Here is a 144,179-nt window from a genome sequence, read left to right as displayed (position 1 = left end):
CGTTAAAATACATATTACACACTTCAAATACAAGAAACAGTACTGCACCTCGATTGGCTTACAACTCAGATCAGCATCAGAGTTTTTTTTGGGTTTTGTTGAAAATACTGCATTTATGTGATTAGCACTCACAAAGCTATATTTACATGTGTGCTAATACAGTGGGATTTTTCAATGAGCCCTTCAATGAAACGTTCTGAGTTTGGAGGTGTCAATAAAAACTCTGCTGGAGGCTGATATTGTAAAATTGCTTGTATTTGAATTATTCAGCCGCATGTCTTCTGAATTATTTCCAAGTCTTACCACATAGTGTTGCGATCCTCTCTGCATCACCCGCTCGCTTTCTCAGGCTTGGCTTCTTCTCACAGCACTGTCGAGTTCTTCTTCTGATATGAGGTAAGCTCTAGTCTGAGGTCGTCCAGTCGTCCAGTTGTTCAACTTGGGTTAGGTTTTAGCCAAGATACAGATATCCGCTAGCCTTCCGAGAGCAGAAAATGAGCAGTGATGATGCAGTGCTTATACAGGTAAGCAGTTTTCTGGAGTTTTTGGGTTGTGCCACAAACAATTTATGAATTCTAAAATTAAAATATGCATGCAAATAAAAGTCCTTCTTAGTTTATAATTGATCTGTAGATTTTATTTTAGTTTATGTAGATTCACATGTTTTATGCCATGTTGGTTTGGTTTGCTGAACTTTAGCTGTTTACTTGTGATGGTTTTTCATGCATTTTGGTGGATTTTGATACATGGCTTGGCTGGAAAGCACTGTAGCAATATGGCACACACTCACACACACTCTGCTGTCGTACAGTAATGATCTGGATTTTAGCATGTAGGGGATTGTGATGTAGTAGACAGTTTTGGACACAGCTATAGGCCGATTCTCAATCTGCATTCTTGTCTGTATTTGCATACAGCTCCATTCAAAAGTCCACATCTAGCCAAGTTCAATCCAAATGCCTGGACGTGTTCTTGTTCTTGTTCGGCCTGTGTTACGGAGGATGCATCAGAACGTAACTTGTGTAGAGTATATATGGCACATCTATATATCATATATCCCAGAATGCATTCTGCACCATGCTGCTGTTCCAAATTGAAAATTTACCCTACAGCGTCTTGCCATCCTCGGGGGTTTGTACTCATGAGTCGAACTTGCGAAGTCAGTTCTACAAAATACACCAGTCCATGTAACAGTACTTGGTGTACAATGTATTGGGAATATCTCAGAGTGTTTCAGCTTGGACCACTTCCTGAACAATACAGGGCAGCCAATCAGAGCAGAGATAATTTGCATACAGTGTATAAGTCATAAAGACTTAGGAAAAAAAGTAGAGTATGCTTGATGAATGTTTATTTATAAAGAGTAATAGAAATGGTCCCTGAAAATTATCATGACTATTAATTATGATCATTTTTAGTACATGAACTCATAAGTGAGAACAAATCTCATAAGTGGAGCCCAAACTGAACAGTAAAATACAGGGTAAATATAAGAGACGGCCCCTTTAAGAAAGAGGGAAGCATGCTTTGACTGAAAGCTTGAGAAATATTAAACATTTGAGGCTCCCACTTATGTCAGTGGAACCATCTCCAAGCTCAATAAACTTCATGCTTCATTAAAACCTCTGGACTAACAGGTAATTACGTCTGGCTCGGACGTGAGACTAAATAATTCAAGGTTGTTTACTGACCACGGTCACAGACTGTGTCAATGAGATATCCATTTGCTCTTTGTATTATAAAGGACGTGACCTTTTAATAGTCATGGGCCCTGTGAATGAGCAATTCAGTGGTTCCTGTTGCCAGCATGGAATTAAACAAAGACGCATCCAGCGGACGAAGGGAGTGAGACTCTGTGGGTTCCTGGCTTTTTATTCCATCCTACGTGGCTGTATAATCAATTAGCTGGAGGGGGAGAAGAAAGGTATAGTGAATGAGAGCTCCCCAGTGTGGTTGTTTTTACATGCGTGTCCAGAGAGAGCCGTGTACTGATGACCTGTGAGGACTCCAGAGGCATCTGTCTGAAAAAGGCATCTAATGGGAAAGTAAATCATTTGTCATGTTTGCAGAAGGCCCACAGTAACCCTCCGCACGTGAGAAACGAAGAGCCGCAGTGGATTAGCTGCAGTAGGTCTCTTTGGAAGCTTTCAATGTGCAGATAAGAAGAAGTACGGCATCAGAGGCGAACGATCCCTTGCGACGGACATCACAACAACGGCCTAAGTGAGTCCAGATTTATGGCGGGTGCATGCTCTCCGTCATCCTCTGCTGAATAATGAAACGGAACAGCCCAGGGTCAGGAATCACATGACACAGGCACAGAGTTCAACAGCTCCTGGCTCTTCTACCCCATCTAGTGGAGCAAAAATCAGAAGAACACCTTCCATGATCTTCTCCTCACTTATGATCTTATCTTTAGCAATAGTGGCTGTGTTTTCACTGTTATTTGTGTGTACAGACCTCTAAGTTGATGTGTGCACACCAGTACAGTGGCACATCCCAATCCAGGGTTAAATAATATGGATATTTTATATTGGTTTGGTCAATTTCTCATATTCTCCTAACAGACTGGGTGACTTGGTTGTGTATTGGTCACTTAATTTGTACATAATGGATTTTTAACTGATTTTTGATTTTGCTCACAGTGAGAACCAGCCGGAGTAAAGTGCTGCCGCCACACAGTGGGGTTAGTTTCAATATGATGCTACAATTGCTGCAGAGAATCAATTATAACATTTTATTACATTGTTTAACTTAGTTGATTGATTTTAATAAATAAAAGTGTTACATTCATCAGACATGTACTACTATTTACTGGTTGAAATAAAGGATATTTCACCTTAATAGTGACTCTGCTGTTCTACTTTGCAGCCAATATAATAGCTAAAATCAATTTCATTGGATTTTGCATTGATTTGCCAGATGTTTCAGCAGAGGTTACAACTAGCCCCTCTATTCTGTTACAGTTATCCCCAGGCATTGATAACTTAAACACAATCAGGTGGAGCTGGAAAAATACAGCTTCAGTTTTCCTTGGTACAAAAGTTCAGGCAGCTCGTATAAAGAAATCACTTATTTTGCTCAAATACTTTTAAAATGATTTAGCAAAACTCAGAATGTCATCACTCTTTATCCTTACTCCAGTTCACTGGTCAAGGAGAAGAACATGGTTTTCCACACATGGAAACAATGTTTTTTTTTTCCTCTGGCTGTTTCTACAAATAACAACTGCATATATGATGAAAGTTTCATATATTTTTTTCTTTCTGTAGACTTCCATTTTTAAAGCCGTCACTCACAATCAATCGTAGACAGTTCAGGTAAAATAGATAGATGTGATCCAATGCTAAGACTGATGAGTGAAGAGCAGCAACATGCTATTGGATTTAGCAAAAAAACAAAAAACAAACAAACATTAAAGTCAACTAAGATACCTTATTTACATTTACGGCATCTAGCAGATGCTCTTTTCCAAGGAAAAGGAAGAGATGGGTCTTTAGATGGCGTTTGAAGACATCGAGCGACTTTGACGTTCTGTCACCCAGAACAAGTTTTTCTGTGTCTTCAGTGCCAGGACAGTAAAAAGTATGGATGCTTGTCTTCCATAGATCTTTAAAAATGCCTTATGCACATTTTTAGAGTCTCACCAGTGGCTGATCCACTGAAGCTCAGTTACAACAATGTAAACCCATGTTTCTGCAGGAAGAGAGTTCAATGTAGCCATATATAATTTATGTTTGTCAAAATATATGTCAAAATTGTTTTTTTATTAGCTGGCTAGCTGGTTAACCAGCTCTTAAGAGGCACTGTCAGACTAGTCATGCTGGGCAACCAGCTTGGGTCTGTATTTATATTTTTATTAAAAAAAATTAAGAAATATAAATACAGACCCAAGCTGGTTGCCCAGCATGACTAGATAAGATAGTCCTTTATAAGATAGTCCTTTATTAGTCCCACAGTGGGGAAATTCTCTAGCCTGGCAGTGCCTCTTAAGAGCTGGTTAACCAGCTAGCCAGCTAATAAAAAAAATATGTTGACATAAATTCTGCCCTCAACTTTAAGCTTGTCCACTAGTTTTACTATTACTATTGTATTTCACTGAAATCAGTGGTTTGATCATTTTAGTCCCATCTTGGTGCACATCTTTGTGATTTTCCAGGCAGAAGTTGGCTTAAGCTGTGGGGGAAAGAAATTCTTCCCCTTCCTACCTGATGGCAAAGGTCAAAACCAGGTCCCTACCAAGAGCCCTTTAGGCTTGACCTACCATCCTTCAAGACACATGGAAGGCAATCATCTGGACCAAGGTGGTGGAACAAACACTGATGTCCTTTTTTTGGTAAATGTTTATTACGAACGAATTCTGGCTCAAGACAAAGCCAGTGTGATCACTGCAGGTTTACACACAACAATATCAAAGTCTGAAGGGAGTAACAGGATGAAATGCAGAAGGGCCCAATGGAGCTGTAGACGGGGTCAGGTAGACGAGAGCTTTTAGAGGGTAAAGACAACATACAGCATAACAGACATGACGGAGATCCTGCTGCTCCCACAGCTGCTTTAAGATTCAGCTAGGCCTGATCTAAACACCACATGCTAGCGCAGCACGTTCACATCCAAGTGCGTTCTCAGAGCTTAGCTTTACACCTTCGCCATGTGTGCAGATCCTCCTCAATCCGACCGTTTTCACCTGACTAGTCAATACTTGTTTTCACTGTAAGACTTGCTAAATACTGTTTATGCTCCTCTGAGGAAGCTCACACTGTGGATATATATACGGCCTCTGGGAATATTCGAGGTGTTTCTTGCGCCTAGGTATCGTGACTGCTCATTAAAATTGTTTTAATGTCTCCCAGACTCATTAAAATCATCCACCATATGCTGCGTACGGCTCGTATGCAGCGCTTTCAGCCAAGCATATTCCGACGTTCAGACCGAAAAACCCATGTGGTTTTTGGCATCATTGGTACCGCAAGAAGCATTGGATATTTCTCTCTGCAACCTGCCAGTCTCCAAATAAAAAAGCTCCAATGACAATATTGTTGCATATTTTGTTTCAGATATTTCACCCTATGGTGAACTCCCAGAGGTGAAGAGAAAAGGAAGGAAGGCCATTAGCTCGAGGACGTAGCCGCTGCTCACCTAGCTAATCTTAGCCTCCGAGATTGTTTTTTTGTTTTGCGTGTAGAATAAATGGCTGTGTCTTGACTCACTTGTTCCATATGTAATGTGGGAGTATTTGAGAACTGGCTTGGTCTCTGCTACCAGGAACACAGAGACACTGATGACTCAATTACATGCGGTATGGATGCAGAGACAGCATGCAATAATAGTATCGTCACCATTTTCTGGACATTTATGTAGCGCGTGGACATATGGCCATTTGTGTGATTTGTGATTTTGTAAACACTGTCTAAGACCAGAATACAGCCACATGTCAGTCACACATTCTATTCATACCATTAGCATAGCGCTCATTTCTGCAAGCACCGCTAAAGAATGTCTAGTTTTATGTTAGTGCCAAATTATCAATAATGCATAGATATTTCATGGAAACTGTAGTTACAACGTGGTTATTTGAGACTTGGGAACATCACGTTTTTGTAAAAGCCTGATTGCATGTTAGCTATCTGCTGCAAGCAGATTCGCCTACTCTAATGGCATGTTTTTTGTCCATTTAATTTGCAACAAAAAGTCCAAGACTTGAAATACAGCACTAACATGTCTTCATAAAGTTGATAAAGGCAGGTGAGAGTTTATTTAATTACTTACATATTTATTAATAACAGTATTTATTCAGTCATGAACAATTCCTACCCCCTAAATAGCAACATACCCTCCTATGTTTGGCTCAAGTTCAGATCAGCAAGAGTGTTACCCTCTGCCTTTTGCTAACTGTGATGGCTAGGATGGCACTGTGTGATGGTAGAGGAGGGCGACCAGTGAATCCAATTATGATGTCTTGGACTCCCGGCCTGACCTGACCTTTCAGTCGAGGAGTAAACTGAGCTGATGTTCATTTTTTTTTTTGTTTTTTTTTACAGTGCATTGTGGGACCTGTATATTGTATTTGTCATGTACCTGAGATGATCAAAATATTTAAAGATACGAGTACAAACTTCATTTTGCAGCTACTCCCTTTAGCATGCTAACATGTCTCTCGTTTGGCTACTTGGTTGCTAGTTAAGTCGCATGCCATTCTTGTCATGTAGCTGAAGCAGCTTCGATTAAGCTGTTGATCCACTTTGCTGCTATGAGACACGTGGACATTAAGGGGGGCGAGACGAGAATAAAGGCGATGAGGGCAAACAGAAAGAAGCTGAAGAAGGGGGAAGAGAAGTCAAAGAGAAAGAGGGAATGATGATTTGAAGGTTATGCAGTTCAGCCCACAGCTTACACTTCCTAATTAAGTCAGCTGGGAACGCCGAGCTGAACACATTATCCACTTTTTTTCTGGGTCAAACAGAATGGCTAAAGATTACCACTTGATGCCTCGGCAGCTTCTTAACCAAAGTCTAAATGTTTCATATTTGTGTGATATTAGTTCGGGCATGATTATCTGCACAGATCGCCTTTTCTCTGATTCAGTGAATGATGTACAAAGGTATTGAAAGACTGACGATGACAAATTTCAGAGTCATATCCACAGTACAATCCATCAGAGAGTCTGAATGATGATCCAGGGCCTTCCTTGAGTGCTGCAGTGCACTCAGATGGATGTAGTGTGGGAAACTCTGGGAACTGCTGTTTATGGAGCTCAAAAATCAAACTGTGTTGACTGAGGCCTAAGTCTGTACTTCCCTCTTGTTGGATAACACATTGTGTCTGTCTATGACTGTATCATCCCACATTACTGCCCTGCTGAAAAGTTCAGCTCAAGACAAGCTTTTACTGGTAGCTGGTTTCAGATGATCTAAGCTGGTTTTTGATGGCTCAGGTGACTGAAAAGCTGGTCATTAATATAAAAACATGCCCTAAAATGCTAAGCTAACTTGTTAACCAGCTCATGAGAGACATTGTCATGCTACTCATGCTGGTCAACCAGTTTGGTCTTGTTGGTCGTGCTGGTCAACAAGCTTGGTTTTGCTGGTCATGCTGGTTTACCACCTTAGTCATGCTGGTCGTCCAACTTGGTGATGATGGCCAGGGTGATCAACCAGCTTGGTGTTGCTGGTCATGCTAATCAGTCTTGGTGATACTGGTTGTTGTTTTTTCAGCAGGGTGATGGAACAACTGGTGGTCTGTCAGTTTTAAGGCATCAAGAACATCCAATCCAACAGAAGTCAGATTCTCAAGTCAATGTTCTGGCTCACTGGCAGTAGACCAGGATGCTGTATGTCCACTGTTCATGGAAAATGAGACCATTTGAATACATTTTACAAAACAGTATATCGCACAACGGCTCGTTGTGTGTTGCCATAGAAGAACCCTTATTTGTTTTTTCTTTGACTACCTTTACACCTGGGAGATGTAGATACACCCAAGGCCCTTTTAAACCAGATGGTTGGTATGGCACAACAGATAACACCACTACCTGCCAGTGAGCTACCACACCATGTGGGAGACTGGGGTTTGTCCTTGGGCAAGACTCCCAACACTACATTAGCCCACCTCTGTAATAGGAGTAACTTTGTAAGTCACTGTCCTACCACTGCCACTATTAATATCACCACTATTAACTATTACTCTCATTACTCTGACCATCACTGCCATGACTATATTAAGTTCTACTACACCATGATTATTATATTATGATTAAGAATATGTTGCACACCAAAGCAGTTCAACACTATAGATGGTTTGGTAACTTTTATCAATAATGTTTAAATAGTTCTGACCAAAGGAGGATGGGTCGGGTCCCCCTTGTGAGTCTTGCTTCCTCCCAAGGTTTCTTCCTCCATCTCTGAGGGAGTTTTTTCCTTGCCACTGTCACCGTTGGCTTGCTCACTGAGGGTCTTAGATTTTTTATGTGTTTTTATGTTGTTATTTTTTCTTTTTTCTGTCTTTTACTAATTACTGATTCTGTAAAGCTGCTTCGTGACAACAGTTGTAAAAAGTTGTATACAAATAAATGTGACTTGACTTGACTCTGGATAAGAGTATCAGCTAAATGGCATAAATGTAAATAAACAACAGATCACTCAAACCACTTCAGGAGGTGGTCTGAGACACATTTGGGCCACATCTGTCTCTCCAAGACACATTCAACAACCAAAGCCCCTCCCAGTACAACCAAAACACCAGGATTTCACTACCCAGTGAAAACGTATGTGGCTAAAATCTTACCAGGATACAATCCTGATACTAGTCACATGAAATGACCAGGTATAAACGTGTTTGTTGATTATTTTGAAAAAAAACGTTTTTGCCAATAAGATGGGATTGTAAATAAGGAACCTTTTTAAAGTGTAAAGAACCTCCACATAACCCCTAAATTGGTATATTATTTCACGAAAGGTCTTCACACTTACAAATCACCAAACATTTGTGTTTTTTTTCTATTTACATTTACATTTATGGCATTTCTATAATCTATAATTCTACAATTCTATAACATCTATAATTCTATAGCATTACTTAAGGAATCCTTTAAAGAAGCCTTCACTAGTGGTGGTAGAAGGTAAGGTTTACATTGCTTGTTAGCTACATTAGCCTCATATCTCCAGTTCTGAACTAAAGAAGAAAAATACAGAGACATACAGACCTTACCTTAAAACCTTACATGTCTTTGCTGAGACAAATTTTAAGCTAATAGGCCAATTTTCTGTGTTACAGTGCTATTCCTAATTGATGAGTAGCAGCATCTGAGGCAGGAAGGCAGAAGACCTTTAAAGAAAACTTGCAGAGACTGAGAGACAAATTTGCCATCAGCACAATTTGAGTGCACATCCAGTAGGGGGAGCCATTAGCTGAGCTCCGTGTTTGGATTCAGAGAGAATAAATGTATGTGAGAGAGCAAGATAGAGAGAAAGAGAGAGAGAGAGAGACAGACAGAGAGAATACCCTCTACACAGGAGGCTAAGCAGTTTTGGTGGGGTACTATCATGTTTGTTTATGGCAGTGGAATGGAAGTGTAATTAAATGGGTAAGTTACACCATGCTCTCATCGATATCGATCCAACACTGCTCGCTGTGGCCAGAAGGGGAGAGGGTTTTGGGTTCCTTCAGCAATCAGCAGGAGGTTTTTGTGTTTAATGGACACATCTCAGGCCGGCGCATACGATCGCCACAGGGGGGACCACCCTAGTGACTGGCCCTGGTGTCTAGCTAGTACAGGCTACAGCAAAAAGCTCTTTGCTAAAGCATGAAAAAACCACCACACAAAAATATTGGCCCCATATCATTCCATCAGGAAGTGTAGGCTGTTATTAGCCAGATTTGATTAATGAGAGTGGCCCGGGCCATCGTAATGGGCACCAGCGTGTAATTTGAGAAGAGCACACCCTCGTTAAGAGGACACAGTCATTTATTATTTGTCTGATAGAGCTGACAGCGATGTTGGCAGGTTAGAGGACAAAGAAGGTAAATACAGGCAACTAGAACAATTAGGGTTTCTCTTCTCCGCTAGCATCCAGCGCCAACTGGGGGGCAAAGATAATGGGAGCCAGATGTTAAACTGTCTCTGTAAAATGGTCCGGCAGCTTTGTTATGGCCCTAATTATGAATGTACATTTACACATAGAGTAGAAACACTGATTTGGCACGGAATTGGAAACACATAGCTCTTAAGTACATTTTACATTTTCAGCAGCTGATGTGAGTTTGTGTTGCGTTGGTGTGAAAAATCTTTACAGGAGAGGGGAATACGTAGATTCATTGGAAGACATTTTGGGCCATTTCTATTGGTCCTTTCATCACAAGAAATTTCACACCATGTCAAAATCAGCCATCAGTCACAAGGCTTTATTCTGACACTGGTGACATGAACATAAATAAATACCTAAACAGCAGCAAGAAATACCAGTACCATATACCATAACACTACTAATAAATACTAACATTAGCATCACCTGCCTTTGAGGCATGGGCTCCTCAAGACCCCCCACTTTTTGAAGGTACTGACCACTGCATATCAGAAAAAACCTGCAAGACCTGTCGGATGATATGGAGATGTTCTGGCCCAGTCAGTTGTCTAACCATCGCAATTTGGCTCTTGTCAAAGTGGCTCCAATTTTTATACTTGGCCATTTTTCTTGCTGTCCTGCCTAATAAATCCACCCCTGGACAGATGCCACTGTAGATTAGGATAAGCAATGTTTTTCATATTCATCTGTATGTGGTACTAATGTTATGGCTGATTGGCTGTATATATTCATCCATCTTCTTCCGTTCGGGAACATTGGAAACAAGGCATACTCCCAGAACAGGGTGCCGGTCCATCACAGGGTACCACACACACTCATGCCTTGAGGCAATCTTGCGCATACAGTTCAACTACCATGTGCTTTTGGGAGGTGGGAGGAAACCGGAGCACCCAGAAGAAAACACACAAGGACATGGAGAGAACACCCTAAACCCCTCACAGACAGAGACCAGAGTGAGAATCGAACCCATCCCCCCAGGCTCCTGGATATAACAGTGCAGCACCCTGGCGCCGGATATAGTGTGTGTGTGCACTCTGTATCAAGGAGGATATCTGATGATACTGTAGGTGGGGTGGTGGAAGAGGGAGGTGACACATTGGCCCACACTGGTGGGCAAAGGTCATTACAGTTTAATAAAAATTTATGGAAAAACAAGGCCCCAAGGCCGGAGAGGGCACAAATGGCCTTGCTTTCTCCTGGGGGGGGGGGGTCTCTCTCTCCCCACATCACTTCACTGCTAGCCAATACGTCAGAGCTGGGTACCCAGTGCTTTCCTCCGAACGTGTTGGTTGCTCGGTAATGTTGCATCAGCAGCAGACCGAAAAGAGACGGTAGCTGGGTGCGCATGTGTTGGTAAGTTAGTCTTCACCCTTCCAGTGTCGAGAGCATTCACACAATGGGGAAGAGGACTAGCGAGTGGGCTGGGTAATTGGCTAATGTAAAATTGGGGAAGGAATTTGAGTACAAAATAAATAAATTAAAATAATTACATTGTGAGTCATGCTTAGTATAATTTAGAACTAGAAAATTACAATTTAAATGTATATCCTAATTTTATTCTGTCATATTTTGTTATTGTTATAATATAATTGTTCTATATATGTCTATGATTGTCAGTCTCATGTGCCATAGTTGAACTCCATTAACTTCTCTATTTGAGTTCTACCCAGTCTGTGCATGAATCAGATAATCCATTTGGGTCATTTTTGCTAATTAGTCTGTACCATATTTCACCCTGTAATTATAGCCCATAAGGTTATATTATAAGAATATATTACCCCATAAAAAACACATTCAACGGCAGCCGAGTACTGAAGTTATCTCAGAGCAAGGTGTCTTTTTTAGGTCTTCAGACAAGCCCTTGAAATGAAATGAGTTTGAAATTCAGAGCCTTTTGACTCGATTTAGCAGAGTCTCGTCTTTTTCTTTTATCATTTCTCCTCACCTCCTTGCAGGTTATGATTATACCCTTAGTCCAAATGGAGAAATGTCAGCATCCTAATTGCTGAGCCCTAGCCTTTTTTTTAACACTTCTTCTGTATTCATGAGGTTACACCACATCCTGACAACTATTGGCAGCACTCAAGATGCAAATGACTTAGCAAATGTGCGATGGATTTAGACCTCATGCTGCAGTAACTGTCGCTTGCTGTAGGACATGCTCTGCAATATCTTATTACAGACGTTTCAGGGCAGGCCAGACAAATTTTGCAGATCTATGCAAATTGAACTAGTTTATATTTCTGGTCTCTCTCTCCTTTTTTCTCCCCGCTTTTTTATCAGTCATACCTAGTCACGTCCCCCCCCCCCCCTTTTCCTAACTAGGACAGGGGGCAGCAAGCTCTACAGGGCAAATCAAGAAGGTAAAGTGCCCCCAGGACATGCTCTGGAAGATTAGTAAAGGATGGACGTAATTTTAGCAGGACTTTGGTTGTCTGAGACATACAGTTAAAATAAAGGTTTATTAATAAATAAATAAAAACTCAATTTATTCTGTAATGTCACTACAAAGAACCATTTTTGGCAAATTTATATTAAGAGTCTAACTCTAATTTTCAGTCTATATGGATACCGTACTGAATACAGTAATTTTCCATTAGCTTTAAAGCAGTGGTCTTCATCCCTGCTCCTGGAGAACTAGGAGTTCTGGGAGTGGAGAACTGGGAGTGTTATTTGAGTGTAAGTTGAGACCTATAGGAAGGTGGATCTCCAAGAGGAGGGTTGGAGATCACTGCTTTGATTTCTATAATTAAATGAATTGGCAGTTTCACTTAGGCTTCTTGGTGCAAATGTCCCAATCCGTTTTACCAGACACTACCCATACTTTATCCTGCCAGCCCCCTAGTACAAAGTTCAGGTAATGTCAGAGTGAGTCCACGTGTGAATGAGCAGGTCATTTTCAGGAGAATTCACAGTGGCGTGTGGATGATGTTTTTCGTGTGTCTGTCGCAAAACCAAGATCGCATGTCATTTCCACAGCGAACGTTTTGTGCCGTGCTTCCTGTACACGCTGCACAGACGTTGCTTCTTCCCTAGACCATGCAGAACCTTTTCTGTACTGAGAACGTCTGACATCGAAAATCTGTTGTTGTCCGTAGATGAGTGTAAAAAGACTTCTCTGGACCTTCTCTGGACATTTTACTGACTTCATATTTCCCCCATACATATATATATAGCATGTAAGTATCTAAGTAGTATATAAGGTCCACTTCTAATTTCCACAAATGGCCATAATTCATTTTACCCAACCATTTTCTAACCTCTCCATCCGCAGGCTATTTTTGGTACTGTGTCTTTAAGATGGATATAAGATGATAAATGAGCTCTGTTTTGATTGGCTGCCCTGTATTGTGCCTTATTCAAAAAGCTGAAAACTGAAAACTCCAGCATGTGTGGGCGGAGCTAAACTGTGGTAGGATAAATAAACGGATATGCAAATGAGTTGGTTATCATTTGAGAAACCCACTCTGCACACACCTATATTAAAAAAAATAAATAAATAAACAAAGATATCTGGACTAACTTTCCAAACATTCTCCAACCCAAACACAGATATAGTCTATATTGTTTTAGAGAGCTCTTAAGATGAGCCGGGCCCTGATCGGTTAGACAGTGATAAAGACTGTAAAAGTTGTCACTGCTCCTCTCCGTGAGGGATGTTCTCCTCTTGCTCTTCTCATGCTGTGTTTGAAATGATTAGGATCCATGGTAACGGCGCATAATGAAGAATTAATCGCATCAATCTTTCCATTGTTGCCAGAGAAATAGCTCATTTACAGCCGGTCACTCTCACACCTGCTCAGAGAGCTGGCGACGGCTGAGGCTTCGCATGACAACGACACACACACACACACACACACATACACGCACACATACAAATACACACGCATTGTACTCTTGCTACGGCTGTGACGTAAATGTTTCAGACAAGCGCTTGACATTTCCTCAAACCCACGCTGGTAAGAAGCATTTTACTGCAGCAACAATAGTACGGAGAGGGGGCAAAAAAGAGGGCAAGAGAGGCTTTCATTAATATGGACCACAGGACTGTTGGGGTAGGAGGCCACCCAGGTCATGGCCCATTAGTAGCCTATTACTGTGTAAAACCCATATCTATCCTGCACATCTACACACACATATATACACATATCCATCATCATTCCAGAGAACGCACTTCCACTGCTGGAAAGCTTTCTACCCCTCTAGCCCACACCTGGCCTTAGACATGGTGCTGGTATGTTCATGCTTATCTGCTCCAGAGAGTCCTATTTTGTTTGCCATATTTTGTTTGGACAGTTGGATATTTAAAATGGGTGCAACTACATATGTCCAGAAGGTTTGTAGACAGGAAGGCTTTACACCAGATGCTGGAACATTGCCATGAGGATTTAATTGCATTACGGTGATTGTAGATTGTGATTGCCTTGGGAGCATTGTGTTTTTCGTCTTTGTCGCCACTTGGACGAACATGTGAGATAAATAGTAGCATATGATGAACCAAATCATCAAATCTACCTGCACTTCCTCATCCAAGTCTCTCAGAGGCTGGACAAGCACTTCTGCCTCAATCAACAACTCTTTTGCACCAATTTTAACATAGTCATAATGTTTCAGTCGCCAAGACAGTCAGCATAGTTTATTACGACCCCCCCACCCACGCCAGACTAGCGTTATGACTGCAGATTGACGCAGATGTATCTAAGAACAAGTGTAAATGCTCATAATGCCGCAGGCCACTTCTGCAGGCCATGCCGTAGACTCTGCACAGATGCAACGCAGCAGAATGAATCAGCCTTTAGTGAGGTCAGGTACTGATGGTGTGACCTTAGGCTCATGTGTGCTTCCAGTTTAGAGCAAACGCAATGGATGTCAATTGGCATCTCCTTCAATTAGTAATGCTTTGAGCTTTGAGACTGGGAAAAACTTAGCACACAGTTGTACTATGGCTGACACAGTCATGCAGAACTCCTGTCTAGGACTGCAGGGCTGCATCTAACTGCATCTCTCACAAGATTTCCTAAGGTTACATAGAAGGTACAAGAACTACAAGAACTAGAGCAACCACAAGTGACGAAGAACTGATAGCTAAAACCAGAGAACTGGGCAACACACAAAACCAGGCTCAAGACACCTGCAAGACCAGGAAAGCACAACAGGGCTATGCAGGTCTACACAAGACCTGGCCTAACTAGACATGTCAGGATGGGGATTATGTGATGTCATTACACCAGTCAGCAGTGTGGAGTATAAGAAGCAAAGCAACAGTGTGAGAGTGGCTGACGTGTTTGAGAGGCAGAACACACACTAATGAGACTGTCAGGGACAGGTTAGCAGGCCATGGAGTGCTAGGAAGTGTGAAGTCAGTAACAGTGTGCATGAACCCAAATATAGGATCAAAAATAGCAGCCCAGCTGCTGAAAGCAAGGAAGTCAACGTGACCCCATGAAAAGCCATTTCTCAAAATCATTTTTGGTTCTCCAAATTTAGGTCTTGCAAAAAAAGTCAAAGTGTAGCATTAAAGGGGACATGACATGAAAAACCCACTTTATCAGTGCTTGTTCACAAACATTTGGGTACCTGGAGTGCCTACCAGCCCACCAACCGTAAAATAAGACACCCCTGTCAGGTTTCTATGGGCTGCCTAGGGGGGGATGCAGAGCATTCCACATGCTGCTCAGGTTTTGCATGTCATCCTACATCACAAGACATGCCATTAGATTAATATCACCCACCATCTGAGTAGCTCCACCCACTAACTTTTCACAAAGCAGCCATGGGTCAATATTGTCAGGTCACAGGGAGTAATGTTTTGGGCTACGTTTGGGCAACTGTAGACAGTTGAAAAAAAAGGTATAAGTGTGTATTTGAGTAGCTGGAAACCTAAAGACAGAAAGGAAGGTACAGCAACTGTGGCTGGGAGAGAGATAAGAGTGTGTGTGTGTGTGTGGGGGTGTGTGGGTGTGTGTTTTGCATGACAGTAAGCAAATAAGCAAGCAATTAAGAAAGAAAGACAGACAGAGAGAATATGAACTCAAGGTGAAGTAAATGTTAGCTAGCCAGTGCAAACTAATTAGTAATAAATGACAATAAGCTTCTCTAAAGTCTAAGAATTCATGTAGCTGGTGGAGAGAAGGAACAACAGTGGGTGGGGTAGGGTGGGGTTTTTTAAGGAACAGGCACTCAAACCACCCATTATGAACATTATACAAACATGGGTAATAACGGGTCTGCTGGTTCCCCCAAAGATGCTGCACCAGGCCGCAGGTGCCAGGGTGCTGTAGAATCCGCTAGAATCTGCTCTTGCCGTGGCTGAAGGAGCTGTGTTTGATCGGCCGTGTGTCAGCAGATGGTGGAGCCTTTGTGCTGTGGTGGCTCTTATTAGTCGTGACTCACATCCATATGTTAGAATGGAAGGGCAGGTGGCCAGGGAGATTAATTTTTTAAGCAGGTATGATATGACTCTATCTGCAGCGAGGACTCCAAGAATAGACTGTCTGCACCCCTGTCTGGCCCTTTTTGACGGCTCTATTGGTGTCGTCTTTGAAGAATTTTGCACGCTCTCCAACTCCGGGGCCTTTTAGAAATAGCTCTATTGTAAGCCCATGATTGCCTATTGAGAGGGCACTGTTGTAAATGTCCCTGACTTAAGCTGAATTCGATAAGTGTTTGGCTCCAGGATCCACACAGCCCCTTTTGGCATTCTAACACTGGCAGGCTCGCTGTTAAAGCCCACATATGCTAATGCCTCGTGTCCAAGAAAATGCTGACGTTTATTAGGGTCTTCTAGGTGCGCTGAATACAAAGCAAACATCCAATCTATCAGATCTTGAGCGGGACATGGCAAAGAATGTGTGAGAACAAGGCAGCGGGAGAAAGGGGAAATAAGCAGGGACGTTTTTCTGAATATTTAAGGGCCCTAGGCAACATCCTAACTGGGGGCAGCAGCAGCAGCCACCCCAATTATGTTATTTTATAGGCAAGAATGAAAAAGAAATGAAAGGACTGTATTTTCTATATTCTTATATATAGTATCATAAATTACATCTTATAAGGTCATTTGTGTGGATTTATGCAGCAATAGCAGTCATAATTAATTTCCATAATAATCATTCATGATGATTTTCTTACCTCTCATTTTCCCTTATTGTTACACGAAATGGACAAAAGTATTGGGACACATGCTCACTTATGGTTTCTTTACAAAGTTGAGGGTATTAAAAGAGTGTATTCTGCTTTTGTTGGAGTAACTACTGTCTCTACTGTGCTGGAAAGACTTTCAACTAGATTTTGGGGGCATTGCTGTAAGGATTTGATTGCATTCAGCAACAAGAGCATTAGGTCATCTCTAACTCCCCACCTCATCCCCAACAAATAACTAGAGCACTTTCTGTCATTTCAAAGAACACAGTTCCACAGTTCAATGCTGGGGGGCTTTGTAACCCTTTAGCCCACACCTGGCATTTTGACATGGTGCCAATAGGTTTATATTTACCTGCTTTATAGGGTCCAGTTCTATTGGCAGTACTTCTCTACAGGGACTAGACAAGCTGTGTGTGTATGTGTGCATTTGCACATCCTTATCAGTAATAGGTGCAACTTAAAGTAGCTAAATGCATTCATTAGAGGGGTGTCCACAAACATTTGGACACATCGTGTCATATTCTATTACAGTGTTCATTATATTTAGAAGCAAAGTCAATCATATGTTCATGAGATTCTGAGTTCTGCCAATATCATGATGGACAATCAGCAAAAAAATAAAAGCTTGCTTGTGGAGCCCCTGGTGGTTTAGAGGCCTGAAGCGGCTGCTTCCAGCACTGGCAGTGAGGATGAGGCGGTCCTGAAATCATTCTCGGAATAAAGATCAATGTTTGTAATAATTTCCCTAAAGGAAAGCACTCCACAACAGAAATCAATGGCTGTGTGGTACAATAAATAAATGCAGAAATGAGAGCAGAAGAGAGAGGATTAATGAATGCCAAATCCTCCGTCTTTCAGCACAGCTAATCGTGCCATGGAGGAGAAGTTGGAAGTTCTGGAGAGTGCATTGGAAGTGCACGCTAAATATTCATTACACCTCATTAGGGGCTTGAGCTGCAGTTGCCAAAACGCAACATAAAATAATACGTGTGTGTGTGTGTGTGTGTGTGTGTGCGGGTATTCTGCTTACTAATTATGCATGTTTGGAATCTGCAAATAAAAGGCTCTCTCCTGCAGTAGGAATGCTTTGTTTTGGAAAGAGCGCTACAATAAAGCTTTCTGAATTCTTTCATTTTGTCAGCAGTCTATAGTGTCTGTGAGGCCCTGTGTCAGTGCGTGTGTGTGTGAGAGTATGTGTATGTGTGTGCGGAAGCGGTAGGGGGTCTGTTTTGGGAGAGGTTGAGGAATCCGTAATAGAGCTGTCATGCGTCTGACAGCAAATGCTGATTTCACTTTGGAAATTTGTGCTTTTGTCAGCTGTTGGTGGAGGCCCTGTGTGTGTGCTGAGAGGGCTGTTACTGGGGCCGTGCTGCCCCCTGTCCCGCGAGGAGCCAAGGCCTCTGCCCCTCTCAGCATGACGCCAGGTCTTCAGGCCTAAAGCCTGCTGCTGTTCTGTCCTTCCCTACCAGCAAAGCAAAGAACTCCCTGGCAAGGAGACAGGGAGGACACCGCGAGTTAAAGGAATACAACAGCAGTTCTCAACCTAATCTGAGGGCTGTCTGCTGGATCTGTAGCCTCCTGTCAATCGGACAGTGATTTCCTCTATATGGAAACCAGTTGGCTCATAAAAGCTGCAGCACTTTACAGCATACTAGCTTATAAATATAAAGGTGCTTCAAAGGGTGCCAAAGACTTCCAGACCAGTCCTTTCAGATTTGTGGTTTCTCGAAAGGCTGCACTGCTGGTAGACCCGTATGACCATACGCTTCCATACACCTGCAAATTCAGCTACCTCCTTCAGACTATGGCATTATGGCCAGAGCAGTCCCTTCTTTTGCCAACGTCTGCTTAACATCTGCTTCGCAACCAATTTTCCACACATCTAAGATGTTCACTGCACTGCGCCACCTCTTCTCAATCTATGAATCCCGTCACAGGTATTTATAGCCTGATCATCCTTGTGCAACGCCATCTGCAGCAGCACAAAGTTACTACTACCTTAAGCACGCATTTTTTGTCCGGGAGCTTATTTGTATAGCTCCAGTACTCTTTTGAGTAGGCCATGTTTTTAGAAACTGCCCTAGAAAAGGGCTTTCAGTGGAAGCACAGGAGGAAACTCTTCTGTCGCTGGTGTGATAAAGCCTTTGGTGGGATTAAACTTCACACTCAACTGCAGTTTGTTCGGGTAAAGTCCCTACTAGAGAGCACCGATGACTCCACATGTTTGTCGGGAGCTATTTTTGGTGTCTCAGGGTCAGTGCATGCTAAAAACGAGCCGCTTAAATCCCAAATGGGTCGTTGACCATAAAACATGAAGACGATTTAGCACCTGGGCATTTTTTTGTTGTGTCTGCGAGTGTGACATATATTTTTTTCTATTTTAGGGATGCTTATTTAAAATGCATTAGCCTGTGGAGAGAGCATAAAATATGCATCCTTTGGACTTTTCACCTTTTCGGAATTTATTTCTTGTATAAATCAAAGGGAAATTGAGTCTTTTATGGGTGAAAACTCATCCATGTTTCATGAGGTGCCAGAAGCAAGACCTAGATAATAGAATCCCTATCACAGGTGCTTTGTGTTCCTCCGCAACTTCCCCCAGATTCCATTACATCGCACCCTTTAATAGGCACAGCACATTACCGAGGGGTTGCGTCTGTCGCAGAGGAAATGCTAAATGATCCGCAGAGCTTCAGTTTGCTCAAAGCTCCAACCTAGTTAGAGTACAGTGCGCTTGAAAAGTGCGTCAGGAGCGCAGCACAAGGAGCTCTTTGAATTAAAGCCACTTACTCAAACACAGGTTCGGAGTTCCTCACTGTCCTCACCTTTAAATCTGAAGAAAATACACTAGATGTCCAAATGTTTGTGGACACTCTTTCTAATGAATGCATTTAGCTACTCTACGTTGATGCAGATGTGCAAATCCACACACATAGAATAGAATAGTACTGCCAATAGAATAGAACTATCTGGAGCAGATAAGCATGCACCTATTGGCACCCTGCTGCCTAATGTAAAGTCCCCAGCATTGAGCTGTGGAGCAGTGGAACTGTGTTCTCTGGAATGATGGATGGTGCTCCATTCAATACTATTGGAAGGAGTTGGGAAGTTGGAGGTAAGGTGGGGTGGTGATCATCCAACATCCTGACCTCACTACAGCACTTGTTGCTAAATGTGTTTCCCTGCTCTACTGCCATCTTCATGCTTAAGTAGGAACTGGGAAGCCATTCTATCAGCTCCACTTTCCATATAAGAGGGCGTCCTGACCATTGAAGAACAGGGGGAAAGGAGGCTAACAGAGTATGTAGAGAAACAGATGGACTACAGTTTGGTATAACAGAGCTACACAGTGCTCCTCTATGATTAGTGGAGCTGATAGAATGGGTTCATTCCATACCAGGGGTGGCCATGATATTCTGATTTGACTGTGTACAAACCTATGCAGTGGATTAACACTCTGCTCCAGGGGGTATTCTCGCCTTGCTCTCAATTTGTCTGGGTAGGCTCCGGACCCAAGGCCCCCCTGACCAGGAAAAGGTGGGTAATGAATAATATTATACAGTAAAGGGATCTGTATAGTACTGCGAAGGGGTTCTTTGGCTCTTAGCAATAGTGGAACCCCTTTTTGGTGCATCTACACAAGATCTATAAGACTTTGTTTTTATTATTTACACTATAAATAAATAAAAAAAAATCTTTATTTATTTTTTATTTGTTGATCTAGCAGGAAGTGATGTGGTTGAGTTTTCATAGCAGAGAAAAGTCACCCCAGGTTTTTATGGCTGTGCCTCTGTTTTCTGATGATCGATTATGGTCATTAGAGGCTGCGCTGTAGAACAGAGCAAATACAAAGAGTGATGAAAGGTTAACCTTCCTGTTCGGGGCAGGAACGCGCTCAGGGTGCATTTCTCACTGTCACCTGATCCAAGGTGAATTAGGCAGAAGTTCATAGATAAAGCACTGATGAGCAATCATACAGACACTATTTTTTAAATGTCACTGCATTTTTCATGGGCCGCCCTGGCCTTTCAGCAGCTCGCTAGTGGCTTCAAATGTGTGCGGTTTGAGTTTTGAGAAGAATGGAGAGTTTGATTGAGGGCGGTACGTGAAGTCAGGTTGCTCTTTGATGCTTGGCACCTCACAAACGTTCCTCTTCACGTTAGCTGCTGGTTTATTGAAGGGTGTATCAGAGTAACTGAGGGCAGCTCATCCATTACAGATTGAGAGCGTTTTGCAGTTAATGTTTATGAATAAAACACCTCCAACACCTCCACACATCAGAATCCCCCTGAAGCCCAGCCTGTCTTCTGAGAAATGGGGAGGATGTGTGAAAATGTTGAGACCTCTTCTTGTTCTTGTTCCAGCACTTGTTCTTGGCCGATCTCTTTGGTGTAGTGTGTAGCCTTCTGTCTTGCATTGTCTGTCCATTTCCTGATCCACCAACAAACCTCTGAAAAGAACAGATCCTTCACACTCTGCCTGCTGGAATTCTTCCTGTATGTTGTACACTTAGTCGTTATGTCATTATGGACGAACAGCATTTATTAGGTCTGAAAAAACACTGCTTTTACTACTACTGCTTCGTCATCGTCAGGTTCTGCTTCTACATTTGATTCTTCTTGCATTTTTTTTGCTTCTCTGTCTTCTTCATCAGCATCATCATATATCATCTCCAACCATTTCTTCCTCAGCTTCTTTTCTCTTCTTTTTCTCTTCTCCAGCTTCTTCAATTTTTTCTGCTTCTTCTTCTGATTGCTCTTCAGCTTCTTTTTCTTTCTTCTTCTTCTTTTCCTCCTCATACTTCATTTTCTGTTTTTCATCCTATTCTTCTAACTCTTACTTCTTTTATAACTTTTGAGCTACAGCCACTAACACTTCCTTCTATAGTCCTTCTAAGTTCTAGGGATGAAGCAGGGAAGTATTGTTATGGTGTGTTGTGGGGTTTGGACTCAAGTGCAGTTAAACTTTTTTTTTTATTTATACAGGGTGTGCTTGGTGAGATTGTGACTGTTGGGCTTGAACTCCCAACCCGGCTAATGGAAGCCCAGTGTACTTCCACTGCACTTCCACTGTGAGGTGGCAGTATAAACATTTTTCATAAGCAATACAGAAAAGGGCAGGAAAACAAACAAAGGAAAAAACAGGAGTGATGTTGACTCAAACAAAAGACAACAACTCAATTTATGTAGCCACTGCTTACAACAAACACTTTTCTTTTAACTGCAGCTTTTCACTGTTCACAACTCAAACACGACAGGGAATTGTGTTTGTCTGGGTTTATTTATACCGTGCCACACAGGTGGGTCTGGTCAGTGTTGATTACCGCTGGGGTTTCTGGGGCTTGGAGTTCTTTGCTCCAACTCCGCCAGCTTTCATACTTTGATGTCCGGGCCCCCTGCTGGTGGCTGACGGTACACGCTGCCTGCTCACAAGTATGATGTAAAGGTGCACGTATTTGTCACTGTACAGTGTGGACTGTACAGCGAAATGTGGTAGTTAACACACACACATGTGTTAGGGGCAGTGAGTACACACACACACCCAGAGCGGTGGGCAGCCAACTCCAGCGCCCGGGGAGCAGAGAGGGTAAAGGGCTCAAGGGCCCAACAGTGGCAGCTTGCCGAGCCCGGGAATCGAACCCACAACCCTGTTATCGATATCCCGGAGCTCTAACCGCTGAGCCACCACTGCCCCTCTAATGTACTAGCTTGTTGTTTTGATTAAGAGGATGGTGAGTTCCCAGACAATTAAGCTAAATAATACTGCAATGCCCATCAGGTGCTAGGTACTTACTGTGTATGTCTTTGTACGTAACAGGGTGGTAAGTGCAGATAAACACAAACTAAATTACTCTGTATTTTCACATTTTAGCAGAAAGCTATTTGGTAAAATACTGCATAGTCGTAGAGACGTAACTCGTAACACGTAAAAGAAAACATTATTCACTGCTGGTGAATTACTGGTGAATAACTTTCTTAGTGATAAGATGTGCAATTTATGAAACATTAAATTGCGCACATGAACAGTAAGAATGTTTATTAATATTCAAATTCAAGTTCAAATCCACTTGTCTGATTGTCTGTATGTCTCTATGTTTGTCAAATGGTAAGCCTACACATATGGGAACACAACTAATTGGGCAGTTTGGCTGCTCATTTCTTTTTTTGTCCATCTGTGTGTCACTGCATCATTAGTTCATGAACAAGTGGGCTAGCATAAGGACTAGAGTTGATTCCAGATGTGGCATCTGCATCTGGAGTCTGTTGCTGTTGTCTCTCAACATGAGGACCAAACAACCGTCAATGCCAGTAAAGCAGACGATCATAATGTTAAAAAGTCCAAATAAAACAATCATAGCCAGAAGCTAAATGAAGTGTTCAGTGCACCGTTAAGTCCTGCACTTATAAAAGAAATACCCTGGTAAAAGTTTTTACTCAAGCCTAAAAGTATATACTCCTAAATGCTCCTGAAGTGACAGATGATTTATTCAAAACATTTGAGTAATAGATTTACACAACCATGACATTAGAGTAATTAATAGTAATTGCTAAAGCTACACGCATTGACTGGTCCAGTGGATTAAGGCCCTGCCACCATGGTTTAAATGCCAGGTCATGCTGCTTGCCATCGGCAGCCGGAGTCTGAGAGAGCACAATTGGCCTTGCTCTCTCAGGGGTGGGTTGATGGCTATTCGTCCCCACGTCATTCCTAGTGTGATGTTGGTGAGCACAGACAGTTAGATCGGAGCTCTGGAGCCGTGCTTTCCTTCGTGTGCGCTGGCTACAGAAGCAGTGGCTGGCTTCATGTGTGTCAGAAGAGACATGTGGTGGTCTTTACCCTCCTAGTGTTGGCGGCATTGCTAGGAATGGTGGAGTTCACATGAACAGGGATTGGGTAATTGGTCTTCCAAATTGGGTTGAAAATTTGGTAAAATTTGAAATTAATTATAAAAAAGCTTCATACATCTTCTGTAAAATCATGCTAATGACATTTTAATGTCAGAATTTTTGTTTAGCAAAAAAGTAAAAGTAAGTAAAAGTAAAACACTGAGCATTCCAGTAAACAACAATAAAAAAAAACAGCAGGTAAAATGGGATTTCAGAGGTCAGGGAGGTCTGGTGTGATGTTTTTGCTAAATTCATTTTTTCCTCCAGCTGGTGTGAAGCAGTAACAGCAGGGTACTTATACGTTGTTACTTCCCACCCCTGGGGAGAAGCAAAAGATCTGACAGACAAGTCCTCAGTAGAAATATTCACTAAAAGAAGGCATTCTTCAAGGTTCTTCAGTAAAAGCGTTCAGAGTTCCCTGACAGCTCAAAGATCCATTGGCATGTATAAATGATTATTTGCCTGGTTCTACTTCATGATGGACATGATAGACCTGCATAAAACATATTTAAAATGGACTCCTTTGCTTAGTAGTATATAGACCTATATAGAAGGACTATAGAGAACTATAAAGCAGCTAAGGGGACCCTGGTCCTAGAAGACCAGATTCCTGCACATTCCAGATTCCTGTCACCACCATTGTCCCACCTACACACGCCTAATCAGCTAATCTTAAACCTTAGTTAGAGCAGAAAAGCCCACTGCATAGCCCACTTCCTATTTAGGATCTAAGATTTACAATAGATACACTATATGGACAAATGTATTGGGACACCTAATCTTCTGAAATCAAGAGTATGCTTTTGTTGGAGTAACTGTCTCCACCGTCCAGGGAAGAAGGCTTGCTGCTAGATTTTGGAGGAGCACTGCTGTGAGGATGTGATTGCATTCGGTGACAAGAGCATGAGTGAGGTCAGGATGTTGGATGAACACCACCTCATCTTCTCCCCAACTAATTGCAAAAGCACTGAATGGAGCACCAACGATCATTCCCGAGAACACAGTTCCACTGCTCCACAGCTCAATGCTGGGGGGCCTTATACCCCTCTAGCCCATTCCTGGCATTAGCCCTCTAAATCCACATTTAACATACAACAATAGTACATCGAGTCAGGATTGGGTGGAAGTATCTATCCTATATGTCTTGACAGTTTCATCATTTTGCTAATCCCTGCGCCTCCGCCCCAGCTGGACAGTATTTATTTCCACTATATTGCCATTCTCTCTTAATCCTGTATTAAAAAGTACCGTGGTTCATTGTGGGTGAACATCACATCTCGCACATCCCACACTGCTGTGGAGTGCGCTCCCATCTGGAGAGAGAGGACAGATGACAGAGTGGCCGCGGGCAGGCGGGCTTTGAACAGTCCCCCTGCTCATCAGCATAATGAGGGTGATCATTTGTGAACTCACGCAGCGGCTCGCTGCTGCCACTGCTGTCCCCATGCACCAGTCCTTCAGCTTCAGCCCTGATTCCTTGATACCCTCTCACTAACATGCTGGTCATTAAAGTGATAGTTCAGTCACAAATCTAATTTACACAATTCCCCCCTTAACCCCAATATAGTTGATGAGCAAAGACATATTTCATGTTTGAACTTTTTTGTTTTATACTGGAGCTACAAGGCTAATGTAGCTAACAAGCAATAGAAATGTATAGGCACCAATTAGCATGCAAAACTGCATGGAAAAAAAGTACAAGCAGGCAGATTCAAACTGAGCACATCCATACTTCACACTAAAGACTAGACAAAGGAACAGAACAAGGGTCAGAACAGAACCCAGAAACACAGGACTGCAGAGGAGGTACTGACAAAACATTGCAAACTGCAAAGCCAACCACACAGGTATAAATAGCTAAACTAACTGCAGGTGTGTGGGTGATCATGAAAAGACGGACCCAGAGAGGAGCTGGAGCTGGAGTGAGCCAATCCAGACAGGGCAAGTCCAAGTACCGTCACACTGTATTCCCTGTTTCCCTTTGATTTTATGCCAATTTTGGTGGAAGTTGGGTTATCAGTAAAGGAGAATTCTTAAAATTGTGATGGAAACTGGATGGATTTTTTTTTTTAAGAGATGACCAGCAGGGTTGACCGGCACTGCATCTTCCCAGAATTACGGAAGGATGTATCTAGGCAGAGCCGGCTCAAGGCATACTCGAATTACGCAGCCGCTAGAAGGCCCCGGCGCTTTAGCATATTGCACAATATCTCTCTCTTGCCGAATCGCTCTAAGAAAAATAAATCAGCTCCAGCCTTAAGCCTTCTGCTTCCTTTTTTTATTTTTTTATTTTTCGGCCCAGGAACAAAGGGAATTTGCAGTATGCAGAGGTGTTCGGAGTTAGGGGACCTGCCAATAATAGGAGCCTTCCTCACACTTTTACACTGTTCAAAATGTAAAAACTAAAGAAATGAAGCCGGTTAACTTGTTTACTGTAAATGCAGTGTCTTGTCTGCTGATGTTACTGAACACATATACACCACTCTGTCTCTCTGAAAATTAATTTGAACATTTTTGTGAGTTTGCTCCCCCTGTAAGGTGAAAAACGATAGCCAGGATGACACCGGTATGATGGGAGCTAATTACAAATAATGCTAATGATAGTGGGTACGTTACACACACAGTGTAGCCTATGGAATGATGAAGCATCTGGTGCTGAGCTGGTGGTATGAGGGCCCCCAAATGAAAATCTGCTTAGGATCCCATGAAGGCATGGGCTGGCCCTGTATCTAGGCAACATGAAGTGGGATAAAAATCCTCATTAAAAGCCAGACATCCAGCGTCTCTGAATTGTTCGGGCTACAACCATGTACAGCTGACAGCGGGCCATCAAATCTGCTCTAGTCAAAGCTAATAAAGGTTTCAGACTGCATACATGGTGAGCCGGACTCTTGTCTCACACTGCATGTCGAAAAAATAAAAAACTTCAGGAATTTATTTATGCCTAATAATAGTTGATGAAGAAACTGATCAACCCTCTGGAGTCTACGAACACGTTGGTGCCATATTTGATGTTTCTCAATGTTTCTATCGACACAGTGCAGAAATATGGTTTAAGCAGTTGAACCTGAATATGTCTCTGCCTCTCGCTGAGACGAACTGGTGGATTTGCAAGTCTGTAATCTTCCTCTTATCTGTAATTGGTGGATTTGTCTGTGTCCGATTATGGGTTTGTGTGAATGGACACTCAGAAACTTGTCTTGTGTTAAGCGAAATCAAGCTTGTTTTAGACCAGCAGATTCCGGCTGCTGATGGCGAGCAGCTTGAGCAGGCAATCGGATAAAACTGAGTTCAGAGTCACTGAACAGTAACAGTCTTCTGAGCTGTTGGGCTTCGACCTTGAATAGGAGGCTTAGTTTCAAAGGTGTGTCATATTTTAAAGCTAGATTAGGCTGTCTAATGCATTACACAAACACACACACACACACACTCCTGTTCAGGCCTCTCTAATGCTGTGCAGCAGATGAGCAGGAGCACAGCATGACAAATAGAACACGTTCTGAGGAGAGTCCAGCAAGCGCGCGGCTTTGCCCGTAGACCAGCCCTGACAGTGCTCATTAGAAAGAAATAATGGCCAGCCTTACACGCACCGGCCATTATTAATATGCCTTTGCTTGGGGATGTCACAGGTTAACTACTATTTCATTTCACCTTGGACGACCTCCAGGAAAACACACCTAATAACGCTGTCAGCTTTCCTGCTGACAATAGCAATTTACCGCGCCCACACCTACAGTGGCCGTAGTGCAGCTCTAAAAACACCAGAGACCTTGGAGGAGTTCTCCTTAAGTGACAAGCACAATGACCCCCCGGCCTGAAAACACACACACACACATTTACTTACACACACACGGTAATGTGGGACCGGTTACCTGCGGGCCCTCTGAAGTGTGTAGTTTAGGGAGCATTATTGGGATCACACGCTGCAGCTCAGATCAATACAGGGACATATGCAGGGTGAACGATGGAGGAAGAAAGAAGCCGCCCCGGAGCAAAGGAGCAGATAATTGCGCCGGCTGCATGGCTCCGGAGAGGTGTTATCTATTCACACACATTAGCGTGCGGCAGACAAAGGGGCTATGTGATAATTGGCTGGAAAGGATGAAGATGTCTCATGAAAGGGTCATGCTGGAACACTGGACATCAGTGACCAGAGAAACTTCAGGTTACAGCAATGGGCTTTAAGAAGCCTTGCTGTTGAAGGGAAAGTCTGAGTAATTAGAGTATATGAAGCACAAGACTTAAGATCTCGGATCTCATTTTGGCCAACACTGCATATCTCCTGAATCACTCCTGTGTGTAAAACAATTCATACATAAATGAATTCATTAATATGAATACATTTAATAAATGCAATATTAATGCATTATGTTTTATTTGCAATTGTTTTAGAGAGAGAAAAAAGTTTTGGCACCCAGAAGATCTTAATTAGCTTGTTCGAGATATGGCTTGTTTACAGTTGTCCCTAGAAAAGGTTTGGTGATGTAAATTTTAGAGTGTGGCCTGTTCACACCTGGCATTCACATGCATCCTGGGTGATCCAATCATAAGTGGACAGCACAAAGTACACAGGTGTGAACGGCATACAGCGTGGCTGGAGGATACTTCGTAATCCGGCCACTCAAACTACATTCGGAGGTGATCAGAGATGCATACGCCCACATCATCCACATCACTGCCCCAGTCGGAAAATATGCAAATCCTCTCACCGTCATTCATAAGTTGGGCTAACAGACCCAAGACACATATTAATACCAGGTGTGAACGGGGCCTCCTCAAACCTTGTCCCAACATTCAGCAGCCATGGGCTGCTCTAATGCTAACCATACACTAAAGATCTTTTAAAAGACAAAAGTTGGACACTTACATATTTGCAGCTTCCTGATTGGTGCTGGAGAAAGCTCACCTATTGGCTATTCACAATGTCCCCATCACAATTAGCATGAGCCAAAACTAAAAACAACTATATATAAGGATATTGATTATATTCAGACATTAGAAATGTGTTGGCGATAGTGAAACTACGTGAAAATACATTTGGTGAAAGGCCAGCATAAGACGCTGTCTAGCACTCTGAAATTAAAATGACTGACGTTCCCCGGCACAGGAAAAGACAATAAGTGAGAGTATTACTATACCTCGCCTCATAATGCAATTAAGAAATGGCAGTTATCAGGAACAGTAGAGGTCAAGACCTCAAGCACTTTGAGAGAGACCTGCTTGTAAAAAGCAAAAAAGCAAATCAATACCCTTGCTTGACTGCTAAAGACCTTCGGGAAGATTGAGCAGACTCTGGAGTGTTGGTGCACTTTTCTACAGTGTGCAGCGACACCTGCACAAATATGACCTTCATGGAAGAGTCATTAGAAGAAAACCCTCCCAGACAACATGCTCAAGTGGGGCTCACATGGGTGGAACATGGGCTAGGTGGGTTCCTGGTGGGCTCAGAGTGGGTTTGTACATACATATTTTCTGGGACCCAGTTAGACCTTCCAAATGGGCTCTCAAATCTTTACAGCCCACCTTAATCTTACAAGGCTCCCATCTGGGGCCCATGTGCAGTGTCCAACCCAGATGGACACATGTTTACCCCCTCCTGGTCCTATTACTGACCCTGGTGGGCATCCATATGTGGAGAGACAGAGGGCAAAACTTTGCGGTTCCTTGTTGGGCTACTCATACAGGCCAAAATGGACATGTTAGCTGGGATGTTTTAATTATTTACTTATTATTTAAATATAAAATAATGCTAATATGATAATATGGTAATGCGGCAATAAGGCAAGTATGGTATCCAAAAAAAATATTTAAATTGAAAAAAAGGAATTATTCTGACTTTTATATCTTAAACCAATTATTTCAACCGTATGTTTTACCCAGAGATTACAAAAGAATGAAACTATCAAAGAACTATAAACTATGCAGCTAATTAGATGTAATTAGGAGTTTCTAAGAAAAGAATGTGAAAATGAGCTAAAACATATGCAACATAGCGGGGAGTCCTTTATATTCGACAGATATGTGCGCTCCATCCCCCACTCTGGCTGGAGTAGGAGACTCTGATGAAGGTCATTCGTAATGATTAAAATCGAAATGATTTGTAAATGACTCGCGGGACCTGGAGTCCAGTGGCACCTTCATACAGGAAATTGCATTACCAGTCAAACGGCACTGTCGGGGGACTCCCACCACCACCAGTGTCTCCGCAGCCTTTCCCTGCCTCCAGCTACAGGCCTTCAAAAGAACAATCAAGCACATGGCACGTGGAAAAGCAGCAGCTGATAAATGGTACAGAAGGGGTTTTTATATTGCTGATATGGAATTTGTTTGGCCATTTCGATATATTCCGCCCCAGAGGTTGGAAAGACACGGATTGATAATTAACACCCAAAGCGATGTTTAGAGGCGCGATTTCCCAAGAGAGCGCAAGGGTTAAATGAAATTTTGTGCCATAACAAACAACTGTAATGGTGTGAAATATAGGAGTGGCGACATTATCATATATAGTAGGTGTGTGTGGTGAGAGAGGAGCCCAGGTCGATTAAGGTGAAGCTGCCAGAGGAATTAAAGTGTCCAAATCTTCACTTTCCCATTTCACTTCAAACTGCTGCTTCCAGGTGAAGATTCCAGCACATTTGGCCAATTCTAATAATCATGTTGATGAATAAACATTGAAAACATGCATTTTTATAGTGTGCATGTTATTTTGCCACATGCACCAATGATTTTTCAAGCGCTGGCCCCATGAATGCAAACTCATAATGGCAGGTATATTTTAATTCTATTCATTTTGTACAGAATTAATTACATTAGGCGCTATGAAATTCAATTTCCACCAAATGCGTTGTTTCATTGTCAAATCACGTTAGCTGTGAAGAGATCAGAACTGCATTATTAGCGTTACTCACCCTGTGGTGTTCTTATGACGCTAATAAATCCTGAGATGAAGGAAGGAAAGTTTGTCCTTCACCAAGAACCAGGCACCACCAAGGTGACCCAGAGAAATGTCTTAGCAAATTAGACTGAAAATACAGAGTTTACTTACTGTACTTCACTGAATCCCTTGAGAACTTGTCAGGAAGGGGTCAGGTTAAAAAAAAGATGCCATTTACAGGGTTTTTCTCTTTCAGCCAATGTAGCTGATCAGCCAGGACACATTTGGTGTCTGAAATTTGCTGTGGTTTTGCACTGGAGCTAATAATAATTAAAGCCAATGTAGCTAACAAGTAATGGGAGTCTATGGCACCTAGCATTTGTTTAAATAATTTTGTCCACACTTTCCGTTTGATAGCTGACAGGGTGTCATACAGTGCCGGAAACTTCATTATCGAGTCTATTTGCGGTTACATTACAACTCAACACGGTTGAGGTAAGAGATGCTAGTGGTAGGTAGTGGATGTAGCCATGTCTGTATCTGTTAGGACATATTTCTGTTCATTAAGTACAGCTGTGGTCAGAAGTTTACATCACTGACTGTAGAAAATATGGACAGAGCAACATCTTTTAAAGGTACTTTGAGAACTGCATTTCCATCCTCAGTGTGTAATTCCAGCAGTCTGTTTTCCTGTGCTAATAATGGCCAATTTTTAATCACATTCTTTAATGTAAGAAGGCAGGATTACAATGAGGAATTAGGTGATTGGCTGGAAGAGGCCGGTTGTCTGCTGGACCTGCAAGGCGTCCTTCCTGTTCATTACTAGGAAGAGCTGAGATGTAGCTGCACTCATTTTACTGTTGAAACAATCTACTTACTGGACAAACTGGGAATCCAGGGGGGAAATCCACTGTAAGCTCAATGAAGGCAGCCTAAGACACACTTGGTCTGGTAGAAGTGGGCCAGTCTACTAAATGAGTAGACCAGTCTGGCTCTGCTGCTGGTCTCTACTGCACAGACACTGGTTGCAAATTTGACAACATGGTGGACAGCTTTAGCTCCATATCTATAGAACGGATAGGAGTGAAACCACAACGTCCATGTTTTCTACAGTCAGTAGTTTACATTTACTCTTAATGGGCATGGATGTCATGGCAGTATTGGGCATAGCGATAACTGTTCTTTACCTGAGGCAGAATGAGTGTACATGTTTGGAGGGGGTACGGTAGTGTTAGCACTATCAAGGTAATGCATCGAACCCCAGGAACAGTGCACCAACTGTTAAGCATGATGGAGGTAGCATCATTCCCTTAGGCTGTGTTGCTGCCAGTGAAGCCTTGGTGTAGTCATCTGCAAATCTGCAAATCTGACTCGGTCATGCAGATTTCTCCTTTACAGACTCCAGACTCTTCTCACTTCGAGACTTGACTACTGCAACTCTCTTCTGGCTGGTCTCCCTTTGCACACCATCAGGCCCCTGCAACTTATCCAGAATGCAGCGGCACGGGTCGTCTTCAACGTTTCTAAGTTTAGCCATGTTCAACTTCTCTGTGCGTTCTCTCTTCACTGGCTTCCTATAGCTGCTTCCCGCATCAGATTCAAACCCTGATGGCCTACAAAGCCAAGAAAGGACCAGCCACTCCGTGTTTGATGACAGCGGTCAAAAGCCGATCAGTACCAGAAGCCCTTCGAGCTTCACATACAGCTCGGCTCGACCCGCCATCCCTCAAAATCCACGGAAGACAAGCGTCCAGGCTTTTTTCTGTACTTGGGCGAAGCATAGTGTGGAGTATTATGGTCTCCATATTGAATTTTGTATTTAGTAATATCTAAGCTTAGAGGTATCTTTGGATCCTAGCTAATACAAACTACCTGAGGATATTTTCTGAGTGAACAGTGAAGCACTTTTGTAAGCTGCTCTGGATAAGAACGTCTGCTAAATGCCTCAAATGTAAATGTTACTTTGGACAAATCATGCTATTGACGCGAGAAGCTAGATGGTTAAAACTCGCATGCTATTGGGTGTTCAAACAGCTTAATTGCATTGTGGAATTGAACAACAGCTCAAGCACAGCAAAGGTGGTGGTGGAATAGATTAATCAGACTAACATTAAGCTTTTGAAATGGCCTTCCTACAATCCTGACCTCAACTCAATCGAAACATATGTGGACTTCACTTAGAAGTTGGCACAAGTCTGTGCCAGGAAACCTGTCATTATTACTCTGACATGTCCATGTTGAGAGTGTATAAACTACTGGCCACAGCTTATTTGTATTTGTTGTATTGCATTGTGGTACAGTTACATCTCTACGAGCGAATATGCTTGACGTTAAAGGATTTTTTAAGTCAATTAACACAAACAATAACTTCTCTGTACTTAGAAAAACAGCGAAAAACTATTGAGTGGGAACACTTAGCACAGAAGTCAATGGGCACTTGCTTCAACACCTGCCTGTATGGCGTCTTTCATAAGTGTTTGGAGTCAACAAGGTTTCCGTTCTTTTAGTAGAGGCAGAAAAACTCATCAACATAACTCTTAATGGTACTTGAACATATGCCTCAGAGGCCGCAGATACACGTTAGTTTGTACGATGCTGAAGTACCTCTTTAACTTTCCGGCAGTATAATGGAAGCTGGAAATGGTGTTTAGAGATAAAGCTGGAGGGGGGTTACTTAACATACCCAAATGTTTGTGGACACCCCTTCTAATGAATGCATTCAGCTACTTTAAGTTGCGCCCATTGCTGACACAGACGTGCAAATGTACGTCACACAGCTTGTCTAGTCCTTATTGAGAAGTATTGCCAATAGGATATGACTCTTTTGTGGTTGGCACTATGCCCAATGCTAGGCGTGGGCTAGTAGGGAGCAAAGCCTGCCAGCGTTGAGCTGTGGAGCAGTGGAACTGTGCTCTCTGGAATAATGGTGGTGGGGTGGTGATCATCCAACAGCCTGACTTCACTTACGCTCTCATTGCTGAATGCAATTAAATACTCACAGCAATGTTCCTCCAGAATTTAGCAGTGGACAGTAGAGACAGTGACTATGACAACAGCAGGATCAACTCTTTTTAATACCCACAATAAACAGAGCAACACAATGTTGATTTTCCTTCCAATTTATTAGAAAAAAATAGAAAATTTAATATATTACACTACAAAAGACATTTACACAAACGTAACACACTTACAGTAAAAGGGCGCAGACAATCATCACAACACCTATTTTTCTGTGCTTTTACCATCTTTTTTTATTGTTATTGGAACAATTATGATCCTACTCGCAACAGCTGTGGCTTATTATATTTAAAACAAAAATGCTGAGAAAATGTATTTTTACCACACTACACCTCAACACCATGCACACAACAGGGCTGTGGTTTCAGTTCCAAAATGATCTGTTTATCTCCACTACTCCAGTCTTACCCAGTGACGTCCCAGAGGAGGCCCTATTTGTTTTTAAGACCTATCTCTTTTTTTAATGTCTGGTTGAGGCCTACACCTGACGCAACTCATCACCTGATAGCCATACATTTGGCTTGCCTGCACTTTAACACTGCCCTAAAAGGGACTTGGCTCATGGTTTTGTGCTGATTTTGCAGCAGTAGGACATGTACGTTGTGGTCACTTATCAACAGATATGATGTAATTTGAACTGATTTATCATTTATTATCATTTTCTTAAACATAAATGTTGCTGAGAGGAATGTTAAGAACAACAAAAAGCTGTACACATCAAAACATAACTAGAAAAAATCCTCCAAAACGCAGAAGCTATGGCAGACGTCAATGGGCTGGTACTGAAGCAAGTGCCCATTGGCTTCTATTGTAAGTTCTATTGTTTTGAGTGAATATATTTTTTTCTGTACTTTTCTATTAAACAGGGAAGCAAGTTATGATCTGCGGTACTTGACCATTTGATTCGATGGTTACTAATAAAATTGTAAGTTGAAGAACATAAGTATTCCTATCATTTCTGTCCACTTGTATAATCTGTTATGATTCTTCAGCTAGTGCAGTGAGATTTGGTGCCTAGAGAAACCCATTGCATTGTGTGGGCTACCTTTCGAAATATACAGCTTACTGTAATTCTGAACCATTTCACAAAATCTCTGTCGTAAACATTAGTTAACACTGAAAAAAAACACAACCTTTTCTCTCAAAAGCTGATTCTGAGTGTGTGTGCATGTATATAAAGAAAATATAATACGTAACAGAACCAATAAATACTGCATTACTGCTGTGCTATCACTTCTAATAAGAACTATACTGGCTGATTTTAGGGCAACATTGGACCAAATGTATTGAAACGAACATGAAAAATACAAAAATATGATCCTAACTGCTGGAGATAAACAGAAAGTTGCAAAAATACCATTTCCATCTAGACACATTCAGCAGAAAACAACTCAGAGCTTGTCTAAGGTGCTGATAGCAAGGAGACTATGAAGACGGTACTGAACTCCACATGATAGTTTGACAATATCAGTGTTTGCTGATTTTCTGTTTGTTCTTCACTTCCACTGTAACAGTGAAGCAAGTATGTAAATGAGCAGTCAACTATTTGCAGTTTTCCATGAGTAATTACTGGTAACACTGCATATAAGAGCATATTGTTGCTGTCATGCACGAACCCTCGTATCTCCAAAATTAATGGTAATTTTACAGTGGAAGAAAAAATCTTCTTGGCTTTCAATGGAAGTCAATCTAAAAAGAGTTTATTCCAGCTCATTTTGGAGCATCTCTTTTGGTCCATTCATCATATAATTTGCGACAATGTACAAAGAACACCTGCCAGACTCATTATGCAAAAAGAAAAAAATTAAAACAGCAAAATAGCAGATACAAGGTTTTTGAGACAGTGGCAGAATTTAAACATCACCATTGTATACAAGATCATAATTTCATACAGCTAGCTACTGCTTATAAGGTGCTTATAAGTTACTTTGAAAAATAACCAACTATGGGTTTTTTCGTAAAGTCGTTTTAGTGGTAAAAACACAAACCCAGAAACCTCTTTTCCTCATTTTAGAGCTCTGCTCTTAGTTGTCCAGCAGTATGTCTGTGAATGAGACTACTAAAAAGTTTATAGTACTAAATAAATAGAAGGACTGAATAGGCAGGATGTAAGCTCGTTAAATCGCCACTGTCGCACAAAAACCTTGAATCTTCAAAATGGCAGCTTTACAGAAGCAGGAAAAACCTTTCAGTGAAAATCAATGAAATATATTTTACTCCATGTAATTTGGAAGCATTACTGTTGGTCCATTTATCATGAAATTCTGTTTCCTACAATGGAAAGAAAAGCTGTCAAAAAGTGGTTGATGTGGTGCAACAGATAACACCACTACCTGCCAGTGAGCTACTACACCATGTGGGAGGCTGGGGTTCAATTCCCAGTCTGTGTGACTATGCTGCGCTACACCAATAAGAGACATTGAGTAAGACTCCTAACACTACACTGAGCCGTCTCTGTAATACGAGTAACCTTGTAAGTCACATAGGATAAGAGTATCAGCTAAATGCCCTAAACGTAAAAAGACGTCAGAACAAAAATGGAGATACAAGGTTTTTGTGTGACAGTGATGAAATAGTGGTGATTGTGCTTGAGGAGTCTGCACTACTGCTTATAATACAATGCAAATGACCACCTTTTCTCAGTTGACTAGTGTACTCACACTGTTTGTAACAATGTAAAAAATTCTCTAACTTGTCCCATCTTGTAGAATCTGATATGAAGTTTACAGGCTCAGGCGTTCAGAAGCCCTGTGATGCGGGTCGGTTCTGTACCCTGTAAAGAAAAACTGGAATTTGGATGCAAAAATGCCCTTTAAATCATGTTCTGATTCATTTGCAGTACACAAACCAGACCTCAAATGCAGTACTGCTCAATGTTGGAGGTTGGGGCTTAAAATATACCCCCCTGTTTTTACTGAAGCTCCTGACCTGTGCCTCTGTTTACCAGTATCACCTAAGAACCTACATCAGAAATGGACATCACAAGCCGCTCTTCTGACATTCAGGGACAGCACAGATTCAAACACGCTACCAGCTCTTAATTCAAGCTAGATTTATTGTTATTGACTATCTGCGTGAAACTGTGTCCATCCCAGCTCTAAATGCTTACGCTAGATGAACCTTTTGGGTTGAATGAAATAGAAATAGAATGAAATAGAAATGAATACGCATCAACATCGCACCACGTCACCTGCAGAATTCATATGTGCCGTAAAAAGGACCAGCCGTAACCGATGAGTTACATTAAAAACACTATAAGCGTTTCTTTGCCATGATGAAAGTTCTGTACACTGTATAGGCTTACTGATGTTTCCCGGCTAAAAGTAGAGGAACCCCGCATGAACATGGATGGATCGTTCTCTTCGTTTCGCATTATGTAACTATACACTATTTACATGTACAATTTAAAGAACGAACTGTTTTTGAAGCATCATATTCATATGTACCCCCCCTTAAGACACATATGCTGTGCAAAATGAAAGTCTGTACATACGTATCCATTGCTTTTTCCATTACAAAAGAAAGAAAGGAAGAAAATGAAAACAGTATCAAGCTTGAAATCGAATATTGCTTTGTAATACACAGCCGCTTCTTCCTCCAACCAAATGATATGGTTTTCAGTCTTACTGCATGACCTTCGCTCCGAGTGGTGTTGTGAGGAATAAGGAATCCAGCTGAAAGTAGACTGTAGGTTCTGCTGTATTTCTGGAGGTAATAACATGGTTGCATGAGGTTTTCGAAAAAGTGCTATACATTCGGCCCAGAGACTCCTGACAGTGGTCCTGGTCAGCGGTCCTACCTGGAGATGTGCCACACTTTTCCAAACACTTCGCGTCCACAAACCTGTCAAGCAGTCAGTATGCTGAGGAGCTGTGCATAAACACGTAGAGACCCTATTTTCGTCCAGACGTCAAGCCGGTCCCTCCTTCCACTGTCGCTCAGGGATATTGAGTCATTTCCCTTCAGTAGTTCAAGAGTTCCATTCAATAAATAAGTGTCCACGGTAAAAAAAGTGCTAGGCTACTACTGTAGGTTCAGCAGGTCTAAGGGGCAGCCTCAGACAGGTATGGTGGCGTTCATCATCTGAACTCGCATCTCCTGGATGCTGTTGAGGATCTTTTTCTGGTGCCCAGCCAGCGTGACTCCCACTCTTCTCAGATCACTGCAAAAAGAAGGCAATCAGACAGATAATTATCTTCAGAGCGTTGTCAGAAGTTCGCTTGACATTAATAATGTTTCAGAACATCACTTGACATTAATAATGTTTCAAGGGCTGAGACCAGACACAGATCCTTTGAAGATCTAGGAATGTAATCTATTCAAGATATCAAGGGCGTTTATTTAATCTTTAGAGAGAACTGACACTTTCTGTACGTTTAAAAGAACGAGTAAAACTGATGGTTCTCCTAATCAGATCAACCATCAGTGAGAAACAGGACCAGTCCGTATTCACAGCTTGGGGTTTCATCACAGAACTGATTATTATAAAGTAGAGGTGTTAGTTAACAGAAAAACTGTCAGGAAAAACTGTGTCGCCCAAAAAAATAGCAACTTCACTTTCTTAAACTTTTAATTGAAATGTAAAAAGATTTTATTGCAAGTTATTTCTATTGGTCTATTCACCATGACATTTTGACACGATATAAAGAACAACTGCCAGATTAAAAATGAAAAAAAATAAAGATGCAAGGTTTTGTGTGACAGTGACGATGTAGTAATACTCATATTCCTCATGCATCATTTATTCCAATATAGGAGTTGCACTATAATACACAGTGATATTTAAATGCAGTTTGATTTTAGACTACAGACAGATGCTTTATATCAAACATTTTAATATAAATTAGAATTAGAATTAGTTTCTACTTTCCTAGTACAAAAGAATGCACTATATTCCTAAAACAGAAAACAACATTCCTATCTGGTTGTACATCAATAATATATTAGAAAACGCATGTCAAGTTTTGAGAATGAACACACGCATATTAATGATGTCTTTTATTTTTATTTTTATTTTATTTTTCCTTTGCACTTTTGCACTTTACTTCATTAAGTTAAGGTTTAGTTAAGTTTAAATTTAGATCTTTATTGTATAGCTTTGATGTGGGCAGACTGTCAAAAAAGCATTTCACTGCAAGTTATACTGTGTATTACTATGTATGTGACAAATAAAATTTGATTTGATTTGATTTTGATTTTCCCAAATCAATTTGAGTCCCAAAACCAACAAATGTGTCAAACTTGGTGTTAAAGTTTCATTACATTAAACAATTGGTCAGCGGCAATTGGTTACTTGACGTAAATAGGCCTTTCATTCTGCTTTCACCAGGTACCACAGTCATGCATGTTAGCATTTGTGTTTTACTATTTAAAATGATTTATATAGTATTGTGGTGAAAACCCACAGTATACTGTACAGGGCCTGTGAGAAGTATTAACGACCTCTGATGTTTTCCCTTTTCAATGCTTAAATTGTATAAACTGAACAGGGTCAATATAATTGGCTTTTTTTGGTAAGAAAATACATTACTTGTTTTTATTTCACTGAAATGACTTTGTAGAAATTAGTTTTTTGTTCATTTTGTTTTTGATACCAACCATGATTCCATTTATAAAAGCAATAAAAAGGGGAAAATCCTAAGGGGAGATACTTTTTGACACATTTCCCAGTACTAGAAAACCTGGAATTAGAAGAAAACCCCTTGTAAAATTAGAACAGCTGCTAAATGGACAGTTGCTAAATTTTATCGGCATCTTTAACATATTCAGTTATTGTTATATCAAAGTTGTGTTATGTATTTCAAAAGTTTATTCATAGGATTCAGCAACTCCTCAATGGCTTCTATTATGAGAGAGTTGCTGGGCCTTCTGTTCTTTTCTAAGCACTGGGAGATGCACCAACATACATACTGCTATAATATGGATATGGACATGGATTCTGGATCTGCAGAACATCATATTTGCATAACCAAACCCTGCCACCCCTAAACTGACTAATCCTAAAACGTTTTTTCTAGCTGGTCAATCTGATCTGTGTGTAAATGCTTTTATATATAAACTGATTTGTGAAGAAATGTAACTTTTTGGACACAGCCCAATCCTAGTAATTGGTAACGTCTGTGGACGCAAAAGTGATTTGAACCCCTGAGTGCGTTTAAAATCCCCAAACTTGATGTCAAGCTAATCAAAACAAAGTCCTGACTCAATTAAACGGGGCTGCATTTGTGATGTAGTTACACTGGCTGCTAATGTACAGCAAACAATACCCACGACCCCCTCGGCATCAAACGACAGCAGGGGGACTTACTCCAAGGTCATCTGAGTGACTACTTCCAGTGAAGTGTATCCACTTTCCATGAAAAGCTCGGTGTATCGACCCATTTTTATGGCGTCTAACCATTCCCCCACAGAGCTGAACACACAGAGCTCCACGCTGCCATGCTCCACTAATAAATTGGACACCCTGTGGGAAAGACAAATGGACCATTGAACAAATGGATGCATAAATCTCACATTAGAAGGCTGCATAAAGACAGTGAAGATGAAGACAGCACTAAGTTGATCTTTTTGTCCAGGAATTGGCCTTAATTTGGTCCATAAACAGATATGAACTAGACAAGTCATATGTCTGACCCAGAGCCTTAAACAGTTTAAATACAGTTTAAATACAGATCAACTGCAACGTAATGTAATAGAATGTAATGTAATGTATGGCTGATTCTTCAATTGGGAACTTTTATGCTGTCAGATTATAAATTCAAAAGAAAATTAATTAAATGTATTAATTCAATACATGTCATATATTATTTATTGCACCAAAATCATTATGATTTCCAATTCTTTCAATGTTTTAGACATCAATATTTTGCTACTTTTTGTCCTTGTCTCCAACCCAGACACTAAAACTTCTCTACTTCAAAAAATGGTAAAAAGAATATCAATCTGTTAAACAATTACAGTGTGTTTTTTTATATTAACATAAAAAGAGACAACTTTTGCATATTACCATCCCCAACATTATCGCCATAACTGCAACAGCCTGTGATTTTAGTAAGGATTTTTTAAAGGTAACATTTGTTTATGCCATAATCATGAAAATGAAAACTGAAAGAGGAGCATACGTCAGCTATGAGGAAAGAGTGACATTTTGATGTCTGAAAAAGTAAGTCATTTAGTCATGTATTTTTCCGGACCATATATTAGATTACGATTTTCAGCATCATCACCGTTTAAGCTGTTACGGCAATATTTTAGTAAATAAATAAATAAATAAATAATAATAATTATATATATATATATATATATATATATATATATATATATATATATATATATATATATATATATATAATAAAAAAACTTAAGTTTACTAAAACTAAACGGTCACTGTTTTTCAGTCAGTATGACCGATATAAGACATCAGTAATGAGCTCTAGAGATGAGGCAGTAAATGAGCCCTTTAGAATGAAAAGTATTGGATGGAGCACCAGCCATCATTCCAGAGAACCCAGTTCCACTGCTTCACAGCTCAATGCTGGGGGGCTTTATACCCCTCTAGCACCAGTCAGAGAGTCCTATTCGATTGGCAGTACTTCTGTACAGTGACTAGACAAGCTGTATGTTTTAGCAATGGCTGCAACTTAAAGTAGCTAAATGCATTAATTAGAAAAGGGTGTCCACAAATATTTGGATGTATAGTGTCATTACAACAAAATTATAGCTGATTTATTTTTCCAATGTTAAGAGCCCTTAATTGAAGAATCATCCGTAAATGAGACAAATCACTGGAGTGTGGCTTTCTGCTGAACTCTTTGGGATATTTATTATGCTGTGACGTTACGACAGACTCATTATGATTATAAAATTAGACCCTATTTACAAGATGAATGCAAAATCAATATAATAATCAGTGACAGTTTAACTAAAGGTCCAGCAATTGGCATATCAGGCAACAGAGCAGAATTGCAGCGTTAATATGCAGCACCCCACAAAACAAATTCCCTCATTCTAAATCAATTTCTTATTAAATGTAACCATAATTTCATAACACAATTGTGAATAATAGATGATTCCAGCATGTAGAAAATACAGAGCGGTTCACAATGCAGAAAATATATTTGATACCATGTAATCACCGTAATTGGAAGTCATTTGTATGCTGTCACTTCCGCTTAACTCAACATTAAATCACGAAATACCAGAGCTTATTTGTTTCAAGTGTCATTAAATCTTGATTCTGCATGACAGCCGTGTAGTAAGGGCTGTTAACACCCAGTTATCAGCATTTCCCAGACATGACACAGTTTTTATGCTCACAGCCTGGGATGATAAAACGCCATGAATATCAACACGTATTTAGATTTACGTTAAAGGAGCTGGACTGAGGAGAACAAACCAAACTAAACTCAACCAGGGATGGAGGAGATACAGACAGAGAGAAAGGAGAGAGCACAGAGGCTGAACCGAGAACTAGAGAGAGACACAAAGAGAGGGAAAGGACTGAAGTAAGCAAACCCTTCTACAGTCATAGATGATGATGCTCTCTTACCTGTTGGAGGAGTTGACGAGGCTTTTTAAGCTGCTGGGGTTGCGGATGAGTTTGTCCAGTAAGCTCACTATCTCCTCGAATTTGGGCCGGCTGTTTCTGTCCTTCTGCCAGCAGTCCATCATGAGGTGGTAGAGAGCTGTGGGACAGTCCATAGGCCCTGGCAGCCTGTAACTCTCCTCTACTGCCTTTATCACCTGACACACACACACACACAGAACATGCACAATACATTAACCCCTTAATGCAGACAGGCTTATTACACACTAAGGTGTATTAGTTAGTAACTACAGGGACTTCTGTAGAAACTGGTGGGGCTATTTTTTGGTAATAGAAGTTTGGAATAACACTTTTTTAGGCTGTTTAAGGGGTTAAATGACCCTCATGTCAAACTAACACAGTGGTAGTGGAGTACATTAGTGCATATGATATGTATAATATGTAATGCATGGAAAAAGCCACCCGAGGTAACTAGGTTTATTTAAATCTACTGAAGTGTTTAACAATTTAAATATGGAGAAATCATTGCAGACTAAATCAGATCGATAGCTAGTTTGAACAGACTGGAATTCAGAGACACCTCTTAGCTTCAATACTACTTAACACAAGTCAATATGGAGACCATAATACTCGACACTACACATCGCCCAAGTATTCTCGGAAGAGGAGGGTCTTCAGTCTGTGTTTGAAGACAGCAAGCGACTCTGCTGTTCGAACACCCAGGGGAGGTTTGTTCCACCACTTGGTGCCAGGACAAAAAAAAAGCCTGGACGCTTGATCCTCTTCCGTGGATCTTAAGGGATGGTGGGTCAAGCCGAGCTGTACTTGAGGTTCGAAGGGCTCTTAGTGCTGATCGGCTTTTGACCATTCCCATCAAGTACAGAGGGCCATTCTTGCCTTGTAGGCCAATGTCAGGGTTTTGAATCTGATGCGGGCAGCAGCTACAGGAAGCCAGTGAAGAGAACGCATTATTATTATTATCATTATTATTATTATCATTATTATTATTATCATTATTATAGCTGTTTTGCTATTTGTTACTGACTGCATGAACTAATGTACACTCACCACTACTGTGTTACACTCTGTTTTACCGGCGGGAAAATCGCTTGCATTCAGAACTGAGTGGAGGCTAACGCTAATGCTAATACACACATGCTATAGAAAACCAAATCACAGCACATTCACCCACTATAAACCAGTTATTACACACCAGTAGAACAACAACAACAGATACCAGTCCAGAGTGTGTACCACTTCACACTCTCCCTCCACTCACACACAGGAAGTGATCTGACTGCAGTGTTGCAAAGGAGCTGGGAGCTGATTGGTCATGACTGGCAACTAAAAATAAAAGGATTTTACTGAATGTATTAATCTTCAGCAAATACTATATATTTATATAAATACTAATAATTTTCTAATGTATATTTGGTGAATCTTAGGTGCCCATGACCCTGTCACATGTTCACCTGTTGTCTATTCTTGAAGCATTTTTGGTAGGTGCTGACCACTGCATAACGAGGACACCCCACAAAACCTGTATGAAGCTCTGACCCAGTTGTCTGGCCACCACAATTTGGCTCTTATCAAAGTGGCTCAGATTCTTGAGCTTACTTTCCTGCTTCCAACACATCAAACTTCAAGAACTGGCTGCTCACTTGCTGCCTAATATGTATATTATCAGTATACACATTGATGAAATAACCATAGATTCGAATGGTGGAATGCAAATAGTATTTAATAATAAAATATTTGATAATATTGGAATAATCGGCCCAAATACACATTTTCTAATGCATATTTCAACTTCAATAGAACAGGTAGAACGCAGGAGTGGGCAACCTGAAGAACGTCGTACCTAGAACGTTTATTACAAGCAGAATGGAGCAGTAGGTTCCATTAAACTACCTGTTGAGTAGATTAGAGGAAAAGCAACTACAGCTTCACACTGAACTTCGCCTAATGAAAGACTACAACCTATCAGGCCTTGTTTTTGCTGCAGCCGACTAAATTGGGAGCTCTTTTGGCATGTTCTGTGTTTATTTAAGGTTTCAGAAGCCTGCCAGGAGGTGAGAACTGACTACTGCATCGGGTGAGATGCCGACCTATCAGCTCTCTCTCTTTCTCTCGCTCTCAGCCTCTAACAAAACCCCCCTCACTCCCACACTCACTGAAAAAAGAGAAAGCCAACACAAGAGCAGCTCAGAAACCAATCCCCGACGGCAAAGTCTCGCAGAGAGAGAAAAAAGGAGAGAGCAAGAGTGAGCGAGAGAGAAAGAAAGACACACAGACAGGGGGAGAGTGTGAGAGAGAGAGAAAGAGAGAGAGAGAGAGGGAGAGAGAGAGAGAGAGAGGGAGTCTGCTCTAGCAGAGCGGGGAGAGATCTGAGGCAGCCCTCATGAAGGCATTAAATAAAACATCAAATAACTTTCTCTTTCCCAAGTGTGTGTGAAACAGATTAATGATGGAGGGGAGAGGGGGATCTGGGGCTGGAATGAAGCCGTCACTGGCAGGCTAGCAGGGGGGAAAAAGGTCAGCGCTGCTTGATAAAAACATGACTGGAAATTGCACCTCCTTCAGGGACACACTGAGAAAACTTCAGCATGGCGTCCTCCTTTTCAGCCTTCTCCTACACACAGACGCATGCTACCGCTGGCACTGACACATGCCATGAGCATCCACATAAAAGCTAAAACAACACTGGAGGCGATGCGGAGCCGTGCAACATCCAATAGGCTCTTAATGACGTGGTCTAATATGTAGAAAGCCATGCTGAAGATGAAAGTCTGTCAACTGAAGACTAGCTGGAAACCAGGGCCCATAAACAGCTTTGTAACTCCTTGATGTTTAATGCTATAGCCTAATATGTGGTGCTCTCTGCAGAACCGAATGTTCGGTGCCAAATGAAATTCTACTTTCTACACATCTGAAAGACTCGCACTGCAGCTCCTCCAGCAAAGTTCACCAAGTTCACTCCACTCAAAACTCCAGCTTTTGCTTCAGTCTGATTCTGTCTTTGCTTTCCCGGCTTCTCTCCTGCCACACGGATTCCACTGAGCACAGATATGCAACTGCTGATTTCCCCATTGCCTTAAGGTGGGCAATATGATAAAACCATAGCCCACCCCTAGACTGCAGACGTCATGGGGAAAAGATTTAGCTTATAGACAACAGCTAGGATAAGAACTGCACAGTATTGCTGATTGAACAAAACATTGCATCTCCAAAGTCACAACGTATGTTAAAGCATCATTATGTAACATTTTACCTTAAAACAGCAGCTTCAGAATCATTGTGATGCTCCACTGGCCTGTAACTGGGAGAATACTGTTGCTATCGCTGCTACTCTGGGACTGGTACGCTGCTGAAAATACTCCAAGAACTGTGTAACGCTATGTAACTGGAGTCATATCTCTGTAAAACCCTTTAATATTACTCCAGCGCCTCATTCCACATGCCTTTCACTTTCAGTATGTCATAGCTTGTCCAGAAATGCGTGTAAGCATGTCCTTCTCGAGGCAAGGCTTGAAGCGTGAATTCCACTCCCCCACTGTAAAGGGGAGCCCAAGAGAAAGAAATACCAATTCAATGCTTTATTGCATTCTACTCCTCATGGTTTTCTTCTGGTCCAATCCTCATGAAATATTCACACAATAAAAACAGCAGCTGATAGCATTGGTCCTACTGTCATCAGGAGATGTCAGTGTTGCTAATGGTGATGCCACCTATCAGCTATCTGTGGCCAGGAGATCCCAGAGGGCATAATTGGCCTTGCTCTCTTTGGGTGGGTCGGGTGGCTTTCCCTCTCCCCACGTCACCTCCACAGCCAGCACGGGCATCTGTTAGACAGAACTGGCAGTTAGGTTTCTCCTTCAAGTCTGTTAAGCTGCCCGGGGCATCAGGAGCAGTATGAAAACTGGTAGCACTGTGTGATTGGGGAGATATTGCTAGTGGGTGGAAACTGGGAACTACAAAAAAAATGGAGCCACACAGATCAGCCATAACTTTAAAATCAATATTGTGGCTAATAGTGTGTAGGCCCCCCTCATGCTGCTAAAATAGCTCTGAACCATCGAGTCATGGACTTCACAACACATAGCCAGCATTCTGACTTCTCCAACAATTTCTGCTTCGGTGGGATCTAACCAGACAGGCTACCAGCAGGGTGCCCATGACCCTGTCACCAGTATATATGTTGTCCATTCTTGCACTTTTGGTAGGTAGTGACCACTGCATACCAGATACACCACACAAAACCTGTGTGATGCTCTGACTCCGTTGTCGGGCTACCAAAATTTGGCTCTGGTCAAAGTGGCTCAGATTCTTATGCTTGGTAGAATGAAAATAATATGTAATATTAAAAGCTGCAAAAAGCTATAAAAATGATGTACAAACAAGCTAACAGAAAATTATAATATATATAAACAATACATGATAATGTCTGCTAAATGCCATAAATGTCAATAATCGGGCCAAGACTAGAATTCTGGGGTTTGATATGACACCAACAATAAAGTGGCGTAAATAGTTTGATAAACTAAATGTATAGTGAAAATAGTGTTTGGTATGTTACTACAGGGTGCTCCACTCCACCACTACCTCTCTTAACATGACCCCCATTCCCACTGACCATGTTCAATAATGTCAATTTTGACCAAGATTTGCCCCCATTCCCAATCAGTTTATGGACTGCTACACATATAGTACACCATCTCCCCAGCCTACCAGTGGCAAATCACATTGCACATACTACTCACACACAGCTTTAAAATGGCCAGAGGGAGCAATTATAGCACTGATGTGTTGGATGACTTGGAGAGATCAACTGGGAGTCAATCTCACCCAAAGCCCTCACTTGCCACTGAGTTCATTCATAAAAATAACATAAAAAACTGCATGTGTTTGAAAAATATATGGTGTAAAGTTAATACTACCCACATACACTCTTAAAGGTGCTTCAAAGGGTTCTTTGAGTGATACCATAAAATAACCTTTTTTGTTCATTATTGTAAAAGAGCTGTGGGATGTGAAAAACTTTTAAATTGGCAAAGAACCTTTACCTTTTTTAAAAACCTTTAAAGTTTTTTTCACACTTAAAGGCCTCACCTAAAGAATTTTTAGAGTGTATTCTATGGCTGATATAACAGTATATAACCAAAAAAGTAGGTCACTTTCAGTTTGTAGATGAACTATTTTGTGAATGAAAATTGATGCCATGTTGTGAAACGTGGCTGTGGTGTTAGTTAACAGTAGCTGTGTTCAGAAGTGCTGCTACACAATGAAAAATTTTAATAAGTTCTGTAATGAATTTTAAACAAAATCAATAACAATTTACATCCTGAGCATATAAATATTTAAAGCAACGCAGCGAGATAAGTAGACCAATTTTGTGTGAGAAGACTCATTAAGCAGCCTCTGAAATGCTGTTTAATATCTTCAGCTCTGGAAGAAACTGAGTGAGCGTGTGAGTTCAGGGTAGATGAGAAAAACACTGAGAATTTTTAATATTGTAGTTGCAGAACTGAAATAATCATCTTCAGCTTATTACAGTTCATGGTTTATTTTTGCATCTTGGCAAAGTGTTTCAGTTCTCGTCCTCTTTCAGTTTACTGCTTTAATCAAACTCAACCTGACCCACAGCTCCAGGTTTTACATCTGAATTTAAAATCATTTAAGAATTCTGAACTCGCTGGAGATTGGTCATTAAACACACTGTCCTTATTTTAAGAACGATTTTATTACGTAGGTTCAAAACACATAGATGCCCTAGAATGGAAAACTGTGTTTATCTTCGTGTAGTTAAATTATATTCAGTTCAGTACATGAAAGTAGCAAACTGTGAACCTCAAACACTGCTGTTCCTCATTCAGCAAAAAAATTCAGCATAACCAAAACAGGGATGTAAAACGGGCCAATTCCAAAACCTCTAAACTGCTTTGACTCTTTTACACCCCCAAAATGTACATAGACCCCACCACTAGCGAAAGCCCTCCTGAACCTAGTCAAAGCTGGTGACACAGTAAAGTACAATGGCCACTTTGGGGAAATATGGTGTTTTTAAATTGGTTTGTCACATTTCTCCCAAATTAGTAGCTCATTTGAAACTCCTCCTGGCACTAGCAATATTCCCCAACTCCGAATGTTGACACAATGCCACATTGATGACAGTTTAAACAAAGACGGTAGCTGGTTTTGTCTCCTAGAGTTTGGGAACATTGCTAGTGCTAGGAGGAGCACACTCCAACACTTTTTAAGACAATCTTTTCCTAGGACACTGGAGAGCAGCACATCACTGCCAGACTCTACTGGATATCGGAAAACAGGTTGTTATGTTAACCAGGCTTCATTACTGTGGCTTTGCCTGAGGCCTGATTCAGGAAGCAAATGCCTGGGAAGTGAGCGGGTATTCGTGCTACGCTAAAAGCTAACCCTAGCCAACCAGCTTTCCCATCTCTTCAGCTAGCTACGTGAACACACCCCAACAAGACAGCTGCACTATCCAGGGAAACTCGGCAATAAGGAACAATTACAAAAATCGCATCTGGCAATTTTTCACCCCAGGCAAAGACACATACTTCCTATTTATATATTATACAAGACTGAGTGAAGGCATTTTATCTGAAAACATATCATTTCTCAGACTATTTAAGACCTTTTACACGATCAACCTAATTAAAAATAGTCCTTTATACCTTTTAGTTGGAAATAGTTCAATTGGATACTTTAGATTTTACAATTTCAGCACCAGATGTGAATCATCAGGATTGTGATAGGCTCTGTTTCGGTTGTTGGGCTGCAGTTGGTTCTTTGACAGTTTTATGGCACGAGAGAGAGAGGGACAGAGAGAGAGAGAGAGAGAGAGAGAGAGAGGGACAGAGAGAGAGAGAGAGAGAGAGAGAGAGAGAGAGAGAAAGAGAGAGAGAGAGAGAGATAAACAGAGAGAGAGAAAGAGAGAGAGACAGAGAAAAAGACAGAGAGACAGAGAGACAGAGAGAGAGGCAGAGAAAGAGACAGAGAGAGAGAGAAAGAGAGAGAGACAGAGAGAAGCAAAGAGAGAGAGAGAGAGAGAGAGAGAGAGAGAGAGAGAGAGAGAGAGAGAGAAAGAAAGAAAGAGAGAGACAGACAGAAGCAGAGAGAGAGAGGGAGAGAGAAAAGTGTCACACTTACATCTTGATTGCTCATTTCCCAGTACGGCCTTTCTCCGTAAGACATCACTTCCCACATGACGATGCCGTAGCTCCACACATCGCTGGCTGAGGTGAACTTCCTGTAAGCGATGGCTTCCGGAGCCGTCCACCTGATGGGAATCTTTCCTCCCTGAATGACAAGCATCAACAAACTGTTCCAGATATGATTCCTGTCAAAGCATCTTTACCAACACTTATCAATCCCAATTCACAGCTGGGGGGAGAACAGGGTGGTAAATACGGTGACAGGAAGAATGCGGCACATGGATGTCTTAGCATTCTTCCTACTAATTGGCTGTCCTGGAGCTGCCATTCTGCAATTCTGGCAGAGCCTCTCGTATGCTATTAGTGAAGCACATCTCAATTTGCTACTCCTTAGACAGCTCTCTCTCACATACACACACACAAATATGCACACACACATACACACACACAGAGCTGTGACATGCCAAGGTGGAAACGATGAAAAGGGAAAAAATAATCACGCCGGCACCAATTACAGCAGCTGATGCTGAGCTACTAATTATCCTTCTTTCAAAGCCAGCATCACTCGGCTCCATGTTTATTAATAGCTAATTCAGCCTGGAGCCCAGAGCCCTGCTGTAGACATGCGCTTCACTCAGTAGAGCCCCAACAAAGGAGCATATTCACCTAACACTACTACGACTATCTGCCATTTGTTGTAATGCACTCAAAGAGATGGTGGTTTCAAGTTCAACACATGCTCCTCGTCAATGAACGAGAGAGAGAGAGAGAGAGAGAGAGAGAGAGAGAGAGAGAAAGAGAGAGAGTAATAGATAGAGAGAAGAAAAGCCAGCGTTATTGAAATGTAGGCCGCTGAAGGGCTGAGAGCTGAGAGGGTTTCAATTGAATTGTGACACAGATGGATCAAGAGTACTGGCTAATGGCATTAGGGTCAAAGTGTTAGCGAGCTAGCATGACTCAGCACGTACGCGGGTGGTGTAGGCCGCCTCTGGGTCGTCCTCCAGGATTCGAGACAGGCCGAAGTCGGACACCTTACACACCAGGTTGCTGTTGACCAGGATGTTGCGGGCGGCCAGGTCGCGGTGCACATAGCCCATGTCGGAGAGGTAACGCATGCCCGAGGCGATGCCACGCAGCATACCAACCAGCTGGATCACCGTGAACTGACCATCGTTCTTCTGTAAGAGCAGCCATAAGGACATATCGTATAGATTTGAGCCTCATTCATAAACTCTTTTTCCATTCACTTCCATTGAAACTTTAGAAGGTTTATTCCCCTTCTCCTGTAAAAGTGTCTATTTTGGACATACAAGGTTTTGCATGATAGTGATGACCTATAACAATAATACACAGTACCATATAAACCCAAGTATCCCAGTATCTTACAAACCAAAATGAGGATGTGCAGTGTAGAGATCTGTAATTACAGTTTTTACCAGTGTGGATACAGTATATGGACAAAAGTATTGGGACACCTACAGGAGCTTTTATGACATCCCATTCTAAATCTATTGGCATTCATATGGAGTTGGCTCCCATTTGCAGCTCTAACAGCACTTTTGGAGCTGTGCAGTTACTGGTTCAGCAGAGCGTTGGGCTCAGCACTGGGCTGCAATATAACTTTACGTGGTCTGACACTTGGTGGCTGGGTTACTGTGGTTCCCAAACACTTCCACTTTTCAATGATATTCAATGATATCCCTCATATATAGGAGGGAAGAAATTTCACCAACTGACTTGTTGCAACAGTGGCATCCTATTACGTACAGAACCACGCTGGAGTTCAGTAAGCTCTTTAGAACCACCCATTCTTTCACTAATGTGTGGAGAGGAGGCAGACCGCATGGCTAGGGGCTTGATTTTATACACCTGTGGCAATAGGACTAAAAGAAACCCTTGAATTCAGTGATTAGTGGTGTGTCCCAATACTTTTCCCCACATAGTGTATTGTTTATCTGAGTCTTTACTAATAAATATGTTAATAGATAAGAGACAGTGAGATTTAATGTTAATTAGTGATAATATATGACTAGCCAAAATTACAGTAGTGATATGTGACCTGGTAAAGTGACTAGTCAGAACCGTAATATATGTCTGATAATATTACTAGTAAAAAATAGCTGATATCAGAAATGAGATTTTCTACAAAGGAAAATTGCATTACGGAGACTTTGAAATTGAATTACTAGTAAAAATTGAGTTATGGGTTGTATAGCTGGTGGCATTTTAGGTTAAAGTGTCTTGCCATATCAAAGGTCAAGTCAGAAAGATTGGATCTAAGTAAATAATCGGAATGAGGCTTCTAATATGAACATAAGCACAGAAAGCTGGAAATGAAATGACAGTGAAATTATATTTAGAATGCTTGGTAATATCGAGTTAATCTCAAGGCAAATCGTGTGAAACAACATATTATTGTATTAGTGTATTATTTATCATTTATTAAAATCTTCTGGTCTCAGAATAGCTGAAAATATTGAATACACATCTAGGAATACTTTTGCTGCCTAGATGATCACATAAACCAATGTCTAGTTCATCACTGATGTATTACTATATGAATAGAGGATATTAATATCATATCACTATAATAACCTCAGAACCTCATTGTAAAAAATAGTTTCTGCAGTTTTCTGTTCATTTTACAAAGTGTTCAAAAGCCATAGGCAAAAGAATCAGAGACGTACAGTGCTATTTCACACCCCATTTATTATGAAATGAATGAGACAACGTACCTTTAAAAAGGTGTCGAGAGATCCGTTCTCCATGTACTCCGTTATGATCATCACCGGCTTGCCTTAAAGTTTGAGGGACAGTAAAACAAAAGCATTACTTTGAGTGCCAGGCTTTATGAGAGAGTGTATAAAGCATAACGGAGAAGAGGCTCAGTTTATCAAAGCTGCTATAAAGAGTATAAAGTGCACCACTGGCATAAATATGGGACACTACCCCTCCCTGACTCATAAACTAATATTACTCTCTCATTCCTAATGCAGAGAGCCCATTAATAACCATTAACAGGCTGATGTATTTACATACTGTGAGCTCGATTCATTACCCTGCACTGTTAAAAGTAAAGGTGCTAAAAATAATTCTTTGAGCGATTTTCTTTTCATAAAGAACTAAACTATATTGACAAAAGTATTGGGACACCTGCTAGTTCATAACTTCTGAAATCAAGGGTATTGAAAAAGAGTTGATCCTGCTTCTGTTGGATTAACTGTCCCTTCTGTCCAGGGAAATATTTCTGCTAGGCTGTGGAACATTGCTGTGAGATTTTGATTGTAATCAGAAATAAGGGCAGGGTGCTGGGATGATCACTACCCCATCTTATCCCCAACTCATCCCAACTTCAAAGTATTGAATGGAGCACCAACATTCCAGAGAACGCAGTTCCAATGTGGCTTTATACCCCTCTAGCCCATGCTTGGCATTAGGCATGCTACCAACATGTTCATGTTTATTTCCTCCAGATACTCCTATATTATTGGCATGGGTGCAACTTAAAGCAGCTGAATGCATTCATTAGAGAGGGTGTCCATTTGGCATGAGGACCATTTCAGTTTCAGAGGTGGTTCTTCTATGGTGTTGCTCAAAGAATTATTTGTAGTACCTTTATTTTTAAAAGTGTGGCTTTTGCTACTCACTCTTAGTGACCACGCCTTCCAGGTGGATGATGTTGGGGTGATCGAACTGGCCCATGATGCTGGCCTCAGCTAGGAAGTCCCGCCTCTGTTTCTCTGTGTAGCCTGCTTTCAGGGTCTTGATGGCCACGGTGATCTCTCTCTTTCCCGGCAGTCTCAGCGGCCCACTGCACACCTCCCCAAACTCACCTGCCAAATACCAGACAGAGCAGCAGTCAATCACCCACACAGAGAAAGAGACAGAGAGGAAGAGAGAGGTGTGCAGGACAGAATGTACCTTCTCAGATCCTCAGATTCCTATATACAGTAGTGTGCAGAAGTTTTAGTCACCTAAGTTTTAGAGTGGATTTTCTTATTAAAAGAGCACCGATCATTAGAGCAGATACCTGTCAGCATAAATACAACATAAACATTTCAAGAATTAGTAATTAAAGTAGTTGAGCTCTTGTGAGCTAATTTGGAGAACAAAGATTGGTTCCGGAGTTTTCCTGGACACCCCCAGCCGGCGCTAAGTCTACCACCAGCTCACCTGATTTAACATCATTAAGCACTGATTTACCAAACCAGGCGTTTGAGGAGAACTATGAATAATACTAGACTTTGGAGATGTTTTAATGAACACAGTGATGGAAAACTACTACTTCTTGTATAGGAGTTTGTATATAAAGCTTAATATCATGTATATCCTTAATCCTGTTACTGTTGAAAATGATGGGACATCTCAAAACAGCCTTCCATTTTCCAAGCACTGTAAGTGCACAACATTACATCTTTAGCCTAATTGAAATTCTTCTGGATGTTTCCTCTGGTTTTTCCTTTCTTTCTTTCTTTTTTTTTTTTTTATTGTGGGAAGCTCACTCACCGGCTCCGATCACACGCTCTATTGTGATGCAGGAGACATCAATCTCCTTAGCAAACTCGTGGACGGCCTGGTTGGGATCTTCGTAGGTGTGAGGATCAATGTAGGTACGCACTCCTGGGAATTTGACTGTGAGGAAAGGCAGAGAGAGAAAAGAAAAGGGGTAGCGTTTCATTCCTGTCACTTTGCAGCTTCCTGAAGGGGACGAGTTATGTAAGACAACATTTAAGGTGCAGGATGGGGGGTGGGGAGGCTGCTGCCTACTGCGGCTGTCTGGGAAGAGGTGTTCTCCCTCTGTTTCCAACACACCAAAATACTGAGCACAGCACTGAATATCGACAGAAAGATTTAGGTTTTCTGTGTGGGAGTAGAAGAGGGATCGGGATGGAATGTATATGTGACCACGACTGTAGGTCCATGTAGGTTAGAGTCTAAAGCCTAAATCTTACTGTTCACAACTGTCATATAAAAACCCCTTACCTCTGTCTCTTTCAGCAGGTTTACACTAGCTGCCTTTTACACTGTGGGAATATTTCACAAGGAAATTATCCAAAATCTAAACCCACATTTAAATCCCCACAAAGGCTTCATTTTCTGTAGTTTCTACCATTTGATTGCATTCAGTGACTGTTAGTGAGGTCAGGATGTTAGATGATGATCACTGCCCCACCTCCTCTCCAACTCCTCAAAAGTATTGGATGGAGCACCAACCATCATTCCAGAGAACACAATTCCACTGCTCCACCACTCCATGCTGGGGGGGCTTTATACCCCTCTAGCCCATGCCAGGCATTAGGCAACATGCCAATAGGTTCATGTGTATCTGAAGAGGTTCACCCCTGCAGAATGCTCAGTTGCATGTAAAGCTGATTCATAATGCACAGCTAATGATTTTTTGACCCAAATAGACTAAACAAACACCAACATATGGGGCTCCGAGTGGCTCAGTAATCTAATGCCTTGCCACTATAGCCTGGGGGTCATACCAAGCCATCCACTGTTTTGCCATCAGTGGCCGGAGTCTGAGAGAGCATAGTTGGTGCTCTCTCCCCTCTTCGCTCTTTTAAGCGATGTTGGCCAACACAGGCGTCTCTTAGCTGGTGCGGTGGAGCTGATGACCCAGTGCTTTCCACCAAGTGTGTCGGCTCGAAAAATAAAAAAAAATGTCAGTGGCTGGCTTTACATGTATTGAAGGAAATCAGTCATTTTCCCCCATAGTCTCTGGAGCATTGCTAGCGCTAGGGAGAGCTATGAACGGGTGGGTTAACTGGCAGTACTACAATGGGGAAAAAAGAGTAAATATTTAACAAACAAACTTTAACAATGTTTTTCAGTACTTTCTGTTAAATGCAGTGTAAATAATGCTCTTCAATGGTTTAAACTGGAATTTAAATACCATAAAAAAAGAAAATCAGTGGCATATATTTAAATAACGTAAAATCATATACATAGCAACATCTAAAGTAAGAGACAACTGCAACAGAGGTGCAAATAATAAACTGAAAATAATAAACTAAATAATAACGTTCTTATCTTGGCAATTGCAGTCGTTTTACTAATTTTATACGTAAAGGACCATTAACAGACACCCAAATACACTATTACGCTATTTTATATTTAACTATACTTTAAATATGATTTACTATAAACTTTTTTACTTTACCTATGCTATTGTTATTGAACTATTTTACATCTAATGATCCACTTTATTATCTGCTGGCCGAAACTGCTGTATTTCATATTGTGAAATTATTTGTGCTGCTGCCTCCAGTAAAAACCCCAGTAAAATGCTTAGATTATCTTCAGTTTGGATTATCATCAGCGTAATCAGAGAGGCTGAAGTAGAATCACTCACGCTTCTCTTTCCTGATCGTGTACAGGCTGAGATACACACTTTGAGTGAGGGAGATTTCCTGTCAAAACAAAACCCGGTTCAAGGAGAGCCGCCATTACGTCACTTTGGACTGCTGGCTGCTGCGGCCAAACTGGAGGACTTGACGCTCTTGCTGAACTCTGCATGAACTCAAATGTGCCAGTCCTGGTCTGTGTGTGTGTGTGTGTCGGTGTGTGTGTGTGTGTGTGTGTGGTGACTTACTGTGGCCATTGTGGAAGTGCATCTTCTCCTCCTCAGGATCCTGCTTAGCTTTACTGTAGCCACAGCGCCTAGGAGAAAAAACAACATCTCTGTAAATGCCTGTAATTCTTAAAGCCTGACAGTAAGAGCTGTAATTGGTCCTGTTCTAATCTACATCATACTAATATATTCTACCACAGTAGAAGTACTACCTATAGAATAGGATTAGCAGATGAACATGAACCTATTGGCACCACGTCTAATGCCAGGCATGGGCTAGAGGGGTAAAAAGTCCCCCAGCATTAAGCTGTGGAGCAGTTGAACTGTGTTCTCTGCAAGGATGGTTGGTGCCCCATCCAATATGTTTGGGTTGAGCTGGGGAGCTGAAGATGAGATGGGAGAGATGAGATCATCCAACATCCTGAGCTCATTTATGCTCTCAAAACATCAAATGCTTCAAAATCTAGTAGAAAGCCTTTGTCCCAGGACAGAAAAGACATTTACTCCAACAAAAGCAGGATAAGCTCTTTTTAATGCCCTTGATTTTGGAAGAAACAATGAATGAGCAGGTGTCCAAATACTTTGTGTACACACTGTGTCCATATGTTTTTCAATTTGGGAGATCTGTGGTAAATATGAGTAAAGAGGCAAATCTCTAGTGATCTCCCTCTTTTCCTATTTTCCTTTCTCTCGTCCTTTTTAATAGTTCCACCTGAGTTTCAGCTCAGACTCTAAAGGTAAACACACCCTCTCTCGCTCTCTCTCTCTCTCTCTCTCACACACACACACACACACACATACACTGCACACATCCCAGCAGTCTTTTCTCTGGCCAGCAAAGTCCTGTATGTGTGTGTGTGTGTGTGTGTGTGTATGTTAGGATTTTCAGAAAGCAAACATCCTGCCACAGTGCTCGGACATGTCTACGGCAGACAGCACTCGAGTTGATGTTATGACAACACAGTGATGGTTCAGAATCTGAGCAGCTGAACTGCAAAACTTCTCAACTCAAGACTTTTCATATCTACTTCAGAACTGACCTACAGCTGACGTATTGCCCACATTCTTAAAAATAAAGGTGCTACAAAGGGTTATTTGAGCAATTCCATAAAAGAACCTCTCTTGGTTCCATGCAGAACCATGCTAAAAGTTTAGAGAACTTTCACTGGATGTGACTCACGTGTTTTACTTCTGCATCTCAGTATGGTCAACAACACATTCTGAGTTGAGCCTCAAAAACATCAGTAATTGAGCTGCAGCTGAAACTGATTAAATATTGCCTGAGACATTTATTCTGTAGCTCCTCCCCCTCAATCTGTTTACTGTTTATTCCCATTCCATCACAAGACATCTCCAGACTGGGAGGCCTCTTACAATGGAGCATTGAGCTCTTGATAGGATTTGAACTTACTATGATCTCCTCACTCTTGGATATGCAGCAGTTAGACCATAGGGCCGGTTTAGACCTGTAAAACTGCACTACATATAAACACAGTTCTGAGTAAATTGACCTTTCCCTTCTTTCCTATTCACACAAATGTACATGGCTCCACAGCGTGAGTGGCACAACTGTCTAACTGCATGCTTGTCAAAAGATGCTGTCAACACCACAGCCCACCATGGTCAGGAGCCTGAGAATAGGAAGACCTGTCCCCATGTGATAGGGGATATTCTGGGAAATTCTACCTTGCAGATGGGAATAAACAATAAAGACACTGAGGGGGGAGGAGCCACAAACTAAACATTTGACATAACATTTAATCAATTTCAGCTGCAGCTTGTTTACTAATGTTTTTGAGGCTCAACTCTGTATGTATTTGATGACCAAACTAAGATACAGAACTAAAAAATGTGAGTTGCTAAGTTGAGTTAACTCAAAAAACACTGCTGCTTTGGCATCAGCAGCCGGAGTCAGAGAAGGCACAATTGGCCGTGCTCTCTCCAGGTGTTTAGATGGCGCTCTTCTTCCCTTTATCACTCCTAAAGTGATATTGGCTGGCACAGGCATCTGTTAGCTGGTGGGGTGGAGCTGGAGACCTGGCGCTTTGCTCTGAGCGTGTCGGCTGCCTGGTGACGCTGCTTTGGTGGCAGTTGCTAGTGCTAGGGGGATGGGTGGGCATCAAATTGGGAGAAAAAAGGGAAAGATTCAACAAACAATTTAGAAAATAGCTCTGTAAAATGCTCTGTAATAAGTTACTTTATCATTTAGCATTTAAGTTGGACTGACTTTCCAGTTTTTTCAGTGTAAGTTGCAGTTCTGGAAATCTGCTTTTGGTTAACATTCATGTTATAATGTGCAGCTCCTTTTTAATTGTGTAATTTTAAGGGAAGGGGAACAAAACCAAGCTTTCCAAGGATAACTATATCAGGTGTGTAAGCCATTCTTTTAAGTTATCAGTACTCAGGAAACATGGGTTCAATAACTCTATTAATGCAGAGTTCAATATTATCTGTGATTTAATAATATATTTGCAAAATGCTGTGACACTGAATGTTATCAAAAATGCTCAGCACCACATTTATCTAAAGAACTTCAGTGCAGCATTTCAGTCTCCAGCACAGAGATTTCCTTCATAACAAGCCATTTCCCATTTCACTGCCACAGGGGCCTTCCCCACCTTTGTTTGGGCTGGGGAGAACAGAATGGTGCTGTTTGATTGTTCTCTGGTGGGTATTTTGGGCAGGCATTGAGGAAAGTGTTTATGTGTGTGTGTGTGTGTGTGTGTGTGTGTGTGTGTGTGTGTGTGTGTGTGTGAATGTGTGTGTGAATGTGTGTGTAATCCAGCAGGATTTAGCTGCTCGGCTCTGGCTTTGGGGAGAGGACACGCTGCATTGAGTTGACTGTGGCTGGTGAGTCAGAGACTAGCTTAGCGGTGCATTCGGCTCGCCTGCGTTCCGCTTCCACTTCCTAATTGGACCCCTACCCCATCACAGAACCTGTGACTTCACGCGCACTCTGGCCATGCTGCTAACAGAATTGCGCACGACACCCCACCCCGCTAATACAGGCAGTGCGTCCGGGCTGTGACAGAACGTCACAGTTTGATCGGCACTAATACATCTGCAGATTCCGCTCCGCTGAACAATGCTTCATGCTCCACCGTTAGGCGACTTGATAGCCGTGGAAAGATAGTGCTAATGTAAACAGAGCTGGTTCGAGGCCCTTAGAGAGAGCAAGAGGAGGAGCTGGAGGAGAATACAGAGACAGAGAGAGTTTGGGACGTAAGTTCTTCCAATTCAGTCTTACTCATATAGTGTCTTTCAGAACAGATGTTCTCAAATCAGTCTTTCAGAAATGCAGGTCCAACTTCCTAATGATGAACCAGGGAACCCTCCTATAAGCATGACGAAGAAACCCTGAGAGGAAAACACTCCCTTAGAGCATAAGAACATTTCTTAAGAACATGAAGAAGAGAGCAATCAAAACCCAAAGGAAAACACAGCCTAGAAGCATGAAGAAGAAACCTTGAGAAGAACCACATCTCAAGAGGAAACACTCGATAAGAGCATGAAGAAGAACCACTGAGAGCAACCAAAACGCAAAGGAAAACATGCCCTAGAAGCATGAAGAAGAAGAACCAGCACTCAACACAGCCTAAGAGCAAGAGGAAAAAACACTGAAAGGAACTAAGACTAAAAAAACACACTTCCTAATACTGAGCAACCAATACCCTGAAGAACACACACTCAAAAAACAGGAAAAAGAGCCACTGAGAGGAACCAAGACTCAATAATCTCAGAGCATAAAGAATAAAAGTCGAGAAGGACCAACACTCAAAATAAAACACACCCCAAAAGTATAAGGAAGAAACACTGAGAATAACCACAAATAAACAAAGAAACTCTCTAAGAGCATGAAGAAGAACTAATGAAAGGAACCAAAACCCAAAGAAAACCTCCCAAATAGCTCAAGGAGGAAAAATAAGCTCTCTAAAATCATGAAAAAACACTTACTCAAAAGCTAACTGTAAGAGCTGAAACTGAAAGGAATCAAGACTCCACAAGAAACCCCTCCCTAAGACCATGCAGAAGAAACCCTAATGACAGGTTCACACTACACGATTTTAGGCCTGATTTCGCAGACTGTTTTTGGAGATGCCTCGCAAGCCATGAGACAAGTTTTCAGCAGATTTAATATCTGGACCGGCTCTAAATCCGGTACTGTGAAAAGTGTTGTGACTGGAAGTTAGTGCAGCAACTAGCTACAGTCAATGAGAATGCAAGACACAAGGTGAGGAGAAAGCTGAGGGTGGCAGGAGCAGGAGCAGGAGGCACCAATGCTCTACTATTTGTGTTGGTAACCAAGTTGTATCACACGTCTCTTACAGAGATCCATTTGGGAAAAAAAAATAAAAACGTGTCTTATGCATGGTATTGCATCAGGTTCTGTATGTTTTCATGACAAAACGTGTTTTTGGAGAGCAGATAGACTCGTCATGGGTTCCTTCTGGTGAAAGATCTTGTAATTCGTGACCCCGTGTCGCTGATCAGTGGTGTAGTGTGAAAACCATGACTTTGAGATTCCTGATTACAAGATGAGTCTAAAAGTTGTGTAGTGTGAAGAGTACAATGAACCGACGGTTCTTTAAGTCATCTTGTGTGTGCATGGCATTAGAGGAACCAAGAAAATATGCCCTAAGAGCATGAAGAAGAAATCCTGAAAGGAACTAGGGCTGTTTCTCAATGTGCAGCATTTAGCTGAAGCTCTTATCCTGAGCGACTTACAAGGTTGCTCGTATTACGGAGGTGGGCCAGTGTAGTGTAAGGAATCTTGCCCAAGGACTCTTACTGGTGTAGCGCAGCATAGTCACCCAGACCAGAAATCGAACCCCAGCCTTCCACATGGTGTAGTAGCTCACTGGCAGGTAGTGGTTTTATCTGTTGCGGCACACCAACCACTCATGTTCTCATGTTCTTGCCTGATGTCCTCTTCCACTGCTCAAGTTGCATTCCAATTCTCCAGAACGTCTGGTGAGTAATGGATAGTGAGGTAGTCAAAACTTAGTTTGTTTATTCTGATATGTTGTGAGCCCTCCTGTGGTAGCTTTAGCTAAGCTAGTTAGCTTTAGATAATAGTGACTAACAGCTGGACTCATTGTATTGTGCTTTAGGAATCTCAATAGGTGTCCTCCGTCTTTGTGTCCTTGTCAAGAACGTTCTTCCCAACAACACAAGCACTATTTTCATGTTTTTGGTATGGGAGCATGAAGAAGAAACCCTGAGAGGAACCAAGACTCCAAAGACATGCCCTAAAATATAATATAAATATAAGGCAAAAACACAGCAACCACAACTGGGAAGAAAACACCCCCCAGGACACCTAGGGAATCTTAATGTCTCTAGACAAGCTTCTACAACTTCTTGAATGGGATTTTAAACAGAATTCTGTAGAGCTTTTTAAAACAGCTGCTACACAAGAACAGGTTTTATGCGAAGAGCATGGCTAGGGCAGTTATAATTAAAGAAACTGAATCACACAGAAGAAAGAGGATCAGACAGAGGACAGAAATCTATTAAAGATGGTCAGAAACAGGTCTGTGTTTGACTTCCTGAACTAAATATGCTCTTACAAGAGACATGGTGCAGGTCCTAATGACCTAGCTAATGACAAAAGGTGTTACAGTATTCCAGGAGCAGCGAGGTGAACATGTCTTTTCCTTCCGCGGTAGCGTGGGCCACAGGCCTCTGACAGGCTCTTTAACAGCCCCTGTCCTGTCTGGAGCTGGCGCTCGGGACGGGCTGCCATAACAGCCTCACAATTGCAGCCTTGTAGTTCATTCATGAGGGCAAAAAGGCTATTAACAACTCTGATAGCTTTTCACCCACCAATGTGGGTTCCCTAGTCATCCCCAGGACATTAAAGGTCGCAGGAGTGTCAAGGCTGGGGCTAAAACGATACACTGATACAGCTTTAGGAGTAATTGCTTGAAAGCAGCCCTGTCCTTGAGGGTGCTACAACTGCACCTGCTTAAACAATTGGGCCTGCCTCTCCCGCAGCGGTGCGACGGCTTGTTAGAAATTCTGCCCCTTCCCGGACTGCGTTTTCATGGATCCTCCCCCACAGCTGGGTGTAAATCTCATCCAGGACTTGACAGTGTCAAATTAAGGGCCGTGGTGCGCCTCAAGGGCGGAGGGCGAGAAAATAAGGACCGTGCTGCCACGGGCGGCTGCAGAGAGACAAGCGGCCTTCCGAACTGCTCTCAATTTCCAAGTCATTGAGGATGGACGGCACTGGATGAGTCCTTCAGATGGAAAATGAAGCTCTGACAGTGTTCTCGGAAAAGACAGCATTTGTTAGCTCTAAATCACCCTTGTCGGCCTATCATGAACAGAAGGGCTGTAAATCACTGACCTCATACAAAATAATATTCCAATTCTTTTAGGACATGTTTTAGGATTCAATGAATCTTAAAATCTGAATGTCCCAAAGATTTGATTCACTAAGATTGTTTTGGTATGATTAAAAAAAAAATAAATAAAGAAAATACACAAAAGTTTCAGTGTACGCCGTATTAAAGTAATAAATCTCAAGAAGCAATCTGGCCATGTCATGTGATTAGCATCTGGTTAGTAACACCTATTCAAATGCATCTCTGATTAGTCAGATGAAATCTGATTGCTATGTGGTGAGAAATATGCATATCAGCTCATATACAGCAACGGTAGCAGTCTCCTTTCCATAGAATTGGCAGGGGTTCTGATTGTTGCTTGTAGAGATGAATGCATTTACACATAACATGGTATAACATCTGTCTAAAATGCAGCTCAGACCACCTGCTGAAGTGTTTTGAGCAATCAGCTTTAAATCTGCTTTAAAGGAGCCCATAATGGAAAACGTAGTTTCCTTGGTATAGCTGAATAATGAGAGTTTGGTACGTGGAATTTGCAGATTATGAACTAAACACTGTCAACAACAAAACCCACAAAAGTGAAACAGGGTTGTGAAATGGGCCAATTTCAAAAACCCAGAACTTGACTAGTTTTTTTTTAACGCCCCCCAAAGTTTATATACATCCAGCCCACTGGTGAAACCCTTCCAAAGGCTAAATGCAACGGCTGCAAAACAAGTCTACAAGGGCTAAATGTGAATGTTGGCCGACGGAAGCAAGCACCGGTTCAGTTATCTGGTACGGTGAAGCCTCTGGAGTGGCTAAAAGCTAACGCTGGCTGATGGAAATCAGACAGCGATGTGGCTGCCCGGCATGAGGAAGCCTCTGAAGCAGCTAAATGTGAAAGTGTTGGCCAACAGAAGCAGACACTGATGCAGTTATCTGCACTGAGAAAGCCTCCAGAGCCTGAAAAGTCTACAGCCTCTTCAGCTACCTTATCAAACACACCTCTGAGAGACTCAGAAAGGTCATCAAGTGTCTTGGCAATAATTACAAAAATATGTTTTTATTTGTTCTTTTGTTAAAGTGCTAAACTATGCTAGGCTAGGCTGTGCAGCAACAGTGGGGCAGCATGTTGACAGAAACCGGACAATATAAACACAGAGCTATGATTTCTTTCCAGAGGCCCACTATCAGGGGACAATCAAGTTTCATTCTGAGGCAAAATAACAGGGTGGTAAATAGGCTTGTTAAACTGCATCTGAGCATGTTTTGCCCCAACCAAGGTCACACGCTAATTATTCCTCAAAATAAATGCTGTAATTACGTTACATGTGTCTTGGGTGCATTTACACCTGACTTTGTATGCTATTAAGCTCTATCCTGATAATATATATCTAAATATTATATAATCCCAATAATCAATGCACATAAATGACCAGGTATAAACAGGGCCAAAGTGGAGTAAAATTACTGTAACATCAGGTCTCGTATGGCTTATTCTTTATGACTTATTCTATAAAATAATACATCAACAATCAACAATAATAATCAACAATCAACAATTAATCTACCAAAGTATTAAATATGGTATGTCAATTTAGAATTACTCCAAGAGCAGCACGATGGTCTATAATAAAGAACTGGATGTGTGTGGCCATGTGTGTGTGTGTGTGTTACTGTACAGGGGCTTTGAATGTAGCTCAGTCAATCGGCTTCATAATTAATGTTATTAGAATTCATTGTAAGTCATTTCCAAATGAATGCAGAATCGCCTGAATGTCTGAACCTCCTTTGCAATTATATTTCTGATCAGCATATCACCCCTCACCATCACTGAAGACTGAGCGCTTCCCTGTTTGTTTTCCTGAAACAAGGCCGAGTATCTCCTTTGAACGCGTTGTGCCTGTCATACAAAGTGGGACAGGATGTGTGGAACAGGATATTGTCCCAGGCCTCTCTTCCCGCTCTGCCTTTATTACATGGTGCTGTCGAGGACGAATCTCGTGCCAGACAGAGTGAGAGCGCAGTAAGGAGCAGGGACACACGCATCTCCCACCACTGAGCTGGATCTAATGAATAGACGCAGAGACGTGGACATGCCAATAACTCCCACTGTCAGCCCCCTCTGCCAGCTAATTTGCAGGAGCCAAATTGATTTTGTTGTGTAGAAATCCGATGCCACAGATGATATTAGCTGATTTAGATATATGTGGCGACCTTAAATAAGCAGTGCAGCGCATGCTAATTACAACAGCTAATCTAATCAAAGACCACCTAGGCAATGAAAATAAAAACCACTGGAATGTTTTATCCACATAATAACATCACCACGTTACTTACAGAGGGGTAATACTGCAGTGCATGCCTGTTCATGGAACATGGTGTTGCTACCCACTACACTACAGCACTTACCCTTTACTACAGCCAACAATAAATGTACCTTCTGAAGGATGGTGTGGTGTAGTATTGTATGAGCTGCTGTTAAAAAGACGAGCAAACAAACTGAACTGGAACAGACACACAGTTGGCGGATGTCACAGCAACAACCCCAAGCATGTGTGTGTGTGTGTGTGTGTATGTGTGTGCTATGCCATAGGCCTGGACGCTGAAGAAGGAAAAGCAGCTGTGTTCTCACCTGCCGCTGAGCAGGAAGCCGGTGACCAGCGCCAGCAGGATGATCCCCACGGTAACCGCCACGGCGATGACAGGCACCTGGCCCTGATCTCTGGAGGCAGACACTGCAGAGACAGCAGAGACATCAGGAGGAGTACACACTCACCGCCACACACTCCCCAGTACAGCTTAGCTTCTTTCAGACAAGCTCTTCTCACTACATTTACATTTGGTAGAAGCTCTTATCCAGAACAACAGAATGTGCAGACAGCGAAAAGCCAGATGGATCTGAACACCAGAAGAAAGTGCAGAGATGTACAGGATTAAACACAAAGGCTTCATCATCACAGCCTGGACTAGTTAGACAAGTGAAGACAAGGGTAAAACTACAAGACAAATTACACACAGTTTTTTTCTCACTATAATCCAAACCATATCTCTAGTCATGTCAGATATATAAAATAAAAACAGGTTCAGCAGTGTCTTAGCCATGGCTGGTGACAAATGCGGACTACTGAACTGTAATGACACTTTATTAATATATCATGTGCAATTAGAATGGAATCACTGGCAATCAAGCATAACTGATTTCTAAAACAGTCACTGAATGAGGTGAAAAGGGCTTATGTATGTGTACGTGTTGGGCTTACAGTAAGAGCTGGTTTCAAACTCAAAGCGCCGGCTGAAGCCACCATAGCCTGCGGAGGTTCGTGCTCTGATTTGGAAGATGTATGCTGAGGAAGGCTTTAGCCCATCTGCCACCACCTCCGTCTCCTTTGACTTAATGATGGTGTAACTCGTCTCCTGATCCTGCAGTGAAACACAAAATCACAGAGACAGAAACACAGAAGAGAAAGAGAGAGAGTGAGCAATACTAACAGGAAAGAAAAAAAAATGAAAAGAAAGAAAGTAAAAGATATGGTATGTATATGGTACAGTATGGTATGGTCTGTGTATGGTATTATATGGTATGGTATGCGCACTATGGTATGTGTATGGCAAGTATATGGTATGGTATGGTATGGAATGGAATGGTATGGTATGTGTGGTATGGTATGTGTATGGTATGGTATGGTATGGAATGGAATGGTATGGAATGGTATGGTATGTGCGGTATGGTATGTGTATGGCATGTATATGGTATGGTATGGTATGGTATGGTATGGTGTGTGTGATATGGTATGGTATGTGTATAGTATGGTATGGTATGGTATGATATGTGTATATTATGGTAAGTGTATGGTACAGTATGGTTTGGTATGGGATAGTATGACATAATATGTGTATGGTACGTATACAGTATGGTATGGTATAGTATGTGTGGTATGGTATGTGTATGGTATGGTTTGTGTATGTTATGTATTTGGTATGGTACGATATGCTATGTGTATGGTATGGTTTGTGTATGGTATGTATATGGTAGGGTATGGTATGGTATGTGTGGTATGGTATGTGCATGGTTTGTGTATGGTATGTATATGTTATGGTATGGTATGTGTATGGTTTGTGTATGGTATGGTTTGTGTATGATATGTATATGTGTATGGTATGGTATGTGTGGTATGGTATGTGTATGGTTTGTGTATGGTATGGTACGGTATGGTATGTATATGTTATGGTATGGCATGTGTATATTATGGTATGGTGAGGTGGGTTACAGGTCAGGATATCCTGTGCTTGAGGAGCTGTATGTGGTACAGACTGTGCATTAGAGGAGAGGGCACTTCTCTTTTTTAAAGAGCCTCATATCATTTCCACAACTAGAACACAGCACTGAGGTCATGCAGATCCTCAGCCACTTTCTGTGTGATTCTACCTTTAAATAACCTCAAAAGTGCAGTGGCATGAGGAGCAACTCGAGATGGCCATCGGCAGCTTCGGTTTCAACCTTTTTGTGAGCTTTTGTGGCTAAAGAGGAGACGCGTCTCCACCGACCGCCAGAGCCACACTGCACTAAACGCATCCATTAACACAGTGAGGTCAGCTCCTTCTCTTAATGCGTTGAAAGCTGGTGAAATGATGGGCTGGTCCAACGTCTTTTCTTTCATAATGATGGACACTGATGGACACCACAATATTGCCATAAACACAGTGGTGGTTCCACACATTTCCCAACATGATCCCACAACTTCAATTCTCAATTTAATTCCAGTGATTGTTCTGGATATCATGGCCTAAATCATCACGGTTCTTCTCCTTATGGCACTGCTGTTCTTGATGAGCATCTTGCAGTCTTCAGTCTATGAACAGTGTGATGCTTTTATTAACTTGGCATCAACACAGAATTTGTGGTTATTTATAAATATCCGCTCTGGCACAGCTGCTTCCAATCTGGCTCAGCCAACAAAAATTCAGAGCCTGAATGATCTGCTTCAGAACAGCTCTTCTAGATCAGCACTCTGTCTTAACCATTATCATTGTTATCATTATTAATATTTTTAGTATTATTGTTACTGCTAGTACTACTGCTAAGCAGATCAACGCTATATCAGTTCACCTGAGCATAACAATGTACTTGCATGGTGTTAAGATGACCATACCATTTATTAGTCATTTGTAAGTGGTTTTGACCAGAGGAGGATGCTTCCCCTCAAATCCATGGCGAATATGGAATACCCACAGCTGTTGGGTTTGAAGATCTGTACACAGCTTCTCTGAGGACGTCCGTGGTTCGGATTGTGATGTTCACATCATCACATACATAGGCATCCCAAATCGTTCACTACCAACAACGCTGTTCACTATAATAAGTGCACGACTGCACGTAGGGGATAGTGAACAGGGTGCTGTTTCGGACACGGCTTGGGTTTTCTTCCTCCAATCACCCTGAGTTTGCTCACTTGGGGTTAAATCTGTGCTGGAAACTGGTTAAGCTGGCTGACCAGCGTAGATCTTGACCAAAACCTATGTTTTTGTTTGATGGTTTAGTTGGTCGACAAGCATGATCAACCTGACCAAGCTACACAACCAGTAGGACAAGGCCAGATCGAGCAGGAAGACCAGCATGACCAGCATCACAACGATGGATGAACCATGATTAGCAAGACCAATCTGGTTATCCAGCATCACCACAAGCTAGCTGACCATCATGACCAGTAAGACCAAAATCAAATGCCAACATACACTATGCTGGTCGAGAGCTGGTTAACCAGCTAGCTTACCAGCATAGGGCATGTTTTTCCTCAGCTTTTCAACCACTTGACCATCAAGGACCAGCTTGGATCAACTGAAACCAGCTACACGTAAAAGCTGGTGATGAGCTGGATTTTTCAGCATGGATGTTACAAGTGGTGTTATACAAATACATTTGACGTGACTTGATATCTTTCTCTTTATGGTACAGTAATGTGGTTGGTGTGGCGCAACACATAACACCACTACCTGCCAGTGAGCTACCACACCACATGGAAGACTGGGGTTTGATTCCTGGTCTGGGTGACTATGCTGCGCTACACCAATGAGAGTCCTTGGGCAAGACTCCTAACACTACATTGGCCCAGTAATGTGTAATATGAGTAACCTTGTAAATCCCTCTGGATAAGAGCGTGAACTAAATGCCGTAAATGTAATCACCTTCTCAAAGTACTTGATCTCGTACTCCAGGATAATGCCGTTGGGCCGGTCCGGTTCCTGCCAGGACACAGCAATGCTGTTCTTCGCTGTCTTTCCTTTCTTCACCACAGTGATCGGAGACGGAGCTGAAAGAATAAAAAAAGGCTTCGGTTCATTTCTTTGTTCCGAATCAGGAGAAAACTACTCAGGATGTAATGAAAAGTGTGATGCAATGCAGAGTAATTGCAGAGAGTGTCATACATTAGTATTTGCACTGAAAGTCTAAAGTTGACCCAATTAGCGGTTCTTAATTAAAGACGGACTTGTGCGTAATCTTACGCGTGATAGTGTCAAATATAGCTGATTGCTAATGGTCAACATAAGTATATTCCACCCGTGTTTTCTCAAGGAAAGCAAGCGGCGGAATGTGATGTTTCCCGAACTTCCGAACAGGGAACGCATTAGGATGGGAAGCTTTGACACATACTTTTATCTCGGCTGTTTGATGAGAGATGAAACCAGCTTTGAAAGTGGCTTTGGGGGATGACACAGTTTACTGTTTACACACTCCATTTAGCACATATAAAAGAACACAGCATCTGGTAATAATCTCTGCTAATTCACAAACTCCTCATTACAGTCTGAGCACTGCCAGCCGTAACAAGCATGAAATTGTTTTATACGTACGCTTGACCATAGGATAATTAAATCACCCTCTGTCTGCCTTCTACCTTCACTGAGGCTGGAGTCACAGCACAGCACAGCACTGAAATGCAAATCTAGTTCTCTGCTGACAGAAAATGCCTGTGTTTTATGCGTCTTTCAAAATAATGTCACCTTAGGGATAAGGCTGGGTATTGAAATTCAATACCCCCAACTATCAAAACACTCCATGTCAGTCAGTCCTAAATTTCAATACTTCAGCCTGAAGTCTTATCAGCTTTTGTACAAACATGCCTGTTCCAAAACACAGACTGTTGACCGACTGTCGAAATTACATTCTACATGCATGCTGAAGGTTTTCCATATAATGGACCCAATGCTGGAAAACTGTGACAAACTGTGAACCTCAAACCCTGTTCTGTCCTCTTTCACAAGAAAATCTGCCATATCCAAAACAGAGCTGTAAAACCGTCCAATTCCAAAATGCTAAACTGTTACATAACAGTTTTGACATTCATATTTATGCCCCCAAAATGTACATACCCCAGAATTCCCGCCCTAGCTGAAGAAGGCGGTGAGAGTGAGAATATGGTGCCTCTGTTATGTTCGAAGGGCGTTTTCAGACACATTCATTACCTACATTACATTTATTATGTTAATCAATAACTCTGAGCAGGTGAGCAGCCCATCACCACCAGACTCTCCTAAGTATTGAAAAATATGCCACCTAGAGTTGTTATGCAAACGAGGCTTTGTGACCGTGGCCAGGGAAGAGATGCTGAAAGTGCTACATGAGGAAGCGAAAGCATGGGAAGCAAGCAGGTATCAGCATGGGAAGCGCAGCCCCTAGGCAGAGTTCTGTCTACATACAAGCACCCAGTTCAGCAGAATACGGCGCCCTGTTTATCAAAACTGATGAGAAAGCGCATAGCTTTGCTAAATTGTGCCATGCAAATGTGCTGAAATTCCACAAAGAAAGAGGTGATGCACAAGGATGTACAAGACGTGGACACTACGGTTTGTCCACTATGCAGAAGAGAGAACTGGGGGTTAGCATCGACTGGCTCTATTGACTTGTGTGCAGTATGCAACTGTTTATAACCAATGCAATCTACAATGTGCAGCTTTCAGGAAAAAAGGGTGTGATGTTAATGTATAGTCTGCATGTTAATCAAACAAAGGCTCTCACGCTGATTGTCAAAGTTCAGCCGATTGAGCTAAAAGGACCAATCCTGAAATTCAGTCATATACGACCAAATGGGCTTGAAAATGGGCTAAAATTTCAGTGTATGTCTGACTTAAAACTTGCAATGGCACAACAAAAATCTATGCTAGTAAAAACCAAGCAGTCGGATGCAGATTCTGCCACCAGCCAATCAGAGAGAAGAGCTCATCAATGTATTCATCAGCACAGCAAAAAAGGAAAATGTTTTATTTTAGGGCCAAACTTTATTTTTGTAAATGGGAGCCCAGCCACTGCTGGGCATGGTTCATCCCAACCACAGTCACACATAGATGCATTATATGGAACCTTTATATCAATTCTTCTTGATTAGTCTCTAAACCAATGCCAATTTTATCCATATCCAGCACCTCATACCCTCATTTTTACCTCATTTTTGGTTTAAGCCAAACCCACATTTAGTTTTTAACATTAAAAACACTGAAAATAGCCCTAAAACAGCATCAAAACTTTTCAATGATACCAGAACCTAATGTGTGAGGTAGTTAATTTTGATAATTTGGACATGCAATACATTTACAATACAATTTAAGCTTCTCCAGGTTCTTCTTCTTCGGGGCTTTTTTTGTTTTAAGTAAAGGCAATGGCTCTATATAAAACCATGACCAAGTCAAATGATTGGTGGGAAGCCCATAGAGCTTATATAGCACCAATGTTTCACTATTGTTACGAGGCAAAAAACAACTTTCAGTATTATATAGTACCCATTTTTCTTAGAGCAAGGGTGGCCAATGGGGGCTTGTGTCCAGAAGCCTGCTGATTTCCCTGCTCTAACAGATGAGTTGAATCAGGCTTGCTTGAGCAGGAAAAGTTTAAACTGTGTAGGAATCCGTCCCTTCAGGACTGGAATTGCCTTCCCCTGGCTTAGAGTGTAAAGAGAGAGAGGAGATATTTAATCAGGGCTGGAATTGTTGTTTTCTGTTGTGTGTTGCAGTCCTGTTTGTCAATTCTATACATGAAAACAAATGAAAAGAAGAAAAGTGAAGCCTCTACAGGATGGTCATCACAGAACGCCAATGGAACTCATTCAACTCAATCTAATAAATATTTGCACTGAAGAATTACCACAAAAAAAAAAGCAAGGGCTCTGTCGACCTGCAAGGGTTAAACCTCTCAGTACCTGTTCTCAGCAACCTCTAATTACTGTTCTTTCTCCTTAACCGAGTCCTATCCTGTGACTCCACGCACAAAAACATGCCGTCCGTCTGCATGTGAACAGCAGAAATCTGATCCAGCTGTGTATTCAGAAACAGAAGTGTCAGACTGTAACCGTGAGATAAAGAGTATTTAAGCATGTCCAAATGATCCCCGAGGTGCCGATACAGTACCCCTGCTGCAACAGCATGCCGTTTAGGGGAGCAAAGAAAAGTCGTCTCCCCCTCTTCAAAACAAAGAGTAACCGTATCCCTCCTTTCACCCAGACAAAACTATAATCATTCCTATCTTAAAAGCCTGCAACCCAACACTTGGCAACCCGATCTGCAGGCAGGCAGGAGAGAAAGCTGCTCTGTGGAGGGTGGCCCGGGTCACTTAACCACTCAGGAAGCCTGTTAAACGTTTGACTTGCAGTCCAGCAGGAGATGCAGCCCCTTTGAGTTATTGATTCTCAATAAGCCTTAAGGTGGGCGAGGGGAATTCTGATCTGTATTTGTGATAGCAAAACAAAAAAAATGGGTGGGAGGAGGGGTGGACCTAACAGGTCTCAGGAGTCTCAGTATACTTTCGTAGCATTCATGCATATGGGTCATTCTCAGTAATGTGTGCCGTTTGTGAAGACAAATACAGTGACAATCGTTCAACCCTGTAACAAGCATGCAACCCCTGAAGGGGTTAAAATGGCGAATACCTTTATATTCTAGCACGTTTTCACATCTGTACTCGGCACAATGGCAAATATTTTTGCGTGAAAATGTGTTATAGTATAATATACATGAACAGTTGTGCCATTTAGCAGATGCTCTTATCGAGAGTGACTTACAAGGTAACCCGTATTACAGGGGCAGGCCAAAGCAGTGTTAGGAGTCTTGCCCAAGGACTCTTATTGCTGTAGCACAGCACAGTCACCCAGACCGGGAATCGAAGGGTGTAAAAGCTCACTGGCAGGTAGTGGTGTTATTTGTTGCGCCACAACAACCACATAATATACAATGCTGCTACCTTGCAGTCAGAGTTTAAACACAGTTTACATGGAAACTTTTCATGCCAGGTTTCTTTTTCCCCTACACAGAACTCCCTCTTTTTACAGTTGGAAAGACGTAAATGTAAAATCTGTCGCACACCACGTTGCATCACATCCAAAAATGTGATACCATTGATCAAAAAAGAGCCATGCACACGTGCCATGCATCATTTTGACAGTACTACATTAAGTTAAAGTCACATCGAAATCACAGAAAGCCACAGTAGATCAGATGTGATTTGAAATTTACACAGAGAAGGGCCGCCAGGCTGTGTTAAACAAGCAAATGCTAAGGCCAGGTTATCTCAGCTAGCGTTACTACCCTAGCCCTGTACAGTTCGAAAACAGCCAGTGGGAGAAAGATGCTATATGTATAAACAGATCTGAATAAATAGTTTACAAAGTTTGTTTTGCAGCCTATTGTCACTGAATTCCATGTCTTATGTAATATTTTGTAATTATGGTACTTTTTCATGGGGTTGGGGTGTGGCGGCTTGAGCATACTGCTGCTGCTGCTGAAAAATCACAGAGAAAACTCTGAGCGCAGGGTCAGCTATGCTATGCTACCCTCGGAGCAGAAAGGGTTAAGTGCTTTGCTCAAGGGTAGAACTTACAGTGGCAACCTAGCGGATGTGGGTATTGAACCCACAACCTTGTGATCAATAATCCAGCACTCTGTATAACCACTCCCCTACTGCTGCATTTTTGCTGGCGGATGTAAGAAAGCCCTCTTATAAATATAATAATTAATATCGAGAATAGAACTGTGGTATAACTGCTATAACACACCCCAGGTCGGGCTATATCTGAGATACTGGCACTGGTGTGCTCATCTATTCGGCCAGTGCTGATATCTCATGGAAAAGCAGGTGTTACTGCAGGAATGTGGTAAAACACTTTATATCAAAAGATATAACAGAACTGGACTGTGACCACATTGTGATATTACCATGATAACCTAGGGTCTCTAGTCACTGCCACACTTATAATGCCTTTAGTGAGTATGAATATTTTGCAATCCTCAGAATCAGTACTGTATAATACGGTACAGTGATATCTGCCGTGTTTATATGTGTGCTTCATACAGAACCTTTCACGGAGGTAAATGCCCTCTATCATTATCAAATCACTCTTATCAGCGCTAATTAAACGGCTATTGAAACCATCCGGCGAAACTGCGGTGGACTAAGCACAGCTAAATAAAGCTCAACCAAAATTCCTCCACATTCATTAGAGCAGCCTCTTCGAATTCATTAACAGATGGAACACCTCTTGTAGAGGAAGTGTGGCAGAGGAAGTGTGATGATGGTGCTCTGATTAATGGCTCTAATAGGGAAGTGTTGCCATCCTCCAGTGCGTGAAGCCGCGAACGCTGCACCTTTGCCACAGAGGCAGCCGCTAACGCCAAACAGTGAGGAATGTCACTGCTTCCGCACCCAGACGTGCGAACATTCCTTTTTTCGGCAACACGGATCATGCGCTAGCGAACCTGAGCTACTCGCGCTTCGATTAATCACTCTTATCAAACACGCCTCAAGCTGGGTGTAAGGAACACCAACAGACTTTACTTTTCCTTGCCGGTGCAACAACAACTCCAGGCAATATTGGTTTTCCAGCATTCTTCTTTTCTTCCCAGGCATAGACTTAGCGTGCAATTTAACTGAAGTTAACGCTCCGGGCCTGCGCTTTGGGTCTGGGGAGGAAAGGTCACGGTTTCCAGGACGACCCCATCTGAGTGCCAGGGCGAAGCTCTCAGCAGGCCGTGTGTTTGTAAACAAGTGTTGCTGGGGGAGTCCTGCCGAGAGGCAAGATGAAAAACCTCTGGCAGAGCCAAGCAGCCCACTAGCCAAAGCAGCGCTGAGATATGACTCCTGCCAAAAAGCTCCCATGCCAACCCGCTCCCTGTGAGGAGAACACTGGCCTTCCACAATCCTGCAGCAATGCACTCCAAATAAAGCAATAAAGGTCTTAACCATCAGCGGGTCTGTTCTCCCGCCATACTCATTCAAACATATAGGTTTAAGACATTCCACAGTCGGATGGATTAAAATGTACGATCTCCTGTTATTTGACAAGCAGGCTGTTAGACTGTTGCGCCACCTTAGAGCTGTGGAACCATGTACATTTCTGTGTCCAAGAAAAAAACAGCAAGGTGAATTTACACAGATCCTTGTTTTAATGTAAGGTAATTTCACAGCTCTGGAGTGGCCCTACAGTCTAATCGCTTGATCATCAAATGTAAGGAGATCAAATGTTCAAATCCCAGCAAGGGCTCAGCGCTCCATTGTCCTAACATAAGCATCTAATAGCTGTTTAAATTGGTCCTATGAAAGCCTAAAAGAAACTGAATAGTGAACTGATAAGTATGTTTTTTTTTTATCTCTTGAAAAAAAAAAGTTCATGCTTTACATTTCAATAACAGTCAGATAAAGAACAATTTTTCTTAAATAGTAATGATCAGATTCTGAGATTTGGGAAAATTATGGGAAAATTTGCTTTTAGTCACAGTGCACCAGTAAGCTGGAGTTCACTATCAACAGTACAGTTTTTTTTTATTATTATTTTTTGTCATAGTTACTTTATTATTTACATTTTTATTACTTGGTTTGGTTGTTTTAAAATCTTCTATTTGACATTTATCTCCTCTAAATTATGGTTTTACTTGTGTCATTTTGTCTTATTTATTCCCATTTGTAAATTATTATTATTATTTTATTTTATTTTATTTATTTTTTATTTTTATTAATAATTTCCTCTTGTTGTTAATGAAATGTCATTTTGATAATTTTGTATAAATTTATATTAAGCTTACATTTTTTAAAAATGTTTTTAACTTTGCTCATTTACCCCTGCTGCTTTTAATCTAAGATAAATAAATAAAAAAATATTGTTGTATTTATTTTTATTTATTTATTTATTTTCTCTTTTAATCCCTGTTTATTGTAAATGCTTGGCTACCTCACAAATGAGGGTCACCCTCAATAAAACTCTAAGTGAAAATAAAGGTTGAATGATTGATTGATTGACTGATTGATTGATACGTAGATGCAGTGTGGACAGATCTATTGAACTGTGGACCAACACACTGGCATGTAGTTAAAGTTAAGGGTTAGGAGGCTTCCTGACGGACATGCATTGTTGGCACTGTCTACAAAAACCTCAGAGACATCTATAACTGTCATGACTGTCATAACTGCCTAACTCAAACAAACGACCTAAGCACGTCCTGTCACAAGGTACATGTCGTTACCGCAGAGCCTCCAGCACCACGTCCTGCGGCTGTTAACATGGAACGCCATAAAACCACTAAGACTGGAGTGGGGGAACAAATGCTAATAAGTGACTTATTCAAATGACTGATTGGGTCACCATCTGCAAAGCGCCTTCGACTGCTGACGGAGGATCCGATAACAGATAGGCCTGCCCTGGCTGTGAGCGGGGCAAAATGCGAGCGCTCTCAAGCGCATGCCAAAAGCAAGTCACTAAGAGTAATTAGGAATATTGAGTGTGGCAAGTCTTTGCAGATTGATATGTCAATTACTTGCTGTGAATGGGCAAATATTAAAAGCTCACAGAATGGTTCTGCAAATGCCACCACTTACGTGCCTGTCGACATTCATCAGGGAAACATGAGCGCACTTCAGAGGCATGCGAAAGACCAAGCACTAATCACTTGCACCTGCATGCAATTCAGCTTGTTTTGAAATCTAGTTCACTTCAAGTGCTGGAAATCAGCAAGCATTTGATCAATCTACACAAACTGTCCTAGTTATGAAAGCCAAAAAAAGAGGGGAAAAGCAGACTTTACATCTTCCTCTTTGTGGAACTGCCTTGGAGGCTCCGGTTAGCATGCCGGCGTGACGCGAATTCCGCACGCAAGCTGAGCTGAAGCCGCGTGGCAGGGCTGTCTTGGGCTCCAAAATCATCATTTTGCTTGTCACCATTAATAGTGTTTTAAGGAGCCTAATCCTTCTGTTGATCTGAGAGCACCTTAATGAGCCAGGCAGATGTTGAAGCCGTACCTCCACTGTCCCAGCGAAACGAATTAGCACCTTGAGATTGTTTTTTTGCATGCTACTTAAGTGCATCGGTGGCACTTTTCGTGACAGAGACGAATCGGCGAGGAAATAAGTGCAAATATTATGTTAAATATTTCACCCTAAATTAGACTGCGGCAGTTGCTCGCAGAGGTTGCGTAAAAGGCCTGGGAGTTTAGTGTAATGGATTACGCGGAGGGGAAATAAGGAAATAAATAGCGTGGCTTCAGCGGCACCTGTGCCACCTGCGCTGGCCATGTAGAAGGGAGGGGGGAGGCAAGAATGGAGGAAGGCTCTAATGCAGGGATAGGGCTTCAAAACATTTCTGGAGGTCTAGAGGTAATGAGAAGGAATGTTGACGTGATGAGCCCAAGTTTTTTTTTTTACGTTTCCCGAATCAGTCTGAAATATCAGTATTGGAGGCTATCAAGGCCTAATTTTAAGGTGCTCTGGTGGGTTGGATGCCAGCCTTGCGGACTATGCCAATGAAAACACAGCATTCCTTCCTAACCCTTCCAAGGCTAAGCGCAATGTCTTCATCAGGTTCCCCGTGACTCTGAGTGGTGCTTCACACGGTCTGGTAGATTTTAGGCTCTTTTAGTCTCGCTTCCATTTTCTTCCGGAGTAGACATTGCGTTTAGCCTTGGAAGGGTTAGGAAGGAATGCTGTGTTTTCATTGGCCAGTCAACCACACACCATTCTGACTGTACACTGAGAGAATCTGAGACTGAAACTGAGGAGACTCGTAAATAGTTATAAAAAGTTCTTGTTACAGTTGTGAAAGCTATGCTAGGCTAGGCTAAACTGGACTGGGCTATGCTACTGTGGGCTGTTTTAGTGACATAAATAGCCAATAAAAGCCTTGCTTATCTTTTTCATTTTCATAATGCCTTCTGTAAAAGGAAAACCAGCCACTACTGTCATTTCTTCTGTGGCAAAGTAACAGGGTGGTAAATAGGCTTGTTAAACTGTGTTTTTTTGCATTTTGGCTCCAACCAATGTCCCAAACAGACTATTTTTACATTTAAAAGGCATTCTTTGAAACCTTTAATGGATCGGCATTAACATTAAGCTTGATCAAACTCTCATCCTATTTAAGGCTGTTTTTTTACATTTACATTTACGGCATTTAGCAGACGCTCTTATCCAGAGCGACTTACAAATGTGCTATTTACCCAAGAAAAACCTTAGCTAGTTTGAAAAGACTAAAATTCAAAGATACCTTAAGATAAGTTTAGACATTACTAAACACAAGTCAATAAGGAGACCACTCTGCTATTCGTTCAAGTATTCTCTGAAGAGGTGGGTCTTCAGTCTGCGCTTGAAGACAGTAAGCGTTGGACTCTGTCGTTCAGACACCCAGGGGAAGCTCGTTCCACCACTTTGGTGCCAGGACAGAAAAAAGCCTGGACGCTTGTCTTCCGTGGATTTTGAGGGATGGCGGGTCGAGCCGAGCCATACTTGAAGCTCGAAGGGCTCTAGGTGCGGATCAGCTTTTGACCATTGCCATCTTAGTATGGAGGGGCTGGTCCGTTCTTGGCTTTGTAGGCCAGCATCAAGCAGCTACAGGAAGCCAGTAAAGAGAGAACGTAGCAGTGAAGTGACATGGCTTTTTTCCCATTATGGTCTACTCACTCGTCTTCACAGAGATTACATATATAGATGTATACCACAATCTTGCTGCAGTGAGGCATGTTTTTTTTTTAAAGGGACTTATCACTTATGACACTGTGCGATCATTTTTATGAACAAATTTATCATCTGTAATTATCGGCCATATATTTTTTTATGTATTTATATAATACATATATGTATTGTCAAATAAGATATCGCCCACTGATATGTCGTGCATTGTGAATATTTAGCAAAAACAACAGTAACTGTTGCTGTATTTTTTTGATAATATGTCAGTTTATAGTATTACAAGCCCTCCTGGAATACAATTTCCCAGGAATTGTATTAGATCTGTATTAGATCACATTTCCGTGTCAACATTACTGGGATTTAGACTCTGGCTTCTGTTCACACTTAACCCCTTTGTGTTTAATTACCAGAAAAAGGAACTTAACTGCTCTTTGTGTGGTTTTATCACCTATAAATATCAGACTGAACTCTGTATCTGCAGACTTTCCATATTTGAGCACTCAGATCTTGGAATCGGTGCCAAATAAACTGGATCAGGACATCCATCCTGGATCAGGAGCAGTGGTTGTTTTGGTAGCATTCCTGTGATATGAAGCTGCAGTAAGATTAGATAACCATCAGACAGAATAAAAAATGCAGTTTGATATGTGCACACTGTAGACGGCACTGGATGAAACAGAAGGTAATGGAACAGCGTTTGCTATTTCTGTGTAATGGAACACAGCACTCCCAACACAAGGAAGGGCACCATACGGTGAATGCCGATATTTCCCTGCTTCCCACTTTCACACAACAAAAGGTCCAGCACTTTGGCACGCCGACTGGGTCTTACAGCACCTACCAAACACTGCGCTTAGCCTAGAGCCACCCAGTTCACAAGAAACGCTGCTGCCACTCGATGCATCGACCCGAACAGATTATCCCGACTGCAGCCGCGCTGGGGAAGTGAGTGTTCTGTATTCCACATCAGTCTCCTCGCTGTCCGACGTGAAATCCCTCATTTCAAGGCTGCCTTATCGCAGCGGAACCGCTTCACACACACGAGGCAGGCTTCACACACACGGGGTACAGAGCACACAACAGGTTTCTTCGCAGCCGTCTCAGGACGAGCTCAAGTAATTACAGGACCAGCTCAGATAAAGCAGATTTAGCATCAGTATCCATTAGGGTTATCAGTACCTTAATGAAAAGTCAATGGCAGCCACTCTCACAGAAAATGGAACGAATGTGTGGCCTGTGTATGTGTTTGTGTGAGTGTGTGTTCTTTTTAGGGTGGGGGGAAGGGAAGCACAGACCCTCTGATGTAAATACAATTATGTGAAACAATTAGGACACCCCAACCCATGAAAACCTTGTGGTTTTTAACACATTTAGATGTATGGACATTTAACAACTAAACACACACAACTGAAGAAACATTGTTTAAACATCATTTGTAAAAGGTAATTAATGCAAATGCAATTATCTTGCATAGAAAAAGTTAAAGTCCAGTTTAAGATCTGGACTTTGACATGGTCATTCCAGAACTCTCCATTTCTTTCTTCTGAGCAATTCTTTGGTGGATTTACTGGAATGTTTAGGGTCATTGTCATGTTGCATGGTCCTTCATAGCTTCAGTTTTTGGGCAAATGGTCTCACATTTTCATCATCACCCTCAATACAATAAAGAGTTGGTAATGGATTCTATGATGGAGAGCAGCCCCAAACCATGACATTTTCCTCTCAGGTTTTTGTACTTGCTGTTTGGTTTGTGCCAAACAGGACTTCAGTTAGTGTGTCCAAATAATTTAAATGTGGATACATTTGGAGCACACTGTTGCATAGGTTCTGGTATTAGTCTGGGTGTTCTCCAGCAAACTGTAGAATGACTGTAGAAGTTTAGTGGAACGGTTGATTTCTAATTGTTCAAGGTTCCTTTTTAATTCCTTCCCAGACTCATGTGTATGCATCGACAACCTTCTTTCTGAAGGCCTCAGAGAGCTTTTTTGAGTCTGGCCATGGTGATCTTCACCATTCCCTTCAAGAATCAAGAGAATAACAAACTAAATATATTTTTAAACAAGTTTAAATAGGGTTTAAATAAGACAGGGTCCTTCAAAATTGTCTCAAACTGTCTTCCATGTTCTCATCATTCTAATATTCTGTAAAAACATTTTTCTCACAAGAAAGCACATTTCTATGTGCTTTTACAAGTTTTTTACAAGTTTACATTTTACAAGTTTTTAGTATTTGTTTAGTTATATGTCTATATATGTTAACAAAAACAAGGGTTTTCATAGGGTGTCCTAATTGTTTCACATGTGGCTCATACAAAATAAGTCTCAGTCCGTCAGGTCTCCTACAAATCAACATTAATTAGGTCACGGCACAAACGTTCTGACCTCAGTAAACATGTAGGGCGTATTCCTGGTAGAAGCAACCACACAAACACAGTAAAGTCTGCTTAATTATCGTCTCTACTCGCACGGCCTTAAGCAGGCCGCAGAAACAGCACTGTCGTAATGAACAATGGAGTAATTACAGTCCAGTCCAGCCGCAGTGTCTACTTTGTGTTCAGAAATTACATGCTGTGCAACTGTAAATTAGTGGATTTTTCACCAGCACCTCCTGAACTTGGACTACGACATTTAATCTGAACATTATGGACTGAACGTTCCTGCAGTAAACAGACAAACACTGCAAAGTATGCAATAAGCACACTTATATGGACGTTCGCCTTTTAATTGCAGACTAGATCTCCTGATGGCTGCTTATTTCTGCAATATGGAAGGTCCTATCAGTCCAGGTGCTGACAACAGCCTTGTAGGAGGCTGAGTTTGAGCCTGCTGAGGGAAGCTTGGAGAGACCAGGCCTCACAAAAACAAAGTTTTGGAGATAACAGGACCAGAATGTCACTCCTAAAAATAGTTGACACAATCTGTCCAGACAGTGAGCCACTCAGCCACTGAGCATCATGGCTATGGGCTCACCATTCTCCCAAGGAAATTCCCATTTCAAGCCTTATGTACTTTTACTTTCTCAATGACAAACAAGCTAAAGCTCATCTAATTACTGCTAATTACAAAATGCTGATCAGATCTGATCCTTCTGCACTGATGGTTCATGTCCTTATTAGTACTGTAGTAGACCCGTATCCATCATATCTGTCCTTCTTTCCTCACATTAAAGCTGCTGCTGACACCAGATGATGACCCCGGTGATATGCACACACACAATAAAGTGTGATGTTAGTAAAAAAAAAGATGAAGGATCACTTGGCTATGTATCTCTATGGATAGTTTTGCCAATCCTAGAAGCTGGTCAGATCATGTCATATATGTCATATTTGCTACTTGCTGCAGATTTCTGTTTATTCAGCTTGCACAACCCTGCAGTTTGACCACTCAATTTAACCACTAGATTGCAATACGGCTGCAGAATCCCATTAAAGCCAGGGTAGTACTCCGCTCAGCGTACTGACAGAATGGCAGTCTGACTTAAACTCACATTATACACATTAATGGAATGTGTAAAGTAAACACTGCCTTGTGGGGGAATTAACTGGATCTCCCTCTGAGGAGTACATTACTCAGCCCAGTACAGTGAGTATCAGCAAACACCACTAACAGCACTGAACTTGCATTGTCCCATATATCAAAAGAAACCTCTGAAAAGCTATGTGCCATGATTGGACCATCCGCAAGTCAGTGGCCATCCATGTCAACTGATAAGAAACGAATGTAACTTACGACTTGGCATGTTATTATTTATTCGAAAACCTCTTTTCCATCATTTCCAACATTCCAGCTTTAGCGATATACTAACTTCTTCATCTTGTCCTAGTGTGAAAAATGTTTTGCAACGTTTAGGTGTGTTATTGGGGCTTTTTTTCATTAGGTTTTTTTTGCACACTTGCAAAATTTGCAAAACTGGGTGTATGGAAAACCCACTTATGTAACCAACAACACTTAATTAAGAACATAATTTTGACTTTTCAAGACTTCTTGAGGTTTTTTCTTCCTGAGAATTGTATTTTTGAACATTACTATATTGCTTTCATAAATCTGATGACAGTTGTTCAGATTTGTGTCAAAAACAGTTTGAGCTGATATTGATGAAATAGCCTAACACATCAGCATGAAAACAAACAAAGGGGACAAACCATCAGCAGAAAGTCCTAGGCCGTGCACACTCTTACCTGCTTGGTTGGTCGTGACATTGAGGGAAACATACTGACGCAGGGGTTTGGTCAGTTCAGACACGCCGTTCACTGCCTCCACCTCAAAGGTGTAGTTGGTGTGGGCCAGCAGGTCCACCACCATGACTGAGCTGTTCCTGAGGCCCGAGCGCTGGGGCAGGTAGCGGACATGGCTGCTGCATGGCTCATAATGACCCACGTCGGCACTGATCTTCCTGCACAAGATGCTGTAGGTCACATCCTTCCTTCCACCTGTCTCCTCCGGGGCGCTCCACTCCAGGAACACACTGGTCTCATTCACGTTGGAGATGGCGTTGCGTGGAGCTGAAGGAGGCTCTGTGGGGAACGGAGGCCGTTAAATATTTAATGGATAAAGTCATTTTTGATATGATTTAATTGCACATAAAATATCATAACAGAAAACAAACCAAGTGAATGAATGAAGGAGGTAAAAAATATTTATACATAAGTAATAAATCAGCTAAGAGTATAATTATTTGAACAAAGAACATATAAGATGAAATAAAAATAAATAAATAAAAATGAAATACTCAATAACAAAATAGTTTTGTAATTTTTATTTTCAAAATTAAAACATAACTAAAAGTATGTAAACAAACAAAGGATATCACAAAACAAAGTAAAATAATGATAAAATGCAGTTTTTACATTTATAAATTTCAATCAAAAGGTAAAATCGTAGAAACAATGTATTATTATTATTATTATTATTATTATAAACATATTGTATACTACTACTACTACTAATAATAATAATAATAATAATAATAATAAACTATTATTAGCCTGTAAATACTAATTACACAATGTTATATTATATTATTGTATTATAGTATATAATATATAAATAATTTGTGGTATTACTATTTTATTATCAATAACAATAAACTATATCTAAACCAAATTAAGAACCAAAATTAGCTGTAAAAGTGATTACTTCTAAATAGTCATTTTAGGATTATTCTCACTCTCATTCTAAAAACGTTTGATATCCCATTTGTATTTGTAAGAAGACGATACACCTTATCAGGATTATTTGAATGTGATGAAAAGTCACATGTATCTCCATTCTTGCAGTTTTTCTCTCAGGGCTAATCTTTTATTTTGCACTATTAGCGTCTCTAAAAGAAGTACAAAATACTTACTTGTGCAGGCCATGTTGGTCGGGTCTGTGTCCTTCCTATAGTAGCCCTGCTCACACTGGCAGGACGTGGAGGCCTCAGTTTTGGTGAAGCTGTGAGGAGGACACTTGCTGCATGTTCTGGTCTGCAGAGCTGATCTGTAGAAGCCAGGCTTACACACTGTAGATTAAAAAAGAGAGAGAGAGAAAAAAAAAACAGCACAAGATAGAAATGATTACATTATGAATGCAGCTGATCAGTGCCTTTGTGCTGCTTATTGAGATTTGATGAGAAACATTGGCTGCTAAAGTCAAACATTCATCAGCTTCATTAAAAAAGAGCAGGTGCTGATATCAATGGCTCTTTGATGGCTAAAATGTGCGGCGCTTATTAATACTCCATGATGTGTTCAACATCATCAACAGTTTTAGCTCAAATTGAACCTTTGATGCATTCATAATTGCGTTTCACTCCCTTTCTAACATGCATTTGATGCATGAGTAATTAATATATTTGGGAATACATTTCCTTGATTCTATTCAGCTTTCCATGAAAACTCAATTACAAACACTGAAGAGCATGAGAGAGAGAGAGAGAGAGAAAGAGAGAGAGAGAGAGAGAGAGAGAGAGAGAGAGAGAGAGAGAGAGAGAGAGAGAGAGAGAGAAAATTGATATGAACTGAATTGGGAATGTGGAAGGCTTGACGGTTTCCTCATTCAGTCCTAACTCACTCAGCGATGTCTACTGAATGCGGATATGTGGAATAATGGGATTTAAGACTTCCCTAAGACAGCGGAGACAAATGGAGCCGGCGCATCCTGTGTTTATGACTGTTTAAATGACTTTCAATTTAACTCAGATGCTTATGCACAGCACACAGCCTGACACTGCAGAACACATTCAGGTAATGCATTGCCATGGATGGAGAGAGACATATTATCAATGGCCTCTGCAGTCAAAAGTGCAGACAAAGACATTAATTAAAGCTCCCCTGGTGGGCATTAGGAGGCAGACAGCAGAAGTGCTCTGTGAATTCAATCCAACGCCAATCCGGCAAGAGAACGCCAAGGCCTAATAAAAACAGGGTGTCTGAGGGTCCTTAGAACATCTTGGGTTATCTGTATTTATTACATTTTACAAATTAAAAGCCTTAATGCGTATTGAGCTGCTGCCAATGTGAATGTACAGCAAGTGGTCTCAGATTTTTGAATATAAGCGGATATCATTGACATTTTTGAATAGTATGTCACTGCTGGTGGGACGCACTGATGCTCACCAAGCCTTTGTATCTTAAGTCCTGTATGTCTGTACTGTACAGCAGCACAATGCAATTAACAAATAACCATAATGTCAGTAATAAAGAGGCCACTTTAGCTTTACACATACTGACAGAGTGAGTGTTAGGAGATGGAAGTGTGACAGAGTCATGAGACTCATATGCTGCGTCCCAGTTGCGTACCACACACTAATAGTGCGGGTTTGGCAGGTTAGTATGAGCTTTCTTCCAGACGTGAGATGCTCCTTCTTTTCTGTTTCACATTGCATTGTGGGATAAGTGTCCGTTCTAACTGAATGGATCTAAGTATGCACTGTGGATGTTTAAGGATACTCAACTTTGACACTTTTGTCTATACTACATACTTCATACTCGTTAGTATTAGTAATTAGTACGCAATTAGGACACACCCACACATTTACATCTAATCTCACAAAGGAAAATCATGTCTCATTTTATTTCTTTTTGTATTAATTGCAGAGTATCAGAACAATAAAAGGGTTAGTATTAAGGGTTAATAAGGGTTAGCACCTGAGCAGTGCCACAGACTGATCCACTCCATGCCACTCCGCATTGCTGCAGTAATGCAGACTAAAGGAGCCCCAACTAAGTATTGAGTGCTGTACATGCTCATACTTTTCATGTTCATACTTTCATCATCATTTGGCCAACATTTCTAAAAATCATTTTTTTGTATTAGTCTTAAGTAATATCCTAATTTTCTGAGATACTGAATTTGGGGTTTCATTAGTTGTTAGTTATAACCATCAAAATTAAAGGAAATAAACACTTGAAATATATAATGAATATATGTATATATTTAAATATATGATGATACAATGAATGAATATAATATACAACTTTCACTTTTTGACTGGAATTACTGAAATAAATCAACTTTTTCATGATATTCTAATTTTATGATCAGCACCTGTATATGTTTTATTAAGACAGGTAATTTTATACTTTTATTAATATGGTAAAATAAGAGTATCTGGTAAATGCCATAAATGTAAACATACCATTGCTATTTCAATAAGAAAGTGACTTTTAATTGACTATGATTATTAACTGAGCAATCATAACACCTCTGTGTTATGGTGTTGTTTTATTTTTGTTTGTTTAATCAATGACCATCATCTCTCCATCTGCTGCCAAAAAAAAGCTGTTGGGCATACAGTGGCCTCATCACTGTCTCTCCTGCATGACTTAGATATCTGTCATTGGCAGGGCTATGCTGGGTGCCAGGGTAATGGCCTCCAGACCAGATTTGCACCACTGAAGCCTCCTGACTGAAGCTGTAAATAGATTATATTTGGCCTTGAGGGCCCATTGGCTGCATTTACGCTAGGTTATCCATAGAGGCTAAACGGCTTACTTAATTCAGTGGAACATAGTAGAAAAATGGAAAATTGTGAAAAAACAAACCAAAGAAAAACAAGTAAAGAGTCTTATTGCTTTACAGTTGCTACTAAACCTCAGTAAGGCCTTTTACATTCACACAGGACACACCCACACATTTACATCTACTCTCACAAAGGAAAATCATGTCTCATTCACACACACACACACACACACACACACACACACATATATATATATATATATATATATATATATATATATATATATATATATATATATATATTCAGAGCATGTATGCATGCAAAAGCCCAGCTAGCCAAAAATACTCCAAAGTAACCAGTTGTGGCACTTGTGTAACAAGCTAATCCTTTCAAAAAAAGGTTTCAATAGCACTTCATCTTCAATGCTTTACGAGCTTGCATAGCATCTGCAGGCTTACTTGGCCAGCAAAATACACAACCGAGTATTATCGTCCCTCTTTTCTCCTTTAAAATAAGCAATTTGACTGGTGCTTGTGCATTTCAGTGGCAACAATGTTTTAAACATGAAGCCCCAAAAAACATTATTGCCCTGAAAAACCCTCTTCTTATGTGGTTTCCGAGCTTGTGCTTGATAATAAGAATCCACTTCAAATTACAGAGTATTTTCAGTGACCTTGCAATTGCCATTAAGCTACCTCCCACTGTGAAAATGACAAAGGCTGATTTAAATGTCAGGCCTGGAACAGTCTCATGATAATGGAGCTGCAGTTTATCTGGATGGCTCTTAAATACCATGAACTGCACAGTTCAGAGAATTGTCTACGAGCGAGTGAGTGATAGTGTATGTGTTTGTAGCTTTGAGTAGCTTTGATGAAAGGTGGATGGTCACAGACTGCGAAGAAACATAGAGATATTATATTATAGGCAGCAAGTGTACCAGTTTACAGTACAAAAAGCAATGTCCTTAAACAGTGAGGGAACATTTAACACCTTACCGACACATCTATCTGGAGCCCCTGAACATACGGTGGGTTTTGAAAGAAGACACACTTGAAATTTCCTATATTTGCAGCATTATGATGGTAAATTATAATTCTAGGTTATATCTTATGTCCATCTTTCATGATCAAAGGAACCATAATTGGCAGCAAATCGTCTAGACTAGGTACCAGTAAGGCAGATATCTGATAAGTTGATGACCACTGTAGTCCAGCAATGTACAAATGCAAATGTAGCATTGAAAGCCTATGAACTCTAATAGACATAGTAGTAGGGTTCCAGCCTGAATAGAAGATTGAACGTTGACCTCCCAAGGCAGAGTGTGGAGTGATTGGGTTATTTCCAACAGCCTCAAATCTGGGCCGGGAATCAGTAGTCAGTTACAGCAAACGATCAGGCTGATCAGGTGGTTGGTGTGGTGCAATGGATAACACCACTACCTGCCACTGAGCTGCCACACCATGTGGGAAGCTGAGGTTCGATTCGCGGCCTGGGTGACTATGCTGCACTACACCAATAAGAGTCTATGGGTGACACTCCTAACACTACATTGGCCCACTTCTGTAATATGAGTTACCTTGCAAGTTGCTCTGGATAAGGGAGTCAGCTGAATGCCATAAATGTAAATGTAATCAAGCAACTAAAAGAGATTACAAAAGGACTGGAAAATGAATTCCAGGACAAGAGTCAAAGACTCTGCTTCATTATTGAGGTAAGACCTGGAAGCTGGAGACCAGCATCGTTTGGGGGTTTCTCCTTTTTAACACCCAAATGAGTAGATGAGCTAAATCAAGTGTACTTGAGCAGGAAATGAACCAAACTGTTAGACCCAGAAATCAGACCCTACTGGAACCTTTATTAATGCTTAACACATACTCTTTAGAGATGGAGGGGAGGCTATCACAACTGCCTCAATCTTCAGGAAACTCAACAGCTTCATGAAAGCATAAGATCACCACAACGTTCAAAATGCTGCACCTCCAATATATAATGTCGCCATCACGTGACAACCTTTTATCTCCAATTTTGCAGTTTTCTACTTTTTGATATAATTTAAATCCGTCAGACACTTTACCCACTTTATTATGCTACTGCTATATTAATTCATTCATGCTGCTATACTTATCTCATATTGCGATTAGGTTGCTGCTACTTTTTTAAATTTCACTGCCTTCCCCCTTTTCTATTCATGTCTACCCTTCTTATATTCTAGATTTGTATTATTATTATTTTATTTATTCATAATTGCTCTTTGAGTGTAACTGGGACCTTGACATCTCAATTTCATTCCACCTATTTACATTTATGGCATTTAGCTGACGCTTTTACCCAGAGCGACTTACATGGTTACCCATATTACAGAAGTGGGCCAATTCAGTGTTAGGAGTCTTATTGGTGTAGCACACCCAGACTGGGAACTGAACCCTGGTTTCCAACATGGTGTAATAGCTCACTTGCAACTAGTGGTTTTATCTGCTGCGCCACACCAACCATGTACCACAAGTGATGGGAATGAATATAAAGTCTCCTTGAATCCTTTTTCTTTTCATTGTATCAACATTTCCAATGACTTTGAGGGAAATTATTTTACATTAATTTCCACTGAAAGTTCAGAAGGTTGTTTTTCTTCTCCTGTAAAGTTGCTGTTTGGAAGATATATAGGATTTTTTTTCCATTAAATCATCACATTGGATCACTGTCTTGATTTATTCCAAAACACTCAGGATGCTCACAGAACATTTAGTTAATGGTTAGAGGCTCATTTGTATGTCGGAGCTGCTGCTGCGATATCAAAATGGTAAAGTCTGAGATCCTGATAATTATTAGCAAAGCATACATTTTGCAGCTTGTTAAATGACTTATGCAGAATTCCACAATAACGCCATGTAATGATGTCTGTTACATGGCCACGCTCTGACCATGAGCTAGCACTGTGTTCCTCTCTCAGTCTCTTCCGTGTCTGGGAGCACAGCCTGCTCTCACGCAGCACTTCGTTTAAGCAATTTGTCATTTGACCATGATACATTTGCTGAGGATGCTGAGGATGACAGATATGGATCCCGACACGGCCAAATACTTTTCTCCACACTTCAGTCGAGCCGCGGCCGGGATAATCCCCCCCAAAAAAAGGCAGCAGGATGATATACTGTAAAAGCAAATCTTAATGGAAACAAGATGAGGGCTGATTAAATAAAGGCCTACGGAAGGGCCACGGTAATGGTCCTGTGATTGGATTATGCCGGGGACTGGTGTGAAACGAGGATTTCGTCTTTATTCTTTTTTTATTAAAGATGTACAGAATCATTCAGCAGTTTATCTACAGGATGAACTTAAGAGATTAGTACTTATATATAAAAAATGCATTTATCGAGATTTAGTCATTATTTGATGCATAAATAGTAAATATGTGATTTATTGTTTTTTATTTATTGTTATTTTGCCTTGGAATGACTGATATTTTCCTTGTATGGAAGGCTCAGAAAAAATGCATATGCTTTGGTTTTATTGGCTGGTTTTACGCCACCGAGATGACCCAAAGTAACGGCATAGCGTAGACTAGCCTAGCATTATGTCTTACAAAATAGTGTTGCTGCCCTGTCCGTATGTGTACAGATGGTACGGTGGTTATCTAGCTGAAAAGATTGTAGCCTAGCATTAGCTTTTAGCCACTTTAGAGGCATTCTCATGATGGATAATGGCATCAGTGCTTGGTTTGGCTGGGCTAGTGTTAGCTTATAGCCAGTTCAGAGGCATCCTTGTGCTGGATAACAGCATTGGTGCTTTCCTTGGGTCGGCCTGTATCCCTTTTTTAGCCTCTCTTCTGCATTCTCCTAAAGTAAATGTTGCATTTTATTTAGTCATGAAAGGCTTTCGCTAGGCTGGGTATATGTACATTTTGTTGCCGTAAATAAATGGTGTCAAGACTGTTATGTAACAGTCTGGGGGGTTTTGGAATTGACCTGCTTACAGCTCTGATTTATTTAGGTTTACGGTTGAGGTTTGTCACCTCCAAGAATCAAAGAATCAAACTCTCACTATTCAACTATGCCAAGGTAAACAAGGTAAATGCAGTTTTCCAATCTAGGGCCCCTTTAACGCTCATCAGTGCAAAGGGGCTGGTAAAAAGAATCTAAAATCTGCACATGCATATTTCATGAAATGCCGTACAATTGGGAGGATGCCTCCTTGAAGATTAGAATATGAAATACTGTGCTTTATTTTCAAGGGTCCATCGAGCTACGACTCAAATCACAAAAGGGGAGTGAGAAAGGAGTTGATAATCTTTTTTTTTTCCTACATAACCACTCCCAACCCAACCTCCCCCCCCCGCAAATCTTTCAGCAGAGACACGGGAGGCGGCATTCGCAAGGTCTTTAAAAAGAGCCACTAACTGATTCACCTTGACAGAACCTTGGTCCCTTGTCATGCAACATTAGACTTGGGAAATATATGCTGAGCTCTTGTCTGGCCGAGCTTGCAGCCAGGTTGCTATCTGTTCGGCCTGTTTCGTTCTGCTTCCCTGTGTACAGTTTTAGCATTTAAATAGCTAATCTGTCTTCGGATTGATTTTTAAGCGGTGAATATCATCGCTGTGCTATTATGACCTGAGTGCACTGATTTGCTTTGTGCATGCATAATGTAGCGTGATGCCGTGAATACATAAAAAAGAGAACACGTCTGCAGGTAAACACAGCAACAAAACACTCTATATGACTGTCTCAAGTCAAAGCTGTTTACTATGGAGATATATAGATCTCGCTGTCTTTTGCTATTCACATATTAGCTCATGTTGGGCTTCAATATACAATTAAACCTCAAATCAGTTTCAGTCAAAATGCACCATTCGAATAGGAACATGTATACTAATTCTGGACAGGAGCTCCTTTTGCTCTCAAACCAGGTCCAATTCCTTGTGGGATGGATTTCACAATGTGTTGGAAATGTTCCTTTGAGATTCTGGTCCATGCTGACATGCTAATGCCATTCCTACATATTTTCATGCCATTCCTCCATATCAGGAGCACTTTCATGCTGCAGATCTCTAGTTCTACCAGCATCCCAGGTGTGTTCTATTGGACTCATATCTGGAGACTGGGAGGAACCACCACTGAACTCACTGTCATGTGACATTGACCATTATCTTGCTGGAAGTAGCCGTTGGAAGGTAAATTGTGGTCATAAGGGGATGCACATGGTCAGCAACAATACTCAAATAGGCTGTGGCTTTATAGTGATGACTGATTAGTATGAAAACATTCCCCATGCCATTACAGCACCTCCACCAGTCTGGACCAGGCTGGGCCCACAGAATCATGTTGTTGGTGTCAAATTCTGACCCTACGACCTGTGTGCCTCAGCAGAAATAGAGACAGAGTCCAGTTTTGGTGAGCCTGAGCTGTGGTGCATTGGGGCTGTGTTCTCTGGACTGGTTCATACAATACTTTTGGGAGGAGTTGAGGATGAGGTGGGGTGGTGATCATCCAACATCCTGGCCTCACTAACCCTCTAACGCTTCCTCACAGCAATGCTCCAATATCAAGTAGAAAGCTTTATTCTGTGGACAGTGGAAACAGAGAGTTATTCCACCAAAAGCAGTATAAAGTCTTTTTAATACCCATTTTAAATATTTTAATATATTTAGTGTCCCAATACTTAGTCATTTGGTTAATGTTTACTTGCATCATCACAGAAGAGTGAATCGGCCTTCAGCCAGAGTGCAAACCTACTTACTGACTGTGCTAAAAGCTTGTGCAAAGTATCAGAGTAATGAATCCATAAAGCTCACTGACAGAATCAGATAAGAAAATGTGCTCTAAATCATTCAACAAGTGTCAAGAAGAGACTCTCGAACAGTATGTGTTCCAGCTCTGATCTGCTCCAGGTTGAGCTTGTGAGGGGCTCTTGGTAGAAATGAGATTCTGCACTGAGACTTTCCCACATTAGGATGTATGTAGTATATGTTTTATTAACAACACTGCTTTTTAAAATGCTCGACTACTGGAAAGTTCCCACCACAGAGGGGACAGCAGTGACATGTACAACAATCAGCCCTAACATTAAAACCACCTGCCTAATATTGTGGTTATAGGTCCCCCTCAGGCCATCAGAGCAGCTCTTACTCGTTGGGGCATGGACTCTACAAGACCTCTAAAGGTGTCCTGTAGTGTCTGGCATCAATATGTCAGCAGCAGATCCTTTAGGTCCTGTAAGTTGAGAAAGGGGGCCTCCATGGGCATCAGTTAGCCTTGGGTGCCCATGATCCTGTCGCTAGTTCACTGGTTCTCCTTCCTTGGAGCACTTTCGGTAGGTACTGACCACTGCATACTAGAAACACCCTACAGGACCTGCCTGATGTTTCGGTGATGTTCTGACCCAGTCGTCTAGCCATCACAATTAGGCCCCACTTTCCTTCTTTTAATATATATGGCATTTAGCTGATGATCTTATCCAGAGGGGCTTGCTTACAAGATTACTCGCATTGGGCCAATGTAGTAGTCTCTCAAGGACTTTTACTGGTGTAGCGCAGCATAGTCACCCAGACTGGGAATCAAACCCAGTCTCCCACATGGTGTGGTAGGTTGCTGGCAGGAACCTTCAAGAACTGACTGTTCGCTTACTGCCTAAAGTGCCGCTGTAACCAGACAATCAATAGTATTCACTTTACTTAAGTTCATGTTAGTGGTTTTAATGTTATGGCTGATCTGTGTTTCTTTATGTAAGTTCCTATATGGAATTCTCATTTTCTGACTCTACATTTAACCATAAACCAAAGCCTAATCTTATCCTTCAGAATCCAAAACGAAATGTTTTGCACCTTTACGTTTGAAAAATGAAACATGGAAAGTTGGATCTGTGTTGCTGTTCACACACACACACACACACACACACACACCGCACACATTCCTCAACTGTTCAGCTTCTCACTTTCCCAGTCCACCAACCTTTTGTGAAACTGTCTACCACTCGTCTCTACAATCTGTCACACCTACACACACACACACACACACACACACACACATACATAGACACACAGAAATCTGGGTGGTAACTCAATATGTACCCCGTTCCTGTCCAAAAGCAGACAGTGGGGGATGTCGCGGCACATTTGTGCTCACTCTCCTCTTTCTCATGTCGTTTGGCTGTTTTCAATTTCGCTGGCAAGTTCTGAGCTGTAACATCATCACTGATAGCACATTGCTTCTTCCACCACCATGATTTCTGTGCAGTGGGAGGCTGTTATTTATGTGATACTCGCACATGAAATCACAACCCAGCAGCTTGAGCTTGTTTTTTTTTCTTTTATATCCTCCCATCCTTTTTTAGTTAAACACACACAAGGTTGGAGAGTTTGCCAGCGACCAAATCACAGCCGTGTTGTTATTTGTGATAACACACTTCCCTTTTGTGTTCTATTGCTTTTATACAAGAGTTTGAAGAAACATATCAGCGAGGGGAGAAGCAAGGAATCCCTAGACAATGTTTTAAAGGTGCCCCAGAATGGAAAACTGGCAAACTGTATTTTTTTCTACAGTGGAATAATAAAGAGTCCAATTCATGGAAGTGACAAACCATGAACCTTAAACACTGTGGCATCCTTCTTTAAAAGAAAATCTGCAAAAGGGCTGTAAAACAAGCCAATTCCAAACCTCTAGAACTGTTATGTAACAGTCTATACTCAATATAACCCCCACCCCCCAAAACTGACAACAATCCAACTCACTGGCGAAAGCCTTTAGAGGCTAAACACAATGCCTACTTGGCAGAATGTAGAAGTGAGGCTAAAAAATATAGGAAATAAGTACAGCTAGCCGACTGGGTGACGCATCAATCAAAGAAGGGCATGAACGGAGGAAGTACCAAGAACCTAACCCTACCAGACTAACCACACACTGGACTGACTGGACACCGAGAGTACCCAGAAACAACAGAAGCAACACTATCCAAATACTAAGAAATGATTGTTTTCATTAGTTCTTGTCAGAGTGCTAAGCTATGCTATACTAGGATAGGCTACTGCTAGGCTGTGTGGCTATGGCAATAAAACCAGAGTTGAACAGGGTGGTAAATAAGCTTGCTGAATTGCAAGACGGTTCTTAATGGGACCCAAAGTGGTTCTTCTATGGCACAGCTCAAAGAACCTCATTTTCATTTGTTCTTGTTACAGTGCTAAGTTATGCTATTCATGGATAGGCTACTGCTAAGGCTATGTGGCTATGATCAGGCATGGTGCCATATACCACCCAATACAACAAGAGTTTATCTTTTTTATTCCACGAGGCCTCTGTAAAGCTGTGTTTCAAACTCAGGCAAAATAACAGGGTGGTAAATAGGCTTCTCAAACTGCAAGACGGTTCTTAATTGTACCAAAAGTGGTTCTTCTATTGGTTCTTCTAGTGGTATTTCCCAAATAACCTTTATTTTTAAAAGTGTATGATCCAAACACACGCTTATATCAGATGCAACACGGATGAAACACTTTTCATGTATACTACATTACTATTCACTCTGTGTAATAGCCCAGGTAAATGTTCTATTTCACTGCACTGAAAAGACTAAACGTTATCTGTCCTACTCATTCTGAGCCCGCACCCTGGCCTGAGATCAGCCACCATAATCCCATTCAGGCAGCCTTCCTGCACCTCCAGCACCATGAGTCGCTACGGCGCATCGTTTCATGCTCGGCTCTGGCCTCCAAAATATGATTAGATTTTGTCATGCTTGACCAAGATAGCTGGCCGAGGATGCCAGGCTGACCCCTTCTCCGACTAGCCGTGGCAGGATGTCTCCCCAATGTCACCGCAGAGGAGGAACTCGATGTGCAGCACAAAGGCTAATAGCTGATTAATATGCAGCAAACAGTGGTGGGCCTGGCAATTAACGAGACAGCAAGAAGCTTAATATGCACTCCCTTAATAGAGGACAGTTTGGGATGAGACATGTTGATTAATAAGGCCTTGTGTTTACAAAAAAAGCCCTTGAACATGCTTTGATTGCAGAGATGTCCAATAATTGAAACCATGAGGCTCGGGCAGGAACTGAAGCGCAGCGGGTTAAAGAAACCAATCAGCCAGAAAGAGAACGAGGCGCTCCCGATGAAAGAGCAACAGAAATGCTCTGACAAATCAATTGGTTACCAATTAGAAGAGGAAGCTGGTTGTATGACGTACTTTCGAGGCGGGAAAATGAGCAAACTGTGCGTCTTCACAGATACGTGCCTGAAGACATCTGTAGTAAATGACGTTTAATGCTTGTTATGAGAAATTCAGATTATTTATCTAATAAATGAAAAACATGATAAGCTTATTCCACTACTTTTCCAGGAATCCTGCAGTCGTGCAGGGTCGCAGACACCAAAACAAATGTTTTCAACAATGCTACAATGATCTGTTTTCCAGCTAAACGAAAAGATAAACGTCCTCTTCCTATGTTTAACTTCCCCCGAGTAAACTCGCCCAAAAACCAACGCATACAAATGACAATATGCAAACGTGTGATTGGCAGCTCCCAGTGTTGGTCTTTGTGCTTTGCTATTGTTGGAGCTGGAATTATTTATTTTCCCTCAACGCATTGTTTGAATAGCAGGATGGACCGAGCCTGATATTTGGCATGGTAAATCTGTATGTGCATTCCATTAAATCACTGACATCTATTTGAAAATCTGCTAATACCCTTAGCACATGGATTCTGGCACACTCTCAACATGGGCAATGCCCAGATGCTCCTCAATATTTCCTTTTTCTTTGTGCTGTGGAACAGTTGTATTAGATTGTAGCAATGCAGAACATTACATGCTAGAATATGGACTATTTTCTGAAGTATCAGTACTTACTACTGTATTTTATTTGTCTATCTTTGAGATGTTCCCACATCAGTATAAAAGATATTGTATTTGTCAATGGATCACTTAAATACAATTATATTATATATATATATATATATATATATATATATATATATATATATTATTGTCAAGAAAAAACAATTCTCACAAATGTACACAAGCATCTTTACATTATGTCATAATTTCATTATGAATGGACCAACAGAAACGCTCCAAAATCACTTGGAATAAACTCAAAAATGTGTCATTTTGGCGATACAAGTTTTTGCGACAGAGTGCCCATTTACACAGCTCAGTCCATAACATTATCACCACTGACATGTGAAGCGAAAAACACTGATCATCTTCATCCACAGCGGCATCTGTCAAAGGGTGGAATCTACATATTAGGCAGCGAGTAAACAGTCAAACAGTCACTCTGGAAGGTGGACTGTTCTCAGTGTTTAAAAACTCCAGCAGCACTGCTGTATCTGAGCCACTCGTCCAACCACACCACCACTACCATGTGAGTCAGTGACACTGCAGTGCTGAGAATGACCCACCACCCAAATACTACCTGCTCTGTGGTGGTCCTGTGGGGTCCTGACCATGACGAACAGGGTGAAAGGAGGCTAATGATGCATGCAGAGGAACAGATGGACTACGGTCTGGAATTATACCTATAACTACACAGTGCTCCTTTATGGGAAGTAGAGATGAAGAATGGAGAATGAGTGCAGAAACAAGGAGGTGGTGCGAGTGAAGTGGCTAGTCGGTGTATATTTTTAAAGTGTTGCGGCGCTGAATTTTACTCAGTATGGCTGAGCATTATTGGTAGCAAGCAAGAGAAAAATGAGGAGCTTAATTGCGAGGAGCTAAAGTAGCCTAATTTACAATTCCTGTTAGCATCTTTAACCCTCCGGGGTCTATGTGTGGGTCTATCTGCAACACTCCCATAACAACACAACACATTTCTCAAAGTAGTTAGTAGATGGTGCACAGAACCACAAAGAAAGATTAAGTGAAGAAGGGTGTAAAGCAAACAATCCAATATAGGAGAATTCCCCACCAGCAGGAGCACTATGCTAACAGCATTTAGCTTGCATTGTCGATGCTATCAAACACAGAAGTGCTTAAGCCATTTCTCTGAGGGCACTTGATCGAGAATTGGTCGATTGTACTTGGAGCAGGAGAGCGGAGAGGCTGAGGTGCAGTCTTAATCAGCATGCGGCTGGAGTCGGCCTTACGTAATATGAAGAGTGGATTCACAACATAAACTCAACCTTTCACAGAACTGAAGGAGGAAGCAGCGACAGCATCTCACGCTCTTTACACTAGGCGATCCACAGCAGACATGCTTCGTTACTTCTTACGTGATCTTGTGATCGTGATCTTTAACATAAATATTAAAATAGACAAAAGTATTGGGACACCTGCTCACTCAATGGTATGACAAATAGAGTTTATCCCACTTTTGCTGAAGTAATCGTCTCTACTGTCCAAGGAAGGCTTTCTACTAGATCGTCACTTTCTAATAAATGCATTCAACTACTTTCAGTTGTACTTACTGTTGACACAGATGTGCAAATGCACACACACAGCATGTCAACTCCCTGTAGAAAAGTATGGCCAACAGAATAGGGCTCTCTTGAGCAGATGTACATGAACATGAACATATTGGCACCATGACTAATGCCAGGTGTGGGCTGGAGGGGTAAAAGCCCCCCAGCATGAAGCTGTGGAGCAGTAGCACTGTGTTATCTGAGAATAATGAATAGTGCTCCATCCAATACTTTTGAGATGAGCTGAATGCCATCAACTCCTTCTAGCAATGCTCCAAAAACCTTCTTCCCTGGACAGTAGAGACAAATACTCTGACACTCTTATTTTAACACCCTTGCTTTCAGAAGAAACAATGAATGGGCTGGTGTCCCAATACTTTCGTCCATATAGTGTATGTATCAAATATGATACCCTTGGCTGTTAAAAAGGTTAAAAGGGGGTGCAGTTTTTGCTTGCTCTCAGTTTGTGATGATGCTCCTGCAGATCCACCGTTCCTCTTTAAAACCTGCAGCTCCGCACTGCAGTCTCTGGTGCTGCTGTGAACACCTCGCACGGCTAGGCTACGACAACTGCTTACAAATGACCTCGTAACACCCAACAGCAGGACCCTTATTAGATCAGCCCTCTGTTCAAACCTGCAAACAGTGAGTACAGCAGCCAGCACGTCCCACTCTGCTCAGCACAGGGAAATTAGGATTGACACACTGTGCCAGTGTCCTGCCACTGAGCTAAATTTCTTCATCATCTTCTTCACGTTCGGTGTCAGGGAGGACGGCACGCAGTAAACAGAGCTCCACGTTGAGATGCTGTTGCTGTGTACTGCAGCTGCAGTGTGCCTGTGTGCTGTACACTGAGAACACACTGAGAGGGTAGCTTGGAGCTCTGTCCAAACAATGTTTTTTTTGAGTAGATCATGTGAATACCTTCCAATATCACCTAAAGAATATCAGTGATTACTCCGGAAGCATGAAAACTTGATGGGTGATTGCTTAGGGGCTCATTCACATATTGCATATCAGTATTTTCCAAGCAATTACAGTGATAACTGCTCACAAAGACTATGCCGTGCGGCCTTCACCCCTTAAAAAGCCTAGGTACTGATTAATACACCCCAGTGTGTAATAAGCCTTGGAGGGTTAAGGGGTTTTAAGGACGCCTCCTTAGGAAACAGCTTTGAAATGTGACTGGTTTCTGAACGTTCTCTACGTCTTTACCTGTGTAACCCACTTTTACTGACTGTTTAGACTCAGTATGTTCCAGAAATATCAGAATAACAAGTAAAACAACCCTGAGCAGCACTTGTGTCACATGGTTTGCTCTGTTCAGCTTCAGTAAGAGAAACTGGTTTAATCTTATACAGTGTCAGGACTGTCCGCATCACAACAAAGCAAAATCCTGCACTCCCCCACGCCTCAGGGTGGGAGTGCTTTCTGACATCTCTGTGGCATCTTCCCTTGGCAAGTGCAAGTGCGTGGCGAGGGACTAGATTGAGTTTGACATTTCCTCCGGTAACAACTGACAGGAATGACAATAGTGGGGATCATGGGAGATCCAACTCTCTTGGGATGCATTTACCAAGGCTCCCCAGTTCCACAAAGGATCCAAACAAGTTATGTACATTGTTATATATATATATTAGAGCTGGGCAATATGACGATAATTTATCGCATTGTGATAAATTTTGTCATTGTGATACACAATATGCTTTTCTAAGCATATCGAGGACACTGTTAGTCCATAATAAACATTGATCAGCTGCAGGTTTCATTACAAACAGTGTATTTATACTGTTTTAATAAGATGAAGAGCAGCAGGTGCTGAATATAAATCACTGTATTTAGTACGGGAGAGTATCTGAATAGTAGTTTTTTTTAGAATCTGTCGCTATTGATGTTTTTAGTCTGTGATTACATGTATTGTGCAAAAAAAAGTCTTTAAATAACGTAATATAGTATGTATTGGCCAGCCCTAATATATATATGCATTGTGTTTAAAAAGTTTAGGAAGAAGTATGGAAAAAACTGTAGGTAGTAAACTTAAAAAAGAGCCCAAGCCATCCTTGGGTGCATTTAGTTATATTCATTTTAAGCTCAAAGTGAACAGATTTCAGACTTGGTGAATGTCTATGGTATCTATTGATTTAGCGTAACACACTTAGATAGAATTTAAAATAAATAAATAAATATAATTTGAAGCAAAGAACACTTTGGTACCAAGAGCCAATGGAAAGCTGTGGGCACTGCCCAAATATGAAGCACACCCTGAAGGTCAGCGAGTTCACTCAGTCTGTACAACTCAACTAAATAAATACACCATAACTCAAAACATGGCAAAAGGTTGAGCTGAGGAGCTGAGCATGTATCTCAACTACTTTGTTTTTGAGGTATTTTCACTTAAGTGATCCCACATATTCGTAGTATTTAAGTGAACTTCATTAATTAATTTCACATAAAGTGATTTTTTGTTATTACTGAGTTTGTATACATTTGCATATAGAATCACTCCTACATTACAATGATCTCCCTTTTTAATGCCTGTAACAGTATCATTTAAAATGATATGAGTAACTCAGTGAAAGCTAACCAGGGTAAAGTACAACTTCCACACAGGGGAGTTCGTTTTAACAGTGTTCCCATTAAACCTCTCAATGAAAAACAACCAGAGACATCCAAATCTCCTATAGAGCTTCAACACAGTGGTGTCTCAGCGGTTAGAGCTCCGAGCTATTGGCGACAGGGTTGTGGGTTCGATACCGAGGCTCAGCAAGCTGCCACTGTTGAGCAAGGCCCTTCACCCTCTCTGCTCCCTGGCTGCTAGAGTTGGCTGCCCACCACTCTGGGTGTGTGTGTGCTCACTGCCTCTAGTTTGTGTGTGTGTGTGTTGAGATTGGGAGGACACATTTTGTTGTACATATTACAGTGAAAGATACGTGCACCTCTTTTGGAATTAATCAAAGACAAACTATAAACGCTCTGTAAATACCATTTGCTTAACTTCTAGGGTCAATAATAAATGAGCTATATTTGACAGCCTCTCACTAACTACATCTGATGCTGATATTTTGATGTAACGCTGAAAAGTTCTTCTGGTTCAAACGACAGAAAACTGCATTGAATTGAACTGTGATCGCATCGGGTTATCTCACATCCTAGCGACCATCAGCTCAACTGACTAGCTTTGTTTCTACCACTACTTTCTATTGTTTAGTGTTCAGTATGTGACGATGCCCATGATCCACTCACACAAGCGCATTGTGAGGCAATTTATCCCAAGAATGACACCATTACAGCGCCCGTTCTAACCAAGCATTATTCCACCCTATCTCTCGCTCTCTCTCTCACACGCAACCCTGCCAAAGCAGCAGTCTGGCACTTAGCTTTGCCCATCACTGCCCATCTGCACTGGCTGGCATTTTCAGTCTCTGCAAATGACATTCATCGCTTTAGTCATGTAGTCTGCTAACTGCTAATGGCTAAACGTTCACTAAGTACCATTTTATGCATTTTTGTGTCTCCATTCGGCCTCTAAACAGCAAGGCAGGCTCATGCCATGTCAGGTTGGGAAGAGCATTATATGTTCATCCACTGTAGTATTGAATTTTCTGATGACCAAGGCATTACAAAAATTAGGCTACAGCAAGAGTAGCCTTCATCTTCATAAACTGTAAAAAGTACATTAAGACACAAATATCATGAGGCTAGCTCTCTTATTTACTTCCCTGCAGATTTTTATATGCTGATTATTGATATGATTGGTAATGATACTATGTCTCCGTGAAGGAGATTAAATATACAAACATGAAGAAAAAAAAAACTGATACTTTTATGTTACATTTATGGGACAGAAAGAGTCTTCAGGGTAAAGCTGGCGAAATATCTGTTCAATTACTGTCAAAATTCACAAATGACGTTGCTATGGAAACACAAGAAGATGGCCAAAGGCATGTTCAACTTGAAACTACATGAACTACATTTAACTGCATGCAGAACACAGCAAACCGTGTTAACTTTCTTCATTTTATTTGCTTTTTAATTTTAAGATTATTTAATATATTATATTAATTATAAGATGTATCAGCCATGTTTACTCTTACTTAAACTGCAGAAACTGTAGAAATGCACAAACTGGGTCTATAAAAATACCCTCAACCAACTCCGTTCTGATCAGACATCTGATTTACAGCATCTGTGGATAAACCTAGAGCTTGTTTCTCCATAAACAGAAAGGCTGAAGCCATCCCCTTGGGACAGAGAGCTGGCTACTCAGAAGAGAAGTGACCTATATTCCTGAAAGGGCAGATGAAAGCATGCTCGGCTGGAGCCAATTCACATCCTCATCAACAGACACTAGCGTGGTCATCATCCAAACCAGACAGGAACATAAAAATAGTAAAAATGGCATCTACAGACATAAGGTGATTTTATGGGCATGGTGCTACTGTATACTAAGGACCACATGAACACACAGTACATAAGATTTACACAATTATACAATTACTGATATAATTAATATTAGCTAATTACACAAGCTGACTCTAGGAACTGTACTATGTGAATTAGGGGTGGTAGGGATGCAGGATGAAATGTTGGCTGTAGTGGTAACAGTATGTGCATTCGCTCCAAACTGTCACACTATGGACATGCAGTCAGGTGGAGAAATGTGGTAGACTGATGAACATAATACAGAACCAGTGAGATCCACCTGCAGGCTTTAAGCTGGAAGCCATGCCAAGTTTAGATCAACCTGATTGGCGTCTGACTACGGCGAGTTCAAATGACAAACAGGAGGAAGAAGACCCACCTTCTTCTTCCTGCTTCTTCGATCACTGTTTTAAATCCAGGGTGCCAGCATTAGACTGTGGAGCAGTGGAACTGTGTTCTCTGGAGTGATGGATGGTTCTCTATCCAGTACTATCAGAATGAGTTGGGGAGTTAGGGATGAGTTAGGGATGGCCTCACTAAAGCTCTTGTCACTGAATGCAATCAGATCCTCACAGCAGTGCTCTAGTAAAAGGTCTGCCCTGAACAGTAGAGATAGTTACTCCAAGAAAAGCAGGACAAACTCTGTTTTATTACCTTTGATTTCGGAAGAAACAATGAATGGGCAGGTGTCCCAATACTTTTGTCAGCACATTTGGTGCACATTGAATTGACCCACACATCCCATTTCAGTGCATCCCTAGTGCATATTTGTACATAACGTCAATTTGGAACCCTGAAACGTCCCAGGGCTCTTCACTGTCATATAGTAGTTGACAGACACCAATTTTCCCTACATGAAGGAGACACAGGTTTTATTAATCAAACAAGGCCGGGGGAAGAGCCGAATTTAAAAGCTACATATCCCACTTCATGCTGGAATGATGGTTGTATTCCTCTGCGAATCCACACAATTTAAACTGTCACCTTCATCATCATCATGGCCCTCATCATGGAGATTTCCCCTCCTCCCGTAATTAAACTGTCCTTGTTGGAGTGACAAGCCAGGATGTATTCAGGATACCTCCCACAGGAGCTGGCGGCTTCTTTCTCCACCCTCTCAGGTGAGTTGTGGCGTCGTGTTTACAGTCATTTTATAATTACGTGCAACAATCTTCCTGAACAAGGAGTGGCAGCGTGAGCACACCTTCTGTTTGTTCGTCTCATTACGTTGAGGAGTGTAGCGCTCTCCTGCTGAACGGAGGCCCTGTCCCCCCAGACAAAAGCGCTAAATGCATTCTCAATGCATTGCTGCCTTGTCTGCGGGCGACCTGGGCAACCGCACAACAACAAAAAAAAAAGAAAAGAAAAAGGCTTCCAGTGCAGTGCAGCAGGGCCAACAGTGCGCTCCCTCAGGACAGCTCAATGGAAATTAATTCACACAGAAATATCACACTGTGCTCCAGCGAGAAAAAAAAAGCTCTTATCGCAAAGCGCCGACTCAGGAGCCAGACAAAAGGAGCAATCTGTGGAGAGGAAAAGAGGAGGAAGAGAAGGAGGAGGAGAGGAACGGTCCGTACGGAGGACTTTCCTCCTCTTTTCCTCTCCACAGATCGCTGGCTGCCCTGCTTCATCCATCGCTGGAGTGTGCATCCCTCTCTCCTTGCTTCTTCTCTGCTGCCCTTCTCTTTCTATCCCTCAGTCCCAGCCATCATTATAGCCTAAAGCTTCCAGTGGGGGAGAGTCTGATCACCAGTGTGACTCGCAGGAGAAAGAGAAATACCTGATGTAGCACTGGAAGATAAATGATTAAGTGGTGGCAGAATAAAGAATGAGAGCCTAGGGGGAGCAGGGAGTGGGAGAAAGAGTGTACAGTAAAGAGTAAAAGAGTGAGACAGAGAAAGACAAAGAGAGAAAGAGAGACCCCTGCAATACACAGAAATACACAGTACTGTACAAATGCTGGATAAATGGACAGGAAAGCTGTTACTATCAGTATTATTTCTGTAAGAGAGAGAGTGTGTGTGGGCGGACAGAAAAATGGAGATTAATAGAGAATTTGTGTAAGAGTGTAAATCATATTTACATACCCTAAACTGAACTGCAACAAGAGAAGAGACTGAGAGAGAGAGAGAGAGAGAGAGAGAGAGAGAGAGAGAGAGAGAGAGAGAGAGAGAGTGAAAGAGACTGAGGGAGAGAGATTAAGGCAGAAAAGAAAAAAAGAAAAGAAAGAGAGAATGAAACAGAGACCAAGAGACTGAGACAATGAGATAAAGAGAGAGTAAGACAGAAAGAAAGACAGTGAGATAGAGAGAGAGAAATACACATACTGAAATACACAATTGGATAAATGAGACATAAAAATGACAATGAGATAAAGATTGAGAGGATGTGAGACTGAGATAATGAGATAAAAAAGAGAGGACGAAAAAGACAAACAATAAGATAAAGAGAAAAAGAGATAAAAAGAGAATGAGACAGAGACAATGAAAAAAGAGAGAGAATGAGACAGAGACAATGAGAAAAGAGAGATAGAGAAGACAGAAAAGGAGATGATAAAAAGAGAAAGACAATTACATAAAGAGAGAGAACGAGATAGAGACATAGACAAAGACAAGATAAAGAGAGAGACAATGAGACAAAGACAATGAGATGAGAGAGACAATGAGACAGAGACAATGAGATGAGAGACTGAGACAATGAGATAAAGAGAGAGACAATGAGACAGAGACAATGAGATGAGAGACTGAGACAATGAGATAAAAAGATAGCGAATGAGACAGAGACAATGACAAAGAGAGAACACAGAAAAAGATGATAAAAAGAGAAAGAGACAATTACATGGAAAGCGAGAATGAGACAGAGACATAGACAATGAGATGAAGAGGAAACAGAAAAAGGGGCAATGAATAAAAGACAGAGAGAGGAGGCAAAGACAATGAGATGAAGAGCGGGAGAGAGGGAATGTGAAAGAGACAATAACATAAAGACAGATATGCCACACTGAACTGCAAAAAGAGAGACAGACAGAGAGACAGAGAGGGAGACAGAGAAAGAGGTGAGGAGAGAGAGAACCAGATATGAGATGTGAGATGAAAAGAGAAAGAGAGAGAGAATGAGAGAGAGAGATAGTAAACCGATAGTAGAAAGAGACAGATGTAGAGAGACGAAAGAGAATGAAAGAAATAAAGACTGAGAGAACAAGGCAAACTGAGTGTGAGAGAATAAGAGAGAGAGAGAGAGAGAGAGAGAGAGAGATGAATGACTGTGTGTAACAGACTGGAGTCAATTGCTTTGGTTTCGTCATGTTACGGCGCAGTGAGCAGATCCAGCTCTGATCATCTACTAGTGTCTCGAGGAAAAGCCTGAATTAAGGGCACTGCTGAATTACTGCGGCCGATCAAACCGCAGGCAGGAAAAGAGAGAGAGTGAGTGAGAGAGAGAGAGAGAGAGAGAGAGAGAGAGAGAGAGCAGCGGGACTGACAGAAACTCTGCAGTGTGAACTACTAGATTTGTCTGCTGCTACCACTGGATTTGCTCCTCAAATGACGCTCCAGTTCCTGACCTGCGAGAAGAACACATTCGAGGCCTCTGTCGTGTCTAAGGGAAGATGAGAAGAGAGGGAACAAGCTCGGCAGCTGCGGAAAAAAGTGAAGGAAAAAAAAAACTCTAAACCTCGCTTTCATCCTCCTGCGCTGTGACTAGCCCACATAGGGGGAAATGTTTCAAATAAATAAATAAATGTAAAAATCTCTGAACGTCAAAAACTGAGGAGGAGAAGTCTGGAGGTTGCCATAGAAACGGAAACGAGGATGTACTGTATTTACCCGCTTCAGACACGTTCCAACACGGGGGGAAACAAAGTTAAGTTTGTGGCATTTGTGAAGCGCCTGTATGAAACACGAGGAGTGACGGCAACTCGCGAGGGAATCGCTCCACAAATAAAGAGCACGGCAGGGGAAGGAGTTTAGAAAGAGGTTGATGCAAACATCTGAGACACGACGTCTCAATCAGTGGTGACAAGTCCCCGGTACAGGAAAGGTAGCGCTCGGCTTGTTGTTCAGTCGGCGGAGAGGTCAACGAGGATGTCTGCATGCCGGAAAAACTGAGTAGAGGCTTTTGCATATTGCAGCTGCTTCTGAAAATAGAACGGCAACCCTCCAAAAGTCGGTGACGATGTTTTCAAAACAGAGACGGATGCAGACATGGCTGCTGAACTGTCTGGGGGGCGAGCCAGGAACAGAGCAAGGCCTTCTAAAAATAATGACTCCCACCCACCCGAAACTCGGGAGACGTTCCTACTAGACGTGCCTAGAACATCCCTGTTTGGAGGCACCTTATGCTGCGATGCAGTGCTCTCCTGAAGGGTGTTCATACACTATATGGACAAAAGTATCGGGACACCTGCTCATTCATTGCTTCTTCCGAAATCAAGGGTCTTGAAAGATTCTGTTGGAGTAACTGACTCTGAACATGAAAGGCTTTCTACTAGTGAGGAACTGATTGCATTCAGCAACAAGAGCATTAGCAAGGTCATGGATGGAGAACCATCATTCCAGAGAACACGGTTCCACTGCTGCACAGCTTAATTTATTCCCTTCTAGCCCACGCCTGGCATTAGACATAGTGTCGATAGGCTCATGCTTATCTGCTCCAGAGAGTCCTATTCTATTGGCTGTTCTTCTCTACAGGGACTAGACAAGCTGTGTGTGAGGGAATGTGCACATCTGTATCAGCAATTGGTGCAACTTAAAGTAGCTGAATGCATTTATTAGAAGGGGTGTCTACAAACTTTTGGACATATAGCGCACTAGATGGTTAACTAGTAAATGACTAGCTGGCGATATGGTATATAACACAATACAGGGATTACGAGTCAAGATACTGTGATTTATTGAGATACTTATATTGCTTATGATTATTTATATATTTTTTAATCAAATTTAAGAAAATTGTCTGTCTGAGAGAAATTATAATATAATAATGATGGGTTAATTATATTATTCCAGGATGAATTATATTATTAGTCAGCTAAGTTTTAGAGCAATAATCAAAAATGTTAAATTTAAATCTACTGCACATCCCAAAAGGATTCACAGACAATTTCTCCATTTTCCCAGATTACAAAGATTACAAACTGTCTCAGAAACTTGTGTATTGTCTACAAGCCTGAGTTTCCTGCTTGTAAATACCACTTCACTGGCGGTTCAAGTTTAATTTACAAGTGGTTTAATTATTTCTCACTTTCTGACACCACAGTACAAGCCGTAACGACAACGCCAGTGATGCTTATTGTTGGCCACAGTGCTGGATGTAGCATAAAACAAAGTAGGCTGCGGTGAGGTCTGGTCTATTGTGCTGTCCAGAGTCGATGATTCATCACAGGACTCATCACGCCCTCCGCCAGCTGTTAGCTGATAGCCCCATCACCCCCCCAACTCCATCCTCAGCACTGCCTCCAACTGCTGACCCATAACGGACCACTAATCTCAGAATCAGAGCTACAGAGTCAAATAAAAGAAGCAGAAATACACAGAAATACTGTGTTTGGTAAAACACAGCAACATAAATAAAGACTAGTTTACTACTGTAAAGGAATAGTTTTTTAGGGATAGTGTGGTTTATGGTTTTTGGGGGTGGTGTGGTTTATGGTTTTTGGGGATGGTGTGGTTTATGGTTTTTGGGGATGGTGTGGTTTATGGTTTTTGGGGATGGTGTGGTTTGTGGTTTTTAGGGATGTGTGGTTTATGGTTTTTGGGGATGGTGTGGTTTATGGTTTTTGGGGATGGTGTGGTTTATGGTTTTTGGGGATGGTGTGGTTTATGGTTTTTAGGGATAGTGTGGTTTATGGTTTTTGGGGATGGTGTGGTTTATGGTTTTTGGGGATGGTGTGGTTTATGGTTTTTGGGGATGGTGTGGTTTATGGTTTTTAGGGATAGCGTGGTTTATGGTTTTTGGGGGTGGTGGGGTTTATGGTTTTTGGGGATGGTGTGGTTTATGGATTTTGGGGATGTGTGGTTTATGGTTTTTAGGGATGTGTGGTTTATGGTTTTTTGTGGGATGGTGTGGTTTATGGTTTTTGGGGATGGTGTGGTTTATGGTTTTTAGGGATGGTGTGGTTTATGGTTTTTGGAGATGTGTGGTTTATGGTTTTTGGGGATGGTGTGGTTTATGGTTTTTAGGGATGGTGTGGTTTATGGTTTTTAGGGATGTGTGGTTTATGGTTTTTGGAGATGTGTGGTTTATGGTTTTTGGGGATGGTGTGGTTTATGGTTTTTAGGGATGTGTGGTTTATGGTTTTTGGAGATGTGTGGTTTATGGTTTTTGGGGATGGTGTGGTTTATGGTTTTTAGGGATGGTGTGGTTTATGGTTTTTAGGGATGTGTGGTTTATGGTTTTTGGAGATGTGTGGTTTATGGTTTTTAGGGATGGTGTGGTTTATGGTTTTTGGAGATGTGTGGTTTATGGGTTTTGGGGGTGGTGTGGTTTATGGTTTTTGGGGATGGTGTGGTTTATGGTTTTTAGGGATGGTGTGGTTTATGGTTTTTAGGGATGTGTGGTTTATGGTTTTTGGAGATGTGTGGTTTATGGGTTTTGGGGATGGTGTGGTTTATGTTTTTTGGGGATGTGTGGTTTATGGTTTTTGGGGATGGTGTGGTTTATGGTTTTTGGGGATGGTGTGGTTTATGGTTTTTAGGGATAGCGTGGTTTATGGTTTTTGGGGGTGGTGGGGTTTATGGTTTTTGGGGATGGTGTGGTTTATGGTTTTTGGGGATGTGTGGTTTATGGTTTTTGGGGATGGTGTAGTTTATGTTTTTTGGGGATGTGTGGTTTATGGTTTTTGGGGATGGTGTGGTTTATGGTTTTTGGGGATGGTGTGGTTTATGGTTTTTAGGGATAGCGTGGTTTATGGTTTTTGGGGGTGGTGGGGTTTATGGTTTTTGGGGATGGTGTGGTTTATGGATTTTGGGGATGTGTGGTTTATGGTTTTTAGGGATGTGTGGTTTATGGTTTTTTGTGGGATGGTGTGGTTTATGGTTTTTGGGGATGGTGTGGTTTATGGTTTTTAGGGATGGTGTGGTTTATGGTTTTTAGGGATGTGTGGTTTATGGTTTTTGGAGATGTGTGGTTTATGGTTTTTAGGGATGGTGTGGTTTATGGTTTTTGGAGATGTGTGGTTTATGGTTTTTGGGGATGGTGTGGTTTATGGTTTTTAGGGATGGTGTGGTTTATGGTTTTTAGGGATGTGTGGTTTATGGTTTTTGGAGATGTGTGGTTTATGGGTTTTGGGGATGGTGTGGTTTATGTTTTTTGGGGATGTGTGGTTTATGGTTTTTGGGGATGGTGTGGTTTATGGTTTTTGGGGATGGTGTGGTTTATGGTTTTTAGGGATAGCGTGGTTTATGGTTTTTGGGGGTGGTGGGGTTTATGGTTTTTGGGGATGGTGTGGTTTATGGTTTTTGGGGATGTGTGGTTTATGGTTTTTAGGGATGTGTGGTTTATGTTTTTTTGTGGGATGGTGTGGTTTATGTTTTTTGGGGATGTGTGGTTTATGGTTTTTGGGGATGGTGTGGTTTATGGTTTTTGGGGATGGTGTGGTTTATGGTTTTTAGGGATAGCGTGGTTTATGGTTTTTGGGGGTGGTGGGGTTTATGGTTTTTGGGGATGGTGTGGTTTATGGTTTTTGGGGATGTGTGGTTTATGGTTTTTAGGGATGTGTGGTTTATGTTTTTTTGTGGGATGGTGTGGTTTATGGTGTTTGGGGATGGTGTGGTTTATGGTTTTTAGGGATGGTGTGGTTTATGGTTTTTGGAGATGTGTGGTTTATGGTTTTTGGGGATGGTGTGGTTTATGGTTTTTGGGGATGGTGTGGTTTATGGTTTTTTGTGGGATGGTGTGGTTTATGGTTTTTGGGGATGGTGTGGTTTATGGTTTTTAGGGATGGTGTGGTTTATGGTTTTTGGAGATGTGTGGTTTATGGTTTTTGGGGATGGTGTGGTTTATGGTTTTTAGGGATGGTGTGGTTTATGGTTTTTGGGGATGGTGTGGTTTATGGTTTTTGGGGATGGTGTGGTTTATGGTTTTTAGGGATGGTGTGGTTTATGGTTTTTGGGGATGGTGTGGTTTATGGGTTTTGGGGATGGTGTGGTTTATGGTTTTTGGGGATGGTGTGGTTTATGGTTTTTGGAGATGGTGTGGTTTATGGGTTTTGGGGATGGTGTGGTTTATGGGTTTTTGTGAGATGGTGTGGTTTATGTTTTTTTGTGGGATGGTGTGGTTTATGGTTTTTGGGGATGTGTGGTTTATGGTTTTTTGTGGGATGGTGTGGTTTATGGTTTTTGGGGATGGTGTGGTTTATGGTTTTTAGGGAGGTGTGATTTATAGTTTTTAGGGATGGTGTGGTTTATGGTTTTTGGGGATGGTGTGGTTTATGGTTTTTTGTGGGATGGTGTGGTTTATGGTTTTTGGGGATGTGTGGTTTATGTTTTTTTGTGGGATGGTGTGGTTTATGGGTTTTGGGGATGGTGTGGTTTATGGTTTTTAGGGAGGTGTGATTTATGGTTTTGGGGGATGGTGTGGTTTATGGTTTTTTGTGGGATGGTGTGGTTTATGTTTTTTTGTGGGATGGTGTGGTTTATGGTTTTTTGTGGGATGGTGTGGTTTATGTTTTTTTGTGGGATGGTGTGGTTTATGGTTTTTAGAGATGGAGTGGTTTATGGTTTTTGGGGGTGGTGGGGTTTATGGTTTTTGGGGGTGGTGTGGTTTATGTTTTTTTGTGGGATGGTGTGGTTTATGGTTTTTAGAGATGGAGTGGTTTATGGTTTTTGGGGGTGGTGGGGTTTATGGTTTTTGGGGGTGGTGTGGTTTATGTTTTTTAGGGATGGTGTGGTTTATGGTTTTTGGGGGTGGTGTGGTTTATGGTTTTTAGGAATGTGTGGTTTATGGTTTTTGGGGGTGGTGTGGTTTATGGTTTTTAGGGATGGTGTGGTTTATGGTTTTTAGGGATGGTGTGGTTTATGGTTTTTGGGGGTGGTGTGGTTTATGGTTTTTGGGGGTGGTGTGGTTTATGGTTTTTAGGGATGGTGTGGTTTATGGTTTTTGGGGGTGGTGTGGTTTATGGTTTTTGGGGATGGTGTGGTTTATGGTTTTTAGGGATGTGTGGTTTATGGTTTTTGGGGGTGGTGTGGTTTATGGTTTTAGGGATGGTGTGGTTTATGGTTTTTAGGGATGGTATGGTTTATGGTTTTTGGGGGTGGTGTGGTTTATGGTTTTTGGGGGTGGTGTGGTTTATGGTTTTTAGGGATGGTGTGGTTTATGGTTTTTGGGGGTGGTGTGGATTCCAAGAGGAAAAAGCGCGAAAAACATCAGCCTTCACTCAAATGATTAAACACAAACGATGTTATGAACATGTTACAAGAACGAAGTCTTCTTCCGCACTAAAATATCTGCAGCTTATTAATTTTTATGCATTTGGAATTGAATGTACAAAATAAATGCTGTATAAGTAAATGTTCTTTTAATGTTAATCCAGATAGCAGTAGTCCCAAATGTTTAAGCATTGGCATCAATGTTGGCATGAGCAGATATGCACAATATCCCATATCAGCGCTGGCCAGCAATTTCTATATGGGAGCATAGTTAACTGGATAACTGCCCATTCTGGGTTTGCATTTCCAGCTTTTAAAGTTCTTTCTGATGACCTATATAAATCTTTTTGTTTTAATGACCTATATAAATGTAATATCATAGAGCTATGGCTAAGCCAATATCTTGTTCTTAATGTGGGTTTAATGTCACCACAATGCCAGGCCAACGCAAAGGGCCTGGGCAGATACTCATCGGAGTCCATGACATTCACAGGCTCGGTTCAAGGAGATGTGTCAAACACGCAGCGCCCGTTTGCCAGCACTCGCATTTGCATAATAATGAAGATGTTCACCAACCTTGACAGGAGCCATTAACTTCCTCATGGCCTGCCTGGCACATGCACCTCCCGATGGGCACCAGCCATTCCCCCTCTGCACTGCAGTGCATTCTGGGAAGCTCGTCGGCCACCGAGTTGTTGACGCAGGTCCCCGACACCTCCAGGAGCTGCGAGGAATCCGACCCAGTTATAGTATCCGGAAAGAGGGCCAGGTTCTTCACCACAAAGGGACACTTTTTGTAGAAGACGCGGACGGACACAAGGGCGATGCAGGCGCCCAAGTCCTGGAAGGCCAGGAAGAAGCCTTTCTTGGTGAGAGGCCCTACGTCCCTGACCTCGGTGTTCAGCTTCATAACCCTGTCTCCCAGGTCCAGCTCTGTAAAGCTTTCGTCAGCTGCGATGGTGTCAATTTTGGTGTACTGGCTCTCATGTACGTTCCTGCCGTCCTCGTCGTTGGACTCATAGTAGTAGACATTAAAAGTCTCTTTGCAGGTGCCCAGACCACCTGGTAGGCTGTTGCAGTCCCTAAGGGTGAACTTGAGCTCCACAAACACTCTCTGGGCACCTTCATTTAGGATCCAGTTCGTCTGTAGCCAGTTGTTCTGGTTGTGCTCCATCACCCTGCACACCTGATAGGTGTGAATGGGGGCGTAGTTTTCGTCCACCTCTCCGATTTCTTCCCACTGATAAACAAAAATAGAGATTAGTCAAAAAAGATAGAAAGTAAAGATTTCTTCAGCAGAAGAAATGAACTAAAGGCTTTTTTAGGATCTTGCATCAATCAGTAGTGGAGCAGTTTTGCAGCATATGGAAGAATACATATATAATTTATTATTCAAACATTTGCAGGTTTTTGTGTTAAATGAGTAAAAGAGGCCACTTCAGAAGCACTAATGAGCTAACACTATTAACCAGGGCCTGCTTTCCCAAAAGCATCTTAGCTTTAACTGGCAATAAGATTGTTCAGTGTGATGTTCGCTTTACCACTTAAGAATCATGCTTGTGCTAAGACTCTTTTGGGGAACCCAGCCCTATACAGTGTTAGATGCAGATGCAGACCTGTCCTTAGCTCAAAGCAGTTTCTTCTCATTTGATAATGTACAAACATGTTAGTTTGTCAAAGAAATGCATGTTTACTGTTTTTGAACCAAGCTAGCCTCAGCACGAGTAGTTAACATCTAGCTAACATTAGCACATTCACACAGCTAGGGTAGACATTATTAGCTAGAGTACTTAACATGTAGATACTATATTATTAAAGATCAATGACCCACATAATTTAAGCAATTGTGCACATCATGAAATGTTACATTAATGATGGTTTGTGTAACAAGAGCTGTAAAGTAATCTGAAAAACTGAAAATCACTACAAGTCTTCCTGTTTTATTCTCTGCCTCTTTGCCAGAACGTCCAAGACAATATATCAGACAGCTGAGAAAAATGAAAGAAAAAACAGTACCTATAATCTACACAGTCAGGAGGACTATAAAACAGCAGTTAACAAAGCAGGACCTCAAAATGCACCCCAAGGGCCAAGCAGGCCTCAGTTTTCAATGGCCACTGTGAACCTCTGAGGCATCACATTACTGCTGGGCTGAGACCAACCTGACACTCACTGGAACAGACAGAATTTGTGGGCTACGCTTTTAAAAAAAAGTTAGCAGTTTCTTCTTAAAAAGTGCCTGAATGTTCAAAGCAGCATAATATATCATTAAAAGCTTCAAAATCATTGTGATGCTTCACTGATGTGTAATGAGCAGACTCTATATCATTGCTGCTCCAGGCCTGGTACGCTGCTAGAAGCGGCGAGGACTAAGCTTAATGCAGAAAACTGCATAACACTGCACAAGCCGATTCATACGTGTGTAAAAGTCTGAATAAGCATGTCCTTCCTAAGGGGTGGCTCAAGAAGAGGCCTTTGTTTACATGCTAATATATTTGGCTACAGTTGCACCCCCTAGGTCATGAATGCCACTTATTACAAGCTAGCTTCAGCAAGAGTAGTGAACGTCCAGCTAACATCAGCTACAGTAGAAAATGTCTAATATAAGTATAGTTAACACCTAGCATCTAACATCAGCTGGAGTAGTCAATGTCTAACATCAGTGAACGTAGTTAACATCCAGATAACATCGTCTAGAGTAGTAAATGTCTAACTGACATCAGTAAACGTAGTAAACATCCAGCTAATATCGGCTACAGCAATAAATGTCTAACTAACATCAGTAAGGGTAGTTAACATCCAGCCAACATCAGCTAGAGTAGTAAATGTCTAACATCAGTGAACGTAGTTAACATCCAGATAACATCGTCTAGAGTAGTAAATGTCTAACTGACATCAGTAAACGTAGTAAACATCCAGCCAACATCGGCTACAGCAATAAATGTCTAACTAACATCAGTGAGGGTAGTTAACATCCAGCCAACATCGGCTACAGCAATAAATGTCTAACTAACATCAGTGAGGGTAGTTAACATCCAGCCAACATCGGCTACAGCAATAAATGTCTAACTAACATCAGTGAGGGTAGTAAATGTCTAACTAACATCAGTGATCATAGTTAACATCTAGCTAACGTTGGCTACAGTTGTAACACAGCTAACATTGGCTGGAGTAGTAAATGTCTAACATCAGTGAGGGTAGTAGTAATAGAGAACCTTTTTTGGTTCCGTACAGAACGTTTTTTGCACAGCCCTGGTGGCTCAAGCTTACTACAGTGGAACTGTAGCATTGAGCATCCACCCCTTCAAACCCAACTGTTTCTGTCTCTCAAAAAGCAGAGTCTGTGAACGGTGGGCATGTAGGGAATTACTCGCCGGCCAAATAGTGCATTATATGTCGACCAGGGAATCTTTCAAAACGCCCAAGGACTTGGCTTCTCCAGCTCAGTTCCTGTCAGACTGGCTCTCCTCAGGGCACAACACTGAGCACCTCTCTGACCACATCCACTCAGCTGTGGCCTTACCTTGAGTCTTAACTGAGCTAATTGCTGCGGGGTGGTGTGTTACAGGAGCTGCATGAAAAGAACTGAAGGCTCTGAACTTTTCATACTGATAGCATGAGACAATCCCCAGCGCTATTACTGCCAACGGAGAGAAAAAAGATGATAAAACATCCATGTACACTGACTCCTGTTCCACCGAGATTTGGAAAGTACCTAAACAGAATGATTTATATGAGGTGCAAAATCTTTACTAGAGACTTTGCACTGCACGGCCTAGTCTGTACAGCCTTGCACAGCAGTGCAGGGCTACTGTCGTGCTGTTGTCAGCAAATGAACGCAGTACTGGCTGTGAGAGCTAAAACAACAAACCTGTTAAATTGCAGGTTTCCTTCATTATTTAAACAAAAGCTTGTAGTAAAAAGGTTCATTTTACAGGAGAAGGAAATTTACATATGACATTTACAATAGCAAGAATTACAAGAATTCATTTCATTTGCCTCTGGAGCAAATCTCCAAATCTCCAAAACCTGTCAGTGAGTGGAAAATCAGGGCTAAAATCATGTAGTGTAGACTCAGAGTGGCTCAGCTGTCTAATGTGCTGCCACTATGGCCTGGGGGCCGCAAGTCTGGATCCTGAGCCATGCTGCTTTGGCATCAGGTGGGTAGATGGCGCTCTCTCTCTCCCTCGTCACTCGACAAGGCCTATGTTAGCTGGTGTGGTGAAGCTGGGGTTCCGGGGCTTACCCTTGGCGGCAGATCGAAAAGACACAGTGGCTGACTTTACATGTGTCAGAGGAGAGAACTGTGTGGGAAATACAACACTCGTAGCTTGATGCAAACAAAACACTTGAAATCGCTTGAAGACGCTTACGGAAATGAGCTTTATCACAGTGTTGTTGAAGCTGTGCGTAAAATCCACATGGAACTGGAGGCACTGAGCATGCATTAACGGTGCCAGTAAAGCTAGGGATGGCCTTAGCCACCACCAGGGAGGCCAGTGTGGAGTTACGTTGATGTAATGGGGGGTGTAGTGTGTTGTACGGTTGTTGATGTACAGTGGTTGTTGTAGTGTGTAGAATCCACAAGGAACTGGTGGCACTGAGCATGCATTAACGGTGCCAGTGAAGCTAGGGATTGCCTTAGCCACCACCAGGGAGGCCAGTATGGAGTTACATTGATGTAATGGGGGGTGTAGTGTGTTGTATGGTTGTTGATGTACAGTGGTTGTTGTAGTGTGTAGAGTCCACAAGGAACTGGTGGCACTGAGCATGCATTTAGCCACCACCAGGGAGCTCAGTGTGGTCCTACAGTTATGAAGTTGGTAAAGTGATCATTCTGTGACGTACGCTTGAAGCGGAGTGGATCTGGGACCCCAGATGCTTACTTGCGAGGTAGTGGGTGAAAAGAAGGGTCTGGGCCCTATATGTAACCCCAATTATTAGATGCAGGATGTTTTTTAGCTTACCCTGTATTATTTCACTTCTTGTTGTTACAGTGATTTTATAACAGGTAAGGCACTTAGGCACTTTTCTTTCACTGTTTTCTCAGTGTTTTCATAAGAACAGCTGTTATAACATCTCTGTTACCCACAGCCTCTCGTGGCTTATAGCTTTAATATATAATTAGCGCTACATTTATTCCTGACAGCTTATTGAAGTTGTGATATCATCACAATATGCTACACTATCTTGACATGCAAGAAGAAAAGGTCTCCTCAAATAATACAAGAAAAGGTTGCAGCTTCTAAATGTATCTTCTGAGGAAAATCATAATGGCCGCGTTTACACATTACACTACCTATTTTCATGGATGCGCTAGCGTGAGCTGTATGCTCTATTATCCCGCTTATACCTTAACCACATTTCCTCCTGTCAAGGTGGACCATGAGTGTAGTTCAGAAAAAACACATTAGTACCACATTTCTTTCTCTCACCCCCCCCCCGATCTCTCTCTCTAATCAGGTGCTGTTCACGGCAAATTTCCATTTCATTCCAGCGCGGCCAAATGTCCACATTACTGGGTTTGAAGCTCATTCAGCCATAAATGATTATATTCCTCTAATAAACACGGGAGTCCTCTCAGATGGCCCGACTGGGCTGTATTAATGCATCCAGCACAAGGGGCTGGGAGGGGGTGAGGGCGGGGAACACGCTTATAAAAATCTCAGTGAACCACAGCGAATGGGATCCTTTCATATTTCCATAATGTACTCCAGCCTGCCTGACCATGATCTGGCAAACAGAGCGAGAGGAGAGAGGGAGAGAGATAAAGACGACGGGTCAGGCAGGTCTTCAAGAGCCGCCCATTAACCCTTGGATGGATCAAATGACCTGTGACCTCGTTTCCCTCACTCTAATTCATCTGCGTTCTCATGAGTGACAAATATGAAAATATAGCAAAATTTGTTTTTCCCACATATTTGGTGAAACACTCATATATTTAAAGGGTAAATAAATGCAATTATGTGGAGTCGAATAATGTAACATGTTAAATTATCAAACAAATCCAGACTAAACAGATTTATCTGTTTTGCCTCCCGTTCAGGCTTGACTGCCAATGCTATCACAAAGTCAAATCAAATCAAATTTATTTGTATTGAACTTTTTACAACTGGTGTTTTCACAAGGCAGCTTTACAGAATCACTAAGAAGACAGGAGATCAACAACATAAGAAGACATGAAAACCTAGGACCCCCAGTGAGCAGCCAAAGATGACAGTGGCAAGAAAAACTCCCTCAGTGCTGGAGGAAGAAACCTTGGGAGGAAGCAAGACTCACAACGGGGCCCCGACCCATCCTCCTCTGGTCAGAACTACTTATAAATTATTCATAAGAGCCACCGGACCATCATGACTGGTGTACTGCTCAGGTGTGCAGAAAAGTTTCCAGACTGCAGTCCACCTGTTTCTCTGCATACTCTGTTAGCCTCCTTTTACCATGTTCTTTAATGGTCAGGACCCCACAGGACCGCCACAGAGCAGCTATTACTTGGGTGGTGGCTCATTCTCAGCATTGAAAGCTCTGACGAAGGCTCTACCAGGAGACTCTAATGCAGCATCACCCTTCTTCAGCCAATCACCAGCCTCCACCTGTCTTCAAAGACATAATAGACACACTTTTGCTGCTGCTTTCAGAAGTGACTTCACGTCTCTCCCTCCTTCCTATCCACTTCCACCAGCCCCAATGGCTGCCCGGGGGTAGGCTCCGCCCCCTGCCTCTAAGTTCGGCAAGATCTGGGAGAGTCCCGATGTTGCATGACCTGGGCTGATGACGGGACCTATGCCAAAGACAATCAGCAGTTTAACTCGCTAACACTGTTTCGCATCTCATTAATTGTCAATTAATTGACACTGACATGGTGGTGGTGTGTTAGTAGTGTGTGTTGCACTGGTTCGAGTAGGTCAGACACAGCAGTGCTGCTGCTGGAGTGTTTATACACCTCAGCGTCACTGCTGCACTGAGAATCGTCCACCAACCAGAAATATCCAGCCAATAGTGTCCGGTGGGCAGCAATTTTGTGGGCAGCACCCTGTGAGCCCTGATAATCTACTAGAGGATGACCAATGAAAACTGTGCAGTTTTTAATTGCCAAAGATTTCTCCAACTGTTAAGCACGGGGTGGAGCAATCATGCTTTGGGCTTGTAGTGCAGCCAGTGGCACTGGGAGGAATGGATACAGTTAAATATCAGCAAACTCTGGAAGCAAACCTTAGGGCCTTTTCAAAAAGGCTGACCATGAAAAGAGGATGGTTTCTACTGCAGAATCATGGTCCGTAATACACCTTAAAATCCAGAATGGCTAGAATGGTAATCCCCCCCTGCAAATTGAACTGAACTCATACAAAGGTGAATTCTGTACAACAGAATCTCTGTCTGGTGAAATCAGGCTTGCCTAGTCTTCTTTTACATTACTTGCATGTCAATATCACAACACAGATTTAAAAATATGAAGCTCTGTATGGTCATATAAAACACAATAATCTACAGAAATAATAAAAATAAGTACATATCGGCTTTGAGTAATATTTGACTATGAAATGTACCGGCATATCTGATAATTAGGCCTATATATTTTCACAATAGCAAATATGTTATTCTCATATATATCTAGAAAAAATAAGGTTAATGGCAGTGACAGGTGCTTTAGCTAGCTATGTTTCACATCTGTCATATCCTTCAGTTTGATTGCCACTGTCTTCCTCAGTGTTCCTCATTGTCTCCTGACCTCAGTTTGAGTTATCTAACACTAAGCTAATTTACACTGAACTATTTAAGCATACGAAAACAGTCCCACTAAAGAATATCAAACCCACCTCTAGGGACCCCTGAATAAACAAAGAGCTGCTGTTCCCTCAGCCCTCTTAGATGCCTCGTGTGTAAAATGAAAGAAAGTAGTGACTGAATTATAAGTCTGGTCTGGTCTGGATAAACCAGTGACCTTGGGCCCAGTGCGGCGAGCAAGGGGGGACAAATCCTATTACTGTTAATAAAGCGGTAGAGGAAGTAACAGGTTGGGCCTGGCTTTAAGACAGCTTAAATACAGTCGATGGTGCGCTGGGGGTGCAAAGAAGAGGACATGCCACTCCTCAACTCTATGACATGTTATTACTGAGCCCATATACCCATTAGGTTACTGTCATTTGATGATACTGTACTGCTATGATGCTGATAAAGAACTACAGTGCAGATCCTGGCTGGAATACAAAGCAGTTCTGGTAAAGTGTTTTTCCTTATTTTCTGGCTTTAGTTTGTATGATCCAATGCAACATTCAAGCCTTTTACAGTCAAATATATACAAATAAAAGAAAATTACTCCATTATTCTTCCACTCAAGGTTTATGTACCAACATAGTCGTAGCTTATTTGTAAATGTCTATTTCCAGTGTCTCTTATTTGTTAGAATTAAACTGGCTGCTTTTGCTACTGATCTCTGCAAATGATCTCTGTTCTGATTGGCTTCCTTGCATTGTGACTCATTAAAAAAGCTAATCAGGATGAAACACTCCTTATAGCTTCATGGGCGAAATAATCTGCTGTAGGTTGAACAGGCTGACTGTTTTTTGTTTTTTTTTTATGATATGAGCCCTGTAAGAATCCCACAGTTTTGCTGTTCTGACGTTTTGGCATAATTTCAATCTGGCAGATGTTCTTTACGTCATGTCAGAATTTCATGACGAATGGACCAATAGAAATGCTCCAAAATGACTTGGAATAAAATCCTTCCACTGAAAGATAAGAAGGTTTTTTTCCTTCTCCTGTAAAATTGCCATTTTGGAGATACAAGGATTTTGTGTGACAGCAATGATACGAGAACGGTATCACTAAACACTGAACAGGAACCAGTATAAAGTGAGTGGAGTATCCGACCATAAAAGGACCTTCACATGGGAATGGGAATGGCTATCGCTTACAGCCAATCTGTCTTCAGCGGACTATTTAAAAAAGCGCCTTTGAACCATCGCCATCCTCCCCTCTCCACATCCTTCCCAATCCTCAAACCTCCTTTCTAGAGAGCCTCCTGCTGAGCCGCTCTCCCCGGCTCCTTCTAAATCCCTCACCTCCACCGGCCCACCCCGCTTATTTGCAACTGCTTTTTTACCCTGTGTAACTTCAGCTCTCCCAGTGTGAGCTCTTATGTGCCTGAAGCTCAAATTTACCCACGCACTTCAAACTCCGCTGGCTTCGCCCCCATTCTCCACCACTGTAGACGCTGCAGCAGGCAGAGAGAGATGGATCGAGCGAGTACTGAGCGAGAGAGAGGATGAGAGGGCACTCGAGCCTGGACGCACAACCTGCTGACTTTGAACCAATACCCGGTCATTACCTTCCATTTTCCAATGACCATTACTCAGACACCTGGCTAACCCCTGTCATTGAGGCCTAGCGCTCAGAACAGGAGGAGCTCCATGGAACTGATGAGCGAGGCTAAAACAGACTCCCTGTGGTTTAAAACCATCAAAAGTAAGTCTGGATGTCTGTGTCTGTGTGTGTGTGTGTGTGTGTGTGTGTGTATGTATGTGTGTGAGTCTCTCTCTTTCTCTCTCTCTCTTTCTCTCGCTCTTTCTCTCTTTCCAAGAGGGTTAAAGCCAGGGCATGGGGAGGATCATCTATTGAGGGTCACATAAATGTCTTTCCCCCTTTGGTTAGACTGAGGAAAAAAGAACAGTGGTTGGAGCCGGAGGTACCCTAGGCCAGCACAAAGCCCGGATTTAGCTGAGCTGCTGTAAATCGCTTGGTCGATTTGGCAAAGCTGGGCTCAGTCCCATGCTCTGACAGTGGTTAAAGGGGCAGAGAGCAAGCGCTCAAAACAAACCATCTCCACAGAAATTCAGTTCTCAGGTTTATCTCAAAGCAGCAAAGTGTCTCGGAAGCTTCCAGGCTGAGGATGGGTGATGCGAAAATGACATTCTGATACTGCAGGTAAAGGTGGGCAATTTGTTACACATATTAAAATACAATATTAAAGATATTTATATGATACGAAATGCAGATTTCATAAATTAATTTCATTCATTTTTCAGCACAACATCCAATTACATCAGGCATTACACAGGTCAGTGTCCAAGACATGCTCAGAAAATCGAATCATTTCTATTCAGTACAAGCATTTTTTTGTTGTTCTCTTTTTGAACCCAATTATTACTCGTTTTACACCAAGTAGCCAGGACTCCACCATCACGCTGTGCCACCAGTACTGGTAGGGTAAATGCTAACTTGTGCTTCCCCCAAGGCACTCGGAGCTAGCCGACTACTTTTTTGGAGTTCGCTGACAAAAGCCTCGAATGGAAAGCGGTGTCCGCTTGGCGCTGGCTCGATCATTATGTGAGAACTGCTTTAAGCCACGATCCGAGAGCTTGTAGAGAGAAATCTGGTAGTGTGAAAATTGTTGACAAAAGCCAATGAGAGCGCAAGACACAGGGTGAGGAGAAAGGTGATACCTGATGATAGGGCCTACGCTTAGATAGCTGTGCCATCTGATTACAGGACCAACACTTAGACTGCTGTGCCACCTCATAATAGGGTCTACGCTTAGATATCGGTGCCATCTGATTACAGGACCAACACTTAGACGGCTGTGCCACCTGATAATAGGGCCTACGCTTAGATGGCTGTGCCACCCGATTACAGGACCAACATTTAGACTGCTGTGCCACCTGATGATAGGGCCTGCGCTTAGATGGCTGTGTCACCCAATTACAGGACCAACACTTAGACTGCTGTGCCACCTGATGATAGGGCCTACGCTTAGATGGCTGTAACTTCTAATGAAAGGACCAACACAGCTTTGCCACCTGATGACACTTAAATGGCTGTGCCATCTGATTACAGGACCAGCACTTAGACGGCTGTGCCACCTGATAATAGGACGATCGGACCAGCACTTAGACGGCTGTACCACCTAATGATAGGACTAATGCTTAGACGGATGTGCCACCTGATAATAGGACTAACTCTTAGATGGCTGCAACTCCTGGCGATAGGGCCAACACTTAGGCAGCTGTGTCACCCGAGGATAGAGCCAACGCTTAGATGGTTGCACCACTCAGGAACCCCACAAAATGTATCACAATAACGATAAAATATTGTCATAATGCATAACTTCTAAGTGCAGGCATTTGCATATCACTCAGTCACTCAGAGGCTTGCTATTTAAGAAGACAGTATAGCCACCTTCAAATGGAAATCAAATGCTGTAATTATTTGATAACAAAAAACAAGGATTGTGATAAAAACACAAAAAGGTAAAAAATAAACAAATAAAATAAATAAGAAATTAAGATAATGGCTATCCAGTCACCTACTGTACTTGGTCTTATGTTTAAGCTATTATTGTACAGTGGCTGTTTTATGCAGGCTGTATAATGTAACTGCTCTTTTTTATAATCTATATAAAGTCGTCAGTAGTCAGAAAAGTGCACTGTGATTTCATTTATCATGTAAATTATCCTTATTTGCCCACCCCTAATGCAGACTCAGAACAGAGCCAGACTGTCTCTCTGAACAGCTGCTGGGCTACACACTCATTTGACCCAATTATACCGGAGACGCTGTAATCATGCAGTCAACCGAAGACACTTATACACCAGAGCAATGTGTCCATGTGTGCGAAAATGAAGTTAAATGTACCTCCTCTCAGTTTAGCTTGGAATTTCACCCAAAAACGGGAAGCTGCTTTTGAATTTGTCACTTCCAGCACCATTGAGAGCTTTCCGCCGAGCGGCTTTGATGTCAATAAGCGAGGAGACATCACAGCCGCACAACTTCATCTCACTTGCCACTGAGAGGGACTTGAAAAAGAAGCTGCCTTGGCTTTATTTGGCACAGATTTGTGCCTCCCCAGATGAGCTGCGTGTTTCATATCACACAAGGATGTTTGTATTCCCAAGTGAATGAAGGAATATTGGACTGCGTAACAGGTGTTCCAGGAGCTGCGAGAGCGCATTGTGGGGGCCACATTGTTGCAGCAAAGGGCAGGTGCAGGTAAACACAATGCTGGGCCTCTCCCTGCACTTCACAACAGGAAGCTGAATTGAGCCGTGACAGCGCACTGTCAACAGCGACTGCAGGCTGAGCGCATACACAACAAAGGCCGCTGCGCACCCGCGGGGACCGCACTGCTACAGAGATAGAAAGGCGCCATGAAGAGCGAATGTTCGCACAATACTGGCACACAACGCAGCCAATAGACAATGCTCGTGGAGGTGGAAATCCGTTTGGAGAGAAACCATAGACACAGGCTACACATAAGGCAAATGGCTCAGTGTGAGCCCCACAAAGTCCCACAAAGCAACCACTTCTGAGCACACACATGTTTGTTTTTGTGCAATGTTAGGACAAAGAATCATATATACATTCGAAAAGTATAATATAATTTATATATAGTATATATAAAAGTATATATATCATTTTATATATATATAATTATATATGTAGATTTTTACACTTTCATTAAGAGGTTTTATCTGTCTCCTGTAAAGTTACCAGATATATACATAAGTGTGTGTGTGTGTATATATATATATATATATACATACATACACTGCTCGAACCAGCCATGCCGCTTTGCAATCAGCGACCGGAGTCTGAGAGAGCACAATTGGCCATGCTCTCTCTCCAGGTGGGCAGATTTCGCTCTCCCCTCATCACTGTTAAGCGATGTTGGCCAGCTATTGACTGGTGCAGTGGAGCTGGGGACCCAGCGCTTTCCTCCAAGCATGCCAGCTGCCCTGCAATGCCGCATCAGCGGCAGTTTGAAAAGAAGCGGGGGCTGGCTTCTCATGTATCAGAGGAGACTTTTTCATTACGGCTGCCATTTAGTCAGCTACTGTACAGTTTAAGCTGTTACTGTACACGGGTTGTTATTAATATGTTACACAATTTATGTATATATATATATATATATATATATATAGATGTAATTTATATTATTTAAATTTTGTAATCTTATAAATATATAGTATTTATTTGTCTAATGCAGACAAATACAGTAAATAATATATATATATATATATATATATATATATATATATATATATATATATATAGTGTATAGAGTATAGAGTGTGTGTGTGTGTCCTATACATGACCATATGCAATGCTTTGTGAATGCACTGTATCAGCACACTGTCATACAGTGATGTCATTGTGATCAGATGTTGTGATGCATTCTTCATTGTACTGTGAATCACAACTTGTCTATCACTCGCTAACAACAAAGACACTGATGATTACATTCACGAAGCCTCAGTGAAATTAAAACAAAGAATTTAGGGTCTTCTGTCACTGTCCCTTTAAGAACAATACAGCTCTCTCTCTCTCCTTTCTCTCTCTCTCTCTCTCTCTCTCTCTCTCTCTCTCTCTGTCTCTGACGTGTACATGCTCTATTATTTTTCACTTTAAATCTCTCTTTGGTCACTCGAGGGAATTGGGAGACCTTGAGATGTTATCCTCAGCCCAGTCTTAATGCAGTGTTCAGTGAGAGAGTGTGTGTAACTCACCCCGTTCTTCGGGTAGGCTATCCATCCTAGGTCACCCATTACAGAGCGCGAGTCCAGCAGGTTCACTGCAAGAGAGTAGAACAAGGGGACAAATCATTAAGCTGCTGTAGGAGGACTTTGGAGAACATCTGAATAACACATAGAGGCAGACAGGCTCACAGACTGACAGATTGAAAGATAGATAGATAGATAGATAGATAGATAGATAGATAGATAGATAGTGTTTTCCTGCTTTTAAGACATTACCCTAAAACTGTTCACTTGCTGCCTAATGTATCCACTCCTTGACATAAGCCACTGTAGATGAAGATAATCCATGTTTTTACTTCAGCCGTCAGTGGTGCTAATGTTATGGCTGATCAGTGTATCTAATCGGACAGTTGTCATTTATGTACGGCCTAGATATATATGTGTGTGTGAATGATATGTACTACAATATGCATGCAGTACAGGCCACAGCATGAATGTCTCATGGTCAATTAACCTGTGAGAGCACTCAAATTACCCACCATGGTCTTGCTACAGCTGGAGAATCCTGCAAACGACTCAAGCCATCGCTAATTAGATGACCTTAAGAAACGGTTGCCTGATTGTCAGTGAACTGGACTTTAATCAGAGGTTAGGTGGCTTCACCGTTTAGCAAAGCATTCAGCTCAATAAAACGCCGGGAGAAAGCACTGCACATTAGAGTGACTGAGAGCTCAGCATATGGCAGAAAGTCGTCAGGATCAGGCATTACACTGCAGACTACAGACAAAAGCATACAGTGACCGCTGAACGGAAAGGGGCCTATGTGAGGCCACTACAGTCAGCGCATACTTATTTTTTTGATAACTGCAACATAGCATTGTATACTGCCATCTCTTGACCTCTTAAAATACTCACTCTTAAAGACAGAGGTCCTGTAAGGGGTTGTTTGGGCGATGCCACTGAAGATAATAGAGATCCATTCACTTGCTATAAAGCTTCTTCTCTAGTACAAACCTGCACTGCATGTCCAAATGTTCGTGGACACCCCTTCTAATGAATGCATTCAGCTACTTTTAAGTCGCACCCATTGCTGACACACACATAGCTTGTCTTGTCCCCATAGTATTGCTTATAAAATAGGACTCTCTGAACCTGTTGGCACCATGCCTAATGCCAGGCGTGGGCTAGAGGGTTATACAGCCCCCCCAGCATTGAGCTGTGAAGCAGTGGAACTAACTGCGTTCTCTGGAATGATATATAGTGCTCCATCCAATACTTTTGGGGATGAGTAAGTTGGTGATCATCCTAACCTCACTAATGCTTTTGTCACCAAAAGCAATCAAATCCTCACAGAAATGCTCCTCCAAAATCCTACCTTCCCTGGACAGCAGAGACGGTTACTCCAACAAAAGCAGGATAAGTTCTTTATTAACATTTCTTCCTTGATTTCTTGAAACTATGAATGAGTGGGTGTCCCAATACTTTTGTCAATATGGAAAAGTGTTTTTTTCGATGGCATTGCTAAAAGAATCACTTGAAGCACCTTTATTTTTAAGAGTGCAGATTTAAACAGTGCTCTATTTAAAGTGCTCTAAATTGGGGTTTGGACGGGTTGCACTTTGAATGGCAGGAGCGTTATTGGTGTTCGTTGTTCCACTTAAAATGAAACATGTCCTGGGGAGAAGCACATCACATAGATCTAATTAGGACAAAAGCAGACGTATAAAGTACTGAACTAGATCACGCTAGGGAGGTTATGTCCGTCCTACGGCGAATGCGGAGAGCGTCGGAGTCCGATGCGAGGCAGGCTGTCAGGGCTTTTAGCTGTGACTGAATGATAATAAGGCACTATTGTGTGTCAGGGTTTTCTGTAAGAGACAAAGAAAGCAAGCATGCCGGAACAAGACACCACATTGCTCAATCTCATCTCAATTCGAAGCAGTTTCCATATCTGTCGCCTTTCGACACTAAAAGATGTGCACGGAAAAGACTGTACACACTGCCGAGGAAGGCATCCGAGCAAGCGGTCTGAATAAATGCAAACTGCATCCTCGACCGCTCTCATTCCGACCGGCGCGGCAGACTGGAGCAGAGGTCATGGCTCCACGAATCAGGGAGTTGGTTAAGATTCTGCTGGGGTGAAGAAGCTGAAGCCGCCGTGACTTTCAGATGAAAAACCTTATCCCGCCTCATCTGCCGTGCCATTGTGAACACCAAAGGAGGCGCACAGCCGCCCCTGTGGCCCACCATTCATTGTGCCACCGTCAAGCCTGCCATCAATCATGCTCTCCACATACCTGTCACACACCATCCATATGCTGACTCCAACAGCTCATTTGAATATTTACATATTCTATAAGAGAAAGCATTTGGACTACGACATGACAAATCACATCCATTACGCCTGTCTCAACCCTCCCTGGACTGCTAACCGTGCAGGACAGGCCAAACAACAACAACAACCTTCTTAGACTTTTAAGGTGAGTCAATGTGAGGAGATTCCAGGTTATTTTGGGATGTCTATCATGAAGCATTCTCAAAGATGTGAAGGCCTGCTGGCATCTGGACAATACAGCCCTACACTCTTAAAAATACAGGTGCTACAAAGGGAATCTTAGAGTGGTGGCACAGAAGAACCACTAGTTGGTTCCATAAAGGACTAAGGGCCTCATTCAGCAGTATATTCTAAAGGATCTTCTTATTATTGAGACCACTTATTATTTAAACCACAGAATTCTTCACAGCTCTGCTCTTATAATGATGGATCCCATTATCCTCGCAAACTGGACAAATCCCAAATAAGAAAAGAGAACGGTTGCTTGCAACAGAGATGAGCGTGAAGAACCTCCTAAAGGCCTAAAGAAATGTCACATTACATAGACAGTTTTTTATTTTACTAATTTAAAGGTTCTCACACATCTACACATCCACATGTCTGTCATGAGACGTTCACACAGATGTTCAGACCTGCTGGCTTTTCCGACTGGTGTAAATGGAGCTACAGGGTTTTTAATACGACAGAGGTGATCTGATAACAAGTGGCGTAAAATCTGTGATTCTGACATACGCCGCTACATAAAACACACTCTCTCTTTTCCTCCCTCTCCAACAGGCTGAAGAGCCCAGCGTATGCGAGGCCACGGTATGGTTGTGTAATGCCGAAAATGATGCATAGATGTCAGTGTGTGGCTCATGCTGACAGAAACAGGTCTCTGAGAACCGAATGAAAGCCTTCGCCTTTGTCTCATTCTTCACTGGTGTTCACTGCTGATGACCATATTTCACACGCATGTTAATACCTTACACAGAGTCAGCGGCTTTTGAAGGAAGGCGCAGGCTGCAGTGTATAACGCAGAAATGCTTTTTCACTGATGTACGGTCCTCAGAAAGCAGTTCTTCAGAGGTTCTGGTTGGAGAACCTTGCTAACTTAACAACCAAAACATTTCCATTGTCAAACGTTCTTTGCACGTTTAAGTGGTTGCTTGTTATTATGGAGAAATTGATGTACAGTCTTAAACTAGGGTTCCTAATGGAAAGACAAAGGTTATATGTAGGAGCATAACGGCTCAAAGAACAATATGAGCGGGTCTAGTCTCTGATGCAGTTATTTATATATATATATATATATATATATATATATATATATATATATATATATGTTGTCGCCGTCCAATTAAAAACATGTGACCAAAAGGTAACTTCACAGGAAAAGGCAAAAATGTTCTTAACTTTAAATGAAAAAGTTTATTCCAATTAATTTGATCAGCAATCAAATGTTTCTATTGGTCTATTCATCCAGAATCATTTACACAGAGTACAGAAGCAGCTGCAGGGTTCCAACAACAGAGAAAACTAAAAACGGACAAAAATGGAGATGCATGTTTTTTATTGGACAGTATATGTATATATATATATCTGCGTAAAGACGTTTTCCATCACAGTCTAGACCCATTCTACCAGGCAAGGAACTGCTCATATTGTGCTTTGAGCCGTTATGCTCTTACATATGATCACTGTCTTTCCTAAAGAAGCCTTCTTTAAACAATTTTATTTACTTATTTATTGTTAATAAAAAAATGGGGGGGTGCTGTATTTTTCTGTAATTTTCCACTTTTTGACATTAATATAATAATATTGCATTGTGTCAAGATTGCATAATGAATTAACCAATGGAAATGCTCTGTAATGTATTACATATTTTTTTACATTGACTTTCCTTTCTTGTAAATTTATGGATATATATATATATATATATATATATATATATATATATATATATATAAACACACACACACACACATATATATATATATATATATATATATATATATATATATATATATACATGCACACACACACACACACTTCTTCAACCGCCCACCCAGTAACACAGAACTAAACAAAAGGTGTGTATATATAACTGATAACTACTATCATTAATTAAGGTAAAATAAAGGTAAAGGATTTTGTTTTTAGGATTTTCGGTATGCTAATATTCCTAATATAAAACTGCAAAATAAACCTAAACCCACGACTTTTCACCTTAAATTCAAGTTCCTACTAAAACAGACAGTTTCTAGAGTCATTGAAAGTCTGCAGAGTTGAATGAGCTCCTACAGAAGTGAATGAACTCGCCCATTGTTCATATCCGCACAACCGCTCAGTGGACTGATGTTAAGGGTGTTAAAGGTAAAGTTCACCGACAAATCAAATTTACAAATCTTCCCTCATATTGCAGATGTGCTCGACTGCCGCAGGAATGTCAGGGATCTGACTTTTGCTTTATTAGTTTTGCACTGGAGCTGGACGGCTAATCTAACAGAAGTGTGTGTCACCAAAACAAGGATTTTTGGTGTGACAGATTCCTGCGAAACGAAAGGACCAAACTTCAGACACCACACTCTCCTCATCCTCTGAGCTGATTGAGCACATCTGAGGTCAGGGGATGAAATCCGATGTCCTGGTGAAGTGCTCCTTCCCTGACTGGGTGCTGCTGGTACTGCTTGTGCTGCATGCTGGATATTGATATTAGGTAAAGTGGGCTAATGCAAAGCAGCAGCTTTTCCACTAATTGAACAGTTTCTTAGGGATGATGAGCACTTGCTTGACTTATTCCAAGCAGGAAAGCCTGAGGAAGGCAGACACTAATGCCTGTCAGCGTTCATTTACTGCCACAGGGAGTTAATGGGAGGTGACACAGGTGATGGGATGTAATAATACTGGGGGCAGTGTGGTAGGTCTTGCGGATGGCGTTGGTTTGGACGGGTCATGAGACACCTGAACAGGTATGACATGATAGGAGTGGGACTACGGTACAAACAGTGTTTTCTAATGCGTGCAATGTAACGTTACACGGTTCAGCTGATGTTACACACTCCTGAGAAGACGTTACAGACAGAGAAGACAGAGCTGCTCAATGACTGGAAGTCTGAAGCACAGATAGACAGTTTCTTACCCTCGTTGCTGGGAATGCACCGCGACCCCGGCACCACGAAGCTGAAGAGCAAAATCCATACTTTCACAGAGACGGGCTTGATGTAACTCCACCGCGAAACCATACTCGTTGAGAGGAACTGAGGGAGACTGTTAATGTTTCAAATTCGTGTCTTCACTACTAAATCCTTCCCCTGTGAGGTGCTGTCGAAGGCATGAGCGTGTCTGAGGGGAGCTGTGTGGAAGGGGGCGCGCATTTGAGCGGAGCGGCTGACGGAGACTGAGTGGAGACAAGAGCAGCTCGGCTCGCGTTGTTTTCGCTTCACACCCGTATTCCGACAAGCCACGCCTCCCGTGCTGCGATTGGCTACAAGAGTCCAGCCTCTTGCGCCGATTGGCGGGTTGCTTGTCAGTACGCGAACTAGCGGACAATCCCAGCGCAAAGGAGGCGGGGTTTCAGGAAAACGGGTGGGAAAATAGAAAATAGCGTGCCGAGCTGTCAGACTAGAAATCCAGACAGGTTGAAGTTGCTGCTTTTGACTTTGGAGAAACGATCGCGTGTATTTTTAGGCATTAATTGTGTTTAAATAAAACAATAGTAATAATATTAATAATAATAATAATAGTAATAATAATAATAATAATAATAATAAACTTGCACGTTTTTTTTTAGTTTTCTTTCTTCATATTTTCATTTTTGTATGTTTTATATGCTAAAACACCGCATAAAGCATTTAACAGGACCATTTCCAAAAAGAAAAAGAAAAAAAAAAAAAAAAAAAAATATATATATATATATATATATATATATATATATATATATATATATATATATATATATATATAGTGCTTTTCTATGTACGTTATCTCTGTTTTGATTGGACCTTTGATTGGTCTTCATTACAGAGCCCATTTCCTACACCCCCCCCCCCCCCCTCTCTATTTCATATTTTTACATTATAACCTTTGGCACCTTTAAACCTTTAAACCTTTAAAAGCATTTAACAGGACCATTTCCAAATAAATAAATAAATATTGTCATTGTGCTTTTCTATGTACATTATCTCTGTTTTGATTGGACCTTTGCTTGTTCTCCAGTACAGAGCCCATTTCCTACACCCCCCCCCCTCTGTATTTCATAATTTTTTACATTATAACCTTTGTGTGTTTTGTGTGATAAAACACCCATAATTAATTTAACTGGCTGCATTTTCGGCCTTTTGATCAATTAGAATGCATTTTAATACTGTGCCTGTAAGACATTTGCAATATGTAAATAGCCTCTGTTCTGATTGGCTGTCTTCTTCACAAAGCGGAAATAATCCTCATAACTTCAAAGTGGAAATGCAGAGCTAAAGCCTTGATCTGTGAATAGATGTAAAAGTGTTGTCAACATCCCAAAACCTATGAATTGGTTCAAAACAATTGTTTTTGTTGCTTAATTTTAGCCATAACATTAAAAACAAACGGACAGGTTAAGTGAATGATACTGATTGTCTTCTTACAATGGCAGCAAAGGAACAGTCAGGTCTGGAAGGCTATGTGCTGGGAGGAGGGAAATGGACAAGCGTAGGAATCCAAGCCAGTTTGACAAGAGCCAAATTGTGATGGCATCAGGTAGGTCTTGTGGGGGGTGTGCCCAGTATGCAGTGGTCAGTACCTACCAAAGGTGGTGAACCGGTGAAAGGATCATGGGCACCCAAGGCTGATTGATGAGATTTATGAAGGCCCTACCTCACAACTTACAGGACTTTTTGGTGCCACAGATACGACAGGACACCTTCAGAGGTCTTGTGAAGTCCATGCTTCAATAGATCAGAGGTGTTTTGATGATATGAGAAGGACCTTCACACAATTAGGCAGGTGGTTTTAATGTTTCATGTGCTCTTGTTGTTGCTTTAACCACAGTTGCTTTAATTAGGCTAGATGTAGGCCTTTCGCCCTCACAAACCTGGTGTCTGGACATTTACACTAACACTAACCCTAGTCCTACACATTGTCTACAGACGTCTTATTAGCTAGTTAAGGTGTGATTTAATTCACAGACGTGGGTGACACCTATAATAACATCTCCAGGCTGGTGGGTCACCATTGTTTTGGCATAAACAGAAGCAAGGCGGCCTATTAGAAGAGGGTGTTACGTAGTTACTGATGTGTTCATTTACTGTTTATTTCATAACATGGTCAAATTTACCATGTCCGATGGTCTAAGTGGTCTGCTAACAGTATCAGGCTTTCAGCAAAAAAATGTAAAAGGGTGGAAATTGAACACGGTGCAATTTATTTAGGAGGTAAATATTCTGAAGACCAGGTTTTCCCTTGACCGCACTGATCTGAGGGCTCTTATGCATGCAAAATCAAAACTGATCCAGAAACAGTGCTCATGCTCGGAAGGTGCTTTGCGAAGTGCTGTCTGCCTCTGCCTCCAGTCGAGCAGTGCTGCTCCGTCTCTTTCATCTGAGTGATGATGCTACATATTCCCGCGCCTTGCCCTCTCGACACCTCCCACGCTCTTCAAAGCTTGCGCTCATTCACCAGACGCTGGAGGAGGAACACACCAGCCAGCAGGAATCGCCTCTTCCCATTTGAACTCCTGAGTTTGAAGCTGACAAGCTAAAGGATCACAGCAGTGGCTTTGTCCTCAGACATCAGCCGAGACAGGCGGGAGGGGTGTGGGCTCTAAAAAATTAAGCATTGCATCCCTCAGTTGGTGTGTGAACGCTGAAGCTTGCAGCATCATTGCATGCTCTGACATTTATCTGACCAGAAGATAACTCAGGTTCTCAAATTGGCTCATTGATCTGAATTACACCTTCCAGAAAGAGTTACTTGGAGCAATTCAGTAGAAGAACCTTCTTACTTCTTTAAAGAACCAAGAGTGTGTTCTTCAAGGGTTCTTTACTGAAGGCACTGGTTCTACATAGAACTATGAAGACTCAATGAACCATCTGAAAGGATAGATGGTTCTTTGCATAGTTTAATGGTTCTGATGAAATCTGTAACCATTGTTAAATTAGCACCAATAAGGGTTCTACTATTGTTACAGAAACCAACTATTTTCAGTGCCATAGTACGTAGAACCCTTTTAAATAGGTCATTTGAACTCTTTAATCATAATGAGTCCCACAGGGTTCTGTTTTAGGGTCTATGCAATAGATGTTAATTCAGAGAGAACTGCAGTATGGGCACCTAACTGTGCAAAGACATTCAATTGGTTCTCTGAGTTGTCAAAGTCCTAAATATAATCATCACCTTTACCAAGGAACCACTTAAGAACCACTAAAGGTTCTATATCCAATAAATTGTTCTATATAGAACCATGCCAACTCACAAAACTGTTTGAAGGCTTAAATGGTTCTTTGCCTGGTTAATCTATCTACAAACACCTCTTGTGCATGGTTCTTAGAAGAACCTCCGCTATCATAAGCCAGCAAACCATTTTCAGTACTATATAGAACCTTAATGGAAGCAAGAACGTCTGCAGTGCTTTGGTTCTGCTTAGAACCATGAGTCAAGAACCAGTGCTTTAGCAGAATCACAAGTATCTGTTATCTGTGCTAGACAAGGTCGAGGCACTCTAATCTTCCCCTGATTTCACCCCTATTCAAAGACCCTGTAAGGCACAGCGGTCCACTTACAGGTCAGCCCAGGCCACCTCCACAGAGCTTCAAAGCTCAGAGCATTAGGCATATCTAAAAAAGTCTCCAGACCTAGACTCCAGCATAATGAAAAGATGGACCGGATTTGTCACGGCCTGCAGCCCAGGACGAACCTCAGCACATCCCAAATCTGCGGGGTCCATGTCACCTTGGGCAGACAGAAGGCTTGGCGTGGGCAGCTACAACTGTGCTGTCGCTACTGATAAGCTGCTAAGCATGGCCGAGTGCTTTCGGTCAAAAGTGCAAGGGAAGGAAAAATGGAGGGATTTTTTTGAGCTATTGTTTTTTACACAATTATGCGCTTAGCGCTGGTATGGCACCCTCCAGAGAAGGTATGCAACCGAGGACTGCTAGGAAAACTCCACAAAAATTGATCAATCATAAAAAATATTGAAACATATAGTTTGCCTAAGTGGCGTACAGACATTTGACGTTCATAAATAAATGTGTATTTGTATTCGGAAACGGATTCAAGGGCATCCTCTGATCCGTCTGGTCCTTGCCTCGTTCTTGGTCTGTATTCAAAAGCTTCAAGTGACCTAGATGCTCTTAAAGGCCCAGTAAGAAATCAGTAGGACCAGCAGGCTACTTTTTAGCCTTGCAATATCAAAGCATTTCATACACGAAGTTGGAAGCAGCAGCCACCAGAAGGTCTACTATGGTCTGTTTTGCACAGTAACCTCCCTTGAGTAACTGTTGCGCACTTCCAATAATTCTGTCAAGTCTCATTGTCCTGTTTTTTTCTGCCATAAAGCGATTTTTCCCTTTTTTCCATAAACATTAACCAGATTGAGCCAACTGGTCACTGGCCATTGCCAGATTTTGTTCTTGGTTACAAAGAGCCTGACAGTGTGGCAGTGGTGAATAATGCTGATTGATGTCCTCATTGTTGCCCTTCTTTTCAGCAGCCTTGAAAAACAAGCCCAGTCTGAGGGCCTTTTGAAAGTCTTCCATGAACTCTATCTCAGACTGTATCTGTCTCCAGAAGAAAGCTGGGTGTGCTTTTACTTGTTTCAAAGGAAAACTCTGCAAGTAAAGCTAATAAATGTGATAAAATGTGAAACGTCCATTTATGTATTTGTATAAATATATATCAAAACACATGTCCAGTGCTTGGTAATATATGTATAGGAGTGATTCTTCAATTGGGGATTATTCTTCACCATCTTAACCCATACGGCCTATGGTGATATATGTGTCACAGACCATTTAAAAGACATAGAAAGTTAATTACAGCACTTTGTCCTTTACTTTAACTCATGAAGTCCCTATGTGATATATGCTGAATGCCCAGGGTGTAACAGTTTGTTTCCCTTCTACAAAATGTTGGTGTGCTTGGTTAGTGTTCGAGACTGAACCAGCTCAACCAAAAATGGCTTCTACAGGTCTGCTCCAACCAGTGTAATGAATCAAAAGCTATAATGAAATGTCATATATTACTAACAACCAGTTCTAAACCCATTTCTACAACAAAATTCTAAGAAAACACAAGTTGTGTTGTTGTGCAATGTAACCTACACTGGTGAAAGTATAAGATCATTGAGGAACGTTTGGAGGTTCTTCAGTTTGAAACTGTGGAGGAACCCCTTAAGTTGCTTTAAGGAACCTTCAATGAACACTTTCCTCCTAAAAACATCAAGAGGTTCCTCTACAGTTTCAACCCGAAGAATCTCCATAAGTTCTTCAATGACCTTGCACTTTTAACAGTGTTTGTTACTTTGGGATTTTAACCTTAAAATATTTACAGAATGTGTCCTTAAACACTAATGATACATTCATTTAACTGATTTAATTTTATTTTAAATTATGGGTTAACTCTGAAATTTGAAAAATTAACTTGATAATGTAATGATTTTGGTCATGTCAAGGCATGTCATGCCAATGTTTACAAGACTAAAGTATTTACAGACTTAATGATCCAAGTCTGAGCTAATATATAATTAAAGTAGTTTATATTTCTTTGCCAAGTGGCAGAGTGCAGAAATCCAGGTTTCTCAGAAGAGTTGGCTTCAATACTTTTTCATCCTTTATTTTTTTCTACATTCTCCAGAGCTGTCCACTGATGTCTTACAGCTATATTGACTGAAAACAGTGAAAAGTACAATACAATACAATACAATACAATACACCCAACTTTAATCTCTAAAGATTTTGCTGGTGATGAGCCCTTCAAGCTTCAAGTATGGCTCGGCTCGACTCGCCATCCCTCAAAATCCACGGAAGACAAGCGTCCAGGCTTTTTTCTGTCCTGGCACCAAAGTGGTGGAAGGAATTTCCCCTGGGTGTCCGAACAGCAGAGTCACTCAGTGTCTTCAAACGCAGAATGAAGACCCACCTCTTCCGAGAATACTGGGCAAAGAGCAGAGTACTATGGTCACCTTATTGACTTGTGCTTAGTAATGTCTAAAGCTAAGAGGTATCTTTGAACTACTAGTCTATTCTAACTAGCTGAGGTTTTTCTTGAGTAAACAGCAAAGCACGTTTGTAAGTCGCTCTGGATAAGAGCATCTGCTAAATACCTTAAATGTAAATGTAAATGATGATGCTAAAAATCTAGTCTAGTCCATGACCAGGAGGAATACATGACTCTTTTCCAGACATCAAAACGTGACTTTTCCCTTATAGCTGATGTGTGCTCCTCTGTCAGTCTTCATTTTCATGGTTATGACATAAACAAGTGATACCTTTTAAAGATTCCTTACAGAAATCACAGGCTGTTGCTGTAATGATGGCAATGGTAATGTATTGCACAATATTATGCAGAAGTTAGATAGATATGAACATAAATAATATATGATGTGTCTTTTTATGTTAATATAATAATCATTGTAATTATTTCTAAGATAATAATATAATTTCTAATTTACATTTATGGCTTTTAGCAGACGCTCTTATCCAGAGCGACTTACAAGGTTACTCGTATTACAGAGGTGGGCCAATGTAGTGTTAGGAGTCTTGCCCAAGGACTCTTATTGGTGTAGCGCAGCATAGTCACCCAGACCGGGAATCAAACCCTGGTCTCCCACATGGTGTTGTTGTACCTCAATGGCAGGTGGTGGTGTCATCTGTTGCGCCACACCAACCACTCACCAATCAGTTCATTGATTTGTTTTGATCATTTTATTGGATCAGAGAATTTTTTTAAACTGTAATGGAGAAAAAAAATCCAAAAAATGGATAGTGGTGGTGCAATAAATAATTTAACAGCAGCCCTAAACAGCCTATGGACCACCGGCGGAGTGAAAGTGTCATTACAAACTTCTATTTCCAAAGAATAGCCCCACCAGTGAATACAGACGTCCCTGTAGTTACTGATTAATAACCCTTGCAGTATTGAGGGGTTGATTTTCTAATTATTTTATATTCCCAAAAGTTGATATACATAAATAATGACCATAATTGAAGAATCACCCATGCATACATGGTCATATATTAGATCTTTGTATGGTAACAGTCACTGGCAGCACTCTATATAACTCATTCCAGCCCCTTACTTTTGTAGGTTACTTGTAGGTTACTTAAAGAAAAGAATCTGTTGCGACGTAGCCTATTTTTAAGGCCCCACTTCCAGTTAGCACTAGCTGAGGTAACACCGTGAAACGCTAACATATGGTGATTATGTGACCTGCATTGGATCTGTCGCAAGAACAGCTCTGTCCTTGCAGCTCAGGCATCTTCAGCACCCCGCTGTTATGAAAAACCAGCTTTATTCTCGACCTACTAAACCCGAAATCAACGTCAAGGACTGAAGCAGATAGTTATCTGTATTTTACTTGTTGTCAGTCGGTTTTATTGAATGATGTAAGTTCTACACAGCAGAGACGAGCAGCTGATATCAAGACCAATTTGCCCAAATCCCTTTTGCTGATGGATCTTTGTGAAGGCTTAACCACCCACCCAGGGTCTGCTAGGGTTAAGAAGGGTGTGCAAAGTTACGCAATGCTGCTAAACTACTCAGTCAAACAGCATCGCTTCACACATCTCAGACCTCTTCGCCAGTAAAGCCGAAGTGAACTGGAAGTTCCACTTTCTCAGCAGAAATGCAGAACCATTTCCGAGCTTTCTAAGCCTAGTCAAATGAGGATTTAGAGGAAGTGTGTGGGACCCTACTAAGCCCCTTGATCTGCTAAAACAAATGTTTAGTGTCAGGGGTCACTCGGGCATCCATTAATCTGAAAGGGAGTTAGTGAGACCAGCCTTGTCCCTAATTAATACATACAGACTTTTAAACGACATGTGCAGGGCAGGACCAACACTGGTAATGAAGCTGGACATCAATCTTTGTCCATCAACTTGCACTTATAGGTGGGGGCAGGGGTATATGTACATGTGTATGTGCTGTAGCCGTGAACTATGAACTGGATGGTGATGTAGCTTGATACAAAGGAAGCACTTGTTTTATAGAACCCATATTACACCATTTATGGAACCATTGTTAAAAATGAGATATGCCAGTATGAAGAACCATTTTACTGTTTAAAAAACTGTAGATAATGTAAATTTAGCCTACATGCTTTTCCTAGAACTGTGTGTTGAAAATTCACTTGAGATTCTTTATTATTCAGAAATGCATAAAGTGTTTTCAATTATGTTGCAAATACAAAAACAGCAGTGTTAAATTATTCTAATATGATGCTAGCACTGTTCAAGTTCTTATAATCAGTATGAAGCTGTAAAAAATATGTCTACATGTGTCTAGAATGATAAATGGCACAGTAGACTTAAAAACAGTCTTTAAAAGATGCCTAATTTAATCATGAACAGTAGTTGGCCAATCCAACGCAAAGGGTAAATGTTCACCTGAACCAACTGAAATATTTTAAACCATATATTATAACCAATTGACCTTATATAAATTAGGCTTCACTGAACATATACATACTTAAAAATGTATCCATGTCATAGACCTTTAATAACTGACATAATAATAGTAATACCATGACAATTACCATCTTCACAAATGCTGATAGCATTCATGCATGAGTGGTCCTTGCAGCATTCAGCAAACATAAGCAGCAGAGTAAGCAGTAACTTGCTCTTACAGCCTTCAGCACTCAGGCCAGGCAAGTACCTTACTATATAGATTAGTGAACTCATGTGGAAAAGTAGCCAGGGGGCAACAACTACACACTGGTGGTGAATGATGTGAATAGCTGGTGCCATGAGCCGAAATGAAAGATGTGCGTTTTGCTCATCAAGGTTGCACTGGCCAAACATAAGGCTCATAAATTCATTACCAGGCCCCAGAAATGCACTCCCAACCTTTAAACAGTCAGTGGACAATGAAATTTGTTGCCGTGGTCATGCTGAAATGCACCTGGACATAAAGACATTAAGAAGTTTACTAGATGCTAGATAGTTACTAGAAATATTAGATGCTAAATGTAACTGATGTGAGGTCAAACCAAACCAAAAAACAACAAAACAGCTGTAGAACATTAAGAATATAGTAGATTATATTATATTATAGTATATAGATAGATATAGATATATAATATATAATATAGATGAAATATAATATAGTGTTTAATATATAAAGTATACAGCTATAATATAGAAGTACAGTATAAAATAAAGTAATTGTAAAAATACATGACTTTTTTTAGCTTTTTTTATAACTACACTATACGGACAAAAGTATTGGGACATCTGCTTAATTATTGTTCCTTCCGAATTTCAGGTTATTGAAGAAGTGTTGGAGTAACTGTCTCAGGAAAGCCTTTCTACTAGATTCTGGAGCACTGCTGTGAGGATTTGATTTGATTGCATTCAGCAACAAGAGCGTTAGTGAGATCAGGATGTTGGATAATCACCACTCCACCTCATCCTCAACTTCCCAACTCATCCCAAATGTTTTGGGTAGAGCGCCTCAGAACACAGCAGTTCCACTGCTCCACCGCTCAATGCTGGGGGCTTTATACACCTCTAGCCCACGCCTAGCATTAGGCTACATGGTCCCAATAGGTTTATGTTTATCTGGTTCTGGGAGTTCTATTTTATTGGCAGTACTTCTGTACAGAGAGTAAACAAGCTGTGTGTGTGTGTGTGTATCTGCACATCTGTGCAGTAGCATTAAAATAGCTGAATGCATTCATTAGAAGGGGTGTCCACAAATTTTTGGACATGTCGTGTCTGTTAATATTTTATATTAAATGCATTTATTAGTATTGCAGTGTACTTTAGACTAACAAATAAATATCACAGTGCCAACACCCATGTTTCTTCGAGTACCAAAAGCTGCTCGGTTAATTTGCAATGGTAATAAGTCATCACGATGCCAGCTTCACAACTGCATAGTCTGCATGCTTTCCCTCTCTCTCTCTCTCTCTTAATCAAGTGCGCCATTAAATTGCCACTTGAAGAAGGCATTAGTTATGGACGTCTCCTCAGACGTCGCCATGCAGGTACTTCCTGTTCGTTTGGCAGATAAGAGCGCTGTACCTGACGCTGGTTCTGCAGCGAGTATTAGGAAAGCTTGGTTTAGGCCATGCTCTGCCTAGCCCAGCTGTCCGACCCACAAATCTTCTTAATCGTGGGGGAAGAGGGGGTTGTTAAAATGGGGAGGCCGTCTGTTGCTTCATGTTTGAGCCTACGTGTGGTTGGGTTTCATGTACCACTGGCCCTGCGCTGGTGCTGCAGAGATTCTGCTACAGTAATGCTCTGAATTAGAGCTTAATCCTCTGTCACAAGGGGGGGCAACCTAATCTTCATGTTTGGCCTGCGAAGAGAAATCACAGTCCCACCCCGGTTTGAGTCTAGCTGCAGTTAGCTAGGTCTGTATGATACGCACATGACTCCACATTGCGATGATTGAGGTAGGTACTGCAATCGAGATGTGGCTTCAATGCATGGAGGCGCACTCTAACAATAGATGCCTGCGGGGTCATTGTGCAGGGTTAGGTGCACAGTGCTGGATAGTTTCTGCGTAGGTTTTCTGGAGCCCAATGACTAGTGACTAGTGATTAGGGGTCACTAGGGGACTAGGGGTCTTTTTTATCTTCCCTTTACAGGTTGGAACAAACAAATAGAACATCTGCAACAAGCCAAGAGGACAAATACATACACCATATGGACAAAAGTATTGGGACACCTGCACCACATTATTATTTTTTTTTTTTTAAATAATTGGCATTAAAAGAAAGTTTATCCTGCTTTTGTTGGAGTAACTGTCTCCACTGTCCAGGGAAGAAGGCCTTCTAATAGATTTTGGAGGAGCATTGCTGTGAGGACTTTATTGCATTCAACAACAAGAGCAGTAGTGAGGTCAGGATGTAAGATAATGACCATCCCACCTCGTCCCCAACTCCACAACTCATCCTAAAAGTATTGGATGGAGCACCAACCATCATTCCAGAGATCACAGTTCTTCCACTGCTCAACAGCTCAATGCTCACGTCTGGCATTAGGCAGCATGGTGCCAAAGGGTTCATGTTCATCTGCTCCAGGGAGTCCTATTCTATTGGCAGTACTTCTCTAGACTAGGGACTAGACAAGCTGTATGTATGTGTATCTGCACATCTGTGCCAGCAAAGGGTACAACTTAAAGTAGCTGAATGCATTCATTAGAAGGGTGTCCACAAATATTTGGACATTTTTTATTTTTTTGGACATTTAATTTTTACTTCAAATTTTATTTTAATTGTTGATTATGGCAGTTTGTCATTAATGAGCAGTACTGTAATTAGGCATGTAATTAGGACTAATAATTATTACATTTTATTATGAAAATTTAAATATTATTGAATGTTTAACAAACAAACAAACAAACATAGTTCTTATATAAGTAACAATTATTATTGTGATCCAGCTTGGAACTGACTACATTTCTTGAGAGCATATTAACCATCAAACCTACATTAAAAGTTATTGTTATTTCAACTGTAAAGTTATGGTTATATGTACTGTGCGGCCCGAGCTGGAGTCCTAGTCCTCCTTCACTGGCGCTCACTTAATACGTTCTGCAGACAGCCTGAGGACAGACAGGAAGTGTGTATGAAGGGTGGTGCTCAGACAGAGAGAGAAGTTCACTGCCCCCTTTCATTCCCCCACCAGCTGATTTCTTCCTCTTCTTCTTTTTGATCATTCAAGCCGTCAGGTTGACCTTCATCGCATTCTACTGGAGCTCCTCATCACCAGCCTGTCTGCCACCCCAGTACAGCCACTGACGTCTTCATGCACAGAGCAGATGACCTGCTGAACATGACACACAGGCTCTGGTCTAACTGTCCAGTTCCAACTGTGATAAAGAAGCAATGGTTCGTGCTCATGCTGTAACCCGCCTGCAATCCTCCCAGGTGCTGCAAATAAAGCCATCAAAACAGGTTCTCTAGACCAGCTTCACATTAGAACTTCTTTTGGGTCTCTTAAGAAGCTTTCAGTGTTTGGCACATGTTATTAAGTGTTAGAAACCTTCATAAAACATTTTATTATTATTTACCAATAATAATAACCAAACTATATAATAAAAATTAACCAATTATTTCTATAAACTTAAAAATTCTTTATTATTTTACTATTAATTAGTTTATCTACTTTTTTTTCATTTATTTTTGTTAAACTCGAGTACAGTACGAGTGACAGAGGGTTCTCCTTCAGTATAGTCTGAGTGTAACTTTTAGAATTCATATATCGGCAGTAATAACATGCATGGTGTTAATTATTATGAATTTCTGACTAAATTCTGACTAAAATGCAGATTTAACATTTTTTATCTGAATATTTAGACCACATTGGGGTATATTTTATCAAAAGTAGAAATATTAGCATTTTTGGACATCAAAGCAAACAGAAACAGTCCATATTAAAACACATATTAAAAGTCAAATATTTATACATTTATAATTAGATGCAATTATTAGATTTGATACATCAAACTTTATATATAAAAATGGAAATATTTACTTCTATTTAAATTTCTAAGGGTTCAGTTAATGACTGCTTATGTATAGTGATTAGGTTACATGTTAAAATCTTTTTTCCTTTGATTCCTAAAATTCATTAGGGATTATTCCATGTGAAATAATATGAATAATATGTTTTTCTTAAAGGACAATTTAACAAAATTTGAATCAAAATTTGGGAATAATTTTAATTTTAAGATATTAATATGTTTTGATTGACTGAGAAACTCACTTTTTATTTTGTAATGGTATTTTAATAGAATGTCCTTTGGATTATTTTTTATTATTTTTAATTTATTTATATATATTATTTTTTTACAGTCCATTTTCTACCATACATGTATTTTAAAAATGCATATCAAGTCAAAACACTAAAACTTTTTGAAACAATAATAATAATCTGTGATTTTGGCTTTTAGAGACATTAAAGCCTTTGGACGTCTGGTTCCATTTATCACCACTGTGAACAATAATGCCTTGCCAATTTACTCTAGAACAGAACACTTCACTCCAAATTACCATGAATGACACTGTTTACATTTTTGATCAATTTAATTTGGGTAAATGTTGAAAATTTAATGAATTTCTGCTTTAACCCCGGCTGATCTGGGAACACTGAAGGGGCTGCAGACTGCTTCAGCATTCCAGAGCTCCGATAGGGATTGCCAATGAATTTGTGCATCCTTGCTCAGAATGCCTCTTAGATCCTGCTGTGAAAAGAGCTGCACTAAGACAATATGAGGTCCTAATTACAGCCATGTTTTAATTAGCACATCAATCTCCAAACAATAAGTAAGCTAACACCACTTATGAAGTTTTCCAAAATAGATTTCCATAGAGGTCATATTCCTTCCCCCGCAATTAACACAGAGGAGCTGCTCTGCGTGTGAGACATCTCAGAATGGCACTGCATCTCCCAACCTGATGCAATATACAGTAAGCGTCATTTCATTGCAGGTGAGTAGTGGCACAACGCCGCCGCCGCCGATTTCAGCAGGTGTTAATTTATGGTTGCTCCGAGTGTATTCTCTTGATGGCTACAGTCAAACCCAGCAGCTGGGTGATGTGCACAAGGCAAACATAACCTTCAGCCATAAAGTCTGGCATCTGTGTTGCAACATGGATTGCATAGTTAAAGAGAGAGTAGCGAGAGATGAGGGAGAAGGCATCATTTCGGAGAATTCTATACAATCTGCAACAGGGAGGCAGCATACAACCAACCATGCACAAATCAGGATTATGACTCAAACAAAGAGCGTATCATATAAGTCCATATTATATGTAGACAGATAGATAGATAGATAGATAGATAGATAGATAGATAGATAGATAGGCATACAGACCGATAGATAAATACATAGATATACACTATATTAAAAAAAAAAAAGTATTGGGACACCTACTCATTAATTTATCCATCCATACATCTTCTTATCTGCTTCTTTTTGTTCAGGGTGGGTCTGGAGCCTACCTGGAATCATTGGGCGCAAGGCAGGAGCATCTCCTGGACAGGGTGCCACACACACAATCATTCAGTCTACACAACT

General features: G+C 41.5%; 1 protein-coding gene across 1 annotated transcript; it reads right to left on the bottom strand.

The window, feature by feature from the left end:
• Positions 1-35,184: 35,184 nt before the first annotated feature.
• LOC140537287 (ephrin type-A receptor 5) lies at positions 35,185-130,338 on the bottom strand. The gene is made up of 17 exons (XM_072659639.1): positions 130,096-130,338; positions 124,670-124,734; positions 111,747-112,410; positions 83,404-83,559; positions 82,238-82,573; positions 68,316-68,440; positions 65,393-65,552; positions 64,765-64,867; positions 55,819-55,886; positions 53,727-53,852; positions 52,868-53,053; positions 51,956-52,017; positions 50,189-50,398; positions 49,216-49,365; positions 42,049-42,242; positions 39,808-39,963; positions 35,185-37,662 (listed from the first exon to the last, which is right to left on the bottom strand). Exons 1-17 carry the CDS (start codon positions 130,196-130,198, stop codon positions 37,557-37,559), a joined length of 2,970 nt encoding a protein of 989 aa, XP_072515740.1. The 5' UTR covers positions 130,199-130,338; the 3' UTR covers positions 35,185-37,556.
• Positions 130,339-144,179: the final 13,841 nt, after the last annotated feature.

Source organism: Salminus brasiliensis, chromosome 16 (assembly GCF_030463535.1).
Source record: "Salminus brasiliensis chromosome 16, fSalBra1.hap2, whole genome shotgun sequence".
Taxonomy (NCBI): domain Eukaryota; kingdom Metazoa; phylum Chordata; class Actinopteri; order Characiformes; family Bryconidae; genus Salminus; species Salminus brasiliensis.
The sequence above is the reverse complement of the archived record's forward strand: the minus strand, read 5'-3'. Positions and strand labels throughout refer to the sequence as shown.

Bases quoted from the DNA above. Each gene is read 5' to 3' on its own strand.
- LOC140537287 (XM_072659639.1), bottom strand. From the start codon at position 130,198: ATGGTTTCGCGGTGGAGTTACATCAAGCCCGTCTCTGTGAAAGTATGG. The intron at 112,411-124,669 runs GTGAGTTACACA...TTTGTTTATCAG, and splicing joins TAGCCTACCCGAAGAACGGG to TGGGAAGAAATCGGAGAGGT. The intron at 39,964-42,048 runs GTAAGAGAGCAT...TCTTTCCCACAG, and splicing joins CTCGTCAACTCCTCCAACAG to GGTGTCCAATTTATTAGTGG.